Below are 121,896 nucleotides of genomic sequence, written 5' to 3'. Positions count from 1 at the left end.
TTGATTTTGAATAGACTATAATATGACATTTAATTAAAAATATAAGCATAAATAATGAAATTTGTTACATATAATTCATATAATAATACATGTATTCACTAGAAATATTCAGTGGTAAAATATTATATTTGTATCTAATTATTTTGTATTATACTGACTTTTAAATTACTGTACAAAAAATATGACACACCAGGTCCCTATTAAAAAGCAGTGGTAGCCTATTTCTTTAACTGAATGTCAGACAGTGTGCACATATGTACAGCTTACACTATATGTCTATATGTGTGTGCATGACAGGGGATGCTGTCATATCCATCTCCTGTTCATAGATCATTCAGTCATGTCCTGACCTGCACAAGAGAGACGCAAAGAGAAAGCTCTTAAACAGCTTTATATAAACACAGCCCAAATCTAGTATTCACAGTACATTAGATCCCTGCTGCAATATTCCTAAAAATTGTGTTTATTTTCCTCTTGTAGTAACAAGTGGGAACACGTGAGAAAAACACACACTTTTTTTAATGAATCAGATCCTCTCTAAAACCAACAATAAATACATAACACCCCAAATAATGTATGAATATCACAGTCAATAATGGTTAATAGGTAGCGAGGACTTAGTTGTGAGCACAAAGAAAACCCAATTTTCTTAAATAAAGGAGACTATTTCTGCCTCCACATGCACATTGTTTTAATTCAAATTATTTATGTTTAGCTTTTATAGATGTGCATACAACCTTTTATAGTTGTGCATCCTTCTAATAACCTGCAGCATGAGCTCATTGTCCATCAGCAGCTCTGAGTCCATTTTTATTATCACTCCAAGTTTTGTGTTAATGAATCCAGTTGAGTCCAGAATTGATTTTAAGACAATAACAGGTGACAGACTGGTTCATGTTAAGTGTGCTTCCGTGCAAAATTGAACTTAAAAAAAGGAAAAGAACAGGCCTCATGTATGTGAAAGAGAAATAAAAACATTTACATTGACTTGAAGAGGTAACAACCCTTTCAACATGACCTAAAAACATACTGTGTCAGGATTTGCTTTTTTTAAATAGTAAAGTCCTGACAGATCTTATGGAGTTCATTCGGAGGACAGCTGCTGCCAAACATGCTCAGACACAAAAAGCAGACTTGAGCCTAAAGAAGACTATATAAACTGTGTTTTTTTTCCCCAATGCTTGTCTTGTGCCTGCAAGAAAACAGAGCCCATACAACTGATTGTTGCTAATGATGTATAAAACAATTATATTTATCTGCAAAATCCAAATAAAATAGATATGTGCAACACCAATAAAATATTTACAGCATTCATGTCGGAATTTGCAGTCTGAAACATTACAATTAACATTAAAATTATAACAAATACACCACTTAATCATAATTTCTGCAACCCTGCTGACTGCTCTGCAGAGCAACAAACACACACACAAAAGATTCATTTTGCTGTTGTTGTTGTTAAACCTTTCAAAAGGTATAAAATACTTTCAAAGAATACACATGACACATGTTCAATGGGAAAAACCCTAACCCGCTCAAAAAACACCACAGGTTTAATTTCTATTAATAAACATGGCAGTTGAAAGAATTGAAGTCTTTTAGTTACTGCGGTAAGACTTTATTTAGACATTGGCCTTATTCTGCAAAGCTGCTCTCACATCATTGTCCTGTTTAAATATAAAAACGTGTGTAATTATCATTCATTTTGTTGTAAAATACAGTCTTGTCATTACCCTTCAGTCAATAAAGCAAACAAATGTGACCTAAAAGAACATATAATTCAAATATTTCAAAGAAAATCTATATTGCCCATCAGATACTTCTAACAAATAGATATGTAAATATTGTACAAAGGTAACAAACTTCACTAGTATAGGCATTATACTGCATATTAAGTGTCACTTTACTGTACAACATACTGCTTTCATGAAACATAAAGCTTATTTAAGTGATATTCAAAGCATTGAATATGCAACATAATCGAAAGCCAATCAAAAAGAGTGAAAAGGAAACAAAGGAACAAATTCATAGCGACTAATGATAGAAGTGAGTTGATGGTGAATGTGATGCTCCTGAGCTGAGGATGGTAGGCAGGTCACAACAGGTCATGGATTTTATGATGTCCTGTTAAAAACACAATCACAAAATATTTACTGTAGCCTTGACTTGGCTTTCATGGGGTTTGACATTGTTTGGATGTGTCATGTCAGAAATCATGAGCATCAGATGCTAAACAAATGCCATATTGTACATACACAGTACTTTGTAGTATTTAAAACAACATAAACATTTGTCCCTAAAATCGACGTTTTTTTAAATTAAAAATGCTTAAATTAACAAATTAATAAATAAAGTATTTTTAACTCCTGTGGACAAACAGCTAAACAAGGACAGGAAGCCAACAAAGTTCAGCTGTACACATAATGTAACATGAAAACAAATGTGAGATTTAAACAAATAAATAAAACTTGAATGAATAGACATTTTCAAAGTTACTGTTCGTCTGTTTGTATCTATTTTATTTTGATAAAACATGCATCTGTTCCACTATTAAATGTTACTTTTTCTGAATTTGTTCCATTTACAATGTTTTCACATATCACTATTAATGAATATTCTGCTCATTATTGTTTAAAATAATCAATTTCTAGCTTGGCACATAAAACGCCAGGACATTTTCCATGTTCCACATCCCAAACTCAAAAAGGTCCTGAATAAGAAGCAGCAAATGTCTGGTATTTTTTATTTTTTTAGTTGTAAACTAGAGACATACAAATAAGAAATAACAAAATCTTAATTTCCGTATCTTCCTAGAAAGATTCTTTTGATTAATGACTCTTCGTCTGTAAATGATTTAACATCTTCTTAAAGAACTCTTAAAGAATCTCTAATTCAGAGCTATTTTGTGTTGGAAAATCTTTCTGATCGAGTGGCTGTAAAATGTACCTATCATCATCAACTAAATAATATATAGACTACTTCACATTTTTGCCAGCTCAGTTTAAAAATATAAAGACTTTTGAATCCCCCAGTCAAATGTCTGCAATGACATGTGCACAGCTTCCTGGCTTTCAGGGTTGGGGTAGAAGATAATCCCAAACTTTAACCTCAGCCAAGACTCTTAAGCTCTTTTTCTTCAAATGTCAAAACAAAAGAAAAAAAAAGCATATTTTTTTTAGCGTGACATGACAACAAAGTGTTAAATGTTGATTCATCAGGGGATTTCCAGCCTGTCTTTAAATCCTGCATGACCTGGCACAGGACAACACTGACACTGAGGCCTGCTGGGGTAGGAGAGGGGACGCCTCCAGCTATCAGTACTTGGGTTTGGATGACTGTGTGATTTAACATCATCGAGAAAAGGAACCTTTTTTAAATGCATCTCGTGTGTGTATGTGTGTGTGTGACTGCTGACACACCACTGGTGTCATTAGTCCCTTGCAGATTAATGAGTGTGTAGTCTGTTTAATCTGCTGCTGTGATGTGGCTGCACACAATCCCCAAGCTCCTTTCAACTAGTGTTAGACAGAGTTAGGAAGGAGACACACATTTTATACACAGATGCACACAAATCATGCTGACAATGTACTTGTCAGCCCAACCAGTACATTTAGAACTTTCTAGACTGCATACAAAGGGGCATACAGTTCAGCATCTGATACACAATCTAAAATGGAAAAACAATGAAAGCACTGGATCAACCCCAAATACTACATCTCTTGAAATTGACCAAGCTGCAGCACTGAAAAATCTAATCTTAGCAATTTCAGCTATGTGGTGAGTAAATAGGCCCCAGGTGTGCAGCTATTTCAGCATTTTGGCTATGGCTCAGCTTTTACACAGGGATAGGTAGTGGACATTATCGAGTGCAGGAGGAGCCAGGTGGAGCTACAGTTTTCATTTATTTAGCGACAGTCTGACAAGAAGTGGTGAACCTCTCTGCAGTGTGAACAACCACTTTACACACACACACACACACAAACAAACAGACCTGATCTGATTAATAATGAGATTGTCCCGTGTGCAGCTGAGAGCATGCTGTGTGCTGAAGGGAGTGGCAGAAAATAACTGCAGAATGACTGTAAACTCTACACAGAAACCACACCTTCTGTCACTAAGAGACATCTTAGAATCATCGCTCAGCTTTCACCCGGCTCCTGTGCTTTTTCAAAATGTGTCGACTGCTCTCTTTGATCAATAATTCTAATCAGATTTTAATTCGAAATGGTCTGTCAAACATTTTTTGTGACATCCCACCCACTGGCATGTTGACCATCTAAAGGTTATCCACTGAGTCTCAACTGCACCTTCCATACCTTACAAACCACTTTAAAAAAAGTCCACCATTAAAGGGTTCACAAGAATCGACAGCTGCATGTTGACATTCATATTAGACATAAAGAGAAGCAGACAATATTTTCAGTGAAAAAGAATGCGTTTAGAACATTGTCAAAGACTAAAACTGAAATGCAAACCTTTCGTTTAAGACCTACTGGTGCATAAGCAGGTGTCACGTATAGCACAGCTTCTAATGAGTCACAGGATTTGGTTGGTCAAACGTATCAACACCAAAATTTTAATTTTCATGTATGAAATGTTTGATCTCACTTGCTTCCTAGATGCAAATCGCATCATCTGCATCACGTTGGGACTAGATGACAGTGACTGGCCCATATCCTTTTTTCGTAAAAATTAAATCAACATCTGGGTGATGAAGCAGATTATCCGAGCAGGTACACGTCTGCCAATTGTCCGTGTCGGCCTCAGATGTAGGGTGAAATTGTGCTGGCAGTGCATGGAGCAGGCGAACAATAAAGAAAAATGCCTACAGCACACTTCGACCTTACCGGCTAGACACTAACTTACTGCAGCTTACTGTTTGTTCACCAAGCTGGACAAAAATAAATAAATAAATAAATAAATAAATAAATAGAAGCATTCTGAGCTGGAGACATGTTAAAAAAGAAGAGAGAAGCAGCTAACGAACGCATTACATAAGAGAATGGCTAATACAGCAGATGGGCACTGCAGGAAAAATTTATATTCCTTCATCAATAAGAGGACAGGAGTGTCTCCAGGAATCCGTGTGCACATCAAGTCGAGCATGATGTACACATGTATATAATATAGAGGTGAATATACTGCACTGAAAGAGGGACATATCTAACTTTCAAGGTGTAAATTAAAAGCTAACTCTCATGCTGATTGTTTCAAAAAGAGACAGGTATAAATGAATCGGTTGCACATGTATTATTTATCTAGCAAATAACATGCACAAATCTTAGTGAATAGTGTAATATATAATATCTAAAGGAGCATTTCAAACCAAACTCATAGGTCCTGAAGCTCCATCCACAACCACTAACATGTCTAGTACCCACTTGCTAAAATATTAGTCCTAGAAAAAGATTTAAGTTTAGCCTCCATTAAAAGGAAAGGAAACATCTACAAAGATTAATATTAATTAGGGATGTCCCAGTCAAGTGGATTTGGTCACGACCCCGCTTCAAGATTTTGCAGAATGCTGTTCACTCTAGTGGCCAACTGTAAAGAAGAGCAGTGCCGCACCACCGAGGCTGAGATGGACCAGGCACATTAGAGTTCAGTAAATAAAATGTATTCACTTTATTTTAGCCAATTCTTTAAAATACATCCATATAAGTCTTGATACAGATCCTCTGGATCAACTCAGAATATCTCTACAATTCATGTCATTCCCAATTAAAATCAGTTAGCAGCAACAGTGCATATCAATGAATCACCCAGTCAAAGAGTATGTTGAAAAATAAAAAGTATAAAATAGTCTCCTGAGATCAGACTTCAAGATAGCAGAGAGATTGGACTTTAATAAGTAGTCAGAAAAGAGAAATTCAAATTAAAAATGGAGCCACAGTGTGCTGCTCTGAGTAATTTGGTTGGTTGAAGTCAGCGAGTAGGGACCTTCTTTCAATCAATGATAAAGCATGTTGCCAGTGGGGTTGGAGCTCGACACCAGAATCAAATCAGCATATTCGGACTCCAGCCCCGGCATCAAGTGGCAAAGGCGGGCTGGCCTCTTGCTGCCCCTCGAGCATGTTCTCTGCCACCTTTACATTTGGGTTAGCATGACTGACTGAGCTGCAGCATCGCCGAGGGATCACTGAGGTCAAGCACATAATGTACAGAGCTGTCATCATCATGCTCTCAACATTACTCTGTGCTGCTCTCAAATCATCAAACACACACGGGGTGACTGTGGCACAGGAGGTAGAGCAGTCGACAATCAATCTTGCAGTTGTTGCTTCACTCTCCGGCTCCTCTGGTCACATGTTGAAGTGTCCTTGAGAAACACACTGAGCCCCAACTTAGTTGCTCCCGGTGAGTGTTGGTCAGCTGCACAGTAGCTCGCCCATCGGTGTGAGTGTAAATGGGTGAATAAGAAGCCGTGTAAAGTGCCTTGAGTACCAACAGGTAGAAACGCACGATATAAGTGCAGAACGTTTACCATTTACAAAGACACAAGCAGGCCACCAACAGATGCTTCTCTTACTAAAACTGCTCACTGATGGATGAAGAGATTAATGATGTCATCTTAACATCAACATTATGTTCATTGCTGGGCCAGTTCAATGCTAGTTAGTGGCTAAGGATGTCTAAGGATGGCAACATATAGTAGTATCTAATTAGTATTCCACCTAAAGCTTTGAAGGATCCTTTAACAGCTGAATGATGAGATAAAAACTTTCTTACTTGTGGGATGAAAAGAATTCTCTGAGGTGGGAGGTCATTTGAAACAGTATTATTAGTATTATTAACAGATTATGTTTCTGTTAGAAAGCAGAAGAAAACACATTGATGTGTTTTTATTCATGTGAGAAATAGGATTAAAATGCTACATTAGCATGAGATGACAATAAGTGTTTTCTAAATAACCAGGCAGCATCCCATTATTAACATCTGACTGATATGTGACAGTTTAATTCTAGCAAATATCAAAGGCAAATAAATACTCTACACGTCATGTCAGTGGCCAGTACTGATACAATCAGGCCTCTGTTGCTATAACATGATAGATTACTTTCATCCTGCCTCAGCTTTGTCACATGACTCTGAAAAAAAGCATTCAATCCACCCTCCTCCCAACCCCAGAGAAGTCCATCTATCTACAGTATCTGCTTGACCCACATTTCATTGTATATGCATAGTGCAGCAGAGGGATGCCATAAAAGCCCCGGTGACATGCAACACACAGCATGGCGTGATTCGAACTGAATAAGTGTGCCACCGCTGTGTGTGAGCCTTAGCTCACTGTGCGATGGCCTTCCTCCTCTGAATGCTATTGTATGAGAGAGGAACATGCAGGTGGCTGGCTGTGTATCCCTCCCAGCTCCCAAGAGCCTAACCTGTGGACATGAAAGCACAACGTCACAAGTTAGGGTCTCAGGGACGGAGAGAGACACTTCTTCACATGGACACCCCTACCTCGCATAGGATTTTTGACTCCTTCTTTGTTCATCTAATAAATCCTGCATGTTCCTGAACCAGAACTGAACTCTAAGTCAAATTAGGACTGGACGCATTGAAGAGTCCAGTCTTGGCATAAAAAAATGAACTCCTGCTACACACATGCAGCTGCACCAAATAGGTAAATTACATATGTGTTTTATCCTTCACTAGCCTTGTGTGCATATGTGAACATACAAGTGCAAACCTCAGCCAGACACAACATTGGCAGCCTCCCCCTCTGTTCTCTGGTTCTCCTTTGCCCCCTCCCCCACCTCTGCTGAAAAATATAGCGTTTTGAAAAATGCCTCCTGCCGCCAGGTATAGACCCTGCTGCTGTGCACTGCACCGAGAGATCTTAGGCCAGCTCTTGGAGGGAAAAACTAAATTAGCAGATGGTTTCTAATTACTGCTGCGGCCGTACACCACAATATCCCTCTGTGGCTGCAGCATCGAAATCTGATACTAGAACTGCACAATGTCACAATCCATCGGACATGATGACTTGCGTGCTTGTCTGACTGTCACGTCTGCTAATAAAATCCTTCCACAGATTCTCAATCGTCACTAGTGCACAATCCCTGGATCCACAGGAGAGGCTGCACAGAGAAAAAGACAATCCATGTAACAAAGCTCTGCAGCTTCTTCACGCTACTAAACCTTAAGGACCTGATGGGGAACTGAGGAGGAAGAAGAGAGGAAGAGGACTTGCAGCTCACAGCTCACCCTCTTTTTTGGATCCAAGATGCCTCCTTACTTGTTGTTCTTCTAGCTTGCTGCCTGCTTGGGAGGGGAAGAAATAAGGAGGTAGAAAAAGAGAAAAATGGAAAGCTCCGATTTAAACTTACAGAAAGCTCCAAATTATGCTCGCAGCACGAGGAAAAGGCTGCTCTAAGTCAGGCGAAAGAAACGGCGAGAGCAGCAATGGACAGAGACAAGAAAGAGAGGCATGAGGATGGGTGGTACAACTGAGCTGGAATGAATCATGTGCACAGTCCCTCTCCCTTATTCTCTTTGCTTTCTCTCTCTTTCAAGCACACACACATGCAGAGTGAAATCAAGCAGCCTGGGGAGGAGAGGCATGCATGAGAGAGAGTCAGTGAGGCGTTTCCTCTTTCCAGAAAACACAACGTAAAAGGAAATGATACTTAAAGGTTAGATAGAACAGGTAGGTAGCAAGTGAGTGAGTGAGAAAAGCACACACACACAAAGAGAGAGAGAGGAAATAAATGAGTCGGCACCAAGCCAGAGAATCAGTGCTCGCAGCCACGGGGCCACTGTGCCAGTGAAGCATACCAGTGTGCTGCCTCACTGAAGGGATGGAGGGGTGGGGGGTGTATGCACACACACACATTAACACATACATGCATCGCACACAGAGTGGTGCAAACCGCTTTGCCTTTCCTTGCACCCTCTACTTAGCCCCTACCTACTTTGTACCAAAACCTGCAGGTCCAAGGCAGGTTGGCAAGAGGGAAAAAATGCAGACACACACCCACATAGCCACACATACACTCTCACTGTCACTTACTCTCTCTCACACACAAATTCAAGTTAAAGGACAAAACCAATGCCTGCTGATCTCTTGTCTCGCACCGCTTTTTCTTTTCCTTGCCCTTTTCCCTCGCATAGTTTTCTCTCATTCAGTCACATGCAGAGCTAGAATGGAGGGAAAGAAGAAAAAAACATGACTCCCCCACCCTTTCTATCCAATATTAGTACTCTACCCTTCTTCAACCCCCCCCAAACTCTTTTTCCTTACCGTGTTGATAGGTGGGAGGGGAAGAAAGTGTAAAAAGAATTCAAAGGAGAAAGGGGGTAGAGAAATATCATCCATTAATTTGCTTCACAGCTGTAATCGCTTACAGCCAGAGGCCCATTTTCCCTCTGTATCAGATGAGAGAGAGAGAGGGAGAGGTGAAGTGGTGGTAGGTGTGGGTGGGGGGTAAAGGGTGGATAGAGAGAAAGTAGTCTTCCTTTTCTTGATTTTTCCACCTTGCCGCTGTCCATTTTCCACCCATAAACAAATCCTCTGTTCTCTTCTTCTTGCATGCAAAAAAGCAAAAATCCACTTCTCCAGCCTTTTGCCTTTCTTTCCTCTCATTCTGCACCTCAAATGAGCCGACATTTTTCACACTGTCCCCTCAAAAAGACAAGAAGAGATAAATAGAGAGAGAGTGAGAGAGAAAGAGGGGCCATAGAAACGTTGCTACATGATGTGCTTTGGCTTATAGAAGCTACATTTAATCTCCACTGGCTCCCCCAGGCTTTGGTATGGAGAAAGACCGAGAGAGAAAAATGATGGGGGGAGGGACAGATGGAGTGGATAAGGAGAGCAACGACGTACAACTGACTCACATCAGCGACGGGTCCCATAGAGACTGGAAAGGGGGAAAAAAAGGAAAAATCCTCAAGACCATACTGCCCTCTTGCTTTTTTTGCTCCCTCCCTCCTTGACTGACTGATCGACTGACTGTGTCTGCACCCCGGCTAATCTCCAATCCTCTTTGACTGCCGCCTGGCAGGCGGTGCATTGTGCTGTTTTTCTATCTCTATACAGCTGCAGTTCCCGAAGGAAGAAAAAAAAAACTGTGCATCTGGATTTGCACCACGCTTCACTGTGTGCCAACATAAAAAAACCCCACAAATTTTCAAATCTGCTTGTTGGGAACAAAACGCAGAAAATTCCTCACATTGCTAGTACAGTGTTAAAACATATATACCTATATATGTATATACATATACATATACATATATATATATATATATATATATATATATATATATATCGCTATATATTTAGATATTACTTACATAACAATTATTTTTGCAAAAAAAGAGTTGTTGCAGTTCTGACACAAATGTACCAGAAATGATAGACCATCAGGGTTTATATTTATTTATTTGAATAACATCACTGACCTTATGCTCCTATTACTGTATATAAATCATGCTTTTTGTGTGAAGCTGTTTTGATGGCTGAAGCCCGATATGGTTATTAGTAAATACAAGTGATGATCAGTGTGCAGTCTTTTAAATGTAGCATTAATATTGCTCTGCTTTGATGGCAAAAGCCTGCAGCAGGCAGACAAAGACTGACACAAGCCTGCCAACATCCACAGAGATGCAGAATTACAGTAACTATGCACAGAAAAATACATGAACAGATGGTTTTACTGGCTATTAAAAATAGATATGTTTGAATTACTGATCACATTTTGATCTCCTTAAGTATTTGTTATCTACTGGTGATGGCCAGGAATCAGCCCCAGCTAGCCAAGTAGTACATCAAGACAGACCCAGAACTGTCATGCTAACAAACGCATCTTAGAAAACAGCAGTGGATTGCAGAGTGAGAGAGATAGAAAGCAAACGTACAGTGATGATGCTATACAGTATGTGTCTGCGTGCGTGTGTATATATACACTGAACAAGGCAGTGTGACAGGTAATGGTGATGGTGGCAAGAGGGTTGATGATTCTGCATTTCTTCAAATAAGATAATAAGATAAATAATTATGAGACTATATGAGATAAGTTTTTTAGATTGTTTGAATAACATTTTTTTGTTTTTTTTTTACTAAACTTTAGCGTAAGCTTGTGCCTTGTACTCTTTACAAGTCAGCATGGACCCTGTCAGCTTCTGTCCAGCTGACATCTCTGCTCCCCAGCCAATAGTGCAGTCAGGTTACCAAATGATGTGTAATGTGCAACAGGCTAAGACATGTTTGTTTGCTATCATGAATTAACTGACGTTCAACAATTTTGTTAATATCATGTGAGTGCACATATTTACCAGTCTGATTTTGGACTGCATCTTAAGTGGACATCCTCAGCCAATGCTTCTGCTTCCCAGTTCACCTCTATTTCTTCCCTGCCCCATCCTTAGTTCAGGTTTAACCTTTTACTACAAGTCTTCACCTTTTTATTTATCCTAAGGGGTTCTGCCTTTATTGTCGACTTCCTACTTTTTTCCAGAAGAGTTCTACCTTTCCGGCACCCTCTAACATGATTTTGTCTTTGTCACTACACTTCAGATAAGTCTCTCCTGTCTGCGCTACCTTCTGGTCATCTCTCTTCAGAGACCTCCCAACCATCTGCCCTTCCTTTTTGGTCATCTAGATAGATTGCTCCCTCTTACTTTCTAAGGCAGCTTACTTGACCCTTACTCTTCAACAACCTTCAAGCCCCTGAACCATTAGCCCTACGTCTCCTTCTTTGCTGGTCTCCAGTCCCCAGGCCATCACCTTGAAATTTGTATCTTTACCCCTTTGGTGGCCCAAAGGTATCAGACCCCAAAAGGGACACAGGGAAATTTAAATATATAAATAAATAAAGTAGATTAATTGAAAATAATACATTTAAAAATAGCCAAATAAAAGTTTTTTCCACATTAATTAATTAATATATATATTAAATATATAATATAAATATAAATGTATTTTTTTATTAATGTATTTATTTATTTATGGACTTTTAGGCTCCAGCCTAATTACATATTTTGCGTATTCTGCATTGATTTTGCTTTCGCTAAGCTGCTGTGCCTGACACCACCCTCAGTTTCACCTGGATGCCAAAGCCTTGCTCAGTAGTCCAAACTTATCAAGCTTCGTTCTTGTCAAGCCAGACCTCCTAGAGGTTACCAGTTATAGTGAAAATTACCACTATGGCACACATGAACAAGCTAATTCAGGTTGCAGAATAACAGACAATAACTGAGTGCAGGCCAGACTTGTAACTGACTTGTTAGACAATATTATTAGATTGCACTGCATAAAAGATCAACGGCTTTTGGGTTGTCCCTTTTAAGAGGTCGCCACAGTGGAATGTGGCATGTGTTTTTAGCCCAAATGTCCTTCTTGCCGTAACACTCAATTCAATTCAATTCAATTCAACTTTATTTATATAGCGCCAATTCACAACAAAGTCATCTCAGGGCACTTTACAGAATAAAGTCAAGATTATAAAGATATATAAAGAGAACCCAACAATTCCCCCTGGAGCAAGCCATAGGCAACAGTGGAGAGGAAAAACTCCCTTTAACGGAAGAAACCTCCAGCAGAACCAGGCTCAGGGTGGACGGCCATCTGCCTCGACCGGTTGGGGTGAGTGGAAAGGGGAGACACTCCTATTTTTGTCCGGGCTCGGGACCGGCACCAAGGTGGCCCATGGTGGCTGGGTGGGACCACACCTCGATTACACTGTATAGTGTCACAAAATGAAATATTTTTCTTTTTTTTTTTTTTAATTTTTTTTTAATATTAGATGTTAGGTTTTAAAGTAAAATTAGCAGCAAAAAACTTAAATCAAGTGTACAAAGTGAAAAATGAAAATGTCGTACTAATTGGAAACCAGGGATTTTTACCAAACACTCAATGACAAATGACCTTAGCTCCTTCAAAGACAAAGCTTTTACCACCAACAGTGACTCAAGTGTAACCTTTACTGCTGTGCACTATCCTGTTGTACATTTCGTTGGTGTTTCTGCAGAGACTGATAAGTTTAACATGTGTGTAGTGGCAGGCTTACTTGTGTCCAGTGGTCACGAGTGAAACTGAGTAGCAGACAAGACACTTTATCCAGGAAACATTATGTGTTAAAAGATTACAATATGGTTTCTGCTGCTGCTGTATTTTACTACATTACTATGAAAAGTAATATGTACTATGTTACACATCACCACCAACACTGTTGGTAACATAACTAACAGTGTTACATCTAATGAAGAAGGTGTTGAAAAGGACAAAAAATAAAGATGGAACCCCACATATGTCTCATTATATCCTCTAGTCATTTGCATATACACTAACACAGGCACACCCACACAACCAAAACTAATAACACACAAGCTTATAGCTCATTTTAAGATAGAATGATATTTATTAAAACATATCAGTCTCCAAATCAGAACCACAGGTTGACATTTCACATAGTTAAACAACAGGGGGCAGTCTTTTGCTCCCATTACCTCAACTGTACACACACACACACACACACACACACACACACACACACACACACACAAATCCAAACCCAGGTAGATGGGGAGGCAGATCACTGCAAGGCGTCAGCACATTCTCAGTATATTCAGTGCCACCTGAAGGCTAATACAGACATGCTCTTGCAGTCCTGGGTCTGTTAGACATTGTGTATCCAGTGGAGGCAGTACCCCTCACATCTGCCAGGAAATTAACACCATAAAGTCAATTGTCACACATTTCTTTGATAATGTAGCAGGCAAACTGAATGAAGTGTCAGCTATAGTGATAGAGAAACATAGAGGGTTGGGGGTGAGAAGTAGCTGCACCTAGGCAACAACCCAGTGCTGTCTTGTATTAGTTTGATTGTCTTTTTTGCAGTAATTGTTCACTTACAGTATATTTCTGATTCCTCCCTTAGTGTCACAATATTTCACATGTCATAAGCTTTGACAGCAGTGGTTACTACACAGTCTGCATGTGCTGATTGGAAATATTATGACAATAATTGTTCACAGTGACAACTGATTTAACTGCTTCATAAATGGACTGGGCTGCTTTTTTCTGAGGCTCATGTTCTAATCTCAAACTCTTTTTTCTTTTGTGACTAATATCCTGTACAATTGCAATGTGTCATCAAAGAAACAATAAGACCAAAGCAGCCGGACTTCTTCCACACAGTCATCAGCATTAATGAGGTTATCATGAAGTGAATAATAAAATGCCATCTCAGAAAGGAAATGAACTCATGTTTTCAGCGTGCGGCAAAAGCTGTCAGCTCTGCAGCAACGCAAGGCTTCTGATCACTATGACCTGCTGTACATAGACTAATGCTACTGACTTCAATTCAACCAAACTGTTTGTTCAAATTCAAACACATATTGATAACATAGAGCTTACCAGTTGAAATACACAGAAAAAGACAAAGATAAAATATTCATGTTTTAACATTTGTTTAAAAATTAGTTATTTACACAAAAGTATTCTATAGTATGCTGTTAACATTTTGTATAGGTATTTTTAAAATTGTCCTTATAAATAGGGGGAAAAAAAGGATTCCAAGTCTGTTATCTTAGTTAATTCGATAAGGTTCTATCTGCAAAGAACCAATCAACGCACCCTACAATCTCTTCTTAAGGCAAGTTTTTTGTTTTTTCAAAAGTTGCAGACAATGGGGATTTTATGGAGACAGAAAATTATTACAGCATCTGGTTGTTTAAATGCACCAAATTAAACAAGTAAGCTAACTAGCTAACTAGGTGTTAAAACAAAGTGGAACTGAATGGGTTTTTTTCACCAACAGCAATATTGTTTCAGCCAAAATATGTTTAAAATAATTTATTAAATATTTTAGCAACCATGATGTCCTTAAAACCAAACTAACAATGTATATAATTTGATAACGAAATAGTAACGATATATATAATAAACACAATAAATATTTTAAACAATAATTAACAATATAGTGTAGCTGTTTGCAAGGATGTAAAAGTCATAAAAAAGTCCTTTTGACTTATGTAGGGGGGATGTTTTCTATTGATAAAGCAAATTTAGCAGCAAATGAATACAGCTTTATGTATGTGTTTATTATAAATCAATAATTGAATGTTTGTTTTCATCAACTCCAAGTGTTTGGAACTAAGATCTGCCATTAAATAATAAAAAAAAAGTCAATGGAGATGTATGTTGTCACTCTCTTTCTAAATCCACTCTAGCTGAGGCTAGGCACACAAGAAAAGACCATGAAACTGTGACAAATATGACATTATAAATTCTAAAAACTGAGGATTTTACTACAGACTGTGCAAATGACACTGATACGCATGCCAAGTAAGTTGAGTCTTAGTGAAAAGCTTGTTTTTAACTAATTCTAAACTGAAAAAAAGATTGTTAATCTTAATTACACAGCTTGCTATAATGTTTGTTTGAAAGAGTAAATCAGAATTAATGGTAGTAACAAAAAAGTTTTGAGATAACAGCAGGCATGATCAGAATTTTAACATGCTGATTTTTTTTGTTTTTATCAAATTTGAACAACTTTTCTGTTTTTCTCATTTGGTAAATTAGTAATCTTTTGGGAACTCTACCATGTTCTTAACTGGTATATATCTGTTTTGCTTCAAATTTGTGAACTTAATAAAGTGATGACACGGACTAACATCTTAAGCAGCAGAAAAAGACAAACAGCAGACAAAGGGACAACACGTGTAACACAGAGAGAAATAATCAGAAAGCATTCATGAACTGTTTTTTTTTTTTATTTCATTTGACTTTTGCTTGTTTTTGTTTTTAGTAAGAGTTTACAGCTTCCATTGTTAGTTTAAATCTGTCTATGAAAAATCTTGGATTTGACTGAAGGTTTTTATGTTTAACCACATTGCTCAATCTGTTCCCAATATTCTTATTTAAAATATTACTCACTTCAGTAATTAAAACATTCCTTTTGTATACAAAACAAAATATGACCAAACTGTCTTTTTCTAACAACGTTCTTGATTTTTTTCCATTAACACATGATAATTACTTAATTCTAAATGAAAAGTGAGGTTTTAGAATCAGAAGAGTCTACCTGGTTCTATAAAACAAACCTCATTTAAAGTGTTAAAGTGAAATTTAAGGATGCCTGTTATTTCAACAAATAGAACTGGTCTTTTCTGTATAGTAATTTTGTGGGATAATATATGAAAATTTGAAAGTCAGTCACAATTGTAATAGAACCTTAAAATTATATGGTCATGTTTGGCCTTAATAGGATAGTAATAGTATTATTATTATTATATTTTTAATAGTAGTAAAAAAATAAAAATAAAGATTGTAAGTAAAGTGTTGATTTATCAGTTGACAGAAGAATCTGTAGCAATGTACTTGATCAGTTTTTTAAGTCGAGGTTTTCAAGCAAAAACGCCATTAATGTTCTAGGTCTCAAATTTCTGTATTATAGCTTTTCTCTATCCTAATATCTGTTGATTTGGGGACTGCTGGTCGGTGAAAAAGTTTATGAAGATGTCTCCTTCTGCACTGAACAACTATGACACACAATAAGCACAATGCATAGATGGGTAATTAAGGAGCTTTGTAGCTGCAACCACAAACATATGTGAAACAAAATCTGAGGAAAAACTGAATATTAGCATTTAAAGAGGTCATAATTTTAATATACCAGAGTACACCAGACATAATGCTCAAACACAGAAAAGACAAAAACAGAATAACAAACTGGCATTGAAGTGAAAACCAGAGCTTGTTTGTGTTCCTGCTCCATCTGCAAACAGTCTGAATTGCGGATCATATACTATCTGCTGCTTTTTCTTTCTTTTTGTACCAGTCAGCTATGCAGAGTGCCCTGCATACCTCAGGGAAAGCTAGGAGGTTGTACAGTTATCTCCTGGGGGTGTAATTCTCAACTATACAACCTACTACCTCAGCCTGGGAGCAAGCAGACATGGACAAGAGGACATCAGTCAGGTAGTTTGGGATTTAAAAAAAAGTGCAAAGGAAACCACTTGTGTTAAACTTGTTTTATGCTCTTCTACCCTGGCAAAGTGATTATAACATTTTAATAGTTTTGTATCTTAGATACAGTCTCTATACACAAAGCAGATAAACATGTCTTCTCTCGTCAAGCTCATCCAAAATCTTAACATCACTTACTCCTCTCCAGTTGCTCATTTAAAACTCTTAACATGTGGAAGATAATATATTTGCAAGAAATCTAGCAGTTCTATGCAGATGCATGTTCTAATTGAGTGTATTTCATTAACACTACAAAGGCCATCTGCAGCTAAATGCTGACTGATATTCCTCTGCATCTTCATGAGGGAGTGGTAACTTTGTGCGCCCATATAACTATTTGTTGGCCTTAACGTCCAGTTACAATTAAACCACAACTGTGTGAAATATGTCATGATCCTTTGTAACTTTTTCTAAACTTTGGGATGTGTGAAGACACTTTTGAAACAGATATATTCATATTTGTTTTATATAGGTTTCATACTGGTCTGAAGTGGGCTTGAAATCTGAGGGAAGGTGTTCTGTTGATTTTTAGAGTTTGATTGCAAAGACCAAACCAACCTAAGCTGCTGTTTAAAATTGAAAAAAGCTTTGTTCATGATTCTCTTGTGCAGAACAAAGCAATGTTACACAGAAATGGTTAACACAGCTGGTAGGAGGTGGTGAGAAATGCCTGTTTTATTTAATCGATAGCGCTTGGGTTGCTGGAGCTGCGCAGACGCAGACCTGTAGATACAAGCTTGTGGTGCCATTTAACACAAGTTCGGATCTACGGGTTCGGGGCTGTGAGCAGATGACTTCATATTGTACATCCATCAGCATAATGAGTCAGAAGTAATAAGCCTGTTTAACCAGTTTTGTACTCAAAAGTGCCTGACCTTCTCTCTGTGTGTGTGTGTGTGTGTGTGTATGTGTGTGTGTCACCAAGGACAATACTTACAGAGATAAAATTAGAGCCTATTTTTCTGAGGCTTAACACAAAAACATTATCATTATTCTTTGCTGAAAATTGGATGCAATTAATTACTTGGCAAAAATTATGAATTCATATTTTATTAAATTTTTTAAAGACACAAGTAGAAGAGGTGCAATTTTTCAAGTTATGTGTGAAAAGTAGTTAATTCTACCAACTTCACTCAACAACATCTTCGCTGTCTAAGTTCCTTATCTTACAAAGTACTGTGTCATTTCTGACTAGATATTTTACCCTATTTTTACTCACAGGTTGTCAACACAGTGTATTAGTCTGTTCATACTCTCTTTTTATACTCTTTTTAATGAATAACAGGTGTATAAAGTCAATTTAACAGGCCCAGGTATGAAAGCAAATTGAGATATGGGTGAAATAAAATGATTCAAATAAATAGCTCTCATGAAGCTGTGTGTAGCACATTTTCTTTATGTGTTGCTAAAGACATAAAGGTATATAGGCTGACTGTACTGTAAATACAGCAACAATAAAGTTATGTACCTCGAAATTATTATAACAGTAAATAGTGTATTTGCTTAGCAAAAAATGTCAACTATGTTAAGGGTTTTTGTTTTCTTAAATTGATGTAGGGTGTAGAATCATTGTGCACTTATTTCTTTTTATTTTAGTTTTTATTGCATATTGATTAACATCCCTGTAAATGTGTGTTAGCCAGGAGGCCAATTTCTCCTGTTGTCCCTTGGCCAGATGTTTAAAAGTACTTAAAACAACAAAACATTTCAACAAGACAAGCAAGACAAGATGCAATGTAATTATGCGACACAAAACCCTGAAATTTTAAGACAATTATAAAAATACAAACATTAACAAAACAGCCAAGAAACAACACTAATAACAACCAGCAGAGGTTGAGATACACTGACAACCCTGGTGAAACTAGAACCACTAATACAGAAAAAAGCCAAGCAAGCAAGAGCACTGACTAGATGATATGGTCAGAGGGTTACTTAGGAAAGTTTTATTGTTACATGTAAAAAAGTCCCTATTTTATCATTTATTTATTTAAGTTTTATTTTTTAACAATTCTCTGACAGTTCTACATTTACATCACAGGATAATCTGCAAATCTACAATCATTTTTTTCACATTTTAAAAGCACTAAAAGTTCAAATCTGGACATTGTTTCAGCACTGTGCTGTTTAATATGAATAGAGTTGTTGCTCTGCAAGACAAGCAACAAAGTAAAGGTAGTGAGTAAAGAGAGTGAGTGGTAAAGAGAGTGCGTGGTCTGATTTCAACTTTCAGAGTCCATCTCAAGTTCTCTTTATCCTTCTTTTTCCTCTGCCTGAATTTAAATGAGACGTCTGACTTTGAAGCTGTTGCCATGTTGTTCAAAGTATGTCAGTGGGTCTTTGCCAGTGAGCTGAAAGACACTTTGAGATTGGCCGAACAAAGAGGTCAGCGGGATCCACCGCACCCTGCCAACCAACGCCAACACTGCTGCAACCACGTGTGTGTGTATGTGAGGCACACCTCAAAAGCACAGACAAAACTAAGACCAGCTAAAGGCCACCACCTGCATTGTTCGTCACTGAACAGCGCCAGTGGTGCTACTCACCCTGCTCGATTAAATCTACCCAGCAACAGAGGATGTGTGTATATGTATATGTGTGTATGTGCATGTGCATGTGTGTGTGGAGAAAAAAGCATGGGTTCAACAGAGGTGAAGAAGTGAGAGGTGAGGAAGTGGTGTTGTTAGCACTTTATAATATCACACAGTGTAACCCACATAGCTCGGCAACAGGTAGCGTACAGTTACAGTAAAATGCAGTAAACACACCACACTACTAAATGGCAAAATCTAAAAATAAGAAAGCAAAGCGAACAACAGTGGGAAAAGAAGCAAAGCACGGAAAACATCGATAGCATAATGACTTACCGATTCGCCTTTATGTTTAGTTTCCAAGTGTTTCCTTTCTCTACTCCGCAGGCCCTATGGTGCTTGGCAGAAGGTATAGTCAGTCATGTTAACTATGGCCCATCCAAAAAAAGGGAAAAAAACAGCTCAAACATGCAACTACAGTAACAAAACCACCCTGAAAAGCAGCTCGAAGAGAGGGTAGGAAAGAGTGAGACGAAAGAAAACAGTAAAGGAAAGAGGGAGAGAAACATTTTGAGGAAAGGAGAAGGAAACACTCACAGATAAACAGACGAGTTCTTTTGATGTTATTTTTTTCACAATTTCAGTTTACTGTATGCTAGTAGTAATGAGAAGTATAAACGAGTGGTAATCTTTCAGCCAGTAAAACCTCTGCACTACACACGCTGCCTCCCTACAACACAAGCAAATGACAAGCAACATCTACAAAGACAGCCAAAATCCCAGCCTTAAAAAAAAAACAAAACAGTTGCTTGATTTTTCTCTCTGCAAACTCTTCTTGTCTGTTTGACTCTCTGCCTAGATCAGCTGAACACGGCAAAACAGAGAAGAGAAAAGGAAGTGTGGAAATGCAGCGAAGGGAAAAAGCAGCCATGGAGCCGTCCTCCTGTCACCCCAAAAAACCTCTCCCCTTCCCTTCTCTTCCTCTCCTGTTTTTTTTAACCCCCACCTCCACCTCCACCTCCACCTCCACCCCCTCCCACCCTGGGAGTGCAAGAGGGACAGTCCAGGTATAGCTTCTACTCACTCAGTCCTTCTCTTCCCCAAAAACGCCCCTCTACTCCAACACATAAACACACACACACACTTGTATCCTCGTCTCCCAGAGCGTCCCACACAGCCAGAAGCAGACTGACTGGCTTGCACGTACACACTCGATCATACACTAACAGAAGTGCATATACAGAAATACACAGATCCACGCACACATTTCTTGGAAAGCTTCCCCGCACCAAAAACAAATACCAATCTTTAGTTAGCCTCAGCTGCGAATAGAAAAGAAGGAGTCATTTTGGGACTTGGCTCTGGTTTACCGAGACACGAATATAGAACATTTCTCCATATGCCTGCCTTTCACAGCTCAGAAGTAGCTACAGATTTGACTGTATCATAATACTATGAAAATACCTCCTCTGTCACTGATATCTTCTGATAACGTGCAGCTCCAGTAATTGGTTTTTGTTTTGTGAATTTACAGTCATAGATTTAACAAGTATGATTGTGCAGCTCTCCAAATGCTGGTGACAGCACATGAACCATGTTCCATTGTAGGACATAAGTGGGTGTCAAGTGAATCAATACAGAGACAGAGAATGTAACTCGCAGGGTGCAAGGATACACGTACTCGACTGAGGTGCTGAAAGTTGACGCTGTTCTCCAAAATAAAATTCATTTGGAAACCCAAATCGCAAGTTTAATGTATAAAATGAGCTAACATCCACACGATAAGATCTTTGCCTCTCTCACATGTGGATGGAATTCTTTGTTACGAGGCAGCTGGTTTGTTTACCAGGGGAAAACTGCAGGCTCACATCACAGGAATTGTAGCTGTGTAAAGACAAGATCGCGCCAAAAATATATCGTAGCTGCTCATCTGGGTAATTATGTATCCAATTGCATTCTCACCCATGACCAAATCTTAACCAAACCATAGCCACATCTAAATCTATCATGACATCCTGTGAACTAATCTCATTCTTGTGTTACGTTTACAATAATTTGCCCCTTGATTACTTGAAAAATTGGTTGGAAAAGATGTTTATTAAAACGACAATGCTAAATAAAGCAACTGATTTATAATATAATGTAGTTATGGTACAGTAAATTATGAGTTGCTCTTACTATTAATGGAAAATATTTAATAATAAATATTAATGCACACCAATAGTCCAGATATGAGTAAAATACACGTATATTTACTAAATGTAATCAAAGAAACATATACTGACAAACCACCTTAGGTTACATAAGGAAATAGTATGATTTCATAGGACAATAATTGTGACTATACCTTTAGGATTTGGATTTTATTCGATACAGTGCCCTCATTTAGAAAAGGTACAGCACATGTCAGTAAAAATAAAAATGCTTGATATTTACTCAGGACCCAATTAAATTCACCTCTTCTCTGATTAGGGTTTGGTGAAGCCCCCCACCAAAATTTTTTAGTGCACATTATATTGGCAGCAATAATAGCAACCATAGAAAATGACAGTCCAACTACATTATTGCATAAAACATTATCAGTTAAAAAAATAAAACAACCTCATTAGTATAAAAAACAACAAAATGTGACATAACAAATTTTTTGTTACCACATGAAGGCTCAAAGTGTTAATTAGAGCTGCTGCTACGGATAGTAGTTACCTAAACATGTTTTTCAACTAATTTGAATTTCTTGACTTAAAGCATAATGTTATTTATCATACTAGTCTGAAGTGCTTGAGTCTCCACTGTAGTAATTTTTTCTGAAAGGTACATTCTGTGAATACTAATAACAATTAAAAATGTTTAAACTGCTGCATTGGCAAACAGGCACATATAAAATCATGTAAACATTATAAGAGAAAAGTGCCTGCACATTTTATAGATCTTCCAAAAAACATTTATGAAGTACATTTTGACATTGCCATTGTATTCATCAGTTACTACAAGGAATATACAATCTTAACCCATTGTCTTTATAGTGGCTGTATTCAAAGATAAAAACAGTGAATAATAGTTAAAGAATGTCTGTAATCCCAGGGCAGTCAGTTGAGAATATAAAGTTGACACCATCTTGTAAGAGTTCGCCTGATTTTTAGCTGGTGAGTGGGAGGCTGTGTTCTGACTTTCTCTCATGAATCTAAAAAAGTGTCTTTACAGTAGGTCAAGACTCGAATACTCGAGTAGCATTTCACAAGGTAGGTTCTCAACATCTCTATCATATTTGAACAACATAAACAACTTTTTATTCAGAGAAAAGCTATAATTTTAACCACTGTAACAGGCACGGCTAAACAAATCACATATATCACAAATTTAGTAACTCAACAGTTACAGTAACAGTTACAGTACAATGTAAATTGACATTCTCTGTTCCTAATATTCACCCAGACTGAAGGCAAGTGCCTGATCTGTGGTGGGTTTGTCCCCTAGACCTAACAATCGACCCATCCATTCTTTATCTTAACAGCTTATCCCATTCAGGGTCACGGGGAGCAGCACCTATCCCAGCCGTCATAGGGCAAGATGTTGGGATACACCCTGGACAGGCCTCCAGTCTCTCTCAGGGTCAAAACAGAGAGCCATACAAAGACACACACCTACACTCACACCTACGGCAATTTAAAGTCATTTAAATTAACCAAATATGCTTTGACACGGTAGGAACTTGCAAACTCCACACAGAAAGACCACCACTAGCAAGTGCATTAAAACCAGGGACCTTCTACCTGTGAGGCAGCAGCACTCCACCAACGTGACACCATCTGCACTGGTAAAAAAAACAAAGTTACCTACTTATGCTCCAAACAAAAAAGTGTTTCCTTTAAATTAGCAATTTTCAAACTAACAAGTAAAAGCTTAAATTCGAAAGGAACCACAAAATTGCAACTAGACCAGATTTTTGTAAATTCTAAGTGATAATTGGGTAAAAATATTAGACTTTTGCCCATAGATTATGATCATTTTACACTGTGGATATGTTTGACAATCTGGTCTAAGTAATTCTAAGTAAGTCTAAGTAATAGCTACTTTCTTTCTATTTTGGAATTTAAAGAGCAAGTGTAGTGAATGCTACATGCACCTGGGTGACTGTGGTGCAGGAAGGTAGTTGTCAATCCCCGGCTCCTCCAATCACATGTCGAAGTGTTCTTGAGCAAGACACTGAACCCCAACTTAGTTGGTCCCAGAGATTGTTGGCCAGCTGCATAGCAGCTCCCCCATCAGTGTGTGAGTGCGAGTGTGATTGTGAGTGTGAATGGGTGAATAAGAAGCAGTGTAAAGCGCTTTGAGTGCCAATAGGTAGAAAAGCGCTATATAAGTGCAGAACATTTACCATTTACCTGTGCTTGCTATTATTCTCTGTGTACTGTAACATACAGTACAAACTTCTCTGCAGAGGTTGTTACAAATTTTTTATACATGCACAAGTTTTAGCTTAAGGAGCTCCAAAACTTTAGGTCACAAAAAAGTCTCTATGTAATCCAGCTACAATGTTGTATAGATATACAATTCTTTAACCAGTGGCAAAAGCCAACATGTAATTTGAACTGTCTATAGTCGATTCTTCACTGGCCTTAATACATAGATTCCAGTCTGTCCTTTAGCACACAGAAATCTAGCATTCCATTTCCTTCTTTCAATAATGACATAAACTCTGAGTCGATCCCTAGTAATCTTGCTATAATTGCGTTTTACTTTGTCGAGCCTTTAGCCTGAGTCAGGGTTCATAAGGTGTGTTTGCTGCAGTCTTCAAAATCTCTTCAAATTGCTTCCCTCACAGATATTTAATATATCTTAGGTTTGGGGTTCTGCCTCAAAGCCACCTGATGAACACTGTAACTGGAGCTGATTGATTCTCTGCAGACTACTTTAAATCAGTTAAAGCATTACAGAATGATTCAATGTCTTATCCCCCTGCTTTAAGAGTTTGGATTAATCCTTGTACAACTTTTAGCTTCAATAGCTCCTGATAAACTTGGAAATAAGGACCCCCAATTTTGCCATTTTGCATTTTTGTTGCAGTTTGCTGGCAGCAAGAAGGTTGTTTTTACTTTCGGAAGGCACAGAAGATTAGCCCTGTACAAAATTCAGTGTCTGTACCCTTTCCATATTCACTCCTCTTTTCTCTCTCTTCTCTCTCCATCTGATATTCCACTCACGCACAACTGCGGCAGCCCTCCTCCAATCGCTGGCATTAATGCACACCTCAGACCCCCCAGACACACTGTCTGGTCTCCTACAATGCACCTCAGCTCCAAAACTTTCCCAGACACATTTGGCCTTCTCTCTATTGCCTACCTCTCCCTCCCTCCTTGGCCCCTTTTCTTTCACTCCCTCTCCCTATTGCTGTTCAATGTCCAGTTTCATTTGCTCTGCCTCTTTCTTTCTCAAACTCTCTAAATTTCCCCTTTCTTTCTCTCTATTCAGCCACGGCCTGTCTGACAAAAGTATCTGCTAATCTTCCCTGGAGTGTATTTGACATAAAATGACAGCCCTGCAATCAACTAGTATTGGTTGTCCTGCTAACATGAAGCTACAGTCTTCATTGGTTGTTTTTTGTTTTTTTTGCTTGTTCTTTAAGTTTCAGATTTGAGTTTATCAAACATTGTTGTGTTATGGACAACTAATTAGTCTTATAATACAGAGTATTCACAAAGTATTCACTGATTTGCATCATTAGGTTGTAGTTTCAACAGGGTATAGGAATGTATATCTTTATTTGGACTTTGTTTGGTTAATCCATTTTCTCATTTTCAGTGTATAAAGTTGGCTAACACATATCTCAATATGATTTTGATCATGGTTGCACTTTAAACAGTTTTTGTGTTTGCCTCTGGACAAACAGGGACATTTAATAATAATCCAGCCATAGGAGGGGCGGCTGTAGCTCAGTTGGCATTGCAATGATCCATTTACCCTGGGGTTAGCGGTTTAACTTCCAGTTTCTCCTGGCCACATGTGGAAGTATCCTTGGACAAGACACTAAAAGATCCCAGACACTGGGATGACAACTGCCATTATCTATGTGTAGCTGTCTAACAATTTCCCCATAGGGATCTATAATATATGCATTATTATAATATTATTATTATTAGTCTGTAATTAGTGGATGGATGGCATTTCAAATCAACTTTGTCTTTTAATGACTTAAGCTCTACATTTATCAAACCAACATTTTGGAATGTAGCATACAACAAGATTGCTTGACCCAGGGATATTGAAAACCGATGCTGTGTGAATGCATGAGGCATCTCATGGATATGCAGAAGCATGTGACATCCTGGATTTGATCTCAAATCTGTCAGCCTCTGTTTAACCTCTGCACTGTTGCCTGTGCTGTTTTGGGAGTCTGTGTAATGGGAGGTGTCAAAAGTTATGAAGCAAATCTCTACGAAAAACATATTTAAAAAAGAGTAGTTGCTGTAACAGGAAGCTGATTGCCAGGACATGGCTGAGATGGATGATGGCTGAACAAAGTGTAGGACTGTCACAGCACAGTTAGACCACAACATTCCCTTAACATTACAAAAACATCTAAAAAGGCTCTACTCCCACAAACTGGATGTGTACTGCAAGACTGCATGTTTTACTATACTTATTTATATTTGCCACTTGTTAGTTAACATATGGGGCCACCTCCTCCATTCACATGTCAAAGTGTCCTTGAGCAAGACACTGAACCCCAACTTAGTTTCTCCTGGTGAGTGTTGGCCCCATAAGTGTCTGTGTGTGTGTGAAAGGGTGAATAAGAAGCAGTGTAAAGTGCTTTGAGTGCCAATAGGTAGAAGCGCTATATAAGTGCAGACCTTTACCATATTCTCATTTCATTATTATCATTACATCCTTTAACTATGTTCCCTGCAAAATGTGTTTGCATTTTAAATGTATAGAAAACAAGGTTGGTAATGGTCACCAGGAAGTGAGTAGAGGCTGATAGTTCAAAAGGAGCTGCAAACATATGTATTGTTGGGTGTCTACTACTAGTATGAAGAGAAAACATACTCAAGTATGAAGAGAAAACATACTCAAGAATGACCACAAGACTATGCAGGTATGCTGTTATCAACTGTTGACCTAACCACGGGAGTGATGGCGGCTTTCTTAACATTCCTGCATATTAGCTAATTTGTTGCATTATCATTCATTTATTCAATGCCAATTATCAGAAAAGGGAAAAAAACTCCCTATCACAGCCAATGATCAACATACATTGGCTTCGACTTTGACTTATGAGGATTTTTCTCATAAGGCTTTTAACATTTAACTGAGATCCTATTTAGCTCTGGTCTGTGGAATCTTTCTGTTGCTGAGAAAAGTAAGAGGTTTGAATTCAGCTCAATGTAGCCGTGATGGTAACTGAAAAAACAACCAACAAGAAGTGAGATATAATCCATCTTGCTCCCACCCACAGAGACAGCTATTCACTTCCTTAAAAAGTGACCACTTTCATGGCCAGAGTTTGTAAAACCATTGGCTTTTACAGTATCTAGCAAGATGGAGAACTTCCTGCATTAATGCTATAAACTGGCATTAAACATGAACAATGTGGTAGGTAAGTAAAAAATTGCTTGTTGACTCTTTTGTTAACTGACCTGGTTCTCACGAATGAACCTACAAACCAAAACGGGTTTGGTTATTTTATACATTTCTGGATTTGCATCTCTCACTATAAGCTTTTTTCACTGGTTTGTATTCAGATGGACAAAGGTGAAATCACATACTAACTTGCACCAATCTGTGCTGTAAGTCATGAAATTACTTTAAGAACTAATGAAGCAGATTAATTGAATATTCATATCGTCAGCCATCTGTATTGCTATGTATTAATGTCGTAATACATAAAATACTATTATGTACTATTAGTATTAACCTAAGTATTAATACCCTTAGTCTTTAAGTATTACTGTTGCTCATCTGAAATTTCCGCCCTTTGCCTGGAAATGCCATAAAAAAATTATTGTTCAATATTATGTAATCAAAGTCTTCCAAAGATTGTCTATTCCTACCTTCTAATACAAATCTTCTACACTGACAGATGTATCAGATGTGTTATGTTTTGGTTTAAAACAATGACATTAGAAAGGTTAAAGGACATTTGTCATCAGCCTTTACTGAACACTAAATAAAGGTTATGTATGGTTTCCCAAGTCCCAAGTTGTCTGTTTTGCTGACCCACACATCTAATGCTCATGTAAATAGCATAGGGATGAGGTTTTTTGTAGGCCAAGCCAGAAAATGTTTCTGGTTCCCTCAATAAAAACTCGGATTTTTCCATTGTTTTTTTGTCACAGATTATTGATTATCCATGTCAACAAATAAAACAAGAAATAATCTTGACCTTATGTTAACCACAGACCTTATTTCAGGCTTTTAATGAAAAATCCATTTAAAAAACTTTGAGATGAGAAAACCGGAAGTGCAGGTACATGTTGACAATTGGACATGTACAGAGTATGAGGTCACGCTATACATTTTATTGTAGCTGAATTAAAGTAGTCCCATCATCATATTAAATGGAACAATACATAGAATTAAAACAACCGTTTATGTTTTCTTCATTTATTTTTTGCAAATTTATATTGAAGATGAATAATCACTTCATGATGTCTGTGTCAAAAACATCATTATGGGCTTTGTGTGGTAGCAAAAAGATTCATTATTCCAGTGGTAGTCTTTTGTTGCCTTTCTTGCTGTCCCTTTGTTTCTCTCACCATACACTCCCTTGTGCTCTCTTCCAAACCCCCTCCTTCTTTACTTCATCACAATCGCTTTTGCTTTCTTCCTGCTCTCTCCATTTCTCTGCACGCTCCACCACCCTTCACCACCACCCCGCCCCCTTCTGTGTTTGTGTCCTCATCTGACCCTTCTTGGCCAGAATCACTTTTGATGCCCCCTTGGATCGGGCACAGCTGGTGCTGCTGCTGAAAGCTGAGTGTCATTACTGCTGCTATCTGCTGCCTGTTTTTCTGAGAGACACATTATGCTGATGATAATAGCGTCCTTTTGCACATTTTTATAGTTTTAATTAATAATTCCCATTGCCACTGCATGTTATTTATTTTTGCTTATTTCCTTTTTTAATTTCTGTATCCAAGGGGGATCATTCAAGTCTTATCTTCTTTAAAGTGTGAATGATAGGAAAAGGGCATTTGTTATTCCCTCAATCCAATCAGAGTCACGAGTCAATAAAGACCAGGAAGTAAGTGTGTGTTTGCAGTTCACTGGACAGCTATGCAGCAATGGCTTACTTTGTGCCAGTAGCTGATAAGCTCAGTGAAAGCAAAGGAGCAAAACCAAAACCTGCTGTGCAGAGCAGAGAAACAAAGAAACTCCAATTTTCAAAAACACTTTTCGAAGCCAGTCTCACAAGTGCACAGTAAAAACAGTAAGTATTTGCTTATTGGTAATCAAATTTAAGATCTTAATCTGGCATGCGTAGAGTGGTTTTTAATCTGAAAAAAAATCACAATAAAAACTAAAATCTGCTGCTGAACTGAACTATCACCAGTGTTCAGGTGTGGCGCTTGACCACACCTTCTGTAACATGTAGAAAATATAAATATGATGCTTTTAAACACCAGTGATTTCAATTGTAGTGAGGATTAAGGAGTTTTTGGGGTGGGAATTTTAGGTCGCTGACTTTGATTTAGCAAGACCCACCAATGGAAATAAAGTAAAATAGGAAATACAATAAACATGCCACCCCTATCTCATTCCCAAGATGTCCTGTTGCATTACATGCTGATGCATAAAGTGACAATTGGTGGACATCACAAGTACAATAGACGGTACAACAAGACAACAACACAGGATTTTTCTGCAGGATACTGGGATTAAACTAGTGCAAGAGCTTGTGCACTTTAATGATGAATGTGACACACTTAATTACCACAGGAACTTAACCTTACCCTTAAGCTTTAGTGCCTAACCCTAACCCATGTTGTCGCAGGTCGAAGCACACATGCGGAAGTGTCCGTGAGCAAGACACTGAACCCCAACTTAGTTGCTCCCAGTGAGTGTTGGCCAGCTGCATAGCAGCTCCCCCCATTGGTGTATGAGTGTGTGATTGTGAATGGGTGAATAAGAAGCAATGTAAAGCCTTTTGAGTGCCAATAGGTAGAAAAGCGCTATATAAGTGCAGACCATTTACCATTTACCCTAAGGCTGTTTTCCCTAAACCTAACACAGTTTTATGTGTACAGAGAGTTATCAAACAGTAGCAATAACCACTGTACATATGTACAATGATGTGACTTGAGACCAAAACAAATATTATTATATTATACTACTTGTTGTATATTTGTGTATATTATTACCACTTAAATATTGTAAAATGTCATGATATAATTTTGAGTATATAATATTGAGACTAATGGTGATGTTTAGCATCATTCTGTTTGTTTAAAATGTGAATTGTTAAATTCATTTAAAAATACATCATTAGGGCGCCCAGGTAGCCGAATGTTTGTGGCATGTATCACATAACTGGTTCAAGTCAAGCTGTTGAATGTCGCATTCTCTATCTACTCTTCATTGCAAACTATAAAACGCTAAACTGTCAGAAAAATAATTTATACAATACAATATTATTATTTTATCTAATAGCAGTTATTTTAACAAATGCCCATCAACCCACAGGCATTGATTGCCCACCACCATCTCCTCTCTATTCAGATCCAGACTCTGGGCTACTCATTCATCACCTTTCAGCTGCATATTGCAGCAAACTGTCCATCAGCGCCACACAAATCCAACTTTGTTTATTTGGACAAAAGAACAAGACTCAGGCTTGCACACAAACACACTCTTAAAACCTCCCTCTATCCAACTTAAACCTGGGTATATTTATCATCTTATAATTTGATTCACAAATAAGCTGATGTGTAGTACACTAACATTCATTTGATATGTAATAGTTCTTTCACACCATTTCCAAGATAGATTTAAACTCTATTCACTCACAACAGCCTTGCATTTTTATTCCTCTTTTCTTTTTAGTGTTTGTCTATTAGTAACTGTCACGATTGGTATTTTTAGTAATTGGAAATATAATAAACTAATAAATGGTTTTGAAAGTCTTCCACTGTACATGCTTGTTTTTTTTTGAAGAACTTGAATGCACTGTGATTTCACATGTACAAATGTCTCCATTTTAGTTCTAAACTTTGAAGGACAAATTGGTGAGCAATGTCTTTTCCCTAACAACCATTTAGTTTTCTGTGTCTGACCTGGTTGCTTTGTAAATCTCACTTTTGCAGGATTTTTAGAGCATTTAAAGTAACCATGTCCTTTTCTGTCATTCCCTCTCTCTGTCCTTCTTTTCTGTTGTTTTCATTTGTTAGTCCTCCATGAAGGACATCCACTATGAGCCGACAACCTGGCAGGCTTTAGTTTCTGTGCCAGTCAATTCCTCTGCTGCTGCCCACTTCCTCCACTCCACTCCCACTACTCCACTTTTGTCAGACACTCTTAGGCTGCTGGTGCTGCTGTTGCTGCTGCACAGTTGTGAGATGAATACAAGAGCAAATATCTGTGCTTTTGTAAAACATTGTGTTTACAGGCATTGTTTTCATAAACCCTAAAACAAGTTCAAAAGCCATGTGTTACTGCTACATCCTACATTATGTTTTAAATCTATGCCATGGCAGAGTACAGAAAAATACCATCAACAAATTTAGTCATTAGCAGTCATCAGGAAATACAATTTGACATGTGGTTTACAAGTATTCTAACTGTTAAACCTGAAATTAACCAAGGGAAAGAGACACTAAAAAAATGTGTAATCCCCAGCCAAGATGGATCAGGGTATTTTCAAGGTCAGAATAAAGACATGACCTTGGAAGCATAACTTGTGGCGTATGCAAGACAGAGACAGAGACTGGAGATGTTGCAGTCATCAGTGACTATGAGGTCCAGATTACTGCCAGCTTGTAAAGAATCTCAAAAGTCTTGTTTTTATTTTATGGATTTGTTTCCTGTTATTTTATGTCTTTTAGAAAAATAGTCTGTTAAATAGAGGGCATTTACTCAAACTGTTAAAGTTAGTTGTACCCAAAGCCATTGCCACATAAATTTTTGAGTCAGTTAATTTTAAGTCTTAAAAAGTCAAATTGTTCAACTTAGGATGGATTAAAAAAATAGAAGAAATAAACATTGAGTTTAGTTAACATAAAAATGTGTTTTGGTACTAAAGTAATTATTTAAATATCTGACTAATCAAAAGGTACAAATACAGTAGCATGTAATCCAAATATTTAAGCTCCCAAAACTTTGAACTTTTAACTTAATAAACTTTTTAAGGCATTTGCCTTAAATTGTGTTTTACAAAGCATATGAACAGAATAAGCGGCTGAGCCAACAGACATGAAACCAGTTCAAATTGTGGTAAAACAATCCATATGGGGAAAGATATGGGGAAAATATGAAGCATAGTTACTATAGGAAAAAAGCAATATTTTATTAATAATCTATTTTTTAACCCATGTGGCACTAAGCCCTGTATTTATAATTATGTGACTTGCGGCCAAAATTATAATGTTGAATTGTACTACTGTCATGAATATTATTGCAAATAAATATTGTAAAATGTCACAATACGAATTTTAGTCTATCTAGTCTGGATGTCTTTCTCCAGACATTGTCTGGAATTGTCCTTTGACATGTGTGTTTGACATGATACAGAGAGAAAGAATACAGTGGAAATCACAGTGTTGGGGTTACAGCACAGTGAAGCATCAAGGGTCATTTGATAAAAATGTCATTAATTCAGCCACTTACTTTCTGTAGATTCTCGAGAGAACAACTTAATTACTCCAATTAGACATTACACAGACGTGTGCAGCTGGCAGGTTTAATGTCCAGACCAACTCATTCAAACGATTGCATCTTTACACACAGCTCAGCTGGGTAATGTATAGGTTTCAGTGCATGGTTGAGAACAGCTTGTCAGCCCTCTGATACGCTGGTCATCTGATCATTTTCCAAAGCCTCAGATTTGATGGATTCCCATCTACAATCAAGACCTTGTGTGGTACAGAATCACCCAACATAAACATTAGACCTACAGTATAATACTGGGCTGAAATGTACTCAAGCCAAATATTTAAAAAAAAATTGGTCTTAACACACTCACCATGGCTAAACTGAGTGTCAGTGTAGATAAAAATTTCTGTATATGTACTCAATGCAACTAGTCAATATTTGATTGTTTAGTGCAGCAATAACAAGCAAATTCCAGTGTGTCACATCGTAGCTTGCTGAAAGAGGGCTTCATGTTTCACTATAAGACTGAAAGTGCAAGTACTGTATCACTGCAAGTGGTGTCTTGCTTACATGGACTTAGTGTCAGACATGGTGTTAGTGCCTTCAAGTGCACCTGCATTTTTTAGTTCATACAGGCATAGTGAAACAGTGGCTTAGATGGTACAGTGGCCACCTGCCGACCATAGGGTCGGAGGTTCGCGCCCCGCTATTCCCGACCACATGTGGAAGTGTCTCTTGGCAAGATGATGAACCCCCAACATCCCATCCCCCTTCCTATTGCCGCTCCCAAGCCTGGTCAGAAAGGCCATCCAGGCCAAATCAGCTTGCAGACAAATCATCCACTGTGGCGACTATGAACTTGCAGGTTAAACTGAAGGAAATAAAATATGAAAATAAATAACAGGCACAGTGAACCAGATGATCTGGGTTAAGTGGATTACATGATGTAAATACAACTCATTACTTTTTGTCAGTCCCATTATTTTTCACATGCCAAAGTGGAATAACAAAAGCCTAAACAATTGAAGAGAGCGATCTCCAGTGTGTGGGGTGTAATGTAACGACCAATTTCCAGCAAATTCTTTGCATTTTTTTTTTTTTTTTTTTGCATCAAAAAAATCATACAGAGTAGTACGTTGATGTTCGGGGTCGCCACAGCAGATCATTGTCCGCATGTTGATTTGGCACAGTTTTTACGCCGGATGCCCTTCCTGACGCAACCCTCCCCAATGTCTACCGGGCTTGGACCGGCACTGCATCGCTGGGGAGGGGGGATGGGCTGTTAGGGGTTCAGGGTCTTGCCCAGGGACACTTCGACATATAGCCAGGGCCAGGGATCAAACCACTCACCCTGTGGTCCGTAAGCAACTGCCTTTACCAACTGAGCTATAGCCACCTTGTACATAACTAGACTATTTTCATTTAAGGCTACTCTTATTTTAACTTCACTACAGGTCAGAGGAAAACATGGTTTTACTCCACAACATCTATTTTATTTACTTTAAACTTTATTCAGATAAATATTGTTACAATACAAAATCAAATTACCTAATCAATTATGAGATATTATTTTAGATTAATCACCTATCAGTACATACATTACAGTAGTTAAAATCTGCTCAAACTTTTTAGGTAGCACTTCTACTTTTACTTAATTGAGTTTTTGTATTTCTACTTAGAGGTGGAAGAAGCCAAAAGTTTTGTTCTAATTATATTAAAAATTTGATATTATCAATTAGATATCAACAGTTTCTCATACAAGTCATGGGTAATGGGTGTATACACAAAAAGTAGCACTTTAGGGTTAACGCTGTGATCACTGTGCTTATATAGCGCTTTTATCAAAAGAGCTTTACAATGTTGATTCAGATTCACCCATTCACACACCGATGGCAGTAGCTGCCATGCAAGGTGCTCACCTGACCCACCGGGAGCAACTTGGGGATTCAGTGTCTTGCCCAAGGACACTTCGACATGTAGCCGGGAGCAGGGATAGAACCACTGACCCTGTGGTCTATGGATGACTGCCTTTACCAACTGAGCTACAGCCACCACTACATCATCTCTACAGTGCATGCCTGGCTAATGACTGTGTGATGTGGACACTTGGGGAGATGTCAATTTTGGGAAGTTTGGGAAAGGTGTGCAAAGAAGAAGTGCTAGAAAGCAACCATTACAGCAACAGAGTGTCCTTAGTTAAAAGAAAAAAGGAGAATGAAAGTTTCTGTTTATCACTGTAGCCAGGCTGACTAAGAGCCATAGTTCTGTTGAGCCTACTATTCCCTTAACTCTGAGCAGCAATGACTTCATGACTTTCTTTATGAAAAAAATTGTAGCTGTTAGAGAAAGAATTCATCAGATCCTCCTCCCAAATATTACAGAAAGATCTTCATGTACAACATTGCTAGAATCATCGGTAAGGCCCCACTCCCTCTTAGACTGCTTTTTACCCATAGATCTCTCGGAACTAATTTCAATTATTACCTCATCTAAACCAACAACCTGTCTACTAGACCCAACTAAGCTGCTCAAGGAAGCTTTACCCTTAATAGATACGTTCATATTAGATATCATCAATCTATCTTTAGAAGCCTATAAGGCCTATAAGGTAACTGTAATTAAACCACTACTTAAAAAACCCTGTGTTGACCCAGGTGTTTTAGCCAATTACAGACCAATATCTAATCTCCCCTTTATTTCTAAAATAATTGAAAAAGTAGTTGCAAAACAATTATGTGACTACGTTCATAGGAATAATTTGTATGAAGACTTTCAGTCAGGATTTAGAGTTCATCATAGTACAGAAACAGCACTGGTAAAAGTCACCAACGATCTTCTCATGGCCTCTGATAATGGACTCGTCTCTATACTTGTTCTGTTAGATCTTAGTGCTGCATTTGATACCATTGATCACAACATTTTATTACAGAGGCTGGAACATGAAATTGGGATTAAAGGAACTACACTAGGTTGGTTTAAATATTTTTTATCTGATAGACTTCAATTTGTTCATGTTAATGTTGAATCCTCCATGCACACAAAGGTTAGCTATGGAGTTCCACAAGGCTTTGTGTTAGGAGAAATACTTTTAACTTTATATATGTCTCCTTTAGGCAACATTATTAGAAAGAGCTTCATAAATTTCCACTGCTATGCTGATGATACCCAGCTATATTTATCTATGGAACCAGATGAAAATAATAAAGCTTCAAGCATGTCTATAAGACATAAAGACCTGGATGTCCCACAATTTTTTGCTTCTAAACTCAGACAAAACTGAAGTCATAGTATTTGGGCCCAAAAATCTCAGAAATATGATGTCCAACCATATTGTTACTCTAAATGGCATAAGTCTGGCCTCCAGTACTACTGCAAGAAACCTTGGAGTTATTTTTGACCAGGATTTGTTCTTTACCTCACATATAAAACAAATCTCTGGAACATCCTGTCTCAAAGTGATGCCGAAATACTGGTCCATGCATTTGTTACCTCTAGGTTGGACTACTGTAATTCCCTACTTTCAGGATGTCCCAGTAACTCCCTAAAGAGCCTGCAATTAATCCAAAATGCTGCAGCAAGAGTGCTGACTGGAACTAGCAAGAGAGATCATATTTCACCTTCACTAGCTTCTCTCCATTGGCTTCCCATTAAATCTAGAATAGAATTTAAAACCCTGCTTCTTACATATAAAGCTCTGAATGGTCAAGCTCCATCATATATAAAAGATCTCATAGCACCATATTGTCCCAGTAGACCACTTTGTTCTCAGAATGCAGGCCTATTTGTGGTTCCCAGAATTTCCAAAGGTAGAATGGGAGGTAGAGCCTTTAGCTATCAAGGTCCTCTCCTGTGGAACCAGCTCCCAGTTCAGATTCGGTAAGCAGACACCCTCTCTACTTTTAAGTCCAGGCTTAAAACCTTCCTCTTTAATAAAGCATATTGTTAGTTATAGTTATGCTGCTATAGTCTTAGACTGCTAGGGGAACCACCCCCGATGCACTGAGCTTCTTTCCTCCTTTTGACCCTCTCTCCTCTCCTCTCACCCCGCAATTGTCACCACTATATGTCGTTAACTTTGTGTGTTCACTCCCATAGTTGTCTTTGTCCTTCTCTGTCCCCCTCAATTCAATTCAACTTTATTTATATAACTACTGTAGAAAACAGTTAGTGTTAGTTAGAGTTAATGTCATACAGTGGTGACAATTGTGGGGTGAGAGGACAATAGAGAGGGACAAGAGGAGTAAAGGAGCTCAGTGCATCGTGGGGGTGGGTCCCCCAGCAGTCTAAGCCTATAGGCATAACTATAACTAACTGTAGGCTTTATTAAAGAGGAAGGTTTTAAGGCTAGACTTAAAAGTAGAGAGGGTGTCTGCTTCCCAATCTGAACTGGGAGCTGGTTCCACAGGAGAGGAGCTTGATAGCTAAAGGCTCTACCTTTAGGTTGGTTGAGGACACAATGCAATTTATGCTGCAAGATCCTAAATGGAGAAAGTCAGATGAAGGATGTTTGGGTCAGATAAGAAACATACTAGGAATTTTAGACAGAGTTTAGCAGCAACTCCAGTTAGACAAAGTAAGAATCAAAATTTCAAGGTGCATAGGGAGCTTAGGCTAAATGGAATAAGAATGCTTTATGGTCAAATGTGGAGTAATATAGTAAAATGAATAGTACAAAATCATGGCAGAGTAGAGGACAGGAAAAGATTGGCAAGCAGAAAAGTAAAGGAGGGGCAACACAGTGAGGGAATCCCTGGGAATCCATTTTTTAAAGCTTTTATCAATAGTTTGGGTAATCTATACATAGTAAATTTAAATATTTATCCATCAAGTATCTTAACCACTAATAGTGTTAAGCAAATAGTTCCAGGAAATGCCTCTCTTAAAACAACATTTTACTTACATTCTGACATAATGCAACATTGCCAGTCAAGCATAGTTCAGAGAGTCAGACATTCATAGAAAAAAATAATATTGAAAAATAAAGTCTATATATGGTAGGTCAGTTTGTGAATAGACCTTCAGGCATTAGGATGGAGTTTACATTTAGTCACTGACATATAATTATTGTACAGGTATGTGCAGTTTTATTATGTAATGTAACCACACTCTCGAGGAGACGTATAATAAGCAACAGAACCAATAGCTGGAGCCACAAAAACAAAACTTTGGTTGCCATTAGTTTTCCTTTGTTGAAACTACACGTGATTCACCTTGTAATTATAGCAACTGCTACTACTAAAGTATTCATAATAACGCCAATGTGGCTGACAAACTTAGGGTAACTTGCTGTTAAACCTAGAGTATTAATATGTTGTGAACTTTGTTACTATAGGATAGACAACTTTCTTCTGAAATACAATACCGTAGACCTAATCATAGTTGTTACTCATTTAAGAGCCTTACTCTTAGCCTTTCACAAGCAAGCTGGAAATATCAAAAAACTATTATTTCGTATCGTGTACCGTTCTCCAGTCCCTTTGATTGAATCCAGAGTTTTCAGATTTTCTGTCCAATTTAGTGTTTAGCACCGATAAAGTCATTATAGTATAATAAGCAATTCATTATACTTTAACATTCACATAGATGCTGAAAGTAACTGCCTCAACACTGCATTTATTTCATTATTAGATAAAAAAACAAACAAAAAAAAAAAGAGCAAATCCCAGTTTTTAGCACTGTACCAAGGCTGACTAAGAGCCATAGTTCTGTTGAGCCTACTATTCCCTTAACTCTGAGCAGCAATGACTTCATGACTTTCTTTATGAATAAAATTGTAGCTGTTAGAGAAAGAATTCAACAGTCCCTCCCCCCAAATATTATAGATAGATCTTCATGTACAACGTTTGCTATAATCATCAATAAGACCCCAATCCCTCTTAGAGTGATTTTTACCCATAGGTCTCACTGAGCTAACTTAAATTATTATCTCATCTAAACTAACAACCTGTCTGCTAGAACCTATTCCAACTAGACTGCTCAAGGAAGCTTTACCCTTGATATATATGTATGTATTAGATAAGACATCATTAATCTATCTGTACAAAACAGGATATGTACCACAGGCATATAAGGTAGCTGTAATTAAACCACTATTTAAAAAACCGAGATGTTTTAGACAATTACAGAGCAATATCCAATCTCCCCTTTATTTCTAAAATCCTTGAAAAAGTAGTTGCAAAACAACTATGCAATCACCTGTACAGGAATAATTTGTATATACACTTTCAGTCAGGATTTAAGGTTCATCATAGTACAGAAACAGCACTGTTAAAAGTCACCAACGATTTTCTCTTTGCCTCAGATAATGGGCTAGTCTCTGTACTTGTTCTGTTAGATCTTAGTGCCGCATTCGATACCATTGATTATAACATTTTATTACAGAGACTAGAACATGAAATTGGTATTAAAGGAACTGCACTAGTCTGGTTTGAATCTTATCTATCTGATAGATTTCAATTAGTTCATGTTAGTGATGAATCTTTCATCTTTCTTTCAAGGTTAGCTAAGGAGTTTCACAAGGCTCTGTGTTAGGACCAATACTTTTTGCCATGCTGATGATACCCAGCTGTATCTATCTAAGGAACCAGATGAAAAAAAATCCATTAATCAAGGTTCAAGCATGCCTACAAGACATAAAGGCTTAGATGTCCCACAATCTTTTACTTCTAAATTCAGAAGTGAACTCCTACTTGTGGTCCCCAGAATTTCCAAAGGTAAAATGGGAGGCAGAGCCTTTAGCTATCAAGCTCCTGTCCTGTGAAACCAACTCTCAGTTCAGATTTGGGAAGCAGACACCCTCTCTACATTTAAATCTAGGCTTAAAACCTTCCTCGTTAATAAAGCTTATAGTTAGTTATAGTTATGCTGCAAAAGCCTTAGACTGCTAGGGGACCCATCCCGATGCACTGAGCTCCTTTACTCCTCTTGTCCCTCTCTATTGTCCTCTCACCCCACAATTGTCACCACTGTATGACATTAACTCTGTGTGTTTTCTACAGTAGTTGTCTTTCTCCTTTTCTGTCCTCCTCTCTCTCGAGGGGGCACAGTGCTATCGATGACTTCCTCAAGCTCTTTAAGTCTTCAAGAAGAACAATTATTTTTTCCTGACAACCTGCTGCAGCACTTCAGCACAGACAACACCACTGCCAAACAATTTGGCAAGGAAAGCTGGAGGATAATGCTCCCATGCATTCCTGAACACCTTACCTTCCTTACATAGAAAGATAAAGTTAACATGGATATACAGACCATATATAAAGATAAGAACCAAATGTTCTATGATGTTCAAGGGTACCTAATTTAAATTTGATACTGATGAAGTGAGATGAGGCAAATACAATTCAAAAGTAATACATATAAATGTGCAAGGCAGCAGAACCAGTGGAGATATTAGAAACACAAAACGATCTTATCACAGAAAGAACGTTACCATTGTTTTCCACGAAATGTGCTTTTTGCTGAAACACAAACAAGTACCGTGCTTGCATCATGTTCACCTAAATCTGATTCTGATGTTTAGATTTAACAAATCTTGGTGTGACCTTGCAATTCTGCAGAATCACAGCAACTTTTCTACTAATGTGACCATCATCCTGTCCTGTCCTTAAACACTTCAACAACAAAAGTATTTTTAAGGCTAAGAGGTGTTACTTTTATAAATCAAAAGCTGCACACAAAGTGAAAGTCCATGTACAACAAGAAGAGAAGGAATATGAAATGTTTTAACATATTTTATATAATTTAGGGGTGTCAGGGAGCTGTTAATAATATGAAGGAGACCCCAGGAGAGGACGGATGTCTGCAAGAACTACTGCTACAGAAAGTTGTGATGGAAAACAAACAAAGATTACTGACTGCAAAACACACCTACAGTCAATAATGTCTAAACCATGCCAAAACAAAATGGCAGAAAGGTGATTTTATTTAGCAGAAAAAAGCCAATTAAAATGTCCTTTCTGCTATTTTATATCGCCTTTCTGCAAAACAAATTAATTGCCACAACTATGCTCACACAATACATTATGCATAAGTTGGTTAGGGGTTGGATGCTCAACTTCATGGGGCAGTTTGTCTACTGATCATTTCACTGGTTAATTTAAACAGGAAAATTTGTCTTCACTCATGTTGACAAAATGAGGGAAAAATTAGGGCCTAAACATGCCTTCTATAGATGATCACAGCGAAATCCCTGTGCATGGGGTGCATATCATCTGCAGTAATAATTAATAAACAAGCAACAGTCAGCTGGATGCCTTTTTTATTTTATTTGTTTGCACTGGTGGATACAGGCACAAAAACTTAAAGAATAGTCTCCCAAGATTTCATCAACATGTCAACTTTTCTACACTTGTCTTCCACATTAGTGGGAAGCATGCCTTGGACATGCTCCCAGCATACAAATCACTGCTAGAATGTACAAATATGTCAGGAAACCATTCTGATGAGGGCCACAGGGTGCTACCTCCTCACTACAAGACTATTCTACAAACTGAGTGGAGTTACAAAATTCCACAAATAATCAGAGAAACAGTGATTAGGCGGTCTGGTGGCTCAACGGGTAGAGCATCGAGTTGGGATTCAGAAGGCCGCAGGTGCGAATACAATCCCACCAGGTGTGGGCCCTCCCAGCCACCAAAGGCAACCTTGGTGCCAGTCCTGAGCCTGGATAAAAAAATGGAAGGGATGCAGCAGGTAGGGCATCCAAGAAAAACTCATGCCAAATCAAAGTGCAGAACACATTCCACTGTGGCAACCACTGAAGGGACAAGTCAAAGCCTTTGATCTTATGAATCACAGAAACAGTGACTATCTATAACTTTAAACGTATTAAAGATGTCATAACAATAGAGGCTAACAAGAAGCCATGGATGCTGGCAGATCCCAAAAGGTAATTTTCAGTTTCGGGGAAAAAGCTGTTAACATAAAGAGGGCAAAGTGCTTGTACACTGACAAAATCCATAGGTACATCTTAAAAGGCAGAAACACTTAATACATATAAGATGAGACACCATAAGTTGTGGACTAAGAGATGTGCAGGACAACTGACCAGCATTCTCACAGACATAATCAACACTTCTCTGAGCCAGGTTATTGTACTGGCCTTCGTGCCCATCACTATTATTCGTGCCCATCACTAACATTCTAGTGCTGAAAAAGTCATCCTGGACCTCTTATAGATTAGTATTGATTAGTGGCAGAGATCCTTACCATCATCAAGAACCTGAGTTTAGTTTGAGAAAAACATTTTATCCCTCCTCCCTACCAAACTTGACCCCCTCCAGTTTTTGGTACCATGCAAACCGGTCCACCGATGATTTACTTCACCTTCCACACAGGCCTCACCAAGCCATTCATCATCTGAACCATATATCTTGTCAAAAGACACAATGATTATAGACTTGAGCTCAACCTCTCACTCTACCATCCCTCTTTGGCTTTAGGTAGCAACTGAATTCTGGATTCTTTAACCACAGGCAGTCTGCATCAACAATCCATTCAGAACAATCAAATGGAGACCCACAGTGCAGCTTGCTAAGTTAGGGCTAACAGACCACAGTTTAGTCACAGTGTCCATGTCAAACCCTGTCCATTACAACTGACTGGCTGATCAGTGTATATCCATTGTACAAACTGCCTAAATATGTACCTGATTATGTCACATCAACCACTGTTGATTTGTAACACTGAACAAAGACTTTAATGACTTTTATGCCATTGTATTGACAACTTAGCAGAATAACAATGAATCTTACCTTGAAACTTGACATTCATTCAGGTATGTGAGAAAAGTAACATTCCAGTTTTATTCTATCCATGCATTAACAATAGTTAGTACCTCCACTGCAATAAAGTGACGAACTAACATTCACCCACATTATTGGTAAAGGTCAGCTTTCTCTTTTTTATGATTTTCTGTTACTACAGTCACAAGGTCAAACCTCTAGAAAAACTACAGGCACAGAGAATAGATGTAAGGGGGACTATTTGTGAGGCAGGATGAATCGTAGTATAAATCGTAGTATAAAACATATATACAGTATTTAATGAAAATGTTTTTAAAACATGTTCAAACTTAAATCCAATGTGCTAAATCATATTTTAAAAGGGTCCGGATCTTTATATGAAGTGCATAGAAGGACTGTTTGTATGAGTGTACAAAGCTACAATATTTGCAGTAGAGTTTTGTTGTCCATATATGCCCTACAGTAACAATAATAACTCCCTCTACTGTAATATTATCTTACAGTACCTGAACTACAGTGTAAAATGGGTTTTCTTTAACCCTCCTCTGAATATACCCTAACGTTATAAGTTTACAACAATCACAGCTCCCTGATTTTGGACTCTCACACACCCCGAGGATAATTGCACCATCAAGGAAAAGGCATTAACATTAAATCTAGGAGAATATGGACAAAGGTCCTGTCTTACTCTGGAGAGATGCTCATCATTAACTTTTTTTTAATGCTGTGGCAAGACTGTCGAGGTATTAACCATCTTACATTTTTATTATAATTACATATATTCATGTTATCTTTCATTAATATTATTTATTGGTCTTAAAGCTTCATTTCCTAGTAGCAATGCATTGATTTTTTTTGTGTATATTTTCCCATTGAAGTTTAATAATACATTATATGTTATTTACCTATGTGAGTGGAATTTTGATTTATCATAGGTATTTTTGTATGTTTAAAGTTTCTTTATTGTTTTGAAATGAAAAAAACTATTAAAATGGACAATTATATCTTGAAAAGCTTGTTCACTTTCTGCCATGTTGATGGATGCATTTAAAAGTCCAAACTACTGTAGAAGCACAAATCATGTATACAGTCCTAGCTTAAATATTGTTCTAAAGTTTTTCAGGTTATTGTAGCTTATTGATTTGTATATGCTATTGGAACTACTTTCTTATAATTTAGGGTAGAAAATGTACAAAAAAGTAATAGAAGCATACAGATGCAATGTGATCTGGCATATGTGTGAGTTGTTGTTGTGTGTGTGCTCACAATTGCCATCCAGTACACATAATTTCTTACCTTATGTTACCATTTCCACACTAGCAATGTAAAGTTAGGGTCTTTGTTTCATTGTTAAAGTTAGATTTCATATTTAGCTCTGGCTAATTGTCACCTATCAAAACTTTTACTTTTAAGGCCCAAAAGGAAGTTGTAAAATACATGCAAGAACCCTAGTGCTGAAATGCAATGTAAGTCTGTTATATAATATATTGTACTTACCATTTGTGCAAAACATGCCAACAACTTTTTGTATGTTCTCCATATGCCTTTGGCAGCAGAACTGAAGGCAACTAAAACCACAAAAAATTCTGTGGTAACTCGGAAACAATGAAACAGGATGTTAACCATAGACCACATTGTCAAAGTCAAATATCATCATAACTTAACCCTGTTTCCTAGAACTTATTTTCATACTGGACTAAAGTAGGCTGGATTTTAATTTTTTATTTTTTTTTGAATGAACGAACAAAGCCCTTCTTTTATAGACAGCACTGGAAACAGGAGTATGCAAAGCTTTGAATGTGAACCCCATACAGTAGTGTGTGGTGTGACAATCACTAAGTGGAAGTATGTTTTCCAAAAGTTAATTGCTAATAACTTACAGTGGCAGAAGATTAAATTTGTGATAAAACCTTGGTCTTTATGTTGGTCTTTTCCTACTTTAGAGACATTTTATGATTTTATTTTTCTACCTGTGTACCAACAACATGGCTGAAATGTTGTCCTTACATATATACATTTACCATATAAGGACCTGTAATGGTCATGTTGGCTTATAACTATTGTATGGCAGGAACAAAAATAAGTTAATGTGATGGTTTTATAGTGCTGCAAGGTCCCTTAGTGAGGAGGCTGAAGTGGACAGATGTCCACTTGGGGCTAGGCAGAGGGATAAGTCATGTATGTATGTAATCGGTGGGCTCGACTGTGTACATTTCTAAGAAAGTAATTCTTTTTCTTTTAAATGGCATTTTAACTTCAATATGACATGTAAAGTTTTAGAGGAAACACTAATGTGACTGTTCTAAGCCTAAATAGGCAGCTATAGAGAGACAGCAAATAACTGGGCCTAGTAATACCAATTTCAGGGTGGAAGTGTACAATAAAAGAGTCCTCCTCTTTTATTAGGTTACCTAGAAAATTAGGGTTGAACCGTTATATTATTCCAGATAAAATTGGTTTGACTGTTACCTTGGATTTTAACTTATCATGGCAGACGTTAATATTAGTAATTTGGTTTATTATCAGTTCTAAAGTAAAAGTTAGAGTGGTTTAACTCCACAGACCAATCATATTTGTCTTTGTGAAACCAGCCTCTAATTGAAAAGCTATGTGGGTGGTTCAACTAAAGGAAAAAAGCCATTGATTTTCATGCTTGTATAAGCTAGTATTCAAAATCAGTGAATACTGTACTTCCAAGGTTGAACTCCTACATGTCGATGGATCATCTGTAAGCTGTCAAGGATAACTCCCATGTAGGTGTCAGTCCACATCAAAAGAAAAAGAAAGAGTGAACCAAACAGAGAAATTTAATGTGGTAAAAGTAATTGCTTTACCTCGTGTGTATCTCCTTACAGGCCTTCAGCTTTCAGATGAAGAATCTTGTGATTTATGCAGTGAAAACAAATAATAGCCATTTGATCACCCAAAAATGAGACCACACACAGAAAACCCCCAATTATTACTTGGCCCCATAGTGTAATAGTTTTCAATTTTCAAATTCTTTGTTATTTTAAAAAAGTTTTAGGTTTTAACTTGAATTTCAGTTCTATCAGTGCTTTCATTGGTTTCAGTTATTTTTCATTTATGGACTCAATTTTACTTAAGTTTTAGTTTATCATAGTTTTAATATTAGTTTTAATAATTTTAGTTAAGAATTACAGTTAAGGAGTTGTGTTGAGTGAAACATATCAGCTACAATGTATGTGTTTCTGAATGGTAAATATAAATGCACAGTCTGTAAACAACAACATTTTGATTAAATATTTGAACCATTGACCTCAGGCCACATTATGAGCAGTTATCAATAGTAGGACAAACATAGATTTAACATAAATTTCAATTGTTTTTTCAACTGAGTTTTTTCACCCTGCAATTAAATATACCTTGATGAAAACTAGTATTTAATTTATTTATGGTGACTTAGGACAGCTATTGGACTTTTCAGTGCATCAGCATGTCTTTTTCATTTTCTCTGGGTAAAAAAATTGATTTCTATTTGCAAAAAAAAGTTTTAAAACAAGCACTTTTTTGTATAAGTATATGATAATAACTGGAGGAATCTTTTAGACTTTTAAATCCAGAAATGCCATCATGTCAAGTACCATGTAATTGCAAGGAAATTTTGAAAGAGATACAGATATAAGATCTATGTAATACAATCACTGTAGAAAACTGAATAAACATCTTCTCAGCTTTGGGAATTTAAGATGTTATTCAATTTGTGTGTTGTAAAGTTTTAAATAGCCTATTTCCTCCTCCAATACATGTCTTAAAACATTATCACTTTTGAGCACTTCGTAAAATCATTGAGACTAAATTCAACTCAGTTGAACATCTAACCACACAACCCACACAAGAGTTGCAGTTCATTTAATATTAATATTTAAGTCAAATTGAAAAAGATGTTGAAATACTCTCAACTCATACACTCAATTGCTTTTCCACCCTGCTCATTCCCAAGGTGCCACAAACTGCTACTTTTTCCAGTCCTTTGACGTTACATGGTGATCCTAAAGGTAACCCTTTACGTCAGTCAAGCACGAGAGAAACCCCAGAGTGTGCTAAAGCAATGATTTAGTATATAAAGTGAATTGAAGTCCTCATAGTGAGATGGTCAGGACTTTACCACAGCAGACAGATGTTTGACTCCAGTGCAAGTGCGCTGTATTAATGATCACTGCACCATGGTACAGTATTCACATGGTAATTATGGAAAAGGAGTATGAGTGTACCTGTGATGTACCAATGTTAAGTCAAATGACATAAAGAGTATTTAATGCCCTGGGCAGCAACATCATGTGACACTGTGGGATGACAACGTGTTAGCTATCCAGCGTGCATCCCTCTTTGTTTCCTAAGGTTTGTCATGTGTACAGTATTTGTTTATTGATTGATTGTTGGTTGTTGTGTCTGCTTACCTGCTGTTGTTTTGTCTAAGTGTGTTTTATGATGCAATCTGCAAGAGGGACTACAGATAAAAATTCCTTTTAACTCTAGAGCAACGAATCCGTTTTTTTTAAAGTTTAATATCGCATATGGTCCCTTTTAATAAATTCAAGGTGTTTAAAAGTACTCAACCTTCACTCATTTTACAGAGTTCCAGCTGTTTTCTGTGATTTATTGGTTCAATCAATTTTCATCCTCAGGTTTAACTGGGATTTTTATGTCTACACTGGTTGAAACAGAAAGCCATCTATCTATCCATTTCCCACCAATAATGGTTCAATGCCAGCAAGGCAGGCAAATTTTACAGCACAACTAGCTGTCATTGACAATTGATGATATAACTGGACCAGAGTTCAGGGATATACAGTAGTGGGTGGTAAAGAGGGCCATCAAATGATGTTCAAATGCACCTCGTTACTTTCCCAGACAGACGGTGTAACTCTTGTCTTGGAAACTAGTCCCTTGCTCTATTCGTCCCCTCTTAGTTTTAAGATTATCAAGGACAAATGTATAAGAATTCTCCTTAACTTTCATATATCCTGTATTAAGCCAGTCCAAGAGACTATTTTTATATTTGTTTTGCTTTAGTGTTGTGTCTTTACTTTTTTGAGTATTTGTCTCACAAGTTGTCCCTTTGTGACCAGTGACTGCTGCACTGGCTCCCTGGCCACCTTTAACCTTTACTTTTGCTTGTAATTCCTACAAAGAAGGAATGAAATATTTTAAAGTTTCTTAGCCTAGCACTGCCAAAAACCAAATGACAATACATCAACAGCTTTCTGCTTGTCCCTTCAGGGGTCACCATAGCTGAACATATTCTGCCCGTTGATTTGGCATGAGTTTTTATGCCGGTTGCACTTCCTGCCACAACCCTCACATTTTTATCCATTCACCAAGGTTTCCCATGGTGAATTCACCAAGGGAATTCACCAAAAGCTACATCAGGATTCACTAAGGGATCCACCGGGGAGGGGCTGATCCACTAGCCCCCCCCCCTCAAAAACCAAATGAAAATATAATGTGCATATCATGGTGTTTGCTCCACAACTGCCCTTTGATTTGTTTCTGGAATCATTCAACATCAGTAATATCTGTAGACCCATAAAGCACTGACCAATATATAGAAGCAGATAGAATGAGAACAAGACACAGTATGAATTCTGTGTATTTAGAATCAAAAGAGCTGTAATATTTTTAGCTGTGTTGAAAAAAGCACCAACCCCATTGTCTAGCATGTAAGCATAACAGGAAACAAACAGTCCTTTTAAGGCTTTGTGGAAACTTTCATCTATTTTATATTACAGGGGACCTAAAAGAACTTTATTCTATAAGAAAAATATCAGTAGAGGTCAGCAGGGGTCTGCTTTCTCTCCTTTAAAGACAATGACCTGACCAGTAAGGCAGCTTGGCTGGGGATCACAGCGTTATTTCCAGCTCTCTCCTCATTTATTTCTGTAGTGTTTTAAAAGACCTACAGCGGGCTAGATGCCTGGGTGCCATGCTGATAAAGCAAAGAGGGAGACTCTCTGCACTTTACCCAGGGCCCTGATTGAGTATGGAGGCAGAATAGGAGAGGGGGAGGGAATGACAAGCAATAACGGCTTCAAGCCAGGTGGATACACTCGAGTGCATACCATGTCTTTAATCCTACTGATGGACTGCCCAACTGGCGCCCTGGATGACTGGCACCAAGCCCAATGTTCTTCCACTGGCTGAGCAGCTGTATTGCTTGGATGACGTTGTGAGACAGAGAGGGAAAGTCAGAGGTGACAGACTGACATTGCCTCTGTCTATCTGTCTGTCTGTGGTCTAACACACAGGACACACAGAGACCAAAATAAAAGACAGACTGTCTTTGACGGACAAACAGGGTATAAAGGAGATATACTTTAACTCAACTAGAACCAATTTTAAGGTGAAATATGAGGTGAATGAATGATAGAGAGAGCACACAGAATAGGATCAAGTCACATAAACTCATCTGTCTCTACAAAATGCTGTTAAGGCATCACAGAGTGATGATAAAGTAGGTTGGGACCCATTATGAGCCATGCTCCAAAAGCGCTGCTGCCCTGTTTAGTTTCCAACTATTACTGCCTTACACATTGAACAGTTAAATACATTTAAAAGCTAACTTGGACCTTTACATTTGATGTATGATATGATTAAATTCAACCTATGGCAAGAGCAAACACAATCCTGTTTTTGTTAGAATCCACTAAGAGGGATTTGGAGTTCTGTTCACGTCAGGGATTGAAGGTCCGCCACGGCTATGTTCCATCTACACACTGCCAGGACCATACTACAGTGTTCCCATTAAGACCCCTACCAGTCTCAGCTCGTCCCCTCTCGCACTCCAGTAAGTCTTGTCTTTTGTTCAGACTCCATTTCCCACAAGTTATTGTTAAGTACTCACCTGTGTGTCCTCCCTCATAGACTGGAGATCAGTGCCACCTAGCGAGTTGGAGGGCTTACCACATCAACATCCTGCTTTGCCAACATTAACATTCTTTAATAAACTTAATTAACATTGAGAAGTTGTGGAGAGGAGACCTATTGCTCTTTTGGGGCTGAGCTTTCACGAATTTTCGACCCCGCTAGCCCAGAGGTGGAAGCCGCACTCAGCTTCTCCAGTCTATGAGGGGCACACGCCCCATTATTGACTACATCATAGACTTTCGCACACTGGCCGCAGAGAGTAAATGGAATAATGCAGCATTATATAATACATTCTATAAAGGTCTGGCGGATCGGCTCAAGGATGCTTTGGCCCAGCAACTCAAACCTAGGACCCTACAAGAGCTCATTGAGGCCACAACTCTCCTAGATAACTTCTCTCACCACCTATCAACAGCAGAGAAGAACTATGATGTTGGCAACAAAGAGCTATTGGCCGTTAAGCTAGCCCTGGAGGAGTGGCACAGATTCATCTTCACCCTTTCCTACCGCCCAGGCTAAAAAAACTGCAAGGCAGATGCCTTATCCCGCATTTACGATCTGGATGACCAGCCTCAGGACCCTGACTACATTTTATCCACTTCTATTCGCTTCGCCGCCCAAGGGCCTATGCCCTCGGGAAAGGTCTGGCTTTCCACCGGATTTCCCCTTCGGGTGGAGAGCAGGAAGCTTGCTCCTCGCTTTATTGGTCCTTTCCTTGTCACCAAGGTCATTAACCCCGTGGCTGTCAAGCTGCGTTTACCCAGACCACTAAGGATCCATCCCATGTTCCATGTATCAAAAGTCAAGCCAGCACTCACCAGCTGATGCTATCCATGGTTTGGACCACGCCACGAATATTGACCTGATTCTGCCTGCCGCTCTGGTTTAGTGAGTAACCGCTCTCTATTGACTCTCTGTTGCCAACTTTATAATTACGCTAAGGACTATTACAGAATATGAACAGTATTGCTAAATGCCCGTTAAGAAATCAAGCTTTCATCACGGACCCCTGTATCCATGCCATCTCGAATGTTTTCCATGCCATGGAACATAGCATGTCTTTATAATCTTGACTTTATTCTGTAAAGTTCCCTGAGATGACTTTGTTGTGAATTGGCGCTATATAAATAAAATTGAATTGAATAGGGAAGTCAGAGTGAAGTTTAAGAGAATTAATGTAAATTTACACCATAAACTAAAACCATAGAAAGCAAGTTGAAAATTGGTGAAGTTGCCCTTTAATGAAGTGGCAATTTTAACCAAATTCGCATTTTTTTTCCCTCATTCCAAACAAATGCTTCAGCTTTAATGCCCATGCAGGTTCCTGGTACCTTTTCATTCAACTAACAGGACTGTTTGTTAAAAATCGTACCCACAGGATTGGTTAGGCATAAAACAATCCGGGTTACGTTTAGGCACTAAATAAACATGGTTGCGGTGAGTAAAAAAGTTGTAGTTTGCCTAAAAATATCACTGGTTCCTTAATGTCACATATTATGTTACAGACATAAATTGGAGTGACTGATTTAGAATAACAGCAGTAGTAGTAGTTCAATGCTAAACTCAAACTTCATTTTCCTATAGGACAGTCCTGTGCTTTGAGTTTCTTGGTCAAAAAACTAGCTGATGATCATATGTTCACTACAACTGGTAGACACTGCCAAATAATATATATTTTCTTGTTGTTTTTGGCAGCTGGTTTTGAAAGGCACTGAAAAATTATTTCATGATAAACAACCGAGTTCCTTTTATAAGAGACTCAACTGTTTCCTAAAAAATAGAAGGCTTAGGGAAAAAAAGGAAGAAATGCAGAAAAGGGAAAGAGAGAGGAGAAGAAAGCATATTTAAGATATGTAAATCTGGCTGTCTGGGGTAAGGAGAATTAACAGTGTTAGTAGGATAGCTGCCTCTATTTTTAGTGTTTGCAAGAGTGTGTGGGTGCATGAATGTGTGTGTCCATCTCTGTTTGCCTGTGATGACTTCTATAAACCTGGGCTTTCATGTTCGAGTGAGAGAGTCTGTATGTCGAGATATGTCAGCAGAAAGATTCTGCCTAATTGAGACACTTCCCAGATGAAGCTGTCAAGCTCAGGCTTCAAACAGAATACACAACAGCAGTTAAAAGAGTTTCTACGACAGCAGCATGAAGGAGTGTCTTTTTTTCCTAAAGAAGTACAGTGCATTAAATTACTACAAGTTGGTTTCAGGACATTTTCCATTATCCAGCCAAGGACAAGGGCTGCAAATTAGGTTTTTGATATATGCCCTATATACACAGCATCACTTACTTATAATAAACAGATAGATAGATAGATATATTGACATTTTGAATATATTGATTAAAGTTTGAGAATATGGAACAAAACTCTGAATGAAACATAATATTGCACAACATTAAAGATTGGGACTGTGGCGCAGGAGCTCGGTCTTCCACCAATCCCATAGTTTTTTTTTTTTTGGTTCGATCCCTATTTCCTTGGGGACGCATGTCGAGGTGTCCTTGAGCAAGACACACAACCCCAACTTAGTTACTCCTGGTGAGTGTAGGCCAGCTGCATAGCAGCTCCCCCATTGGTTTGTGTGTGTTTGATTGTGAATATGAACAGATGAATGAGAAGCAGCTTTGATTACCAATAGGTAGAAAAGCGCTATATAACCATTTACCATTTTTGTCAACTCGACCAAGGAAACAGTAGCCATTATGGTGTAATACAACTCTAATGAATGTAACTCCTTTGGACAGGTGTGATTTTACAACAGAGTGGCATCAGCAGAAATACATCAATACTTTGTTGCAGTGGCAGATTTCTTAGAAATATTTAATCTACAGAGCATTAGCAATTGGGAGCATGTATCCTGTAACCTTGAGGATCAATCTATTATCTCAACATTTTACTAGTTACGAGTTATCATCCATCCATCCGTCCATCTATGAGAGAGAGAGTGAGAGAGAGAGACAGACAGACGGAAACTGAGAGACACACTCAGAGACAGAGACACACTGAGAGACACACTCAGAGACAGAGAGACACACTGAGAGACACACTCAGAGACAGAGAGACACACTTAGAGACACACTGAGAGACAGAGAGACACACTGAGAGACACAGAGAGAGAGACACACTGAGAGACACAGAGAGAGACACAGAGAGAGAGACACACAGAGAGAGAGAGAGAGAAAGAGAAAGACAAAGAGAGAAAGAGAGAGAGAGACACAGAGAGAAAGACACAGACACACAAAGAGAGAGGGAGAGAGAGAGAGACACATACACAGAGATAGAGAGAGAAAGACACAGAGAGAGCGAGACAGACACAGAGATCTAACATCTAACATAGATGGAGAGACACTGACATAGAGAGAGCGAGAGAGAGACAGACACAGAGAGACAGAGAGAGAGAGAGACACACTCAGAGACACACTCAGAGACAGAGAGACAGACAGAGAGACACACTCAGAGACAGAGAGACAGACAAAGAGACACACTCAGAGACAGACACACACTGAGAGACACAGAGACAGAGAGACACACTGAGAGACACAGAGAGAGAGACACAGAGAGAGAGAGACACAGAGAGAGTGAGAGAGAGAGAGACAGAGAGAGAGAGAGAGAGAGAGACACAAAGACACAGAGAGACACAGAGTGAGAGAGACACAGACACAGAGAGACACACAGCAAGATAGAGACAGACAGAGAGAGAGACACAGAGAGAGACGACACAGACAGAAAGAGAGATACAAAGACACAGAGAGACAGAGAGAGAGAGAGACACACACAGAGGGAGAGAGACACAGACACACACACAGAGAGAGACAGACACAGAGAAAGAGACACAGAGAGAGAGAGACAGACACACAGAGAGAGAGACAGGCAGAGAGAGAAAGAGAGACACGCAGAGAGAGAGAGAGAGACACGCAGAGAGAGAGACAGAAAGAGACACACAGAGAGAGAGACACAGAGAGAGAGACACAAAGAGAAACAGAGAGAGAGAGACACAGAGAGAGACACAGAGAGGGAGAGAGACACACAGAGAGACACAGAGAGAGACACGAAGAGAGACAGAGAGAGTGAGACACAAAGAGAGACAGAGAGAGGGAGAGAGACACACAGAGAGACACAGAGTGAGAGACACAGAGTGAGAGACAGATAGAGAGAGAGAGAGAGAGAGAGAGACACACACAGAGAGAGAGAGACAGAGAGACACACACAGAGAGAGAGACACAGACAGACAAAGATAGAGAGACACAGAGAGAGAGACACAGATAGAGAGACACAGATAGAGAGACAAAGATAGACAGAAACAGAAAGAGACACAGAGAGAGACACAGAGTGAGAGACACAAAGATACACAGAAAGAGAGACACACATAGAGAGACTCAAAGAGAGAGAGACAGAGAGAAAGAGAGAGAGAGAGAGAGAGAGAGAGACTCACAGAGAGAAAAACAGAGAAAAGAGACACAGAGAGAGACAGAGAGAAGGAGATAGACACACAGAGAGACAGAGGGAGAGACACAGAGACAGAGACACAGAGAGAGACAGAGGGAGAGAGAGACGCACAGAGAGACACACAGAGACAGAGATAGAGAGACACAGAGAGAGAGACACAGACAGACACAGATACAGAGACACAGAGAGAGACACACAGAGACAGAGACACACAGAGAGAGAGTGACACACACAGAGAGAGACACCCAGAGAGAGTCACACAGTGAGAGAGAGAGACACAGAGAGAGACTCACAGAGAGAGAGACAAAGAGAAAGAGAGAGACAGAGAGAGAGAGACACACACACAGAGAGAGACACAGAGAGACACAGAAAGAGAGACAGAGAGATGTGCATATATTATTTTATATATTAAATTTTTTTTTCACAACACGGTCAAGCCAACATCTAAAGCCCAGAGGACACATTATTGCCCTGTATTTTAAATTGTTTAGGCTACAATAAAAGATGAAGATGTCAAGTGAACATTTTGGTAAAATATTAATTTTTCAACCAAAAACAGCCACCATAGATTGTATATGACAACACATAGAATATACAAAAACCAGAAAAAGTCCAACGTGAAAGCAAACACACAGATCAAATCAGTTTGTTGTTGCATTTTGAAATGATTGCACTAAGACTGATGTTTTAGCTTTTGTTCCTGAAAGTAGTGGTTGTCGCTTTCTAAAAAGTGTAAGGAAAAGCATACACCAAAGCCACTGCAGGATTAGAAACCTGTAGGGAAGAGCTCCAAGATTAGGACAAATTGGAGTTGACATTTTATACTTCATAAACCTCTCCATACATTTGAACAACATGGCCTCCAAGTGAGCCATGCTTTGTTGCATGTAATGCCCTGTTATTTTCTGGCTATATTTCCACTGGGACGTATGCAAAAACAGGACACAAATATAAATACAATCTATATGAAATCAACAATTGGTTTTGATTAACGTTTTTCTTACTGTGTGAAATTTAAATGAAATTTGAATGCAATAATTTTCAAATAATTTGAAAGATATTTGATATATTTGAAAAATATCTGCCCAAACATCTCAAGCCAAAAACATTCTGATGGAGCATCTCACAACGGTTCATTGTAAACGGCTCAGGACTTTGACTGGGTTTAAAAAGACAATTTTAGAGAAGCTGGCTTTCAAAATAATAATGGGATGATCTTGATCACTGTGAAAAATTGCATGGGCTAATATCTAAGCAAGAATATTTATAATTCATGTTAAATAAATTGTTCCTCAAAAAAGACAGTAGCTGGAGTCTTTAAGGTTTTTACTTGCAGCAAGGAGTCAATACAGCAAAAGTACAGGGTGGACTGCCGAAACTGTTACAAACACTTGTAGTATGTGTATATTGAGAGCAGTTCTTTCTGTTAAATAGAGTCACTTGCCTGTAACTCACAGGGCCTGCACTTTTAGTTAGCAGTTGGAATATTAACATCTTAATATCTCTAATTACTCATCAATTCATACTATCAATGAAACAATCAAAGAATATAGAGAAATCTCTGAATGCAAGGGGCAAAGCCAAAAAAGAATATTAAAAGGGACTAATCTATTGGCAGCACTGCACACACATGATTATTTGGTCAAGATCAGTGCATGGGCTCAGGAACACCTCTGAACACTATTAGCAGTAATCAAAGTTTGCCAAGAAATTTCCATATTTAAACAAGATCCAGAAAAAACACTGCCCTGTCTGAGCTTGAGTTCATTTAAAATGGACCAAGGTAAAGTGGAAAAGTGTTGAGTCCAAGTTTGAAATTCTTTTTGGAAATCATGGATGCTAGGTCCTCCGTGCTAAAGAAGAGCTCTTTAGCATGCAACACATTGCATTTGTACCTTACTTACAAGTAAAGTTGGTTTTAGGTTTTTTACAAATCAATGTGCTCTATTTTATTTACATTTTATACATACAGTTATTCATGCTGAATAAACATTTTTTTTATTAAATACAAGTTAATAGTATTGCAAGTTAAGACAACATGAAAAGCCTAGTGAAATTCTATGTCTCTTTCAATGATCCATGATCCAATACAATACAGCAACACAGCTATAATCATATTGTAAAGTTTGTATCATTCAACATGTGGAACACAGATGATGGGCAAGGAACTGAAAAGAATGTGACAGGACTTAGGGTGAAACAGTTTTCAAACACGTTTCTTAAGTGAGAAACTTGTAAATGTTGAAATGATTTGATCCATGTGGCTTATTGTAATAAAGATGATAAAAACATTGGGTTACTATGACAGAGTTTATTGTATCACAGTTACCCAATCAACTGACCTCACATTTTTATTTCATACTGAATTAAATACAAAGATTTTAAGTGTGTGAAGAACTTGGGAATGTGAATCAGCTTTGCTTAGGGGTTCATAAATTGTTACAGTAGAAAACTACTTCATACAGGTCATTTTATTAGTCTTTAGTAATCAGTCAGTGTGACAAACCAAATCTACTCATTACGTGCTGAACTAATTTAATCAGCTTTCCTGCTTTAGTAAATCCACACATATTCTTGGTCTCATCAAAACAGACGTAAGTAAAATAAAACCAGAGCTGTAGATTCTCCAGGCACTTAAGTACATACATGTAATATTAAAGAGCCACTTCACTGATTTTACACATGAAGATCAGTTTACATATGGTGATACAGATGCCAACTGGCAGTTAGGCACTTTGTTGATGTTGTTAATGTTGAATGTACTAAATCCACTAGATAGTAGTTTCAAAAGTAGCTCTTTTTCTCCAATAGTCAATTGCTGGTTTAGGGGCTAATGTAATGTATAGTATGCTGTAAAGCTTGGTGGAAAGTCGATCAGTAAAACAATATGTGAGTTTCGGCACTGAAACTCGAATCCTGAACTCTAATACTTCACTGTATTTGTCATTGCATTCTTTGTTTAGACAAGAAGAGCCAGGCCCTGAGAACAGCAGGCTACTAGGGCCTGCCGCAGAGTGTGATACCGATGGCCACGGACAGCATATGGCACTGGGAACTAGATACAACACAAACAAGCAGAGGACACATGGGCAGGAACAGGCGATAGGGTTACATAGTAAAGTGTGTGTGTGTATCATTGATATTGCATGGTTTTAGGTGTATGTGTCTGTACTGTAAGGTATGTGTGTGTAGCTGAGCAACCATAGGCTTCAGTACATGTGCAGAGCATATGTACAGAACATTACAGTTTTCAGCAACAGAATGTCAGCACCAATAATAAAAGATTGGATTCAATGTCAAGTGCTGTAAACATTGAGTACTCGGTGTATGTGCTTTCAAGAAGACATTCAATTACGGTTTCACTTCCACAGTGTATAAACATTGATAGGGATATGTACAACATGAGAGGGGGTGTAGGAGACCAAGCCACCCACTGCCCATGGCACTTGGCTGCAGCTGTTATATCAAATTACTTATACACAATTAACTGTCCAAGGTACTTCTCAGACAAGCAAATTACAGCAGATATTCTTGTGTACTACCTTAATATACCATAGCCAATCACCAGAATAAGTGAAACAAAAAGATTTTGATGGAAGCAGTGTGCTAATAAGAAAATGTGGTGCAAAAAATCATTGCAAAACTATCAGTTGTAAAAATTGTAAATAATAATTGTTAGCATAAAACACAAACTATTGCAAACTAGTGTTTTGCAAAGTATTTTACCTTTTTATTACTTGATTGTTGAAATTATGCAAATGTCTGGAACCAATGCAACTGAACTGCAAACACGACAATGTTTTTGTAAGAAATTTAATCATTGGAGGATTATGTTTTCATGCAACATAGCTTTTTGAATGATAAATCTTTAATCTGAAGACAGAAGTTCTAGTCTTTCCAGCCAGATCTCACATACAAGACATCAACATTATTATTACCCTCAGTGTGTGTCTTTACAAACTTTTAAATCAGAAATTTGCAGTTGCTTTTTCAACTCTCAGTCATGCCGATTTCCCCTTTGCAACACCAGAAAGATCAGCCCTTACCTTTCTAAAAATGGTACACAATTCCTCATTACAGTATTTCATCTTGACTATTGTTATGCCCTGACAACAGGGCACCAGAACGCATAATTGAACTTCTCCAAATGATCCAAAATGCAGGAGCACATTGCAATTTTGATCAGCCAATTACAGAATTGACGCAACGCAACATCATCTTCCTACCTTAACACCCTCCTCCAGGTCTACAATGCCTTTCACCCATTGCCCTTGCCAACAAATGACGGCTTGTGTTCCCCACACCAAAGAGCAAAGGTCTCAGGAGCCTCACTCTGTCAGGGTTTGATGTATGAGGGTGGCCCAATTAAGGGAAGAGAAGAGCGTGCTAAATAATTCCCTTAGACCAAGATGGCGCCAGTCTGTTTGGCTCGGCGTTTGATTCTGCAATCTTTGATTGTCCTTATAGTGTTCTTATCAATTGTCACTGTCAAAGTCTCTAGTGGTGCATGATTGTCAAACATTCCCAAACCTCCGACATTGAAAACTTGGCTAAGTTCGGACAGGATGGAGGGAGAGCTTTCTGCCCACCACCTCTTGCAGGTAGAGGTACCGGGTTACCTCTACCATGTCGTGGCTCAGCCTTTACGTAGAGGGTATAGACGCTGGGAAAAGTGCAGTGCAGGCTTGTGAGACTGAAAGCTGGTTTCGCACGCTCTCCTGCCACTTTCCTTGGAGATACTGGGTCATCATACTGTCGCTTAATTTCGTGGTGCTCTCTGGATCCAATTGGCTCTTGTCTGGTTCCTGTGGTCAGGTCGGATGAGGGGGAACGAATTTACTCTGCAACGGCAGAATGAACCAACACAACCTGATGCCCCTTATTCGAGCTCCACAGATGGCTAATGCCACTGCAGCTCCTGCTGAATGTTAGAATGCTAGATCGGTAGCTAACAAATCTTTTATTCTGAAGAATTTCTTCAGGTCTTGTCGGTTGGTTTTTCTATGTGTAACAGAAACATGGATGACTGTCGGTGAGTCCAGTGCTTTTTGTGAACTTTTGTCACCTAGTTGGACATATTTTAGCTCCCCGAGAACGTCTGTTCAAGGGGGAGGAATAGCGACAGGAAAAGTTATGCTTGTAAAAGTCAGGCCAACAGCACCTCCTTCCAGCTTTGAGATAAACTTATTTGAGTTTTGGTTGGAAAATAAAGCTTTCTAAACCAAATATGAGCCCAGGTTAAAAGATGCTATGCATGCTGCCCAGCAGGAGTGCAGGAGAGCTGAGTGAAAGTGGAAGAAAGACAAGTTACATTAGGTGTTTTTTCAGATGTTATAAGGGACAGTTAGTGTTTTTATCAGAGAACTGTGAGAGCTGATAAAAAAAAGTATTTTTCTGATGTTATTGTTTCTGTCACAACCCTTGTGTTTTATTTAAAACCATGAACTCTGTCTTTAATGTCCCTCAATCATATTGTCTGGAGAACTCTGCTGAAGTGTGTGAAAAGCTTATTGATAAGGTTGTGAGCCCTCTTCTTAAGACCCTTGTGTCTCTGTCACTTGCTCTGCTGTTTTGGATCAGTTTGAGGTTGTCAATCTGTCTTTTTTGAAAGAAATAATTGATTATGTGAAGTCTGCTGGATCTCCTAAGGAACCAATTCCCCCCCGTCGTTATAAAGAGGTTTCCCCACTTTGGCTCCATATGTGCTCAATATTATTAATAGCAGCTTAGCAAATGGGGTTGTACCTGTGAGTTTTAGGAATGCAATGGTGACACCACTGATTAAGAAGCCGGGCTTAGACTCATTTGTGTTTTCAAAATTTAGGTCAATCTCTAAACTCCCTTTCCTTTCTAAGGTTTTGGAAAAAATTGTTTACTGCCAGTTGAAATCCTTCTTAGATGAGCACAAATATCTTGAGGTATTTCAGACTGGGTTTAAAACCCACCAAAGTCCTGAATCAGCACTGTTGAGGGTTTTTAATGATGTTCTTACAGCCACAGACTCTGGTCACTGTGTTGTTTTGGAATTGTCGGATCTTACGGGCCTCAAGGGTCCATTCTTGGGCTTCTTCACTTCTCCCTGTATCTACCCCCTGTTGGTTACATTTTTGAAATTATGGCATCTCATTATATTTTTAAGCTGATGATAGTCAAATGTATCTCCCATTTATAAAATGAAAACGCTTAATCTACAACAAAACTCCTTCAGTGTGTTGAAGAAATTAGGGCACTTTCATGATAAAAAGACTGAGGTCCTATTGTTTGGGCCAATTGATGCCTACAAAACTCAGGTTGACCTGGGCTTTTTAACTCAATATTTGAAACCTATAGCAACAAACCTGGGTGTGAGACTGGACACTGATCTCAAACTTGATGCACAGATTCGTTCAGTGGTCAGGTCCTGCTTTTTTTATTTAAGACAACTGGCCAAACCAAAACCTTTTCTTTCTAGGCATCACTTTGAGAGTTTAATCCATGCTTTTACCGCAACTCGCTTAGACTACTGCAGCACACTTTATGTTGGACCTAACCAGATGTCACGTGCTCGGCTACAGCTAGTCCAAAATGCTGCTGCCGGGCTTTTGACCGGTACAAAAAAACAAGAGCATATAACTCCAACCTTGGCATCACTTCATTGGCTGCTGGTTCGTTTTCGTATCGATTTTAAAATTATTTTATTTGTTTTTAAATGTTTACATGGCCTTGCTTCTCAATATCTGTCTGACCTCCTCCTTATATATACTCCATCATGCTCTCTTAGGTGTGCAGATCACTCACTATTAGTCCTCCCTAAAACAAAGAGGAACCTTCGAGGTGACTGCCCTTTTTCAGTTGCTGTTCCAAAATTGTGGTATGAGTTGCCATTGCACATCAGGCAGGCCACCTCACTTTCTGCTTTTAAATCTTCTTTTAAAACAATTTTTTTTCCCTGCCATTATAACTCCATTTGAGATATTGGCTTTTACTGGAACCTATGTATAAACAAATAACTAAAGAGTGGGTATATATATAAAGCAGATCGGGGATGAAAACTAGGGGATGAAACTAAAAATGCAGAGCTGTAGCTCAGACCAAAACCAGGCAACAGAGTCCAAAATACAAGAGTCAGGTTGAGCCAGAAGGCTGGGAGTTCACTCAGTGAATAAACAGCTAAGATTTGTCAGGGAGAGAATCTTGACACAGGTGAAAACAATTAGAACTAAATGAGGTAAGTGAAGTTGGACTACAAAAGGAAAATCCAGGAGAGGAAGTGAAGCTGCAGGGCCGTATCGTGACACACTCCCAATGTTCATGGGACCCCACACAGTCCTATGCACCATAATCCAGTGGTTTCGGTGTTTAAACATAATATTAAAAAGGTTTAGTACATTTATAATGCTGTAGTTCATATAGTTCGGCCAGCAACTTGCTTTAGGTTAAAAGATGCTTGACTTTAGGTTAGAAGTCAACAAAGGCACAAATGCATATTGTTATAATGATACTGATCTTCAGTTTTTTTAATACAATGGAAACTCCTACATATTTGATTACACATATTTAGCATCCGTAAAATGTCCAAAATTGTGGTTGTGATGTATTTTTACAGTTAGGGAAAGAATTTGGTTGTTTTAGCTAAAATTATCCAAAATTGAGCTTTAAATTGCTGGATGTTTCTAATTGTTTGGGGGTTGCCTATCAAAGTGCACACTAGAAATCTTGTTTAAAAAGTCACATTTTATCTGAGTTAGTTTGGTCAGTCTTTTCCAGTGTTTCATCCATCAGTCTGAGCTCCGTAAGCCACCTGCCACTGTTGTTGCAAACACTGAAAGTAACTTTTACTTCGAAAACATATTGACATTCAAATCAACTCATCCAACTTTACAACTGTGGTACACAAATCTGCCATATCAAAGAATGGGAATGTACTGCAACTTCAATTAAATCTAGGCTATTTAGACCAGTGGAAGTAAAGCATGTTCATCTACTAGTACTGACATTTCTTTGTTGTTCAAGAGACAGTCTATATTTTACACTAGACTTTAGATGTGTCAGTTTATAATAAGCCTTTCTTTGTGCATCTTTAACTACACATCTGAGAATGTTGCCTTCGTGACAATTCCAGTGTAGCTTTTTTAAAGAGCTGTCAGAAGGATTACTATTAGCTTCAACTAAAGTCAAGTAGATCGTAGCCAGAGGAGAAAAGGTCGAGTGGGGTCCGACAAAAAACAGGAGGCCATAAAGTCAGCCCAGCCCAGGGCGAAAGCTGTCCTCCAAAGGGACACAAACACACTGAACTGAAGCTCAAACCCCCCTTAATAAAGAGTATGTGAGAAAACACATACATGAAAATACATGGATTGCACAGTGTATTTGTTAAGGAGACCTTGCAGCTGCCAATCTTGTGAGTCTAATTATGTAAGTGTAATTAACAAATATGATGATGCTGATCCATTCAAAAAAAAATAATAATAATTTGTGGCTTATTCCACTCATTTTGGTCTAAACTCAAGTATCCTATTATGACTAAACTGGCTCACTTTAATTGGGCTTAATCACTATGGTAACTTTTGCTGGATGCTTAACCTGCTTTGACGCAGGTTAACTTAAGGATGATCATGTGATCATATTTTTACTAATGTTTACAATACAAAAATAACTTTTTGCTTTTGCTTTAACCAAAAATGTAGGTAGACATCACCATTTCATATCATGATGTATCAAATGCTTACATTTTTGTACAAGGGATGTTGCTTCTAATTGTCAACTTCTTTTGAATGAACATGATCATAGCCATAAAAAGAAAAGTGGGCATTACAGAACTAGCTGAAAACTGCTTCTTGGTACCAGTTGTCCAAGACACCCAGTGATAGTTTTGGTAAGGCCAGATAACCCCAACCTGGCCACTCACTCAGATTGGTCCTGGATATCTCAATCACACTATTTTGGTATTAGTAGGACTAGCTATTTTTATTTTTTTTTGTCTTATCTTGTAAGTTCACATTCATCACAGTGAACCTGCATGTACTGCAGTTTCTTTTATGCAGAATGTTTTTTTTCTGTTTTTTTTTTTTCTTCCTGACGCAACCCTCCCCAGCATTGAGCAGCAGGGGATGGGGATGGGCTAATGGGGGTTCAGTTTCTTGCCCTGGGACACTTCGTCATGTGGTCAGTAAGAGCAGGACACGAACATCTGACCCACTCTACCAACACAACCACTGCCACTCCAAGACTTAAAATTCTTTATTTGAAATAATTTTTCAGTTTTAACCCTCTTCTGTGCAAAAACATTAATGGACTGATTGACTCAGAGTTCAGTAGTTTACTGGAAAATTTAATGCTTAATTCAATTAAGTACTTTTTTATTTGCATGTCTTTAAATGTGTATACTTTTTGAAGGGACATGTAGCTTTAATGTTTGTACTGTAGCGATCAGGTGATTATTTAAGACTGTAGCATCCAGTCAGAAATGTAAAGCCTTACTGGTGGTCTGATACTTTAAACTTTATTTTTCTTATCCTTTTCATCTAACTAACGTAAGAGCTATACAAAGTAAACACAGACAACACACTAAATTAAAACCTTATTGGACCGTTAAGACATCGTATAGCAGATTTACATTAAGCAAACATAAAGACATATAAGCAACTTAATCAACACAGAAATTTAAATGTCTCACAAAATTATATAAATCAGAAAACCAACCTTGTTACCACTTTCAACTGGAGCTAAACCCAAAAAGATCTATAACTGTCTCCTTAATGTATTTAGTCTCATTTTTATTCTGTTACCTTTTACCGTTTTATACCGTTGTTAAGTTTTGTTTTTTATTATGTTTTGGCTGTCCTTTCAAAATAATACACGTCCATCTTACAGGAAGTTTTAAAAATAAAAACCACAAAACAAATCACAAAGGTTTAAACTAGGCACTTTTGGAGGAGAAAAACTGCATTTTAAGGACGTTGCAAAATCTACAAATGGAAAACGGGAGATGTCAGCCAGAAACAACTGTTTCAATCAGCTTAATAACAACTTGTTAATAAACTGATCAACGAGGTGGAATTGTCTGTAATCAAGAAGCCTACATATAATTTGATACATCTGCCCCCATCATCATTGTAAAATGCATATTTGCCTTGTGAGATCAAAAAGCTTCATAACTAGCATAGCAACAGTAATAAAATACATCTACAGTTAATTAGTTGTTAAGCATGTTTAGCCCACATTAAAAGACACCATCACCATTTCTCTATGGTTTTATAGTTTTAGCCTTTAACTACCTAGTGCCAGCTAGTAATATCAGGATATTTTATAATTGTAGTATTAATTTAAAGCAGTAAAATCACAGATCATCTGCCTGTAAATAGATAAGTCACCTATATTAAAATAATACTCTCTTTAAGGGCTACTAAATCTACAATAATGTTTATTGTCTAAAGCTGTTTCTTTTCTGATGGCAACAAAAAACTTTGGCTTTATACTTATAGTAATATTTAAAAATCCTCTGTACATAAACAAACTACTTACACTACATTTTGTGTATATGGTTCCAACCACTGAATTGCTATTGAAACATATTTTATTATGTGTCAATGTCCATGTTTCATTAAGACACGCCGATAAAATTGGTATTGGCACATGCTGTACATGGGTTCGTACCTGCCATGTGTAATGTACATTGGCTATCGAAAATAGAACGTTATCCAATAAGTTGCCAGCGGTTTCTGACCGTAAAGAAGACAGTGAGACAGTGAGATAGGCAGAAAGGCCTTTAAAAGTAAATATCAGCATTTAATTATTATGGATATCATCATTTACAGTTGATGAACACTGGTTATGTTTGATAATTACAGTGAATCATTTATATTTTGTTTTTTCCTGATTCTGACTTTTCTATGAAAGAACTGCACAAACACACATAAGGAAATGACAGTAAATTGCCAGTAAACATGCCAACAATGGTGCATGAATATAGCATAAAGAAGATAACACTGTTTGGTCAATTGTGAGTCTAAGCTACATAGAAGCTGCATACAATTACAATGCAGAGCTCCTCTGCTCCATTTCTGACAGCGAAAAGTTCTTTGGCAATAAAATCAATAATGGCTGTATTCCATGTTAGCTCACCAGACAGGATTCCTAGAATAATGAATAGAAACAAAGTTAATTATTAATAGTTACACCTGTGCTACTATGATAAGTCAAAATATCTACTGGGAGATACAGTAGGCACAGTATATTCTCAACAACCATTGGGATGGATTTGTCCACTCTCATCAAATGCAGGCGTTTTCCATAACAAACGTGTTATTTTAAGAAAGGAACTGCCAATTTTGTTTTTTAGCATCTGAAAAACTACAGCTCCCGTGAAATAAAACTACAAATGCAGCAGATCATTGTTAATGTAATGTAATGTAATGTAATGTAATGTAATGTAATGTAATTGTGTGTGTAATGTAATTGTTAATAATCACGAACTCACCAACTAATCTAAATGTATATTCATGCTGTAAACCTCTGCAGCATTCTGCCCTATCTATCATGACATTATTCTAGGCATGTCTGAACTTACTAATAGATTTACCTCTTCCTTTAAGCTGTGATATTAGATAATCTTTGTAAAGACATCAAGGAAGTTACATGACATATTGTTGAAGAAAGGCAAGCTTTAAGGCAGGATTTACTTATGATGTAAGAAATCTCAGCATAATTTTTAATGTGTTTTTCTTACCTTTGGAAGGAAACCAGGGCAAGTTCAGGTTTCTCTATAGCAATGATGATCTGATGATATGATGTTGCTTTAAGTTCTAGTGGCAAAATAAAGATACTGCTGTATATTTATTTAAAATACTCAACATTAAAGGACAACTTCACCAATTTTCAACTTGCTTTCTATCGGTTTAGTTTAGGGTATACATTTACACTAATGATTTTAAACTTCCCTCTGACTTCCCTATATTATTATATTTCTCTGCTTCTACCTCCTCCAGATGATATCACCCAGAGTTTCTCATCATTAGGAGTTTAGACGATGTCATCTGGAAGAGCACTTGAAAAGCAGGTTGACTATCATTACAAACTTCAAGATATGAGCAAGATAACATAATCTAAACTGAAGGTTTCTCCAAGTGATATCATCTGAAGGCATTTTTCAGTTAGTAGAAGAGAAATGTTTTAATATAGGTAAATCAGAGAGAGGTTTAATGACATTTACATGTAGTACTCAATCTAAAATTAAAATAGGCAAGTGCAATATGAGCAAAGGCGTCCTTTGAAGCCACATTTTGCATTTTAGTGTTTTTTTAGGTATATGTACAGTAACTTTTGCTGTTGAACAAATTGAGCATGCAAGCTGAATTTAGGTATGGAACAGATTTGTTTATTCTGAATATGTGGTTTACTGATTAAACAAGAACATGTGAATCAATCCAACCAAATGAATAATTGTCTGTTAACAAATCAATACATTTTACTGAACTCACTTTGAGATTTTAAATGCACTAAAGCAATATAAGCAACACTTCAGCTCATACAAATGCTGTACATCTTCTCAGCTCATCCTCATCAATGCTGAATCCACTCTTCTCCACAGCTCTGCATGAAAGGTTTGCCTCTTAACTTCTGGTGATATTAGATTTGACTAGCTCATTTTTCATTTTGACAGCTTCATTAAAGCAACCTGAAAAGAGCTCAAAATATTTGTGTGCACACCAGTATATGTGTAAAAACAGATACAGCCTCTTCACCCATTTCGCCGTTTGAGTCTCTCATCCCTGCTGTTTTATAAACAGTTTTTTCCAAAGTTTTCTTTCTTCCCATCTCTCTCTCTTCATGTGTGCCTCCTTTATAACAATTGTCCCTCTTTCCCCATCATCCATCTCATTGTGCTTCATTAACCTTCACTCTAACTATAATTTTCTCTACCATTCCACTCCCTCCAAACCCTCCATTGTATCATACTTTTTTCCTCCTCCCTTATGATACTTTCCTGCTCTCTCTTTCTCTCTCTCTCTCTCTTTAGCAGAGTCAAATAACAACACTTGTCTGCTGGCTGCCAGTTTGTCTCTAGCCTCTCTAAACCTTTCCCTGCTTTGGTATTGGCTGACTGGAGTCTCTGCTGTTTTGGTATTGGCTGGTTCCAGCAGGTGAGGCATAGCTGAGGCACTCAATCAATGCCCTGCAGTGGGAGAGAGCATGTGCTAGACACCATGCAACAGCAGCAGCAGCCATCAGCATTGGCAACGCTCCATGAAGCTGAGCATGGGGATAGCATGACCTTCAGAGAGCCAGGAACAGCAGAGAAAATACACAAACACATACATACAAGCTGTGCATATTCTCCTTGTCAATCACATAATTTCTCAAAATGTCTGCAGGACATGTCCGCACCTTTACCTACATACTGAAGATAACTGTATTCTCACAGTGGTATTGAGGGTGTGGCAAGTAGGCATGGCAGTACTTTTTGAAGGTCAAGGAGATTCTCAGATAACAAAATGCACACACACACAAGCTGCAGAAGCTGCCAAGTGCATTAAACCACTACAAAAAGTCAATTTAAAACCAAATCCATTTCATAAGGGCAAACTCCCATATCAAATCTTACCTTAAAGAAAGAGGATAAAGAAGATAGGAAGGCTGTTTCAAGTGCTACATTCATGACTGTGAAGGCTTCAACCCCAATTTACTGCTAAATTTTACAACACTGAAATGTTTTTAATTGTAGCAAGTAGCCACTAGAATTGCCTGATTGATCTATTTGAAATTCAAAATCACACATACAGTAATACAGTTTTTTTTTCATATGCATGTCTGCTGGGTTACCACGTTCTCATCCCACAGTGTCAGATAAAGACACTTGAAAAGTTAAAGGATAGATGCAGTTTATCCATAGTTAGATGGTTGTCCAAATTAATTTTAGTAAAACTCTGATTACATTTACATCTCATTTGGAAGACAGTTTTATCAAAAACAACTTACTAGTGAGATAAAAGGTAACTTGTTCCACCACATCACCAGATGCTATTTGTTGGCAGAGCACATTGATTAAGAGGGAATGTAAACCTATGTGAGGGTGTTCAGGTAAAAAAGGGCTGGGTCTGATGTTTATAATGTTGAAGAGGCTAAATCTGCAAGCCCTCAAGACTTTTTGAGGAAAGAGTCTGAAGATGCCAAGTTGGTGCTGATGCTGTGTTGTATGGAAGGGCTGGTGTGCCTATAGATAAGGCAACAAGTGCTGTTTGAAAAGTTTAAGCTGTGCCAAGACATGCCCAAGTCAGAGACTGCACCCAGAAAGTGTCTTTGGGTGCAATTAGATCAAGTAGGAATAGGACAAGAGACTGAGCCACAGCTTTTGCATTTTTGTAGAACTGAGTCCTGTTGTATCACCACAGGTCTCAGTTCTGTGTTGCTATTTTTTTAATTTTCAGATTTGCCAGCGAATGTGTAAACTTTGATGATGTATGACTGCTCTTTTGGACCATGGCTGCTTGTCAAAATGAAGTAATTCAATGTAATGCATATGGTGTAACCATTTTTAATAATCCCAACTAACTATATATTTGTTAGTCCTGTATGAATGCTTGTTATTGAGCATACTATTGTTTGCTAGAAGTGCAGTATATTGAAGGTTACTGCAGAATAAAATATAAAGTTCTTTGATATCTGGCTCTGGTACAGTCTATGGATGGATGCAGATCTGAGCTTTGATCATTTACCTACACTGATTTTAAGTGTGGCAAATTCATGTTTGCTTCTTTATCTCTTCACACCCTGCTCCTCCTGTCCTAAACACTCCTCCTGCACATTGTCCCTCTTTCCCACCCCTGACCTCCTCTCCCTTTACTCTCATTGAGCACTAAGCAGAGCCAAAAGGCCCCCCACATCGTGGGTCTATTAACAGGCCTCAGTTCACTGTAATGGTGCCTCTCCTTATGTCTGTGCAGCTGCTGCAGTGCTGAATATGGGAGATAAATCTGGGATCCTTAAAATCCACAGCATTGTTACACTGTCACTTTCTGATGTGGTACTGTGTTAGAAAAAGGAGAGAAATGCTCTAGTTGGATGTGTCCATTCATTAAATTTTAAATGTTGATATAGAAACTTAATTGGATATTAGTTTTATCTTAAATGTGTTTGGTATTATTTAAAATACGTACAGTAAAGAAATCACTAGAATTTGACATTTGAAAGTCACAGTCACAAGCACAAGAATTATTTTGATTTAAGAATACAGAGATATTGACGATTCATCTCCTGACTCAAACAAATCTGCCAAATGCTTTCACAGCGAACAGCCCATGTGTTATAGCACATTTGTATCTCTGTGTTAAGGATGTGTCCATGTGTCATGGGAGAGCAGACAGCTGTTGCAGGGTCTATCAGTCAGCTGTTGTATTTATAGGGTGATGACCACAGAACACTAACAGCGGCATCACACTGGGACAGAGACACACAAGGCACAGGAACATGGTTTGTTGAACATTGACCTCTTTAATTCTGACACTGCTCAAAATTAAATACTCTATTGCCCATTTAATAAATAAAAGCATGGGTTTCAGAGAACATCCTGTTGGACTAAAAGACTTATAGGATACATTGAACCATGCTCTTTTTCCTGTAGTAGCCACTGATCAGGAATGCTTCTACTCAAAGGTTTTTACTTTAAAATAAATGTACCCATGCTTCCTTGTACATGGGTCTAGCCATGGGTAGAGTGATAGCAATGTATATGATATATATAGACATCCATCTATCCATTTTCTAGCATTCATTTCAAGCCAGTTTAAAGTGTTAGGAGGCTCAGGCAGATATTCCAGATGAACCTTCCCCAACCATGCTCTCCAGCTACTCCTGGGGATCCAAAAGTATTCCTAGGCCACTTGAGATGTATAGAAGGCGATCAGGGAGCATCCTTATAAAATACCTGAACCACCCCAACTGTCCCATTTTGACATCAAGGAGCAGCAGCTTTACTCAGATCTCCTGCCCAAATGCCTGAACTCCACACCCTAAGACTGAGTCTCAGCACCTACCAAGTAGGCTCTGACTAGGTGAATATAGCTGAAAATAATCCGACTATACTGTAAGAATAAATGCACTTATGTTCTTGTTTCCTAAGATTATTTTATATGCAACAACTTTTTATTTGATTCCTTGGTTAATGTCATAAAATAGTAAAAGGATTTACTGTAGTTATGGTACTGCAGTACAGTGACAGTGGGCTTGATAACACACCTCACTTACCCCAGTGTGGACTGGCTGCCAGGAAGATTGAATGTTTTCCCAATACTCTGTTTTTTTCCTGAAACCTCCCAGACATAAAGTACATTCTATAAAAATATTCAAAAGGTCATTTTAGCTGCATCAAACTGGCTGGTGCAACAGTGAAGGCTTTTGCCATCACAACTGCAAAGTGTCTTTCTCTCAGGCAATTTGTTGCATATCCTATTAACAAAGACGGTGACAAAACCCACTGCAAGTCGTGCAGAAGAAGAGCAGTTTTGTTTAATAGTTAGGTAGGAATAGTTATTACTATTATTACTAGTTTAGTTATTATACTAGTTTAGTTATTACACTGAGTCAAATTAGGTGTTAGGGGATCATTGCATAGATAGATCAAATGTGGAAAAACTAATGATTGTGACATTAGGGCAGCTGGACAATCTGACATTCACGATCTATGTAAACTATTATGTACAGTATCTGAGGCGTCAGTACTTACACATTACTGGCAGATCTCATCTGTAGGTGTCAGTCTGCTGTCCTGGCAGCTCCTAAGGACAGGAAATGATAAAGCAGGTTATCAACCAAAAGTGTCTTTCTAATCTCCTTTCAGATGTACCTGTTTGAAATTACAGTAGATTCTGGTTTCATGTTGAAACTTGTTAGACTCGATGGAGGTTCTTTCACACATGTAAAATCGCAACATTTACGATGGCTCAGTTCCATATCGAGTCAGGGAGCATGCACTATGGCAAAGCTTTGGGAGACCTAAATAAAATACAGTTATTTTTGATGTTATTAGTGCGAAATAGGAAAAACAATGTTTGTAGTGACTGTGAGAAAATAACCACACAGGGGAGAGTCTCGTTTTAGAACCTAGATCAGCCACAGCTACTTCTCTCTACAACATAACATGACCACAGGTAAAACATGGCACTTCTTTTCCCCCATAGTCAAAAGGGGCATAGTCTCTTAAAGATATAATAACATGAATGGGAAACTATATACTAACCACAGTATATATGAATTATGTCTCTTAGTGCGTTTAACCACTGCACAAGTCCCACAGAATCATGTTCACCTGTGACCGACCCAGAGGGGCAGGCGCAGCAGGAACTGGAGTGACAGGATGCTGGACTGATCCCCAGGTATGTAGCCAATGATGGGTGGGCTGTGGTTGAGGGCTGGCTAGATCTTGGTGGCAGGGGAATTTTGAAGGGCTGTGGAAAATTAGCAGTTTTAAGGCAATTTTCAGTGACAAGGACGTCTGTCTCCAACGTCAAAGAAAAAGGTCTTGTCCCAATGCTCCAGAATATATAAAGGGCCACCAATAGGGCTGCGTCAGCTGGCTTCAAGGAGGAGGATGAGGATATAGTTCACTGGTGGCAGATCAGCTGGAATTCATAATGGGGCAGCGCCATAGTGCAAAGAGAGGACTAGCGCAAAAGTGGCCATCTTGTCTATCTGTATAGCTAACAAGCTGAAAGCAGACTAGGAAGCGTTGGCTGCATGGAGGAGTCTCCCTAGCCACACTGCTTCTTGCTATTCCTAAAACTCTGGTCATATTGTCAATGCTTGCCAGGGTCACCAATTATAGTGATTATAAGAACCAGCTGCATCTACAATACATTATTTCTCTCTGCAACATTACAGGTAAAACATGTCATTTTATTGGACCCGCAGTAAAGAGGGAGACGCAAGATACTGTAACATGATTCCAGCTAAATATCCACTCTAACACTGTGAAACTCAATTGGGTTTCAAAACTACTATGTGGATGGGAAACCACATACAACAATAAATGTGAATTATGTCTCTAATCAGTGTGTTAACCATTGCATGTTCACAATTTCCTGATTTTGGAATATGGAAATCTAGGTAAATAAAAGTTGAGGTGGCTTAGCTTTACAGATGAAAGGAAACAATGGTGTGCACTTATATAGCGCTTTTCTACCTATTGGCACTCAAAACACTTTACACTGCTTCTTAATCACCCATTCACACTCACAATAACACACACTCTGGTGAGAGAGCTGCTATGCAGCTGGCCAACACTCACCGGGAGCAACTAATATGGGGTTCAGTGTCTTGCTCAAGGAGACATTGACATGTGACTGGATGAGCCAGGGATTGAACCAACAACTCTGAGATTAGTGGACAACCAATCTACCTTCCTGCGTACTAAGTACTAATGTGGAGTTGCCAATGCCAGATCACCCACTTAGCAAGTGAAACAGTGAACCAGAACTCTAAAAGGTTTTGAAAGTTTATTTCTGTAAGGAACCAGGTACTGTACTCTTGTAGTAGCTTAATTGGTAGTTTTTAATCAGAAGTTATCAAAATTATTTAACTATATTTTTAGTTCCTTTTTCTTAATTCAGTTGCTACGAAGGTGCTTGAGTCTTCTCAAGATGGAGGACTTCAAATTTGAGATGAGCTGGCATTACCCCCCCCCCCCCTTTATCACCTATTCTGGTCAGATACATTTAAAGTAAGGTGTCCTTCAGAAGAGGAAAATCCTGCCGGGCAACTCTATGTGGGAGAATGTGATACAGATACACCATTTGAGTCATGCTGCTTGAAAAGAACAGATCATTTAATCCAATCTCACAGCATAAGTACAGATCTTAAAAAACATGATATAATAATGAATACTTAACTATTACAGCTTTGCTGACATTGAGCTGACAGTACTTTAGTTTGATAATTCAGTGCACAGTGGTTATATTAATGATGCTATGCTGTCATTTCCAGTAATAGAGTGCTTCTCTGTGGAGGAAACTAGTGTGGTGCTTTGTTTAAAATATGTACCACAGCCTTAATGAACCTGATTACAACCATGTTGTTGCTGCTGGTGATGGTGATGATTATGACTGCAGCAAAAAGATCAAGGAAGCCAAGGAGAAAATTATTGCTTGGGATTTCAGTTGGAACCAGCCCTGGTGTATCCCATTAATATATGATACATCCCATTGCACATGCTCACTCTACTCTGCTTAATTGCCATTCAGTCTAAAGTTGGCTTTGAGGTGCTTTAAGGCTGGTGGAGACAAAGAGGGAGAGAGAGAGGGAGGTTCATCCTGAGTTTGTGCTTAGCAGTGATGTAACTGTTGATGATGGCTGTGCCGCAGTCAATTTAGTATTCAGTATCCTCAGACGACCTCACCTCCCTCCCACCTCCTTCCTCTTCCTCTGTCTCTGCCTCCCTTCTTTCTCCCCACTGTCTATTTTTCTCCTCATGTTGGTACCATTTAACTCCTCCACACTCTGTTTTGCTCTTTTTGTTTAGGGGCTACAAAAATCTGCAACTAGTCTTTCATATCTTTTATACCCTTCCATACCCTTGTGCAGACTCGTCTACTCTCTACTCTACTCTTCTTGTCTCCATGCTTCACTGCCGCTGCTTTATTCCTGTCCAGCATCCCTCTTCTTCTCTTAGGCTGCAGCAATAACCTACACACACATAATGAATAATATCTCTCTCTAAAATTTGCTTCAATTGGGTTTTGGCAGGATCACACCCCTTTGCATGTTGCAAACTGTCCACCCCCACACAGGAAAGCTGCTCACTGAATAGCCTTGCAGTTTTTAATAACAGTAAATCCTCCAGATGTATTTAGCTCTACTATACGGTTTGTTTATGTCCTCTTCACACATCTAAACCTCTCACTGCCTCACTCTAATCATTGTTCGCCTTTCCCTCCCTCCCTCATATCGCTTCAGGGTTTTTGTGTTTTCCGCTGTATTAATATATGTAATATGTACACACAATGTTGCCAATGCAAAAAAAGGAAATTTAAACTGAATATTTCAAACCATTAAAACAAGAGCATTGTGTAAAAGTTGTGTAACTATTTTGTCTTTATATATATACAATGTGTGTGTTTGTGTGTTTGTGTGTGTGCGTGTGTGCATGTGCTTGTGTTCCTGCTCATCCCTCTCTCCTCTCCTCTCCTCTCTCTCTGACTGAAGGAGGGTGGGGTAATCTGCACTTGTTGCCATGACACCAGACAGCTCTTGCTTGGCAAAGGCACATAGCTTCCACTCTGCTCTATTTCCCCGGAGCCCTTCGCTCAGGAGCATGCATGCATCTGTGTCTGTGTGTGCCTATGAATCTGGGAGAGTCATATATTAATGCACAAAGCAAAATGGAAAAATAGAACACGGAGAGAGCTTATTTACTGTCTCTACATGTTGAATAGATGGGGAAACAAAACAACCAACACCTATGGTAGGGAAAATAAAGGTATTCAGTGTAAATATTTTAAATCTTTGTCTAAAAATGATTGTATACAATAAGTCCATTTGCTTTGTAGAGGAAGAAGGATTATGGAGAATGTCATGCTTCCCTAATAGACACCCTGGAACTTATTCATAAACTTTTTGACTTTCCTACCACAAATCATATTTTACGAAGCAGGATGTCTCGCCTTTTTAGCTGTTTTTCATTTTTATTCAACTTCCCGTTAAAGACTTGTCTTGAAACTCAAACTGTGGACATGCCGCATCCTCGATCACCTCATTATGAGTCTGTGTTGATCAAAATATATTTGGTAAATATGTAAGTTGGTAAAATATATTTCTTCACTTTTCTTTTCTTTTTTAAATTTAAATACACTATTAGTTTTGGCATCAGTAAATGAATTACTGCAGCTGCAACAATTTAAGCATGGCTTCTTGTGTTTTTTTTATTAATTTCCAGACACACAGCAACCTGATTTACACATATAGAGTCAGTATTTGTCCAAATTAAGGCCCATATATTTGTTCAAGCTCGAGTAAAGGTCAGTGTTAATGGATCAAAGATTTCAACAGAGAACTGAGTTGGGCTTATGATGCAGATGGTGATAAGGAGGGAGAGAAAGCTTGGTAAGACTAAAAATACTGATGTAGTATTTTGGATGCATGTTACTTTTTTGCATTTTTGATTCAAAAACAATTGCATCAGAAGTGGTTTCTTTATGCTGTAAACTGAGTATGTTTGGTACAGGAAGATATCTGTCCCTACTTTGTGCTTAAGCTTAAGACTTGGATTTAATTGCTTCAGCAAATAGCTGTTACCAGACTTAATGCAATTACTTTTCCTACTCTCAAAAGGCAATCACAGTGTTTTGAACCACTCTCCTCACAACTCTCAGAATCCTAATAAAAGTGCCCATGCCAGCTCCTATCCATCTCCAGACTCCATCCTAGATGAATAATTTAGCAGGCTGTATTTCCAGCCATCTGCTTCCCTCTCTCACTCATTCACTTGCTCTCTTGCTCACTCTGTCTGCTTCCATCATTCTTCTTTTTCTTTCTCAGTAAAGTCTCTGAGTTCAGATTCCGCTCTCTTTCTTATAATGGATTATGGTTTGTGATTGAACTGCACATCCAAAATCCCATTTAGAAATTTCCACCTCTTGCCACTACTATCTCAACTGCAACATATGCATCTGAATTGCAGTATACAGTCCAATTATACACTAACATCCATGAATATCAGGTCATTCACAGTCAAAGTAATGTGCATTTATATAAAAGAAAACCATAAAAGGCATATTTAGTGCTGTGAGGTTTATGTTCTTTGCTGGACAAGAGCATCATGTAGCATTGGCTTCGTTATGCACCTCAAAGTATTTTGGTGAGTAAGATGAGCAAGGAGAAGCTTTGAGAATACTTATCCATAGGTCATAAGGATCATCATCTGCAACACTGCCTGTCAGAGCCCAGCAGAGGTCAGCCAAGTTCCTCTATCCTGTCTGCATATAATGGCAGAAGGACCACATCTATTTCCGCCAGCATCGTATTCATTATCTGCGTTCAACAATTTTGCTGCTTGAATAATTAATGATCCTCCCATGTTTGCAGCTACAGCATAAGGATTACAATGTGATGTAAATGAATACATAATTACTTATGTAGCAAGTGGTTGATTAGACCACTGCATGTTATGTGTAAGCAAATGAAATAACCATGGTGAATGGTCTGAAATGACTGAAAAAAAAGAAGCAGAACCTTTTCAGCAACAATTAATGTTAATGGAAGTTGACAATGCAGATGATGACAAGGAAAATAAAGAAAATGTGTAACATGATTGACTCATTATGTTAGACTCATTTTTATTTCTAAGTCAAACACATTGTATCTGAACTTGTTTCCTCATACTGTATACTGCAAACAGTATATTGATAAGTCATGTGATGTACAAATAACCATAGATGTGTTAAATGTGTAATAACATAAAAAACTCTACACACAATACTACACACAAAATACAAACTAATATCCCCTCATTAAAATAAATAATTCTGTATTCACTCAACGTAATTTCTTAAAAACAGTATTGTTAGTCATTTATCACAAATCTTATCAGTCTTTTCTTACATACAAACATCACTATTTTTACTACCTATTACCATACGACCCTAGACAAGCATTATTTGGTCAAATTTTGGCGTCATGTAGACATTTGGTTTAATTACCAAATCTAAAATATGGTATGTTTATGAACATTTCTAACACACCACTATTTGTTGCTGATTGTTCGTTCGACTGAATGCCTATTTGAATTTCATATCAATAAATGTTGTATTTATTACTATGTTAGTTAGAGGCTACTCGTTGTCTTGAGCACCAGGGTCATCATGCCCAACGTTAAGTGGAAAGACAATAGGTTTGGAATAAATAAAAAAAATAAACTAGCAGCAACATTAAGAAAACTTACATCTAATATAAGCGTTAATAACCTAAATATGTGGTATGTTAGTATTACGAGGATCGAAGTAGTTCTGCTGTGAACTGTAACACACTAAGCTGACAGTCAGACATTTTCTACGGGCCATATTTTCAGTCTGTGTCCTGCACTGTTGGCACAAGTCAGACCCCCGATATGGGGCTTTTCACTGGACTCAGCATGTTAAAGCACAGTTGGTTCAACCTGCGATGGAGACAATTCGGATCGTCTATTTATCTTTTTGAATTATTGCACAAGAAGAGACAGTATTCTATCCTCTGAAATCACTGCAAAGGTAAAATAGAATAAGAATAATATAATTGGGGGTTTACAAACAAGTACAGAAAATAGTTAAAGGAAAGAAAAAGGAGGAGAAAAAGAGAGGGAGGGTTAGGGGGAGGAATGTGATGTGCTGTTAAAGAACAAGAATGGGAAAGAATAAAGAAAAAGAGGAGAAGAGGCGAGACAAGGACAAGAACCGAGGCGGGGAAAAATAGAGAAAGTGGATTGAAGGGGCTCTAAAGGGGGAGGCAAGGGGGAGGGTGGGGGCTGCTGCTGCTGCTGCCGCCGCTGCTGTTGCTGATGCCGGAGCACAGCGCGGCCAGGCTGAACCGAATGAACTGCAGTGGAGGTCAGAGAGTCCAACATTCCTCTGGAACACTGTGTTTACACTGCGCAGGAGCTCAGGGTGGGGGGTTGCGAGGAGGACGACACACAGGGAAGGAAATCATCTCCCAGAGACACTCCTTGCAGAGAGGGAGTGTGTGTGTGTGTTGTAAAGAGAGAAAGAGAGGAAGAGAGAGTGTCACTTATCCTGTAGCTGTATAGTGTGGTTCTATACTGGAGTAACTTGATTCCAGGGTCCCCCACCCTCCCTCCATCTGAAGTTATTTAAATCTACAACATCTACATATGACGGCAGAGGGCTGTGTGCCTTGTCCATCATCAAAATCCAAGGATTAAAGCTGCAACGGGAAAGTGCTGTAACACACAGTGTGCCATTTGACCTGCATGAATTATATACGTCATTTCCTGACATTTAAAACTTTGGAGGAGGTTTAATAAATCTGAAATGTAGTAATTTTTTTACTATATTTTGGGTCTGAAGTTTAATGCAAGATTTTTTTGTGATGATAATTTATTTAAGATTTCTATAAATAACATTTGAAATTGCATTCTTTTAATTATATTATGTGTTTCATGGCAAATATAATTGAAATTGTTTTTATAAAAACTTATTTTATATTAGTATGTTACAAAGATTTAGTTGATTCATTTTGTATTGAAATTAAAAAATTAATTGACAATAAATGTCAATAATGTTTGAGAAATGTAGAGAAATTGTATTTATTTAATTATTCGATTTAAACAATGGATTTATAATTACAGTGTAAATGTCACTTTTTTCTTCACTTTTGTTTCTGACATAAGTAAATAATCTGCAGCACCAACTGAGATACAAATACAGAAAAAATTTAAGTGATACATGCAGTGACTTTACCCATACTGACAAAAGTTTTGTTTCGTCAAACAGCAGCAAACTGGTGAGCAGAGACTGTGAGCCTGCACTTCATCTCATAAAAATGTTTCCTTTCCCCATCTGCTGGTAAAGTAGAGAAACTACAGTACATGTTATGACAACACTCACACATTTTGTGCACACAGCACTGTAAGATAAGGTATCACAAAAATCACTTCATTAACTAATTAGAACACATTATTTATACATATATACATAATATTATTTACATTATTTATACATATCTAAATATTGTGCAGGTTATATTAAGTATTATTAAATAGTAATTAATATTATTAATTAGCTTATGAAGTGAATTTTGTGAAGTGTCTAATTAAGATGTATATTAGGAAACAGAGCAGTTTTTAACAATACATTAATTAAATAATTGAAGCAGTTCTTAAAAGCTCACTTTTCTGTCACTTTAAAAGTAAAAATGCAAAATTTCTTTACAGAGTAATGCATATGTGGTGAAAAAACTACTGAATAGGGGGAAATTTGAAAAAGCCAAAAATGCCATAAAATGTGCAGGGCACTTGTTTTCTAGAATTTGGTGAATCTTCAGCCATATTTAGTGTTTACTGTGCCATTGAGAAAATTATTACAGTTGGCATCAGTCATTTTGACAAATCAAAGCAAAGCATGAGACAATTGGCTGTCTGGGCTGTGGGCTGAATAATCAATTAGTCCCCAGACTGCTGCATAGCATCACTAGTTGCAAAAGAGCAAAATACAGGCATGTGAGAATCTAATTAGATTCAAATCTGAAATCTTTGGATCAAATCAATATTTTGCATCCCAGTCCTGATAGAGCTGATGTTTTATTTCTAATTGCTGTCAACAGATTGGAAACTAAAACCAGAACTGAATGATTTGTAGATTATTAAAATGAAATCAGGTCAGAGATGATTTATGTGCAAGGCTCTGTCTCTGAGAGCTGACTGTCCTTTGACAACAGAGTGACATTTGACTTTAAATCGATAGGCTGTTGCACAAATGCTCAGTGACAGCAGGAAGTCATGTTCTTGGGATTTTGTCAAATTGACAATGACACCTTAAGAGTATTTGTTTTGTAAAGACATTTTCTTTCTTTCCCTTTTCAATGTTTTTTTTCATACTGCTAACATGGCTGTAGTGACAACTCAGGATGCTGAGGTCATGCGTCCTTAGTGATGTTTTGAGAAGTTTGAGGTTTGATAAACAAAAAAAAATTTATTTCTACAATTACATAAATAGTGTGGGTATTAGGGATTTTAAGGGAGATTATGATATGTTTTTAAATACATCTATCTCTCAGGGGTTTGAAGACAACATGAAATAAGTAACTTAAAATTACAAAAACAAGACTGTGTTAGTTTTGCCTTATTATGAGATGGTAAGTCATAAATATGAGATAAGATATAGTTTATGAAAGTGAAAAAAGATGTAATGCAATCAGTTATTTATTATTTTTGAATTATTATTTCTTCAACACTGATTCAACAAAGATTTACAGCTTGGTTACTGTAGGTAGAATATCAATTCATATATATAGAAGTATACAAGAAGTATTCAGAATCTTTACTTCAACTATTAAACTAATAACACTATTAAAAGTCACTTAGTCAAATACAAAAACTGAATGTCAAGACCATCATTCAAACCCCTACTTAAGTAAGACAAGTAAGATGCACTTAAAATGTAAAACTACTTGTAGAAATAAATTATTAATACTACTACCAATAAATCTGATTAGTGGGGTATAAACAACCAGATTCACATGAGAAGAAAGTTACATCAGTAACAGGGCACAAAGCTTCAAGCCAAACATCTGTCACATTTTTTCTTCCATTCCCCTCCCTTGCTTTGGAAAATGATATCGGCCTGACGAAAGAGTGGACAGAGAAGGACGAGGAAATTGAGGACCGAAGAGATGGACAAAGTATGCATCGGGCCAGGAGTGAGCCCGCAAACAACAATGGATAGCCAAAGCTTTGACAATACCCTTTCAACCCTGACACTGGCCTTTCACCCCTCACCAACCCTCCCCCTCACCCCCCAGCTACCCTCCAGAGAGCCAAGACCTTTCTCTGTGCTCTGTCTCCATGATAGGCAGCATTCTTTTGTCTGTGTCCGCCAGACTTTGGCTGGATTAAGGATGGGAGAGATTAACGGAAGGGAGCAGATCCGTGCTCACCTTTTGTCCAACACTCTCCTTCTCCCTGTCTTTGTATGTATTTGTGCTTGTGTGTGTGTGTGTGTGTGTTTGTGTCATTCCTTTTCAGAATTTTCTCACAGTATTACTGCAACCTTTTTTCTTCTTTTCAGAGTCAAGTTCACAAATACCCACAGCATGTTCATCATTAATTTTGGATTTTTAATAACTGGTCGATTTTTTCACAAAATGTTTCATTCTCTCTACTTCTGCTGTGTCCAGTTCTAGTTTGAAATGGAACTGGGACCAGTAGAATATATATATATATAATTTCTATATCTTTAAAATACGCTTTCTCTGTTTTACGTCCTATTGCCCTTGTTGGGTGTGCCTTTTTGATCGATTTCTTTTTATATTATACTCCTGTTTTCTGGACTTTTTTATCACTCTTTTAACTCAACAACAGTTAAAAGACTCAACTGATTAAGATCAAAGAACAATATCTTACTGCCAGTTTTTAGATGATTGAAGTCATGTGTTTAGATTATTTGTCTCAGTAAAATATACCTCACTCCTTTTAAAATACAGTTTTAAAGATTCAAGTACACAAAAATTGGCAATTGTAATTTCATATTACTTATTTTATGTTGGCAAAAATGCTTTCGAAGAAGCTGATATAATTATTATTGTTAAACCAAAATTACAAATTAAGATGAGATATGATATTTGCAGATATGAGTCTTGTAGTTTAATAGTTTGAAACAGTCCCCAAAGTGGTTTTACTATGACCTATGCAGGTTTTTTGCTCACCCAGAACAATGACATAGCAAGTTTGTGCACTGCCCTCATGTAAAACAAGACTATATGGGTAATTTGTACAACCAGCATTTATGTAAGTGACCTTACTTATGTGATTACAAACATGTTGTTACCTGATGTATGTTGTGGAACATTAGGGTAGCAACAGTTTTAATATGTCTCCAACATTTATCCTGAAACTAATCTTATTTATTCTTTGCCTAAACCTAACCAGCTATGTCTGCACAGTCATAATCCACCTTTTTGTGTGAAAAGTAGCTAAAAAGGTAGTTAAAAGGGTGCGATTTTAATAAATGGCTACTTGCATGGGTGGAATCCATTCAACAACTGCTCCCATAAATCATGTTGGGACCAACAGTGTATGTAGTCCTTTAGGTCAAAGAGTTGTTGTCAATTTGTGAAAATGCAGTATTAAGCCATTTAGTAGCCAAGTTTATTGTAATTTTTTTACATTCTAACAAATATTTTTTGAGTATCAGACACCACTGCAATGACGAATGAGTGTATTGAAAGATTTAAAATCAGAGTTAAAATTCAAAAGCAGACTAAACATTTTCTACTTTTGGCACCAAACTTCGGAGCAGTTGGCCACTCACAGATTATTGTTAAAGCTTATCTTAAGACTCAGCTTTTCTTATTAGCCTTCACTTTTTTACTACAGTCATCATCAGTATAATCAAATATTTCTATCTGTCTGTACACCACTTTGGTCAACAACTGTTTTTTTATGTGTTATACTGTGCAAATACACTGGGTGGACTTTCTCATATGAATCAGCACCTCCCTCATACCACATGGAAAAAAGGAGGATGTAAACCTATGCATTATAAACAACCCATAAACATGTGGTCCCTGTGAACCCTGTGGCCGCTTCTTACACCCTATACGTAAATATTCTCTCACATAGACACAGTATAGTGTCACTTCCTGTAGTACACCACTGATGACTCCCCCTCTACTGCCTTTGAGGCTATCCCGGAGAGCTACAACTCATAAATTGCTGGAGTTGCCACAGCATACTGCACTTTCTGCTGGGGCACATATAGACTAGTGCAGCCAGTATTTTTTAACAGCTCAGGAAGACAGGCAGCCGAGAAGTGTGTGAATGAACGAACCCAATAAACTTCAAGAGAGATTTTTTTTTCCTCCATATACTTTGTAATTTATATGACATATATATAACTTGTTATATAATTTGTTTTACTTGGTAAATGTTGCGCTTTACAATGTTTTTTCCCATTCACACGCACACACTCACACATCAATGGTGGTGGCTGCTACACAGGGTAGTCACCTGACCCATTGGGGGTCAGTGTCTTGCCCAAGGAGACTTCAGCATGAACCGGGCGATCAAACCACTGACCCTCTGGTCCATGGACAATTGCCTTTTCAACTGAGCTACAGCTGCCCTTTATTTGTTACAAATTGACTATACTTAAATAATTAAAATCCACAAAAAAATGAATTTTCATTCCCTGTGGAAAAAAAAAATTAAATGGTGCAAAACAAGGAGCCAGACTAAGAAAGTAAGATGCATGGAATGAACCAATGCAGTGAAACCAGGTTGTCTGAAAGGATAAAATGAGAGAAAGAAAACACAAGTTGTCTACTGCCAAGAGGAACTGAAGATCCCTATACCTCTAAACTCTTCAGTTGTACACTATGTATTATTTATGCTTTCCTCTGCTGCTCTATCTAACTAGCTGGCTGCTTGGCTGGCTGAATAATGCACCAGGTGAACAGATGAAACACTGACGGATTCGTTGGCTGACCTCACTGGCTGGACTTGGACAGGAAGAACGTTTTTTACAGTTATTAAAACTATCATCTGATGTTTCCCATCAATGAGGCATAAAAGTTCTTAGAACACTGTTTTGACTACTCTCTCTATCCAACTAAACTGCAAATGTGATTATGTTTTTGTAGCGAACAAAATGACTTAATCATTATGTTGCAATACAACATATTAAACCTGTTTTTACTTCAGACCTTCTTGTGGAGGTTCGAAAGATTTGGTCAGTTCCTCCCAATTTATAAATGTGGACATTGTACAAACAGAGAAAAGGCATCTGACGGTAAATAGTTCTAAGCAGAGGTCCACAAGAAGGTGGCCTTAGAAATAACCTCCTGGAATTTAGTCCAAAAGTACTTACTGACTCACTGTGAAAAAAATAAGCAGCTTTTTTTTTTTTTTGTTAAGCACTACAGATATGTAGTTAGATATGTAGACATTGTATTTCCACTATATTATTAATTTGTTATTTTGTTTGTTTGTTGTTGTTTTGTTTATTTAATAAATATAAAAGACAGGACGATGTAGTTCTCTAAGTCTATCAAATACACATCCTTGTTTTAACAATGACTGCAGAAAACAAGGGAACTCCAGAGGCTTCACATACCCTCTCTTGTCATTGTAACTGTGTTTAGTAATTTTGTCAGTTCAGTAGACCACACCTCAGCAGAGCAGCCTGAAAAATAATTATTCCTGCAGAATTCTGACAAGAATTCATCAGGTCCATTTTATCGGTGAAATACACGTTTACCTTTACAGATGCTGAGTGGTATGAATTGCAGAACATGCACATTTAATTTCTGTTTCTGGATTGTTTATTTTCAGCAAATTGATGTTTGTCAAATGCAATAATGCCCCGATATAGATACGTACATCTACCGTGAGTAGATGGAGAGGTATAATTAGGTCTTTAGTCAAGACTTTGACCTTCTAAGTGTGTATTATTTCCTATGAAGGCAATTTGGCATTAATTATATAGAATCTGTATAAATGTAAACATATGTTAAATTTAGTAAATTAGTTAATCAGTAAAAAATAAGTAAAAATGATCTAAAAATTAGTCTAATGCCACTATGGTAAACAAATATATTTTTTCTGAAATCTACATTTCAGAAGTAGTGCTTATTTCGTTCACTGACAACCTGCATCCAACCATTTAAAAATACCTCCTGCTGACTCTTACGCCCTCCTAAATCCTTCTATCCTTCTCCCTCCTTTTTGTCATTATCCACAACGTCTGGGTGGAGCCTTGGCTCCAGGATCTGAGCTCCAGTCAAACCCCGCACATCATGGCTGCCCCTCAATTTTCTTTCTCTCACTCTGTTTCACAGAGCTGGGCACAGATGGCCCCCAGCGAGATGTGGAGATATCTGGTTGTCAGGGAGATTTTGGGAAGGTTTTTCTGGCCACTAAAATAATTACCTGTCACACCAGGCAATGGTTTGTGGTGAAAAGCAGTCAACTTTACACCATGACTTAAAGTAGTCATGGGATAGCCTACATTTCCTCCCCCTGTCTGTGCTTTAATTTGCTGCACTCCTATTCACCTATCTTCCATCTTTGTATTTCCTGTTGCTGTGTTGGTCTCTCACTGTTTTCTTCAGTTCATTACTACCCATCAATCATACGTCCATCCAGGCAGGCTTACACATGAAACCCAGAAGTAACTAGAGAGAACAAGTATGAAAAGAAGCAAAATAGGTAGTACTGTACTTTAGCCTTTTGTGTGATATGAAGATATCCCCATGTTTTCACTCTAAAGCCACAATAATTAACTAATTTTAATTATAATAATAACAAAGTTTAATCTTTTCACACTAAGATTACTAATTTTCACTAACAGATTGACACCCCCCCAAAATTAAAACCACCTGGTGGGTTCAATCTAAAAGCATTACTGAATAAATTAATAAATGCCGATGTATCATTATGGATTAACAACCTGTCAGTACATAAAGAATCTTTTAGGTGCAATTTTGCATTTGAGTATTGAGTTTGTGTACTTTAATGTGATGCACTCAGTGTATCACATTCTGCTATGTATGGGGCTGTGTAGCTTCAGACTGCTCAGAGTTGCCATTCTGAGTATTACTGTTTTGTTGATCAGTCTATAAATGTATGCCATTCCAACTTGAACTCTTTCAAGTTAATATTCAGTCAACTTATAAAATTAAGTTTTTAAAAAAACAGAAATAACATATAAGTCAATGACCCAGCATGCATTTTTTGAGACATATAACTTCTAACTGTGAAGTTAGAACTGTGTCATACTGTTCTAACTTGCAGTATGCTAGCTTTCATCCTCTTTGAAGAAACAGTCTTGGTATGAAGTTGTTTCTTCTCACAATAATAAGAATGGTAATCATGATAAAGGTTACTGCCGAATTCAATGCCTGACCCCAAATACTAAGAAATTACTAAAGTTTGTGAAAGCAACCTCAGATATAGTCTTTGTACTGATTTTGGTATGAAATGGCTCTGTTCATCATGCAGAAGGAAGGACTGATTTATTTCCTAAGAAATGTCCAAGGGAAATTTACACTTTATATTACACTGGACAGGCCTAGATGTAGTTATCAAATGACAATTAAAAGAAAATACAAAACGTACTAATTATGCAGCAATGCTCTTCCTTGATTTGTCCAGAGGGCACCTCACTCAAAGGCTGCTGCCAGTATTTGTGTTAAATGAGTCACTGTCAGAGAAGACTTCCACCACAGCTCTTCACATCAAGATACGTGTTAGACCAAATTTCTATAAACTAAAAAAGTGTAAAATACAGCCTGAAACTTTAATTCAGATTAAGAGTGTACTTCTTTATGTTATACAAGAAGCTCAGATGATAGAACAGGTGACCATGTAACACAAAGTCAACAGGTTCACTCCTGGTTCCTACTGGTTACATGTTGAAGTACCCTTGGGCAAAACAGTAAACCCAAAGTTGGTCCAATTGGGTCAGGCGAGCATCGTGCATGGCAGCCAACATCATCAGTGTGTGTACGTACGTGTGTATGTGTCTAAATGTGAAGCAACATTGTAAAGTGCACTATATAAGGAGACCATTTTATTTTTATTTAATTTTGTATTGCAGGTTGAACCTAACATTTTATTAAATATCACATGTAGTTCAGTGTCATCCATCTTATTCCACTAAATATAAACTCTAATACCATGCAGTTCATAACTCTCAATATCAAACAGCAAAATCCTCCAACAAATTAAAAGCAGCTTTCCTAAGCTGTCAAGCCTGAGTCCTGCTGACTGATGCACTGGGTGGTGGAGGAGTCGGGGGTGTAGATGGCTTGAGCAGTTGCAGAGTAGAAAGAACATTAATTCAAGCTCACATGCACCTCTTGTGTCACTAAAAACTCTAAAGAACAGTAAATGTTAAATATTTCTAAACCCTTACAGCCATGCTTTCATTAGCTGAAAGTCCCTGGGGCCCAGAATTTTCCCTTTTTATTTTTATTTCTTAATTACATATATAAAGTTGCAAGTAACTAAAGTTGGTGCTACAAAGGTACTGAACAAGATTTGTATAGTCCACAGGACTGTGTCAGGATTAGTACCGACTGATAAATCGTATTGTCATTATCAACGTGATAAAGTAATTTATTAAAAACATTAAACATCAAACATTAAACAAAAATAAACAAATAAAAATGATAATTTAAGCTTTTCCTATGGTCCACCCACTATTAGTAAGTTTTCTGTCTAATCACTTAACTATTATGAAGATCCTAAAAAAAATGAGCAGCCATCGGTTTAATTTGCCACATAGTATCTTGAATCTGAGCAAATTCTAAATGATTCCCTTTTAGAATGCAGCTGCCACATTACAGACCTCTCCCTCTACCAGCTCTACCTGTCCACTACTGAATCATGAGTAGAAGCAGTAGAGCAAAGAACAGAGGATCAGTGAGTAATACTGACAGACATCTGTATTATATAGTTCTTTTTAAACTTCACCCAGTGATATCACCATTTTTTTTAAATTTCTGCTATTGGGAATAAATTAGGGTTTATTAGTGTCCCTATAAAAACAGAAGAGCATAGGACTGATGATCTAATATTCACACTTTAATATTTATTTATTTAACTCACACCATAATCATAATACTGAACAATGTTATCGCACATCACAGATTTTTCCTCATATCATGGAAGCCTAGTCAAGATAGCCAACTGTCTCATGTTATAATATCACCTTTGTCTCTTTACCATGGGTGGAGTGAATGATCTCATTCTTACTACATAATCTTTACTCGGTTCTCAGATTATGTCAACAAACCAGATGGACAACTGATAGTGGTGCAGTTGCACTCAAAACTATTTAGCAGCCTTTTCAAGCAAATCAAAAACAATTTAAATAGCCCAACACAAAAGTTTCAAGTGGTACCTCTGAAGTCAACAAAAAATGCAACTTCACCATTTAAACTACTACTGCAGACTGAAAATTATTCAACCCCTTTGTTACAAGCTTCAGTACTTAGTAGTGCACCCTTTTGCAATTATGACCTGCCCCAAATTTGATGCATAACCAGACAACAGCTTCTGCCAGAGTATCTTCAAAAAACAAAATGTTGTATAAAATGTTACTAAATTAATTCTAACAGGTGAGATAAGTGAGAAGCCATAGAATAAAAACAGAGAAAGAGAGAAATAAACTGAAGGATGTAACATTGAAGAGAGGAAGCAGGTTATGTGTGGATTCATTGAATTTAAATTTTTATACTTATTCCAATAACTTAATGTTTGACAGATCCTTTATATTACTGCCCATGGACATGGTTTTAAAGAATTTTACCTAGATTTTGCCCGTATATCCTCCTAAAAAGTAGACATATAGATCAGGGAAATAATTTATTTTTTAAAAAAGTTTTTTTGGACCTTGGTATTTCCCTGAAACACTACATATAGTACTACCATAACTGAGAGTCTACACATACTGTTAGTTTAGGCAGTTTAGTTTTGTGAAGCTTATTATGTTAGTTTGTGAGTTTGTACTGTGGAGATGTTTTATGCCTGTGAATGTGTTTTAAGCTTAGCCATATGATGATGCAGAGAACTGCGTACGGTGTAGCATGAAATAAATTTCCATGAGCCAATCAAGATAAATGGCATACTTTTTTCCTTTCTTATTTAAATAGAAATAGTTAGCGTATGTTCATTTTGCTGCTCTAAATGATTACAAATTATTGTTTTTCTGTTTTTGTGTGTATGATATGGGAGCTGTAGGTCCCAGACCCGTGTTTGGGTTCAGCACAAGCGGCTGATGATCCACTATCCATAATCCTGGTAGTCATGAAGGGTGGCAATGCTTTTAACTTTAATCACTGCATGTTGTCTTATTGGTGGAGTAGTGAATGTGTCAGTTTGTGTTTGGGTTTGGAGTGTATGTGGTAAGCAGTGAATCATTAGATGTTTTCTTCTTTCCTCATGTAGACCTCATACTTGATTTTAATTGTCAATATCATCGCCAGTTTTTAAATTTTTTTATTTGTATCTTTAAAGCTTATTTTAATAATAAAAAAAAAATATCTGATTGATGGTGTGCATTTGTATTCAGCCCCCTGAGTCAATACTTTGCAGAACCCGCTTTCATTGCAATTACAACTGCAAGTCTTTTGGGGTATGTCTCTCTAAAATATTTGCTCATTTATCTTTGCAAAACAGGTCATGCTCAGTATATGAGCCAACCAAGGGTTTCCTCAGTTTTAGTATTTGTTTTTTGTAGGATTTATTTTGTATTGTGAACTATACTGTATTGTGTGTTGCGTTATTTCTGTATACTGATGATGTTATTATATAGCTTTGATAGTTGCCTTTGTATTTTATCATTTAAGTTTGTTGTCAGTTGTCAAGGGAACAATTGATAGTAATGATTTTGTTACAAGAGAAAAAGGTTGACATATACGTGACATGGTAACTGGAGCAGAGGAACTGACTAAAAGGTCGTGTGGACCGCAACAAGGTAGAAGAAAAAGGTTCAGTGTGTAGCTGTGGCGGCACACAGTTTATTAACTAGTTTTGCGAGTTCTGTGAGTTTAGCCATACTTTGAGAAACTTGTTTGATGAAGCTGTTTGCGAACGTGGTTGTGAGATTACCGTATGTAACTTGTATGAACAATTGACCCTTCATCTGCTAAGTTGAGATAGCAAGTACAATAAATATTCAATCTTCGTCATTCAACGATCTCCAGAGTGAAGTTGATCGCCTCTTAAGATCGCCTATAAATTAGTAAGAAACCTTCTCTACACGGGCTAAACAGTACTCAGCGAATAATGGAAGGAGAAGTTGATCCAGATAGCGAGGAGAAACGACTCAAGTTGACTCAAGCCATGTTGGACCAGCTGGCAAAACAAAAGACTAAGATGAGTGCTTTCATGGAGGAAGACCAAACTGTTCCCAGAGTTCAACCGCTTGGTGAGTTTTGTAGCATAAATACCTCACTCAAAGAAGCATACCATGAGCTATTAAGCTCAAAGAGGAAATGACTGCCGATCAGCAAGGGTGGTTCGAACCAAATTAAATTCACTAAGAAGACTTGGTGGTGAGGTTGCGCGTTGATTAACTGAGGCACATCAAAGTCTTGAGGAAGTATGTAAGGCAAATGACAGGGTTGATCCTGAGGACAGTGTGAGTGTGGCGTCCTATCTAGGAACTCCAGAACAAGTTCTGTAGCATCGTCAGCTTCAAAGGCATGCCTTAAGGGTCAATCTAGAAAGAGCTAATCTAATAGCGAAGCCGGAAGCATTAAGGCAAAGACACGCTCTAGAGCAGCAAAAAGCTAAGCTTAAGGTAGTAAAAGCTAGGCTTAATAATCAGAGCAGAGAAAGAAAAGTTGAAGATGAACGCCGCTCTTGCAGCTGATCTTAAAGAAACATGCAGGCCTCGTTGTGTCACATGGTCTGAATGTCAGCAATGACAACTTCCATCTTAGTCAGGCACAGACAACATATGCTAGGGATGAAGTACCTGTTGCCGTCGACGTGGCTGTACAGTTTGAAAGAGCAAGAGATGAAGCTGTTAGGGGGTGTTTTGGTGCTGGATACAGTGGGACTGTAAAGGCTGAGGCTTGCCGCTGTTCAAAGGGTCAACATGTATCGTTCAGGGATGCTCAGCGTCAAAATGATTTTACTGCAATGCCGGATAAACACCACGTTTGTTATGCTCAATCTCCTCATATGATTCCTACCTTTAGTGGAGATCCTCTAGACCAGGGGTGCCCAAACTTTTTTGTCTTGTGAGCTACGTATAAAATGACCAAGTCAAAATGATCTACCTACTAATACAAAACATATATTTATCTATGAATATTTTGAGAATTCTTTATACGCACAATATATGTTGGTGTAGCTTGCATAACTACATGAACCTATATTGCGCAATACAATATTTTTTCATTACCTTACTCTGATTACTTGCACTGAATAAAATCAGCTAGGGATGCATAGTCCAGACAGTAGCTGCTGATAGCCAGCTTCAAGCTGACCTTTTAGTGCCTTCACCCTTCTTCTTCTCAGTTCGCTTTTCGGATGGAAGTCAGTGTCGTATTTTTTATAAACAGTCCGAAAATGCCGCTCCACATTTCCCTTCTTCGGTGTAGCATTGACAGACTTGCAGATGAGGCAAACGCACTTCAAAAATGACATAGTGAAACAAAGTCCACCTCCCACTCCGTATTGAAGTGTCCAGCTCCCCCACTCATTTTTATACCCTTTCTTAAGTTTAAAAGAAATAAATTGGAGGCTATCTTGCTAGCTTGCTAGAGTTTTGCAACACTTGGCGCCGTTGTATGTATGCGCATGGACGGTGACCCACGTATCAGAAAATGTCGGCTGTTAGACTGTCTGCCCTGTACGTCAATCAAGTGACAAATATCATAGTGGACGGATGATGGGCTGACGTCTAATTTGTCAATTCCGTGCTATCTTCCCACACTACCTTTGCGATAGACCGGTTGATCGCGGCCGACTTATTGGGCACCCCTGCTCTAGACTATGGTCTCTTCATCAAAGCATTAGAACATGCGACAGAGAATATAGTATGGGATGACAGTGACAGAGAAACACAATTGGAAAACCCAGAAAGATGGTGTGAAGTTGCTTTCATATGGAACCAAGCCAAAGATATCAAAAGGCCAGGTGGCTTTTAAAGGAGCAGTTTGGCAATGAATATAATATATCAGTAGCCTACATGAAAAAGGCCTTAATTGGCAAACAATTAAGGCTGAAGATGGTGAAGCCCTATATTCATTTGTTCTTTTCCTACCCAATTGTGTAAACGCATGGCAGATTTGGAATGTAGGGAAGAGCTTAATACTGCAGGCTTATGCTTTAAATGCCTGAAACCAGGACATATGAGCAAGCGTCAGGAGGAGGTAAACTGCCAGTTCTGCTCAGGTACGCACCCTACTTTTCTGCACTTGAAGCTCAAGAAGGAGAGGCAATCCGTGGATGGTGGCAGCGTATAACGGATTTGTGAACGGCAGATGTAATCAAAACATAGATGACAGGTCTGAGCACCGAGGGCATCCTTGACAAAATTTCTGTCCGAGTGAAGGCAAAAAAGGGCAACAAAGTAATTACTTGGTATGGACTCTTGGATACTGGAAGCAAAGCTACATTTTGTAAAGATAAACTTCTTGATGAGCTGAATATACATGGTAAAAAGGTTAGCCTTCTTCTTACAACCATGTGGGAAAACAAAGTTGTGACCAGTAACCTGATGACAGAGTTGGAGGAAAGTCAGCTGGAATCAAATAACTTCATAGAGGTAAATGAGGTGTTTTCAAAGTAGGGTATTCCAGTGAGCAAGAATAACATCCCAAAACAAGAAGATGTAGATAAGTAGCCATATCTTAAAGGAGTGCAAATACCTCTCATCAACGCAGACATAGGACTGTTGATTGGAACTAATCTTGCCCATGTACCACTTTTTGTTAGTCTGTCACCTAAAATCCCAATAAAATACATTTACATTTGTGATTGTAGCGTGTTGGACAATTTGGAGAATTTCATGTGATGCAGTCAGAACTATACTGGGGTGGAGAGTCAATGGGCCACTAAAAGAGGGTGGTTGCAACAGAATCATGAATGAAATAATGCAAGTTGTGTAAAATTGTATATCCATTGCCAAGCTGGAAGACCTGTGGAATCAGCAGTTTCAGTATGACCTTCCTGAGGGGTGGTCAAGAGAAGGAGTATGAGATGTCTAAGGCAGATTTTCTGTTCATGGATAGAGTTAAGGTGAACAGCCATGTCTTGGTAGGTTTGCAGTTGTGCCATACTCTTTCAATTTTCGGATGATAGATTGTACATTGCTCTGTGAGATGTTCAAAGCTTGGGATTTTTTTTTATAACCTAACCTTTAACTTTATACTTCTCTATAACTTTATCCCTGACCTGTCTGGTGTGTTCCTTGGACTTCGTGGTGCTGTTTCTACTATGGTTCTTTAACAAACCTCTGAGGGCTTCAAAAATCAGGTGTATTTATACTGAGATTAAATTAAACACAGGTTGACTCTGTTTAGTAATTAGGTGACTTCTAAAGACAATTTGTTTCACTGGATTTTACTTTTATCAGAGCAAAAGGGGCTGAATACAAATCCATGCTATGTATTTCAGATATTTATTTGGAAAATATTATAAAGACCATTTATAATTTTTCTTTCACTTCACAGTTATGTACCACTTTGTGTTGGTCTGTCACTTAAAATCCCAATAAAATACATTTAGATTTGTGATTGTAGTGTGACAAAATTTGGAGAATTTCGTGTGGTATGAATACTTTTGCAAGGCACTATACACAAACAGAAATGTACTATAGTAAAACTATAGTACATAAACTGACATTTAAAACGAAACAAAATTACATGATTTATAATTTAAGTTTATTGTTAAGTGTATTGTAAAACAATTTTGTAAAGCAATGTAATTGCAATATTGGAATTAAGTTTCATTAGAAACATATAGTGGAGTAAAAAGTTCAGATATTTTGCTGTTAGATGTAGTGAGAGAAAGTCAAAGCTACCATAATGGGGTGACTGTAGTGCAGGAGATAGAGCGGTTATCCCCCAGTTGCTGGTTTGATCCCCAGTTCCTCTGGTCACATGTTGAAGTTTCCTTGAGCAAGACACTGAATCCCAACGTAGTTTCTCCTAGTGAGCTGGTTGGCCAGCTGCACAGCAGCTCCCCCATCGGTGTGTTTGTGTTTGTGTGTGAGTGATTTTGAGTGTGAATAGGTGAATGAGAAGCAGTGTAAAGTGCTTTGAGTACCGTTAGTACTATAAAAGGGCTATATAAGTGTAGACCATAAAAATACAGTAAAATACAGATATTTGACAAATATTCTTACTGTTGCTTTGTTACTTTCCACCACTGGGAGCTATTTCCCTTTGTGGAGACCAATAGCATGGCAGAAACGATTAAGGAATATTAGACTGGACATAAAACACTAATTCAGAATGGTAATGCTGCTTCATGTGTGTATATTAGCCACTGTTTGCTATGGACACTGTTCTACAGTTCTAAACCGTAGTTACTATTGATGCTTATAACCACAATTTCAGTGTCATGACAGAAAGTCAACAGACTCACCAACAGAAAGACGGAAAGGATGGATTCCCCCAACAAGTAACACAGTGTGACATTAACTTCACAATTTTTAAAGTTCAGACCCAGGTGGTTACAGGTGGCACATGGGATCTTGCCCTAGGCCTCTCCATCTAAGCTCCCAACCTATTCCGTCCATTGGGATTCAGGGTTTCACCATATTTAACAGTGCTCCTGTTTTGCTTTCCCATCACCCTGAGCCAAATGTGACTTTCCTGTAATTGCTTCCATACTTCCCCCCCACTGTACAAGTGTAAATACATTTGAAGGACCAGTACTTTGGGCCACTCCCATAGAAAACACAGGCTCCTGCTGTGAACAGGATTTTTGTTTGAACCCTATGCACCCTCAACACTGCGTGCATGCGTGTGCTTATGTGCGTGTGTGTAAGGAATGTTTTGAGATGTGTTATGGGTTCTCCCTACACTAAAATTCCTTTTACTAAGAACTAAATTTTGATGCAAGGCAGCTATGAATTTTCCAGCACAATTTTATTCTTTTTTAGACTGAGACCATGTTGCTGGTCTCTCCAAGGCCTTTAATAGCATTTATTTAGCTTGAAATAACCATCTGCTATTTCCCAGAATTAGCACTGAGAGTGGACATTTGAAAAAAAAAAAATACTACCACTGACTTTTGTCTTTCTTGAAACAGGACACTGAGGAAAAAAAATGTGGCATAGTTAAATAGAGTAACGGCTTATGATCCAGTCAGGGCTTAAAACTTTCTCTGCTATAACACAGTATTTTTATATATTTTATATACAGTATATTAATTTACATTTCAAATAAAACCCACATTCCCACTTTACATGTTGCAGAAACAAAGTATATAATTCAATTAATGGTTGCTTTATTTATAAATGTGACAAATCCAGAAGAACACACATTTTTTACAGAGGGTAGCAGGGTTAAATTCATCTCTTTCTACGAAGAAAAAATGCTCTCATTGCTTTTCAAGGTTATGCACACAAAATGGAGTCTATTCATGAAAATCCACCGTTGGCAGAACAAGGTCATTTCCAAAATCACACCTAAGTTATCTACCAGAAACCTTCAGTATCTGGTTACACGTGCAACTATTACTCAGCTTGGATTTCATATGTAATTTGTCTTTTTTTGGCAATTGTGAAAAGAAAAACATACTACATAATTAGAAATGCATAACCATGGCACAATTCATGAAAATTGCCTTTGATTGCAGGGAATGAAAAACAATTTATTCATGTTTACTAGATCTTGCTGGCCAAAACTGGAATGTAACACTAAAAGTCTATTTCAGAACTGCCAAGCTCTTTTACAATTTAAATAGTCAGTATCTAAACCAATGAGACAATTTAAAAATATCCTCTGGACTATTGGTAATTTCTGCAAGCAAGTGCATAAAGCAGTGATAGGTGTTTAAAGGTTGGAAGGTGAAGGTATTACCTAGGATCGTAGTTTCAGTGTTACGTCACAAAATAAACAAAATATTTGCTACAGTATAACAGCATGTGTACTCAAGTGTACAAAAAGCACAAAAGCTAATGTTCTCTCTCTTTTACGATGCAAAGTGCTGTCTGATGGACAGGTCGCAGGCACAGCTCAGCAGAAAATAGTGTTCACAAAAACGACTGCAGATTATTATTACCAACAATGTATAATTGTAAAACAATGTATAATTATAAAAAATATAATTTTGTGTTTTTGAAGGTCTGTCTCACAATACACTGTAGCATGTCAGTCTTATTAATCTACTTGCGTTTTGGACAAATCAGAAGCTTACAAATTAGACCTAATGTATTGAGGTCAAATGTAGTGAAATACCAACTTGCACACTTACCTGTATCCTAAGCACTATTGTTCAAGAACGGTTCAAGCTCAGAAAAATTGCATGATAACAGCTGATGGCCTGCAGCTGTTTCCACAGATGTTTTAATAGGATTCAAGTCAGACTAGGACACGTGAGGACAATTAACTTTTTCTCCATTAGTCACTGTCAGTTTGGCTGTGTACTTTGGGTCATTGTCACGTTGAAAGGTGAACCTTCTTTCCATCTTTAACTTTCTAGCAAAGGGCAGCAAGTTTTGCTCAAGAGTTTGACTATACTTTGCCCCAGTTTCTTTCTTGCTCTGCCATCTAGTATACTCACTTTATGCAATTATGTTCTGGAACAAAATTAGCAATCAATATTTGTTTATTTTTTGACCATGTTAGTGTGACAACACAATTATTTGTGGTATATGGGAACTATTAGATGGGCTGCCAATAAATATAATTCAGACATTCATGTTCCTCTCAAGGTGACCTGTAATATGGTTTGATAATCTAGTGGGACCATCAGGCCAAAATCTGAATTTGTCCAATAGAGAATTAAGTATATTATAATGACCTCAGCTGGTGACATGGTAACAAGCAAAACTACTATTGTGAACAATCATATCATGTATATCAGGTTTAACATCGACTATCCACCAACCTCAACCTTTCATGTACATGTAGAAATGTTCCAGACCAGGAGGCACCAACCTTTTTTTACCTGAGAGCTACTTTTTACTCTCATGTTTTGTAACATTTATTCTCACAGCCTCACAACCCAAACAAACTGAAAAGGGGTTTTCCTGAATGTTTACAAAATGATGCTGTCCACAACCCACATTTTGCATTAAAACATTACAAAAATAATTTTGTATATATTTTGCATTTTGTGTGTCTCTATGCATGTCTTTGGATTCATTTCATTTCCCATTGCAGTTGCTAAGTTGGCAACACTGATCATCACTGGTTCATCAAGCTTGACACCAGGGAAACAGTTTGATTGATAACTAATTGTCAAATAATCCTTTTGTGTAAGAAGGGGGCGGGACCCTTATGAATTTGATTGGATATAAATGTAATTTGGTTTGCAGAGTGAGCACAAAAATCTGACTAAGATTACAAATTTATGTAGGATACGAACTTGCGAGTAGCTCGCAACTGTTAATGCTCACGGGCAACCATAGTTCGTGCTCATGAGCAACCTTAGTAATGAGCAACGTGTTGGAAACCCCTGTTCTAGACAAAAAACATTTTGTAGAATCTTTGAAAATTATTTTAACCTCAAATTTAAAGATACTAAAATTGCAAATTACAAATTATCAACCTGGCTCAGCCTGACTTTTAACAAGCCATCTGCCTCTTACATCCAGAAACTCTAACCAAACAGAACAAGTTCTTACACTATGCACCACAGGCAATCCATACCAGTCTAGCACATTTCAGCTAAGGGACAGATTTACTGGGGAATTTCATCTGAATTCAATTTCACCTCTGGCCTTTGTCATGGCAGCTTGAGCCACGGCTGCACAATGGGCCAAATTTCACATTGAACGTGAGAACCGCCTCATCTCCTGACCCCTATTACCATATAAATTGACCAGAAAATGGACATGGGAGTAAACAGAAAAAAACAGGACTGAGTGATAGGAGGCAAAATACCTTAGTATGGAGCCTTTTGTTTTAATTTTTTGCTTACTGGGAGTAGGGAATTATCTCTTTTTATCTCTTAGACAAATCACACATGTAGTGATCACTTTAGGAATCTCTGAGATCTTCTTTAAAACCTTCTTTACCAAAGCCTTATAATATCAGTTCCTCTTACACATCCCAGCTCTATCCAAGCATGAGCCCCTTTGTGTCTTGTTAAATGAACTTTTACTCCAAATATCACCTCAGAGCACTGGCAAAAACGAAAAAGAAACACCTCATTTTTTTCTTTATATTTATCATGGCCAGCATTAAGTTTTCCCATTGCTGACTTCTGTCCACTGCAACATTAATACCACCAGGTTATGTTAACTGTTTTATTTATGATAATTGTAAAACCTCTGAAAACCTGTTTTCCTAATCAGCTTTTCATTACAAAAAACAATTTCCATGAAAACAAGTTTGAAAAGGTTTGGTAGTTTCACGTGACAAATTTCTGTAGCACAGTTTTTCTACTGGGATGTTCTTTTGTATAGCAGAGGTTATTTTATGTAACTTGAGGGTGAAAGTAGGTATTGTTATGGACCCTGTCATTGTGATAGGTAGGAGTAATTATACTAATACTGTATGATTTTTGGTCTTTGTATGTCTCAAGTTTTTTAGTTGGGGAGGCTGAAAATCCCAGTAAACCTTATGTTTCTCTAAGTAGATTTGACAGTATTGTAGGCCAGTTGAGTGGCACAACTCAACTGGCCTACATACTATCCAGACCTATTTTACCATTTATACCGGGTCAACTGCAAGTCTACAGTATAAATCAACCACTAGCCCCAGTACATTGAGCCACCCTCTGGTGGTAGAAGTACTTTATATCAAGTTCTAGGTATTACACATATGAGCTGTCTTGTGTTTTAGCACAGTGTAAAAACATCTACACCTGCTATTTCCAACAATTTCCTACTATTTTCCTGATGAACACCTGTAGACAGCTGTGCATCCAAAACATAAAGCCTGATTGAGAAGTCATCAGAAGGACTCTGAAAATCAAAACTAGGAAGCCTCCATTCGATGGTTGCATGTAAAAGGTAATTTCTTGACAGCGTTCACAGATAAATTGTTTCCTCACTGAGTATTAGCAGAAACACAAAAGCATGGTCACAGGCTAAACCTGTCTGCTGTAACCAAATTAATGAAATTATAGTTTCTAATACCTCACTTGCTACTATAGCTGATTGGTTTTCTGATTAGCTATTAAAGTACCGCAGCCTCCTGCTAGTCCACTCCAAACCCTAATAGACTTTCAAGGCAAATATTTAAACCACTGAAGTAGGAAAATCATTGTATCTGACAGAAGTCACAATGCAACTATGTCCCCAAAATCAAGAGTGAATCAACTTGCTCTTCTTTAGCTCCTACGCCACAACATGGGGGGAAAATTAATGACTTATAAGTAACTACATTGCATAAAATAATATTTATTTGGCACAGAATATGTTATTTCACAGGTTGCAAATTACACCAACAGAGCACAGGTATGTGTTAGAAGATGACCTAAACACCTTATGAGAAGACTGACATAAATGTTATCTCAAAAATACTATCCACTAGCAACACATGTTGCATGACGTTCTTACAGATATTTCACCTCTAATACAAAAAAGATTCTTCAGTTCAGAGGAAAGTCAAACAAGCTTCAGCAAGTTCAGCTGCCACCAAGTTTCACCCTTGGAATACCCATGTGTGACTGAGAACCTACCCAGACAACAAATGACTTGTTTCTGTATCAATCACTAAATAATGAGAAGGTAATGGTGCCTGTCTAGAAATCTACCTGTTAGTTCTGTTAGTTCCAGCAATCTGCCCAGAGCTCTGGATCAGGTGGGTGGTTTTGAACTGAAACTATAGTTCATGTTATTTTGTGTTTAAAGCTGTTTAAAGAATATTGCAGACCTAGAGAATTCATTTTTATAATCATGTGTGGCTTATCATGATACTGATTAAAGCCTGTATTTACAGAATTATCGGAAGTGAAACATTGCTAATGCTGAAGTTATCTTTAATAAGTTTTTGCCCATGTAGCAGAAAAATTGTAAATGGTCTGCACTTATATAGCACTTTTCTACCTATTGGCACTCAAAGCGCTTTACACTGCTTCTTATTCACCCATTCACACTCACAATCACACACACACTCACCTATAGGGGAGCTGCTATGCAGCTGGCCAACACTCACCGGGAGCAACTAAGTTGGGGTTCAGTGTCTTGTTCAAGGACACTTCGACATGTGACCAGAGGAGCCGGGGACTGAACCAACAACTGTGAGTTTGGTGGACAACCGCTCTACCTTCCTCCGCCACAAAGCATGCTCATGTTGCAAGTTTCATGACTAGAATTAGGCACCTGTAGTGTTATCATTAATTTTGTGAGGATTCTTCTTCTGTGCACATAGGTTTAACCTCTGATGTCATTTGATGCATATGACAGGTAATTTCTAGTTTATTTCTGGTGTACTAGTAAAAGTCATGCATGAGCTATTATGGCAATTTTTTGTAAATGGAAAACGTATGTAAATTAAACACAACATATGTATACTGAGCAAAACAGATAACTGGCTATACATACAACAATTAGATCAGCCCAAGTAGATGAAGCCCTGCCTCTCCACTCCCTCCTTCTGCTTTGTTTTCATTATTGCCCTCCAGACTGCCTTTATCATCTCTATAAATCTTTGCTAGCATAGACACAGTGTAATGAGCAGACCTGCAAGGCTGTCAACCTGCGACTCTCACCCCCACTGAGAGAGAACATACAAGTATGAAAAAAAGCAGCACTGGGGAGGGACAGACAGGGAGATGTAGAGAAGAAGTGATTTAAAAAGAGAGAAGGCAGGAGTCAGTTATACATGCACCCACCGTCACCACCACCACCCACACAGCTTCAGTGGGTGCTCAGCAGCTTCCTGCAAGTTCAATGTGGATTCTGTTTAGAAGCTTGAGTTTGAAGACAGAGTCTGGTGTGTTTGAGATAAAGGTTTTGAATAAAAGCTTTCAAAACTTGAACCATCTAAGACAATTCCAAATCATTATTTTATAAGTCAACTGGTCCAATCTGTAGCCAGTTTATGAAAATTCTATTTCCTGCTCATAGTATAAAATCCTTTGCAACAAGGGAGGTGAAGTGTTCTTATACATATCTACTGGACGTCAGCAAAATAAGCCTCGTAACAGTTTCATTTGGAGTTTCAGCCAAACTACTGGAGATACTCTTAGATTGACCATGACAGAGAAGTGTGATATATTACCTCTGATTTGTTCAGAGCCCCATTTGTCAGCAAGACAGATAGCTATCTAAGACTTAAATAATTTAATAGTTACGTCTTTGTCACAGAACAAATAGAGAACTGTATGAGGAAATACAACGGAGAATGAGGAAAAGGACTGTTTATAAATAAACACAAGGTCTGAATGTGTGCAGCAATTGCAAGAATTGGATGAGTGGGTGGTAGAGTAGGGGTGAGGCTGAGCCAGAGACATCTTAATGAATTCAGGGCCAGTCTCATTGTTTAACTACATCAAATGTGAATTTGATACAAAGAAAAACTAAATATAAGATGAGTTACAGCAGCAGGTTTTATTGGGGGGCCCTGCCAAACTAGGGCCCACGCAATGAAGGGGCCCAATAAAAAACGCCCATAAGATCACACTACCATAACTTTAATTTTAATAATTCTAATGTTTTAATAAGACAAGATTTATGCAGAGAGCTATTCTTTTGTCATCTTCCAGTATTTCTCCAGTCTGTTGCAATTTAGCACCCTTTGAACGGATCCCTAACCCGTTACCTCCACGATGGTGGAACGAGCTACCAAACGCGGCACGCTCAGCTGATTCTCTCCCAATATTCAAAAAACTACTGAAAACTGAACTCTTCCGCATCTTCCTATGCACTTAAATCTTTAATATAAAACAAAAACAAAAAAAAACAAAAAAAACCCTTTCTGCTCTCTTGCACTTGTATCTCGTGAACTGTGAACACTTTTCTGATAGGACTTTGCTTTGATGTTTTCTCCTTGACTTAGATTTTTGCTGCCTTGTACCTCACTTGTAAGTCGCTTTGGATAAAAGCGTCTGCTAAATGACTAAATGTAAATGTAGATGTTATATAAACCACAAAAAAACCCCACAATGTATTTAAAGTATAATTTATGTTTGCAGTTTACAGCTTGCCATAATAGGATAATAAATCATTTAAGTGTGTGCACTTTGCCAAAGTCTATAAGGGCTAAGCTATTGCATAAATTGGAAGAAGTGTTTTGTCAGGTATTCTCTGTTTGGAGTTAGAGTAAACTAATAATTTATCATGTTTGAGTTGAACCAGTCATCGTTAAGAAACACAAAGAGCTAGAGGAGTCAAAAAAAAAAAAAAAAATATATATATATATACACTGTTGCCCATAAAGTTGGAATAATTTTATTTTGAGACATTCCTCCTTTTTGCAAAGGTTATTTACTGCTTAATTTTAATATGTGTTTAAGAGATTGAACAATAAATTTAAGATACACACTTTGTCACGCTACTGTGTATATTTTACTTATAGTAGGACCCAAAAGAGAAGGCAAGAGGAGGTGTTATGGTAACTGTGGGTTTTTATTAACAAAAAGGCAAACAATGGAAAATCACTGCACGAGGAGAGCAGGAAAACACATTTAGTAATAGTGATGACTAAAAACCAGAGTAAAACAGAACATGAACTTAAACATGCTGGAAAGGGAAGTAAGGAATTATAACCGTGTCAGGAAGCAAGAGAAGTAACTTAGAACCTGCGGTGAAGTACACGGATTACACGGAAAAACAACTTCAGAGTGAGAAGATCACTGTTTGGAGTAGCACTGATACTCATTCTAAGGCATTTAGAAATGTCTTATTATTTTCTGTTTCACTGAATAACTCCCATGCAAAATCATATCCTGGAGGGTGATGTACAGTAGTGTTATTATCTGTGTATCTGTATCTGTGTAAAATAATAAAAATATTTATCCCTTGTTAAGTTATGTTACATGTGTAAATCTGTCTAGAGCAGGCCGTTCTCAAAATCTAAAGGCAGGTGACTAGTGAGGGAGGCCATCAAGACACATATGACTACTCTGAAGGAATTACAGGCTTCTGTTGCTGACATGGAAGAGACTGGGATTGTACAATATACAGATATACAATACCCTGCCATTAAAAACACTAATGTTCCTTATTAAAATAACAGCATTTTAAGAAAAACCAGTAGCGATGGTGTGCGACAGCTGGACAGTGTGTGGTAGCAGCGCTCTGTCTCCACTGCCTGCCCATTGACATAGTGGGAATAATGTTTTTCGCTCATATTTGCTGCAGGCAGCTCTCATGGTGCAGAAAGGAATGGTTGCAAGTGTAGGATCTCTTACTGACTATATAGGACACAGATGACGCATAAAGGGAATAAGACATAATTTACTTATTTTATGCAGCTAACAGTATAGGTGAACACACGAACACCACAACTGGCATTAGTAAAAGATGTTTAGGACCTATCCAAACCAAGCCAGCTAACACACTCAACTTTACAGAGCACTTAACTGACAGACATGCTGCCTGTAGAGAGCAACAGGTTAGTATAGTTTCATAAATAAGGCAATAACAGCAAATATTAGAATGTGTGGATGTGAAAGATTATTTGTACAAACTGGAGATATATAAAATAAATAATAAAATAATTAATAAAATAATTATTCATTACACTTGGATGCTGTTTAACCGTTAGCAAGTGGCAGTGTACGTTCACCTTCATCTTTGGTTTTAGCCAGTACTGACACTGCACTTACTGGGTAAAATAAAAAGTCTCCAACAGCAGCAGGTGTTTACAGCTGTCACTTCTGAACATTAAATCCATCAGTAACTTGTTGGTATAACAGACTTTCTGCAGCCAGTGTCTATACAGAGCTACAGAGCCAAACAAACATTTTATGTACTGTAAGTCAAATTAGTTCACCCCAGTAACACCAGTGTATTGTAGAACTGCACAAGCTAAACAAAGATTGTAGGCGAGACAAGAGAGTTCACCCCTGAACAGGGTCTCAGCTATTCAACAAAAAAAGGAATGCATTATACACACACCCAAATGCATGAAACAAAAAACAAACAAGAAATCACTTAATGTCACATGAACTATATATTTTTCACAATGACAATAAACAGAAATGACACTAGCTTTAAGCACGTGATTAAGCTCATACACAGAATTAGTCTGCACACTGCAGCAGTGTATTGATGTAGACTGAATACAGGTGTCTCAGCACACCTTCCTGGCAAGTGTTTGTGCTATACTGAGTGCCTTTTATAGTTTTCTGTTTAGTGAAATTAGATTTCCTTCACGATTTGAGATTTGTTTTTTACAGGACAGTATTTTACTAAGTTTCATGTTGTTTCAACTATTGTTTCTTCCATTGTCGTGACTTTTTTAGGTTTATGCCGTGGTATCATTTTACTATTAATATTGAGATATTGTGGCAGGTATTATACCAGTCAGAATTTTGGTATGGTAACAATACTAAAGAGATATACTAGAGTGCAAATACAGCAACTGTCCTCTAGGGAGAGTTGCATGGAGAAAGCCACTGTTGAAAAAAGCTAATTAAATCTCAGCTTTTACAGTAGTTGGTAGAATGACTTGTGGGGGACAGTAACAAGCAGCTTTTCTTAGACAGACAAGCATGACACATGTTTAATGGGTATACTACATTTGAGGGTGCCTGAGCCAGTTTAACTGCCTCTCCACTTTGAATGTTGTTTCAGATGTCAGACAGAGGAACCTTGCATCTCTGCTGATGCCTATGCAACCAGTAAAGCAGACACACTCTGTGACAGTTGAACCTCACCACAACAACCCCAATTGCCAAGCATCAGCCCAGCACTTTATCTGGTCTGGTCTCATGCCCTCCAACATTGTCAGGAACCATCTCTAAACCGCCCACACTAAATAATATAAACTTGTGCAGTCATTAAAATGATACATAACACTGGATATTTAGAGACTCATAACTATACTAAGCCTATGGTATACTAAGATAATAATATTATCATAATTCCTAGCAGAAGATTATGCCAAAAATACATTGCCAAAAAATATTTGTCTTACTTAGACCGTTCCAACGTGGACTGTATCTGGTATGCGGAAAAATATTAAAGAGCTGCAAATACTATCACGCTTTATTGGCCCCTCCTTCCATCACCATTTCACACAAACACTTGGTGTATTGCTCCACTAACAGAAACAAAAAGGCAGCCTCTCCATCATCCAGCAATACTTAAGCTTCCCTTCATATTCCCTCCATAATTAAAGTCTGAATAGCTCAGCACAGGCAAAGAGAGAGAAAAGCCAGAAAAATAATTGAATTGTGCTGGACGAATAAAAGCCTCTTCAGGTTGCCATTTTGAATGTGAGACATGTTGAACAGGCAGGATGCAGAATTGCAAATCAGTAAGACAAAGAAGTGGGGGAGAATAGTTTATAGACAGAACGTCAGACAGGCTGACCCAGTGTAGATAATGTGCTACGGATGATGTGGTATTTTACCAAGATACTAAGATTTACTAAGAGTTAAGATTATGGCCAATCACAACCTTGAAAGTAAATGAGTAGAGGTGTAGAACTAGCTGGCAAAGGGAGATCAGAGGGAAATGGTGGCACCAGACTTGATATCTCTATTCAAAAGCTGCACTGACAACTTGTTCGCACTGAATGCAGCCCAATTGTTTCAATACAGCAGCCCTGGGAAGAGGAAGACCACAAAAAGGAGACATAAGTAAAGATAAAGGTTTGACATTAAGGCAGGCGGACTGAGAGAGGAAATAAATTCACAGCCCTTTCAAAAATCATGGCTGCCTGCTGTGTGATCCATCATGGACCCTCAAGTGGGCTTAGGTGGGAGGTGGGTTTTGGGTAGAAAAGCATGGGAAACCAGTCTTCCAGGAAGAAAGGTGTCATACTGACTGTTAAACTGAGTAGTTCCTGATGTTTCTGACATAAGCAGCTTCCCAAGTCATCCAACTTAACCATGACCATCTAGGTAATTCGCCCCTACCCTCTTTAGCCATAAAAGGATCTCTCAATATAGCTTCCTATGGTCAGCTGAAACACTGGACCTTCATCATGATGTAAAAGATTATAAACATTTGGGCACTATTATAGACCCATCACAGTTGCATACAGTTTTGCACAAAGACATATTGGTTATGTTTAGTAAAAAGATTGTGGTTTGACCTAAAATAATTGCTTCCTTAACACCACAGGATATCATCAAGTTATAAAAATAAACATGTGGCTAACATTGAAATGGCCACAGATTAGAAATACATTTCATGCTGACACCAATGGAAACATTGGTCTCCTGTAGGAAAGTCTGGAGCTTTGTGCGATATCAATCTTCTCCAACCTGCTTCTAGCTCAATTACTACATAACTAACTAATGTAACTCATCACTAGCAAACTGCTGGCACAAACGACATATGAATAGATTTTTTTTTTTCAAATAATAGCTCTAACATTTTGAGTTACCTCATATGAATTACAATACTGCTGCTAACAAACTGCTAAGAGTGGTGCTTCAGACATTGCTTTTTCACACCACTAAGACTGATTTGGTACTTTTTTCTTTATTTGAAAAGACAACAAGGACAGACAAAGAAGGGTATGTATGACATGCAACAAAGGTCTGTCCACAGTGACTTGAACTGTGTAAGATGCAGTTATGTGGTACATATCTTAACCAGTTGAATACCAGATGCACCTGATTTGTTACGTTTTTGTGTATTTTTCCTTAAATACATATTTTGGAAAAAGGAAAAAAATTACTAAATGAGGGTTGCAAATGAATTAAGTTGACTTGAATAGGAGATTTCTCAAAAACAATTCTCAAAATACTAGGTCAGATTTTAGCAGACAAAACCGATCCTTTAATTACACTGAAGCAAACATAATAAATGGAGACTTTTCAATTTACAGGGGTACTTCATCAATTTGTTCCTGCACTTTTTAGAATGCTTGGGCACGTGTAAGAGACTAAAACAAAATTAAAGCCTACAACTTCACTCATCCCATTTTTCATTTGTCATTCCTGCTGTCCATAATATAATTCTATATGTAAAGAATTTTTCTTTACAGGCTGAATAGTTGTAAAAATTACATTAACACCAGTAAGTCTAAAACTACCGGAATTTAATAAAAAAATATGTTATAAAAATGTTAATGTTAAATAGTTGCAGGTCTGAAATTAAGGTTTACATAATAGCTTCACAACAACTTTGATAAACGTTTAAAGCATATTCTACTATTCTACTATAACAAAATGAAATGAATTGAATACTATAAAATATTTTAGTAGTATTTAGTAGTAATAGTTTTTTTTCTGCAACAAGCTAGACAATAAATATAAATCCCTCCTAAACAAACCAGAAAATATGTATAAACGTAAATAAAATCAGAATGCAATAATTTGCAATCAACCCATATATAATTTATCATAGAACATAAACACATATCAGATGTTCCATTTCATGGAAAATACTAGCCCATTTTTAATTTGATGGCAGCAACAGATTTTGACTTAGATTTTTGCTTGCTATGTACCTCACTTAAGTTGCTTTGGATAAAAGCGTCTGCTAAATGACTAAATGTAAATGTAAATTTGAAAAAAGTAGGAAGAGGGAGAACACAATGTTAGAAAAGTAATTGCCGCAAATCAAAAACAAACAGTCTGTGACAAACTGCATCTACAAATTGTGGAACAATTTCAGAAAAATGTCCCTCAACATAAAATTGTGAGTTTAAAGATCCCACCATCTACAGTATATAATCTAAAAAATATTAAAAGATTCAGAGAATTAGGAGGACTCTCTGTATGCAAGGGAGGAGGCCAAAGGTCAAAACTGGATACATGTGATCATCGGGCCCTCAGGTGGCACTGGATTAAAAACAGCCAGGATTCTCCACTGAAGATCACTGCAATCTGTGAACACATTTCGCTGTGCAATCCACAAATGTAAGTTGAAGCTGTATCATGCAAAGAAGAATGTCAAATGTAAGCACGATCCAGAAAAGCCGCACTGTTCTCTGGGCCAAAAACTTATTTAAAATGGTCTGAGGCAAAATGGAAAACTGTTCTCTGCTCAGTTAAATCAAAATCTCAAATTCTTTTTGGAAACCATGGATGCCATGTCCTTTGGACTAAAGAGGGACCATCCACCTTCTTATCAGTGGAAATGTCAAAAGCCTGCATCTCTGATGGTATGGGGGTGCATTAGTACCTATGACATGGGCAGCTTACACACCTGAAAAAGCACCATAAATGGTCAGCATATGCTCCCATACAGACAACATCTCTTTCAGGGAAAGCTTTGCATATTTCAGCAATCCAATGCCAAATACTGCATCCATCACATACTGCATCCTTCACAACAACATGTCCGGGTGCTGAACTGGCCTGCCTGCAGTCCAAACCTTGCTTAGCAGCTACAGTGCGGCATTAGAAAATAATGGCACAACAGTCCTCTCCTAAAACTCCAGCAACTGCTGCCTCACTTCCCAGATGTTTACAGACAGCTGTTAAAAGAAGAGGGGATGATACACAATGGTAAACATCACCCTTTTCCACATTTTTTGAGATCTGTTCCTGTCATCAAATTCAAAATGAGCTAATATTTTCCATGAAATGGTAAAATGTTACAGTTTCAACATCTGATATGTTATGTATGTTTTATTGTGAATAAAATTTACAATAAAATTTTTTATTTACATAAAAAAATGTCCGAAAAACAAGGTTCTTCTCCTAAAACAGCTCTTGCTTTGTTAATTATCAATCAATATAGAAAAAGTCACCAAAAGTGAAAAATATTTGTAATAACATATTTCCTGTAAATCATTACATAAAAATCCGTGAATTAAAGAAATTATTTTCTTTTTTGTGAGCCCTTAACAATAATAGTACAGTACTGAATACAAAAAGAGAATAATGACTACTGTATATGGGATATAAAAACTGGGATCACTGTAAACATTACAAGCATGAGAGGTTCAGCTACAGTACAGTATGTCTGGTATGCTAGAGATGATGACAACAGCTTAACTAATGTAAACATAGTAAGTGCTTCTTATCATTGAGAAAAAGAGGGCAGTGAGAGTAAAGGGAGGCAGTAAAACAATATTAACAAAATATTACCTACAAATTCACAAGTAAAACTAAGCTTATTTTTAAAGTTTATTAGGCACAACTAGCTAGAACTAATTCAATATAATACCTTCCTGTAATGTCTATATAAAACGAACAGGACAGGAAAAAGCACTTATTATTTAGAGACTGCAAATAACAAATTCACATTTTCACAAATTCATTTTTGCTTTGCAAACCGCACAGATAATAACTTTATTGCTGGGTAATTGTATATATAAAAAATAACTAACTGAATTACCACACCAAGCTTCTGATAACATCAGAAAGCAGATTGTGAGAATTTGTCTAAAACTTTTTTTATAAAATCTTAAATTCAATTATGTCATTGTAACTCGACCACCGAGTGGACACCCACCCTACAGTACAGTATGTCTTAATGATTTTTCCTTTACCATAACCCCGTAGCTATATTTGGCAAGTTTGGCATCCCTCCACATGTGTATACATGTGAACATCTGAGCTGATCATATAAATAGGCCCCGTATGTAGTACTTAATGGAGCAGAGTCAGATGTCACCAGTCAGACAGTGTCACCCACAGTGGAGTGGGTGCCGACAGAAGATGTTGTACAGCCTGTCATTCAGTGTATCAGTAAGTTAGTACACAATTCCTCACCAGAATATTTGATGCAGAAATAAAAGAACTGAATGTAAGTTGTACACTAAGCTGTAGTTTGAAAGCAGAATAAGCAAGTAAAGTGTGAGCAGCTGTTGGGTCTTTCCTGGACACTGACCTGGACAGTACAGTAAACACAGCGCCGGTCACCCTCCCATCTTACTTCTCTTATCAGATTTCGCACACCAGCTCCCTCACGACTGCCTTTTGAAGTTGGTCCCTCTGCTATTTCTGCAGTAAACGTTGCTGGCACTGGAGGGAATGACGGAGAGGAAGAGGGAGATGAGGGTAGCGTCCTCCTGTATTGCCTTTTTCCCCTCCTCCTTTTCATATTCTTTACTTTCCCCTGTTGTATTAAGCAGTAGCTGAAATCTGCACTTCCTCTTGCTTTTTTATAGCAAAAAAAATCTCTCCATTCGCTCGTTACTGGAAGACAAGGAGCAAATAACATAGTGAGAGGGATAGAGATAGCGAGACAGCAGCAACAAAAGTCTGCTCAGTCACCTCGCCTCCCTCCTGTTCAAATTTAGAGGCTGGATTTCAGGCTGCAAGGCAAACTCTACTGGGCATGCCCACAACTGAGAGGCACACTTTGTAATGAACACTCACTTCCTCCCTTGTTCTTGCTTCACCCCCACCCTTTCTCCCTCCCCTCTCACTATAGCTCTCAGGATTGCAGGGATCAGGACTAATGCTTAGGCCAAAGTCCACTCAGCTCCAATAAGCAAGCCCCACACAAAACTATCTCACAATTAAGAAATAACAAGCTAAAAAGCAGAGTAGAGTAGAAGAGTAGAAATGAACAAAATATATTTAAATAAATAAATAAAATGCAGTTTTAAGTACATGAAGAAACTATTTTGCTGAGAAAATCCATTCACAAACTTTACCAACAGTGTTTAATATTGTTAGTTTGTAGCATATTTACAATCTGAGTCATGCCCATTTTGGATGGCTGCCTAGACATCAATGGTGTAATATTTAATCCACAATGTCACTCAAAAAGGCAAGGCAGTGAATTTTCTTAACGAAATGTGCTCATGTGACCTATTTCCTGCAACACTGCTGCTTGAGTGAGATAAAAAGATATTATCTGGACCTATTCTTTCCCAATTCAACTTCGGCTGCATCATGTTACTACTGGAACACATGGTCATTCTGATTAAAATCATGCTGATACATATGTGAAGTAGTGGGTGTATTTTGCTGCTTTTTTTTTTGCAATAGAGCAGTACTTTCTTTTTTCTAAGCTTTGTAGAGCATTTTGTGACATATGTTTTCATAGTCAGCCTTGTGCCTGTACTATCTCACGCTCTTCATGCTGACCCAGATTCTCAGCACCCACACTATCAGGACCGTTGTATCAAAACCCAGCTATGGAATAAAGACAACAGGTTCAGAGTGAAACACACACAAACACATACACACACACAGAGAAACAGGTACAGAACATTCCCAGTGAATGTTCATTGTGATAATCTGTATTGGTATGTTTTGGAATAACATGAAACGTAGCCATAAAGTACATTAATTTTAGGGCTTGGAAAAAAGACACAAAAACAATTCTGTAGCCAGAGCTGCCACTCAGGCCTCGAGCTTTATGGATCCTTTCTGTTGAGACAACAATGTATTGCTGCAGACATTCTGAGTAGACAGTAGTCTATCTAGAACTATCCGAAGGGTGGAAATAGGGGCCAGGATGAGGAGGATGAGGTCCAGACGGCTGCAGACTTGACCCGGGTGGTCAGAGTTTGTGAAAAGCAGTAGGGCAATATAAAGATATGAGGTTAGTGCCACGGCTGGATAAGCTAGACAACGTGTGTCGTGGTTGCAGCAGATGTTGGAGTAAAGCTAGAGAAATAGGGGGTAAGTGTAAATTAAAAGCTACAATGTCAAATAAAGCAGGAGAGGGGCTAATCAAGCTTGAAAGCATCAGAGTCGACCTTTATGCAATTATTAGTGTAGGTTTTTCTGCATTTAGTGCACAAACATGAGAAGAATGTTAGGGCCACAGAATTTTGTTGCAGGAAACCAGTATTTAGTATATAAAAAGGGTTTGATACTCTATGGTAAGAGGAATGATTGCATTTTTTTCATAAACATCTGTGTTGGATATTTGTCAAATACATAAAAATATAAAGTATGTCCATGGCACTTCACTATACACATAAAAAGTAATGGAAGCGTGAAGAATGTAAGAAGAGATTTGTCCATCTGAAATAGGGTCTCACAACACTGTTAGACAAAACTGCAAGAACTTTGAGAAGGTTCTTTAACAACTGAAGCCTTTGAGACATTGACATGTGCCTTCTGCAGTATTACATTTCAATGTGTCTCTGGATCTGTAGTATCCCTACTGTATTGTAGAGTGTTTTAGGTTACCAAAAGTAGCAGAGGCTAAATTATGCTTGTTGCTTAAAGGTATTTGATTTATGTTCTCTTCAAAAGAGACATATCATTGTCACCAATTGGTTTAAATTGACATGGCCAAGGTCCTTGTAGTCTTTATTCGTTAAGTTTGGGAAGGTTTTCCATTAAGTATTTTGTGACTGGACCTTCATGAACTTGAGGGGATCCAGTTAAAGTGTTTGGACAGTGTTAAAAAGGCAATCAGCTCTATGTGTGACAACACAAATCTGTGCTTAACTCTTGGTTGCTTGAAGCCTCCTGTCAGATAAAAAAAACAGACAAATTGGCCTTGACTATGTCAGAGCCATATGAATCTGTGCCTCTAGAGCACACTGGGCCTGCCCCTCTTGCCTTAATACTGTGTCATTAGCACTCTCACCCTGGTCTCCGAGGATCTGTGACCCCAGCTATTGTCCAGCTCAGACCTATCTTCACAAGAGCCCTAGCACTGAACAAAGACTTGTCATTAACTCCAGGCCGGCTGCCCCATCCGCCACAACTTGCAGCCCCTACAGCCAGTCTAGAATGAAATGAACGGGTCAGACTAACACAATGCTCCATTTATCAACCATAACCACACTGACGACTACGATTCCACCGTGCCAGATATCTCAAAAAAGATAGGGGGTGACAAGCTATTTGCAGACATTAGACAGTTAGTGTCCACCCACCTGCTCCTGTGTAAACACAGATGTGTGAGGTGTATTGGTGAAGTGCAGTCAATCAACACCAAGTACTCACTGACGGATGGAAAGCAATAATAGTGGTAAGGCAATTGTTTGCTTTCTGTCTTAGTCAATAAACTACTAACTAAGTGACTAAAGAACAGAAATACATGTTTAACAAGCAGTGTGGTGCCTGTAAGAATGATGCTGACTTCTAGAGCATTCAGAATCTATGAAAACACAATATATATATATATATATATATATATATATATATATATATATATATATATATATATATATATATATATATATATATATATATATATATATATAACAAGTAGCTAGTGTCATGTAACAACAGTGGTTTTATATTTTTTGTATTCTGTAATATAATGGGCCTCAATCCCCAGCTGTGCATTGCCGGTCCAAGCCCGGTCCAAATTGGGGAGGGTTGCATCAGGAAGGGCACTGTAAAAACAGAAAAACTATGCCAAATCAAAATGCGGACAATGATCTGCTGAGGCGACCCTGAACTCAAGAGATAACCCAAAAGGACAAAAAAATAATGGGCCTCAAAAGGTACCTGATATCATTTCAAGCTTTTAAGCTGAAAGAGTTATTAAATACGTTCAACAGCCCTCAGGAGCAAGTTTGGTAAAGTCGAATATTCATTGCCACATCATTGCAAAATGCCATATGTAGCTGTACCATGTATTAGTATATATTAGTATTTAACATGTCCTAAAGAAATGAACCAAAAACAACCCCCCAAAAAATAGGCTTTTCTCTGGCATCCATGTTCGATTACCAGTTGTGAAATACACACAGCAAGCTGCGCAACAAGGCTGCAGATTTTAAGAACTGTTGAGACAGAATGGTAAGATTTCAGAGTAAACCCACAGATGGAGCAGTAGCACCACCCTTTGGACAGAATTCTTCTTACTATCTACTGAGAGAATCACTTAAGAAATCCTTAAGGTAAAGTGTCTGTATGGAGAAGCAATACACTTTTTTCCACAAAGCCATTCTGACAGTATCTTAACCCAATACCAAGTACTATTTTATGTGTACTATGTTTAAACTGCAAAAGTGAGAAAATAACAGTGTTCAAAGAAATCAGTATGTTCAGAAAGACCGTTCGATTTTAAGTGTGTTTTTGAAGTACTCTATTCTAAAACAATTATTCACACATAATATGTTAATGGTGAGGACAGGGAGGATCTCTTGATAAACAAAAGTTGAACTAACTTTCTGCAAATTTTATCTGCAACAACAGTATAGCACATAGTACTAATGTATGTAGAGAAGTATAACAGTGTAAATGACTAAATGTAATGTAAATTTAATCAAGGTAGATCAACACAGTGATCACCACAGGAAAACCCAGGCCTCACAGAACAAGTTGATAAATAGCTTTGTGATGCCAGTCATCGAGGACAGCCAATGTTAGTTTCGGTGAAGTCAGATAACCTCAAGAACTTGCTCTTTAAAAGGGCAGGTTAGGGAAAAATAATTACCTAGTCAAACACACCACACATCATATATTAGATATATATATATATAAATGCAATATATATAAAAAAAACTATATATGTGTGTGTATAAAATACAAAAAAAGGCAGTTATGTCCTTGAGTATAACCTCGCCAACAGTTTATTTTTTTCTGTGTGATTTTCCCCTTGTAAACACATGGAACACATATTATCAATATTAGACTCTGTCATTTGACTGTCAGTTTATAAAGTATGTTGACATACAGCCAATTCCCATTCTCAGATCCCATGTTGATTACAGCACCTACTGAATCTTCAATACATTGTAAAATTCAGAATTATATTCTCATTTGCAGAAGGAATGTAGCATCCAATACCTAAAAACAGAAACAATACAGCTAATTATAATCTGGTTTATAACAGAATTGGAAGCTACAATTATAAGAAAGGTACAAATTGGCATTAAAACATTTTCAGAGCAAACTTACCAACATCAGGTCTCATAATTTTACCATCTGAAGTCTTAACCAGCAGCTCCCAGTATGTGTGTTTTGCAGTATTTCCAGCCACACCATTCACACTCTCCAGGTATGGGCCGTAGTTTAGATTCTCTGTGTAAGTGAACCTACGGTAACAACCAGAGGCTAGAATGAAAATTTTTCAATTGGTTTAATTGTTCTACGGGTTATTCCAGAGAGCAGGTTTAATGTAAACTCGGGATAGTTTAACCCTAAGGCACCCTGCAGATTAGAGGATTTTTAAAACATAGTAGACCATAAATATAATGACAGATTTTCATACTTTAAGAATGCACATAATAAAAAACATTAAAACAAAAATAAACATGATAAAAATTTTACATTTATACATTATAACATTTCAGAGAAGTAATTGCAGGTAGGTGGGATTTCAGTGTATGAAGTCATGTCTGTTTTTTACTGAAAATGAAAACTGAAACTGAGCAACATGTGAGAGGCACATAAGTGCTACAATACACAACGACCATCGAAGAGAAAGACATATGTCATCTGTGTGGGAAAACACCTCACGGCTGGCAAGTGGAGGCAAAAATATTTTGACACCACATCATGAACCCCCTTCCACTCTTAGAGTATCGCCAAACACTTTCTGGTGACCCGTGCCAGCCTCAGTCACCCCCAACTGCCCTCTGACTCCTTTTGTTCTTATTGCCCATCCACTGCATTTTCAGGCCCAGCCCCTAATAAACCAGGGGAGGCAGAGCAAACTAAGCAGATTGGCTGTAGATGGTCGCACATCATACAGGGTAAGGTACTTACTGTTTATTTATTAGCGACAACGGTGTACCTCAACAGTACCTATGGAGGGCTGTAAATTAAAGTGGAGCCTCTTACCTTCTTCTTATCTGTAGTTATACTGTAGTTAAACGCTAAATATTCACACCAATCACGTAATTTTCATGTAAGTACCCCTTACATATGAAATGCTTATACTGTAGGTATTTTTTTCCTCTTGATCATGTTACCCTGTTAGCTTTCTCATTATCAAGTAACAACAAATATGTATTCATAGGTGCTGTGGCGGTACACTGTTGTTATTAATAAGTACACCGTAAGTCGCTGTACTTACTCTGTAAGTCGGAGCCTGTGATCTAAAGTGTTACTGAAAACTGTTATTGCAGCAGCAGAGAGGGCCGAGCTGTGGCTTACGGACAAGATAGCATGTGCCGAAAACATGATGTAACAAAAATAAGTCACAGATACAGCAGTGTCTAAAGCCAAAGTTTGTCATTCTCATAGTTTGAACCCACAATTAATTTTCCACACTGACATGGCCAGGGCTTGAACTTAACATCCCCTAACCTGGCAAATGCAGGTGGATTTTAGTAGGTTGGATAACACAGTCAGTACTAGTAGCTACTTGAATTTTAAATTATTTTTGAGGGCTTTTGCCAATTATTAACACCCTAGCTGAGGTGAGACATTGTTACATTAATGTTATGCACAATTTAACCTTGACAAGTAAAAACCTAACAAAACCCATTTCACCCATCAAACAAGCATACGTGTGCAGGTCTTCTTTTAGTTTCAGGTCTACTACTCTCCTTTCGGCTTATCCCGTGAGTTCAGGGTCGCCACAGCGGATCATTGTCCGCATGTTGATTTGGCACGGTTTTCCTTCCTGACACAACCCTCCCCAATTTCTACCGGGCATGGACCAGCACTGCATCGCTGGGGAGGGGGAATGGGCTGTTAGGGGTTCAGTGTCTTGCCCAGGGACACTTCGGCATATAGCCAGGGCCGGGGATCAAACCACTCACCCTGTAGTCCGTAAGCAACTGCCTTTAACAACTGAGCTATAGCCTCCCCTTCTTCTTTTAGTTTCAGCTCATGTGTTAAAATTGTGAGGTAACTATAACACCACAACTCCAATAAGCAATATCTTCACAGAATGGCTGTTACATGGTCCAGGCAATAAAATGATGCAATTCACCACTTGTGCAGTCATATGATCAGAGGCACTCCTTGCCAGCAGGCAAGGCAGGCATGCTTGGGACCCTAGGCCAGTAGGGGGCCTCCGAGGGCTGATAAAAGGTAAACTTTGTACAGCACTGTGTGCAAAGGTTGCAATAACACTACCAGTCACAGACCTCCCTAAGATGACCCAACTCTTTTACATGATTCAATATAAACAAACAGGTTTAATAAAAAAAGGAAAACCAGCTGACAAAAATAAAGTTATCATTCTGGTATCGAAAAAAGAGGAATCACTATGGTGTATTACTGTAAGGTACTGTAATATGTGCAGTATGGTGTGGTGTGTATTAAATTGTATTTTCCAAATCTTAAGCATGTTGGTTTAATAATGCGTACATTTCTGCCTAGGGCCCTAACAGACTCCAGGATTGCCACTGCATATAATGGTAAATATGTAATAATGACCTGTAGTGTTATGCATTTTATGTAGTCTTGATCTGGGTCTAGGTAGTTTACTTTTAAAAGTATTGTAAATTAGTTCCAGTAAATTTTAGCATGTCACAGTCAATTTAAATTATATATAAAACATAATTTCCCAAACAACAAAATTGTGGCCAGTGAAAATGGTAAGTGACTAGTAACTTTGGAAAACCACTAGCCATGGTGTCAGGTGAGGAAAACAGTTAATGTCAAGCCCTATACAAGGCTAAGGCAATCACTAAAGACTAATGTAAAAATTAAACTTAGTAAATATAAGGAAATATATATTAAATATACTACTGGTAAATTAAAATTAGTATCCCTACTACATAGAATTCACTTGGTAAAATATACTTGCACATTAGTTTACCTGACAAAATTGACTTTTTGGTTAATCAGTACTATCTATTATATACTATGTTATCAAACAGAACAAATATCTGTTGTAGTTGTAGATTGTTTCTCAGGCGACATTTGATTTCTTAAAGCTTACGTAAAGTTTGCATTGGAGTCTCGTATTCTCTTCAGTGCCCCCAGTAGTATTCCTCTGTAAGGCATATAAGTGTGGTAGGTCAATAGAGTTTTGCCTTGTAAGCGGTTTTCCACCACCACTGCAATGGGTACTGGTCCACAACCTGAATGATGATGACAATATACAGTAGATAAAAACTTGGTAAAGAGATATTTTGAGATTTGATCATTTAGAAAAATGTTAAAAATAACATTTTAAGAATTATTTTGAAGCTTACATTCACTCAGAGTCCCAGGAAGCAGCAATAGCATGAGTGTAGAGAGAGCAGACATCATCATGAGGGCTGTAGACCTAGCTGACTGTAAATGTACAGTCACTGTGTTTTTATTCCAGTCATCACTGTTTACATACTGGGGTAAACTGACCTTTGCTGATGTCAGTTTGATAAAGATCACATTGTTTTCCAAAGAACTAGATCAAATGACGACTTGAGATTATGATATCAAATACTGTGTTCATACCGGAATGAAACTGACCTTAGTTTGAATAAGCTGTTTCCTTAGGGATCTAATGTCACCTTGTGGCTATGTTACTGTATACTGTTTGCTCAGGTAAAATTTGAACAATAAAATGCAAATAAAGTGTATTGTGGTATGATCAGCTTACTTACCATCACTTTTCTTATTTAATAAAGGCACACTTTCATATCTCCTGACAAGTTTAGTATTAAGACATTATGAAAGAAATACTTTTTTGAAGAAATTGTTCAAAATGTGCAAATAAACAATTTGTGAAATTATTTAATAACTCATACCTTGACATTTTCTTTTATCATTGATTTTTTTATTCATACAATTTTTCACAACATTACATTTTATTACAAACTTTCAATTTCTTATTACATTTTAGGCAGTCATGTGCCATAGCTTCTTAACTAACAGGCCACTAAGATTAGTAAGTTTGCTATTTTAACAAGAGTAATTACAATAAACAGGTAGATGCTGCTATAAATGAAAAAAATATTGGAACACTAAAAATTTGTAGTTTTAAGCCCTGCTCTGCATCTTAATTACTGTTGCGCACTGTGATTGATGGTGTGAAATGATGAATAGGTGAGGAGGTCCTTGGTATTTTGGCTCCTATCCTAAACCCATTCTCACTAGACATCTGAGACTTAGTGTCGTAGATGTCCATTGTGGCTTGATTACTCTTTTTAAAAATATCTATACATTAATGCTCATTCACAATATCGTGGAAAAACAGCATTTGCAAGTGGCCCTTCATCATTGTGCATGTGTTGTGCAGCACTAGCTCTGCCCAGACATGCAGGACTGTGGCCAAACTTAACATACAACATACAACCTCATATTGCGCTGACCTAGATATTTTGCATTTGAGTTGGACAATCAGACAAGTTATCAAAAGCAACTGTGAAAACAATGTCTTGAAGCTTTTAAAACAAACTGAGTAATCACCTCCATTCAAAGATTCAAGTCAAACATCAAAAATGAACTCCTAAATTAACTAAGCCCCGCCCAGAAATCAAGGGCTACCTCGGTGCCAGTCCCGAGCCCATTTAATGGGAATGTTGGAGCAGGAAAGGCATCAGGCATAAAAACTCATGCCAAATTGAAGTGCAGAATGCGTTCTGCTGTGGCAACCTCTGAAGGGACAAACTGTAAGTGGTTGATCTTTCTTTAATACTGGCAACATGTAAAATGTTCATACCTTTAAATGTACAAATATTAGCAGGCTACTGACAACATCGCCTCTGCATATACCAGCAAGTATTTAAATATTAAAATATATATTATTCCCGCTGCGAGTCATGCCTCTGCCTTCTGCCCTGTCCTGGTTCTCCCCTCTTCCCATTGGAGGATGTGGAATACGAAGGCGAGCAAGAGGCACCGTCAGCACAGCGGCATTCCATCCCTCTTCCCCTACCTGCCGGCCTCCTGCCCTCCTACGTTGCTCAGAGTCTACGGAGCTACAGAGCACGTCTTTCCTGCCGTTCTGACTCTAGAATCCAGTCTGTTCTCCATCTTGCTTCGCAAAGCAACATTCTTTGGAAGGTGTCGGCCTACGCTGCCGTTTCCTTGAGCTCAGGTCACCACCTGCCTCACTGACCGGGCAAACTACTGTGCCGCTCAGACAGCAGCCGCCATTAACAACATCGCGCTGCTCTCATACTCTGTCTCTTCTATCGCAGAGACAGAGGATGCGCTCCCTACTGAGCTGGCCCATGAGATCGGCAGACAGATGGCAGCCATCTTGACGCTCTTCACAGCGGCGGCCGTGGCCCAGTCACTGATCATGGCTTGGATGACTATGCTGCAGTGCAACATGTGGCTCCAAATCTTCCAGCTTCCCAAGCGCATCAGAAAGCTGGAAGGCCCCTTTAGCTCTGTTGGGGTCTTTGGGCCGCTCCTCCAGGAAGCCACCACCAACTTTTAGCAAGCGTTAGAAGAGGCAGACAGATTGAAGCAACTCAATAGATGTCGCACACCACCCAGGTCTCTGGGCCCCCAGGGGTCCTGGCGTGATTGCAGAGACCATGGGTCAAGACGCAGTTATGCCTCTGCTGCCACTGCATCTCAGGCTGCACCTCTGCCTCAGCCCGCTCAAAATCATCCAGTGTTGGAAGTGCAGCCTGTGCCTCACCGTACCACCGCTAAGAGGCAATGACTAGCTTGAACCAGCCCACAGTGCCCTTCCACAAACAGAGGCAACAATGACGGGACGTGGGAGACGTTTGTTTATTCGCAATAACTGCCGTACACAACAGCTCTTTTAAGAGCCACCCACATCTCAGTAAAGAGCAGTTTTCTGACCATCAGTCTGCTCCACTCTCCTCTGAGCTGTTTGTGTTAAAGCACACATTTCCCACACACGTGATAACTCCGCAGCAAACACAGCGGTGGTGTCAGCTGCTGAGTCACTCTCTCGTCCCAATGTTATCAGCAAAATTTTCATCTCCTTAAACATAAATCTCCATCCGCTCACTCCACCTCTCTGTGGCTTCCCCTCTCCCCACCCATGGACAAATTAATAAATAAAGGTTAAATCCTTCAGTTTGCCATCCCTCCTCTTCCTTTTAATGGCGTATTGGAAACAGAGATGTCATCTCAGACAGAAACAGCTGCTCTGACGATGGAGTTTAAAGAGCTTTGTGAGAAAAAGAGCCATCTCCAGAAGTTCCAGAAGACAATGTCACAGTCTCCGTTTTTGGACTTCAGTTTTCTTTAGTTTTACTTCCTGCTCCTGGCTTTTATTTTGTTATCCCACTTCCCTGTTAGTTTCTTTAGTTTCTTGTTAACCCTGATTGTTTTTAGCTGTGCCCCCGACCATGTGCTGCCAGATTGTCTCTCCTTCCTTCTCTGTGAATATTCCTGTGATTATTCTATGCTTTTTTTTTACCCTTCCATGCCCTACCTGATCCTTTTACATTTTGGTCTGAGGTTTGCTTTCTTGTGTATTTGAGTGTTTAGGTTTTGTCTTTTGTTATCTCCACTTGTTTGGCTCTAGTTTTATGTTTAAGTATTCTTTCTGCCAGTGCTTTATGTTCAGCTTGTTCGTGTCTGTCTCCCCTTAGTTTCTGAGTAAGTTCACGTGCTTCCCCAACACTATTATTTAGTTTATCTTTTTCCTCTAGTGTGTTTAAGTACATGTTCTCTTTTACTTTATTTGTTATTACTTCGTGTGTTATTCTTGCCCTCCTTAAGGAGGGGTTTTGAGTTGTATTTTTGTTAATAAATCCCCTTTTTCGCATTCCAAACCTCCCCTTGCTGTACCCTCTTTTCGGGTCCTGCAATTGTTAAATATACACTTAAAAAAGTGTGACAGACGGGGAAAATCAGGGTTTTTACTCTCCTTACCTTGTTGTTCTGAAGAAGACAGGCGGAATGAGGCCCATTCTCGACCCGTCTCTCTTCAACAAATCTATTGTGAAGAGACCGTTCCACATGCTCACAATAGAGCATGCTATGGAGTGTGTGTGCGTCCCGGCAATGGGTTCACATCCATGGACCTAGAAGACACAAATTTCCATGTGATCATCATCCCCAAACACAGGAAGTTCCTGCGCTTTTCCTTCCAAGGTGCTCCATATCAGTACCACTGCTTGCCTTTCGTTTATTCATTTGCCCCGCAAACATTCTCCAAATGTTTGGAAAAGGCCCTAGAGCCGTAATGCAGGAAGGTAATCGAAGAGATGCACTCTCACAGGTGGATGGCTCGATCCATCATTTTCCGCTGATAGGTCAGCGCCTGTGGTTTAGGCCCTGAACGGGAGCATTTGGAGAACTTAGGGCTCCCACCTGCAGTTATATAGACCATTCAAGGTGCAAGGGCTCCATCTAAAACAGCCTTTTACGCAGCAAAGTGGCCCATTTTTTAGTGATGGTGTTTGGAGAGGAGCATGGACCTCGGCTAAAAGAGTGTTTTGCGTGTGCACTCAGTCTTTCACTCCTGTCTCTTTATTAGAGAGGATGGGAGTTTGGCAATTTTGAGACTAAATCCAACATTCATGCCTACAATAATAAGATCCTCCTTTAAATCTAGAATTATTAAACTAGACAGGTTTTTACTATCTAGTTTAATAGGTTTTAATACAGGTTTTACTAGAAAGGTTTTTACTGACAAACTTTCACTGTCTCTGTCCTTGGCGCGTCTCATTTTGTACATTATGCAGTGCGTACTACATAATGAGCAGCTAGATTATGCAGAGTGTGCTACATAATGAGCAGCTACAGCTGCTTTATACGTTTTTGAATTACATAGAAGATTCCCAAGGGAAACCTCTGACCAAACAGCAGCTGTTCCACTGGTTTTGTGAGGCCATCACACAGGCTTATATGTCAGCAGGGAGGGAGCCCCCGTGGGACATGCATGCACACTCTACTGGAGTCGTGTCTTTATCTACAGCTCTCCTCAACAGGTTGTCAGTGGAGGGTATTTGTGCAGCGACATCATAGGCTTTGTCGCGTCCTTTTATTCTTTTGTAGTTATGGGACACATCAGAGTTCTCTCTAAATCACTCCATGTTGGGCGTAGAGCGTGGTATGCACGCCCACACATCAGCAGAGACAGGGTAATGCATGCAGCAAAGACACACGTCCTCTCCTAATCTGACTTATTTTCTTGAGCTTTGTGGCTGTTCGATGTGTAATGATCGTCTTGCCACTCCAAGTCTGGCTGCGTGTATTTTGTCATGCGCATTCTCTCGCAATGCGTCTTACTTACGCAACTTCTGCGCAGCCTCTGGATCAAGTGCCTGTCTTGTCCCTATGCATTGCTCAAGCTTGGGACTATTACAGTGCATAATTATCGGCCCAGCTCTCTAAACAGCATTCAGGCTGTTATCTGAGTCACACCTTTCTCCTGTTCAGCCAAAAAGTGTTTATAGTGTTTCTGTACTGGCAGGCAGGCAAACAG

General features: G+C 38.1%; 1 long non-coding RNA gene across 1 annotated transcript; it reads right to left on the bottom strand.

Annotated features, from left to right (window-relative positions):
* Positions 1-501: 501 nt before the first annotated feature.
* Positions 502-109,054, bottom strand: LOC137128902 (uncharacterized). Its single transcript, XR_010914662.1, has 3 exons — positions 108,604-109,054; positions 70,080-70,131; positions 502-2,124 (listed from the first exon to the last, which is right to left on the bottom strand). It is a non-coding gene; the product is annotated as an uncharacterized lncRNA (long non-coding RNA).
* Between the last annotated feature and the right edge of the window lie 12,842 nt (positions 109,055-121,896).

Source organism: Channa argus, chromosome 6 (genome assembly GCF_033026475.1).
Source record: "Channa argus isolate prfri chromosome 6, Channa argus male v1.0, whole genome shotgun sequence".
Classification (NCBI taxonomy): domain Eukaryota; kingdom Metazoa; phylum Chordata; class Actinopteri; order Anabantiformes; family Channidae; genus Channa; species Channa argus.
This window is presented reverse-complemented; position numbering and strand designations above follow the sequence as displayed.